Here is a 116708-nt window from a genome sequence, read left to right on the forward strand (position 1 = left end):
TTATTGGCCAGTCTGAGATATGGCTTTTTCTTTGCAACTCTGCCTAGAAGGCCAGCATCCCAGAGTTGCCTCTTCACTGTTGACGTTGAGACTGGTGATTTGCTGGTACTATTTAATGAAGCTGACAGTTGAGGAATTGCTGCCAGAGAGACTAGGCGATCACAAAATGTTTCCCCAACTCCCAGTGACCTCTGCTACCAGGCCACCAATTGGTTGCTAGGGAGCAGGACACCTGACAGTCCTTCTGCCTGCTCAGGTCAGAGCCTCCTCAGTCTCTCTCCAAGTAGACAAGAGTGATGGAGTGCGTGGACAGAAGTGAGTGATGTTGTTATTGAACGTTGTGCATTTACTGTTGGTTGTTACTATTGCTAGTGGTTAATAGTAGTTGATGCTGTGTATTATACAGTCCTTTGCTTTTGTCACTATCTCCTTATACAGTTAATATTATTATTGCTCATGTGCTGTTTCTCATTTATTCTCAAACTATGTTTATTAGTATATTTATTCATATTATTCTCTGTCCAGAACCACATCCATCTCATATGTCCTCTGGAAATAAAGTTATTTAGTGTGAGTAACGCTGTGCGGTTGCCGTAATCCTCTGACTGGGAAAGGTGGGTTTTTCATGCTCAGTAGTTTACCACGTGTATCAAGAATGATCCACCACCCAAAGGACATCCAGCCTAGGCATTAAATAGTACCCGCAAATCACCAGTCTCAACGTCAACAGTAAAGAGGCGACTCTGGGATGACACTACTGTGGGAAGCATTGGAGTCAACATGGGCCAGCATCCCTGTGGAAAGCTTTCGACACCTTGTGGAGTCCATGCCCCAACGAATTGAGGCTGCTCTGAGGGAAAAAGGGGATGCAACTCAATATTAGGAATGTTTTGTACACTGTGTGATGATACTCTTATTCATAACAAAAAAAAAACAGGTAGCTAAATATAATGTGCCTTTAATGAGAAGAGTTCAAATCTAGGCCTATTTATTTCATCTTTGGATTCTAAAATAGTTTGAAATCGGCATCTATTTCCTATTGTTAATTTCATTTCCATGATCATTGCAGAATAAATTCCTCACATTTACTGACTGTGATGGTTTCATACTTGCGAAATAGCTTATAGGCCCTCTAGAGCAGGGCTGCTCAACCCTCTTCCTGGAGATCTACCATCCTGTGGGTTTTCAGTCCAACCCTAATTTAACACACCTGATTCTACTTATTATCTGCTCAACAAGACCTTAACTAGCTGAATCAGATACGTTAAATTAGGGTTGGACTGAAAACCTACAGGACAGTAGATCTCCAGGAAGAGGGTTGGGCAGCCCTGCTCTACAGGATCAATGTTTACAGGTCCAAAACAGCAAATGTCACTACAAAAGAAAACATTTTGCCACCTCCAAAGACTCAGCTGGTTTAAGAAAGAAATTCACTCATCATTGTCCAAGACCAAGTCAAGACTGAGTGAAAATAGATCCCAGACCGAGACACTCAACATGGGGTATCGAGACCGAACTTGAGACTAAGAAAAGGAAACTAAAAACATGGTGGGGTATTATTCATGAGAACAAACGTTCAAACATTTTTATCGATTGGCATCAGTCAAAGTGCACAAGTAACATCATGTTAGTAACTACCCACTGGGCAAAAACTGGTTGAATCAACTTTGTTTCCACATCATTTCAACCAAAAAAATGCAATGTGATTACGTTGAATCAATTATAGAAAACCTAAATCCAATACAATTGGTGAAAGACCATATGTTCTTAATGTTTTGTATACTGAGTGTACAATATTCACATGAAATATGATCAAATTGATCAAATTAGACCCTCAATACCAACGATATAGCTGTATACAGTGTATATATTGTAGTGCAAGAGTTGGATCAGAGGAATATCTCACAGCAAAGGAGGATGATCAAAAACAGATGACGAGCCAGATCAGGGGTGAATAACGCAATGTTTCAGAGAAACAGACGATCACAAACTACATAATAAGTACCGTGTCTGTGACTGAGAGAATGCTTTTAATAGAGAGGAAGACGAGGAGCCTGCTCACAGGAAAACCACAAAGAAAGTCCATCAACTGGTGTGATTAGAGGTAAATGTCTCCTGCTCCTAACATGAGCCCAAACCATTTGCTTATCTGTCAGAGGAAATAACAATATTTTATTCAGGCTTTCTTTTTAACTATACTGCACAATAAAAAGCAGGTTTCATGTACAACTGCAGTATATATTGCCAACATCCAAAAGCAAGAAATAAGAAACAGTCTTGCTGTGGCTCCATATGACTCTCCACATTGTGCATTAGAGGCAATATTTTTCCTATCTACTGTAGTTATTAGCTTAATAAGATAATAGAGGTGCAGATACATAAGCAGTAAACAACGACACTGAACATTTCCATGGAAATATAGCATGACAAGTGGGGTTTCATTACTCATGACATGCTTGTTGTAATGGTCAGAAGCATGAATACATTTCTCATATTGGTGTTTTTGGAGGGTGAATTTAGTTGAGTTTTTTTTATATCTTGCTAAAAATATCTGGTAAAGTAGATTAATAGTTTCAGTTAAATGTATCTGAGGTTTGGTTCAACAGTACTTCCGTCAATCTACTCAGCACAACTAGTCTCTGAAATATGATACGTTGAAGTTTCAGAAGGACAGGATGCGGCAAGAGTCTCGTCTAACTTTCCACCCTACTGTGGTGTGTGTCTGTGTGTGTGTGCATGTGTGCACTCGTGTACCTGTTTGCAGGTGTGGATACGTGACAGCATACATGTACTGGTTGGTATGTGATCTGTAGACTGTCTGTGACTGTTGCAGGAGAATGTAGGCATCTTTGCCTCCCTCACGGTAGAACTAACCACAATACAGATCATCTGTAAATTGTCCTTTGAATAATATTTTTAGTCCAGGACTAAGCATTTTCTGTCTCTGGGAAAATCAGGGGAGGAGGGCCTTTGTCCGGGAGGTGACCATGAATCCGATGGTCACTCTGAAAGAGCACCAGTGTTCCTCTGTGGAGATGGGAGAACCATCCAGAAGGACAACCATCTCTGCAGCACTCCACCAATCAGGCTTTTACGGTAGATTGGCCAGACGGAAGCCACTGCTCAGTAAAAGGCACATGACAGCCCACTTAGAGTTTGCCAAAAGGCACCTTAAGGACTCTGAGACCATGAGAAACAAGATTCTCTGGTCTGTTGAAACCAAGATTGAAGTCTTTGGCCTGAATGCCAAGCAACAAGTCTGGAGGAAACCTTGCACAATCCCTATGGTGAAGTATGGTGGTGGCAACATTATGCTGTGGGGATGTTTTTCAGTGGCAGGGACAGTGAGACTACTCAGGATCGAGTGAAAGATGAACGGAGCAAAGTACAGCGAGATCCTTGACGAAAACCTGCTCAGGAGCACTCAGGACCTCAGACTGGGGCGAAGATTCACCTTCCAATAGGATAACGACCCTAAGCACACAGCCAAGACAATGCAGGAGTGACTTTGGGACAAGTCTCTGAGTGTCTTTGAGTGGCCCAGCCAGAACCCGGATTTGAACCCAATCAAACATCTCTGGAGAGATCTGAAAATAGCTGTGTAGCGACGCTCCCCATCCAGCCTAACAGAACTTGAGAGGGTCTGCAGAGAAGAATGGGAGACACTCCCCAAATACAGTTGTGCCAAGCTTGTAGCATCATACCCAAGAAGACTTGAGACTGTAATCGCTGCCAAAGGTGCTTCAGCGAAGTACTGAGTAATGGGTCTGAATACTTATTTAAATGTAAATTTTCAGGTTTTATTTCTAAAAACCTATGCCTAAAAATCTGTTTTTGCTTTGCCATTATGGGGCATTGTGTGTAGATTAATGGGGGGGACTGTTTAATCCATTTTAGAATAAGGCTGTAACGTAACAAAATGTGGAAAAAGTCAAGGGTTCTGAATACTTTCCAAATTCACTGTATATGGACTGAAAGAAACATTTCAGGAAAATAGCATCTTGATTTTCCCCAATGGCCAGAAAAAGGTGACAAAGACAACAGTACATATTTTTTTTGCATTATCTAGAATAATCAAGATCAATATCAAATCATGTAAAATACTAACAAAGACGAGAGAATGGTTGAAGTCAATTTATTCTGCGTACTTTTTTGTTTTACAGAAGAGAGCGTTTCAAATGGAGCAAAACTTTGGATTTGTATTTACTGTACCTTAACGGTCTTATACAAGAGGGATACATTATTTTATTTTATTTCACCTTTATTTAACCAGTTAGGCCAGTTGAGAATAAGTTCTCATTTACAACAACGACCTGGCCAAGATAAAGATAAGCAGTGCGACAAAACAACAACACAGAGTTACACATGAACAAACGTACAGTCAGAAAACACAATAGAAAGATCTATGTACAGTGTTTACAGTGTATATGGAAGGTGAGGGGGAGCCACCCCTTTTTCAACAAACAAAGCCATCCCCCATAGAATAATCGACCATCCTGACCACTCAACTGCGCATCGAAACAGAATGTAAGCTCATGTTAACTGGAAAAAAATGTAATGAAGTTGTGTTCTCACACCATTTACATCATAACCACTCCGCATTCACTGGTCTAAAAGGCTAGAATGTGTCTACAACACTGCACATTGAAGGAGCGACTGAGGTGCTGAGTAAGTTGAAATTAAACTGGGAACCTGGAAAATAACAAGTAAACATGGAGAAATTGGGAGATTTGAATAGCATTTAGGAAATCTACATTTTTCAGTTTTGATGATCTGATGTTGCCAACAATGTAAACATTTTTAAAACCAAATGTTATATTTTGCAGCTTGTAGCAAAGTATGTGGGCAATATCAATATCAATACTTTTGTTATAAGATCGGGCTTTTGGGGTTTGCCAACTTTTGCCGCAAAAATTGTTAAATTAACATTAGTCTTTTCCCCCATTTCTTTGTGGTGCATCTGGCTTAGATTATAAGCATTTTCAACGCAAGATGAATTTCACCCAGAAAAATGACATTCCACTCTGGATCTTAATGACTTAATTTCAATAATTTAACTTTATTTCCTATTTACCTGTTTTTTGCATTATGTGTGAATATGTTATCTATTTATTGATTTAAAATTGTCTGAATCTATCGATTTTGATCAAATATATTTTATTTAGTAAATTGTATCAAACCATAATGGAAGGAATTATCACACAGATGACAGAATAGATATAAATACAGAATATATACACTTAAGAATGTTAAGGGGAGTATGCCCCGGACCACTCCAAAATCCCCAAATTAAAATACCAACACATTAACAGATATTATGGATAGGCATGCAACACAAGCCAGGTGTCCGTGTGTGAAACAGTAAATTACGGCAGTTCCAAGCATTTTGGGGGCCCTAAGCGAGATTTGCCCACCTCGCAGACAAAACATTTTAGTGGCCACGCTCATGGTGGCGGAGAGAAACATTTGGAGCTTTAAAGTTAATGTCCTGCAATTCTACGCATTTTGCCATTGGGCGGAGAGAACTTTGCAGTTTTAAAGCTAATTTCCTGCAGTTCTACACATTTTTCCAAGGGATTGAGAGACATTTTATAAATGATTTCCTGCAATTCTACACATTTGGCCATGACTTAAGCCATGTTCATTTGATATCTGAGTGAGAGTGACTAACAAAATCAATGGGTGCCCCCTGGAGGTCAGGGCCCCTGGGCAGTAATTTGGACATTACTACATGGCTTAGATAGCTGGCGAGACTTACTTCCCAAGCAATCTATAAAATCTTAGCTGACATGGGATAATTGAGTGACTGTCAGTGACTGACATAACAAGAGAAAACTGCTGATGCAGAACCACATTTCTAAACTGCACATGTGTATTCTACTATCCTACGTTTTTCTCTGGAGGGGCCTCTAGCGGCTGCTTACTGGATGTCGCTTACAGATAGAAACGGCACTGCAGTAGATGTATTAGATACTTATTTACAGTAACACAATGTGTGATAAATAAAGGACATCCTTTATTTAAAAAAGAAAGAAACAGTATTTCTGTGAGACATACAGAGAGCCAGTGGTGTAGTTTCAGTGTGTCTGCAGAAGACTGTACAACCCATCTGGCTGGGCTGAGGTTGCTGGTCTGTCGGGGATTGAGCTGTATACGTGGTACGTATCAGACTAGAGAAAAGAAACAGACAGTTTAACTTCAGTCCTTTAATTCTACAGTACTGTAAATGTAATGTCATTTAAAAGGATGTAACATCAATCTGAAACTGAGAGTCGTTAACAATCACCAAACACAGTGGGTGATTCTAACTTACATTGTCGTTTTCAGATGACAGATTTTCATTTTCTTTTAAAGGACCTGTACAACACAGAGGGAGCCTGTGTGTGTGTGTGTGTGTGTGTGTGTGTGTGTGTGTGTGTGTGTGTGTGTGTGTGTGTGTGTGTGTGTGTGTGTGTGTGTGTGTGTGTGTGTGTGTGTGTGTGTGTGTGTGTGTGTGTGTGTGTGTGTGTGTGCGCGTCACTGTGGGTGTGGTTCTGCGTGTCACTTTACACTTCTACTCCTGACTCAAACCATCCTGTAGACGTACAGCTCTATTCTCATGCTCTAACACATTATCTTATGTATAACTTATATACATACATGGTTACTGATATGACTACCTCAGACCAAAATCCAAGCCTAAACAACTTTGAGTCCTATAAAAAGCTCTACATGATATGAATCTATGGGATAGAGTTAAATAGACAAACCTGGTGGTACAGATGTGAATGGTACAGAAGTGATCAGGCTGTAGACCCCTGCATTCTCTGAATCAGCCTGGAGGAAAGAGAGAGAGAAAGGTCCTTATTATCCCTCAGACTGTCTGTCTGTAAAAAAACAAGTATGTAAGTATATCCAGGGTTATTATTTTTGCTGTACTTACATCATTTGCATATTGCTGCACAGGACCTGCAACTCACAGAGAGAGACAAAGCCACAAGTGAGAGGTTTGGTGTCTGTGTGTGTTTGTGTGTGTGTGTGTGTGGGGGGGGGGGGTTCAAGAAGCTCTCACTAGTACATTTTAAGTTAGTATGGCTGGCATTGAGTGACCAAGTGTTATTGTGCTGAGGGTCACAAATGCATGTCTCAGGTCAGGAAGACGGGGACAGAAGACATTCTGTTACAAACTCACCTGAGGGCAAAAACGTGGACGGTACATAAGTGATGAGAGAATAGATCCCAGCATCCCTTGAATCCAACATGCCTGCACTGCTCATAGCTCCCATCACCAAATCACCTACAACAGAAAATAAATAAAATTAAATTAGATATGTGTTTGTACGTGTGTGTCTAGTTGTGTTAGTAGTGTGTGCAGTGTTGGATGTATTTTGTTTTGGAACATACATTGGCTGTGATCATGCTATCTGGATGTAGGTCTGTACAACATAAAAGTATAAGAAGGTGGTGGTAAGAACATCTCATCATGGACAATACAGAACTAAAGGTTGATCCAATCTGCATCATATTCACAAGGGAATTCTTACCTCTGAGAATTGGTTTTCTCTGAAAAACAAATTAGACTAAATGAATGATGTTGAATATCTACACTACACAATATCACCAAAAGGAGTTGAAAGATTAACCCATGTCAAAGGCACTTACATTAATATGAGAAGGAAAATGTTTGCAAATTATCTGTTATGCAGAATCAGAAGTACTCACTGTTAATCCCATCAGGAACACGCCCACTCCAGAAGCCATACCCACTGCTGTCTGCCATAATTGCACCGCTGTTTGGTGACATGATGTCATCAGGAGAGGTCATTAGCTCTTAATCCAAATGTAAATACTTCAATGGTAGACAGGTGTTAGAATACCCCTTTATTGTATATATGTGAGAAAAGACAGGTAGTCAGCTAAACATTTTACATTTGAGTCTGTGGAGGAAAATGTTATGTTTGTGCTTTTCTAATAACCAATTGGACTGGGTTCAGGCAAGTGACTGATGGATAGTGAGGATTCCTCCCAGTAATGATCAGTAGAAGCAATTTGGTAGTACGCCAAGAACATTGTTTTGAAAACCGAAAAGGGTGTCTCAGTTTAAAGGTCTCAGCTTGAAGAGAAGAAGCCTCGTGAGGTATTGGTTGGTCACATGCATGAACCAAACGTTAATGATGAATGAATTATGAATAATGAATTAACTAAATCTTGCAAATATAACATGTCTGTTTAAGCAGTATATAAGACAACTAATGGGACTTCTCCGGCGGAGCTCCCGACCGATGTTTACTATGGTACATTAAGTTTGTTGGAACCTCTCCAGCTTGTTGATAATAAAGAATGATTCATTTAATATTCACTTCAGGTGTCCCTGATGGTAATTTCGACAACAAGTCATTTAGCAGAGGTTCTTATCCAGAGTGACTTACATTAGTGCATTCATCTTAAGATAGCTAGGTGAGGCAACAACATATCACAATCGTAGCAAGTACATTTTCCCTCAACAAAGTAGTTATCAGTAAAGTCAGAGCTAGCAGGAAAAGACAAGTGTATTTTTGTTGTGGGATTACTAAATAAGGACACTTACCCAAAACTATTTTTTGACTGTTTGAATTCACAACACTGTCTGTGGAGCTTTGACCTCCTGTTCACATACAAGATAGACATGGTTTGTTAACAGTTAATACACATCACAACTTAATAAACACCAATAAACAAAAGTCGTGTGGCCATACTCACTCTCAGTTGGACTCTTTGGGGTGTCAGTTGTCAAGGTAGGACTAACAGTCAAATCTGGTGCAAAGCAAAGTCATTGGATCTGGTTATACAATAAGGGATCTAAATGGGATGATTTAATCAATCCAATATCAACCTCTTTTCTAGTAATTAGGCACATATGTGATTAAAAAAGAATACAAAGACCTGGGTAAGGAGTCTTTTAGACCTAGACTTGGCCCTCCGGTACCGCTTGCCATGCGGTAGCAGAGAGAACAATTTATAACTAGGTGGCTGGAGACTTTGACAATTTTTAGGCCCTTCCTCTGACCCCACCTGATATAGTTGTCCTGGATGGCAGGAAGCTTGTCTCCTGTGACGTACTGGGCCGTACACACTAACATCTGCGGTCGAATGCCGAGCAGTTGCCATACCAAGCGATGACGATATCAGTCAGGCTGTTCTCGATGGTGCAGCTGAAGAACTTTTTGAGGATCTGAGGACCCATATCAAAATCTTTTCAGTCTCCTGAGGGAGAATATGCTTTGTTGTGCTCTCTTCACGACTGTCTTGGTGTGTTTGGACGATGATAGTTTGTCAGTGATGTGGACACCAAGGAAGTTGAAGCTCTCGAACCCGCTCCACTACAGCCCCGTCGATGTGAATTGGGGCATGCTGAGGGAGCGCTTGTTGTCTTGGCATCACACTGCCAGGTCTCTGACCTCCTCCGTACAGGCTTTCTCATCATTGTCGGTGATCAGGTCCACCACCATAGTTTCGTCGGCAAACTTAATGATGGTGTTAGAGACATGCATGACCACGCAGTCGTGGGTGAAGAGGGAGTACATGTTGACTCATCACGCACCTCTGACGGGCCCCTGTGTTGAGGATCAGCGAGACAGATGTGTTGTTGTCAGGAAGTCCAGGATCCAGTTGCAGAGGGAGGATTTTAGGCCCTGGGTACTTAGCTTAGTGATGAGCTTTAAGGGGAACTATGGTGTTGAACGCTGAGCTTCAGTGAACAAACAGCATTCTCACATAGGTGTTCCTTTTGTCCAGGTGGGAAAAGGCAGTGTGGAGACCAATAGCGATTGCGTCATTTGTGGATATGTTGGGGCGGTATGTGAGTTATATTGGGTTCTAGGGTTTCTGGGATGATGGTGTTGATGTGAGCCATGACCAACCTTTGAAAGCACTTCATGGCTACCAATGTGAGTGCTACGGGCCAGTAGTCATTTAGGCAGGTTACCTTGGTGTTCTTGGGCACAGGGACTATGGTGTCAGTTTGAAACATGTCGGTATTACAGACTCATTCAGGGAGAGATTGAAAATGTCAGTGAAGACACTTGCCAGTTGGTCAGTGCATGCTCTCAGTATGTGTCCTGGTAATCCATCTGGCCCTGCAGCCCGTAATCTAAACCCTTGACTGTACAATTGGTATTTGCTGAGATGGTAATTTAGAGACATATTAATGAAATTAGCATTTTATTAATGATCATCATGGTGTTGTTGGCCTTTTGAAATACCTTCATGACTTGTCTATTCAAAGTGGGCAAAGTAGGACTATAAAATCTACTACGGACAGATTGCTTCTAGCCCTGGTAGATTATATTTCTCCTCATTATAGAGATGATAAAACCAATTCATAAGGTGATAAAGTCTTTCAGGACAGATAAGGTGTTGATTGTTGTTGACAGCTTCCTAGAATGAAGTCACCATGTTATCTAACAGCAGAAGCTTAACGGTGCACAGACATGATCTATACACTTAACCAGTTCAACAAAGAAATTGTAATACTTGTGGTAATGGTCCCAGGCGTTGGTGTTGATACTGGTTTCATATATATGAACAAAATTACTTAAGGTTTCTAATGTAAAGTGTTCTAAACAACATCCTCCATCATCAACACAATGAATTACAGAGTAAGCCACTCCAACAGTTATACTTACACATTACCAAAGCTAAACCCCTTTGTCTCCCTGCATTAGAGGGTGTCTGTATAGTTGTTGGATCACTGATGTGAACTCCCACTAGATTTACAACCATTTAGGATTGGAATGTGGTCTTTAGTTTGTGGGTCAGAATGTTATTTGCTGGCAGTAGCTCCCTGCCTGCCCTCATCCTCAAGGAGCCATCCCCCAACAGGCCACGCCCAAGAGGAAGACAGAGAGCCAGGTGGTCCGACCAGTTGGGGGACGACCTACACAACCTGGGACTCAACACCAGATCAGCCTGGGACCTGGCCCAGAAGAACACAGTGTGGAAAACCATATGTGGAGATGCTATGCTCAAAAGGAGCGAGTGAGTGAGTGAGTGAGTGAGTGAGTGAGTGAGTGAGTGAGTGAGTGAGTGAGTGAGTGAGTGAGTGAGTGAGTGAGTGAGTGAGTGAGTGAGTGAGTGAGTGAGTGAGGGTCAGAATGCTTATAGTCATACTCAATTTTTTTAAGGGAAGTCAGATCATGAAGACCTGCAGCACTGATAGATTCTTAATGATTAGATAATGACTCACCTGTAAAGTTGTACGCATCACTGCGTTGAGAGAGAGAGTTTGGTCCTGAGCTCACTCCGTAGTCACAGCTCACCTCCTTACTCCTCACTGACTGAAGACGTCTGATCAGATCACTCTCAGCCACAGCGAATTGACAGAACCAGCATTTGGAATCTGTGTGTTTCGTCTTCCTGATGTGTGCTCTAAAAATACGCTTACTCTGCTCTCCAACATACAGGTTACAGGTGGTGTCATAACTGACAGAGCCAGGAATTAAACAGGTGATGATGAGGTTCTCTCTCAAACTGACTGTAATATTTGGTTTCTGACCTGTTGGGAGAGGACAACGACTTAATGAAGTACAAGGCACACTATTCAGCATATAAAAATATACTGTAGATCCTACAGTCTTTCACAATGCAAGTTCAAATCATGATGGTCATAAACATGACATGGACTTTTGATTTGTTTAACTATTTCGAATGAACTTGGACTATGATTTAAAAACATTAGTTAAAGATAATTGATCTGTTCAAAACAAATTAACAATAAATTAAGCATTTGTCCAATGGGCACAGACGTCAGTTCCACACCTAGTGTTGATTTACATTTGATTGAGTTGTCAGCTAATGTGAATTCAAAGAGAAATCAACAACATTTCAGCCATGTCATTGGATTGAGGTTCAAGTAGGGTGAAAAAAAGACAAACATTCCCCAAATTATTTCAGCAAATCCAATACATTTTCCACATTGATTTAATGTCATCAGAAGGAAAACGTTGTAATTTTTTGTTGAAATGGCGTGAAAATAACATTGATTCAACCAGTTTTTGCCTGTACCATTTTACACTTAAAAAATGTACATATAATAAATATTTCTGTATTTTTTTATGTAAGTATCTTACCTGTAATAATGTATTTATCACTGCGGGGAGAGAGAGAGTGTCACGTCCTGACCCTTGTAAGATGTCATTTTCTATAGTAGAGTAGGTCAGGGTGTGACAAGGGGTGTTTTTGGGTGGTTTTCTATGTTATCTATTTCTATGTGGTTATTCTAAGTTTCTATTTCTATGTTGGGGTTTTTGGGATGATCTCCAATTAGAGGCAGCCGGTCCTCGTTGTCTCTAATTGGAGATCATATTTAAGTAGGGTTTTTTTCCACTTGTGTTTGTGGGTTGTTATTTTTTGAGTAGTGTTTATTTCTCTCTGCGTCACGGTTTGTTGTTTTGTTTATTCAGTTATTTATGTATTGCAACGTTTCCGATCCTATAGACAACCGTGACAGAGAGTGTGATCCTGTGTTCACTCTTTAGTCACAGCTCACATCTCTCTCCAACTGCAGATGCCTGAACAGATCATTCTTAGTAACACTGAAGGTACAGAATAGTTTGGATAATGCTGTGTTAAATCTCCTGACCCAAGCCTCTTTGTAGGCCTGAGGCTGGTCTCCAGTATACAAGTTACAGCTACGACCATCACTGACAGAATCAGGAAGTACACAAATAATAGTGATGTCATGAGAAGATTCATCATTGACACTAATGTCTGGTTTCTGCAGTTCACCTGTGAGGAGAACACATCAATAACTGTCCATACTGTAGGTTAATGAGAATACACACCTCATTCTGTATTTGAAAACTCAAAGAGTAAGAAATAAATCGTTTGTATATGTTAGCATGACATTACATATTCCAATCTGATTACAGTTAGCCAATCAGATCAGTGTATTCATAATAATAATACTATTTTACCAAGAATAGTGATAGGCGCAGGGTGACTCTGCGTCGATGGATTTCTAAAAACATTTATCTTCATGTTTATTGAGACTAAAGGATTTTGATAATAAGGTCCATTCCTTCATATAATAATAGTATGTGTAATATATATTTTAAGTAATGGCTTATTACAACATAAATAAAAAATATTCCAGACTGGGCTGAGGAAGATCTGAGAGGACAGAGGAACTGAGTATTTTATTACTGGTTTGGGAAATGTACTGTCAGCCGTTAAACATAAAACAATCACACATTGTGTTTTCAGATCCAAGATCTTTGAGAATAATTCCCAGCGATAGTATGGGAAATAATGGAGATATAATATATTGCTTCATGCAACAGCTCTTTCCAAAAGACAATAATAACGTATTTCTAGAGGACCAACTGAGCAGTACGGTGTTTGCAGTGTTTACAGCTATAGACATTTGTTTAACCCTGAATTTGGACAGAAGATTTTTCACTGTATACGGATTTAAACTGCCAACCTTCGACACTGTATTGTATTAACCATTTATCCATAATTCCTTTTGAATTCATAGTGTCATATGGATTTGTTATCAGCTAATGTTATGTTTGAATGATAAGAATAAATTATATTATATTTTTCCAGGGTAACTAAAAACTCATAATTATGATACTGACCTTGTGCTTTGATGGATTTCAAGCTATCTAGAAATTATAAAATAGGTTATCGCCTGACATTCTAAAAAATAAATTCTACATGAGATACCTGAACACTTCACACAAGTTGGTAAAGTAGCATAACCTACTGTAATGTATTAATGGGGATCAAGCAATGGTCATTCTTATCTGAACAGAATGTAAAATAATGATAGAGAGAAATAAATAAGATGATTAAAGGAATAAGATACAAGACACTCATCATAGCCATGAGATTCAGATCTATCAAGAGTTCCTAAAGTAAAATAGTAAAAAGTAAAAGACTAAAAGAGGGGATAGAAGAAGAGGAATATCCTGTAGCACAAACAGATGATGAAACTGTAGAAATGTAGAAATAACTCACCAAAAAGGAGGACGACCAAGAACAGATGACCAGCCATATCAGGGATGAACAATGCCATTTGTCAGACAGCTACATACTGTTAGTCTGACTTCACAGTAAGGTGTGTGACTGAGTCAGAGGATTGTTTGAATAGAGACGTAGATGTGGAGCTTGTTCACAGCAAAACCACAGAGAGCAGAAACGTAAACAACAGTCTCATACAGCAAGTGTGAGCTAATGTTGCAGAAGTAAGGGTATCTGAATAACAGAGTAATTTATTGGTCATACTCTCTCCTTCATATGAATTTGGACAGTGAAGCCCAAAAAATATATTTGGCTGCATAAATCAGTATTTTAGATTTAATTCAGCCTGAATTCAAAATGTATTAAATAAATAAACAATCTCACCAATCTACACACAATATGCCATTATGACAAAGTGAAAACATGTTTTTTGTAATTTTTTGCTAATTTATAAAAAATGAAATACAGAAATATTTCATTTAGATAAGTATTTACACCACTGAGTCAATACTTTGTAGAAGGACCTTTGGCAGCGATTACAGCTGTGAGTCTTTCTGCGTCTCTACGTCTCTAAGAGCTTTCCACGCGTGGATTGTGCAACATTTGCCAATCATTCTTTTCAAATTTCTTCAAGCTCTGTCCAATTGGTTGTTGGTCATGGCTAGACAACCATTTTCAGGTCTTGCCATAGATTTTCAAGTAGATTCAAGTCAAAACTGTAACTCTGCCACTCAGGAACATTCACTGTCTTCTTGGTAAGCAACTCCAGTGTAGATTTGGCCTTGTGTTTTAGGTTATTATCCTGCTGAAAGGTGAATTCATTTCCCAGTGTCTGGTGGAAAGCAGACTCGACCAGGTTTTCCTCTAGGACTTTGCCTGTGTTTAGCTCCATTACATTTCTTTTCCATCCTGAAAAACTCCCCAGTCCCCTAATGATTTGGCCTCATGGTGAAATCTCTGAGTGGGTTTTTTTTCCTCTCCGGCAACTAATTTAGGGATGATGCCAGTGTCTTTGTTGTGACTGTGTATATTAATACACCATCCAATGTGTAATTAATAACTTCATCTTGCTCAAAGGGATATTCAATGTCTGCTTTCTTTTTACCAATAAGTTTCCTTCTTTGTGAGGCATTAGACAACCTCCGTTTTTTTGTTGTTGAATCTGTGTTTAAAATTCACTTCACGACTGACCGACTTTACAGATAATTGTATGTGTGGGGTACAGAGATGAGGTAGTCATTAAAAATCATGTTAAACACTATTATTGCAAACAGAGTGAGTCCATGCAACGTATTATTCGACTTATTTTGGATTTCCATAACAAAGGAATTGAATACTTATTGACACTTTTTTTTTTCTTTTTACATAATTCCACTTTGACGTTATGCGCTATTGTGTGTAGGCCAGTGACAAAAAAAAATATCTAAATTTCATATATTTTAAATTCAGGCTCTAACATAACAAAAATTGGAAAAGGTCAAGGGGTGGGAATACTTTCTGAAGGTATTGTATGTTTTACCATTTAGATATAAAAGTACTTTATGTATATAGTCCCCCCAATTCAAGAAGTTATTTGGACAAATTCATTTATAGTGTATTAAAGTAGTCAAACATTATGTATTTTGGTCCTATATTCTTTGCACCCGATAAATGCATCAAGTTTGTGACTTAACAAAGTTGAGTTTGTATGCATTTGCAGTTTGTTTTGGTTGTGTTTTGGATTATGTTTTGCCCAATAGGAAATTAATTGTATCCAACAATTAATTTGAATATGGAAGGAGGTATCAAACAGTCAACATAAAATACATAAATACAGTAGATTCAGCATTTACTAGGGAAAAGAAATAAGAAAAATGCTCAAAGGAGAGTATGCCCCGGACCCCTCCAAAAACCCCAAAATAAAAATATGAACACAGTAACAGATATTATGGATAGACATGTAGCAGAAACCAGTTGTCTATGTGTAATACAGTAGATATATTACCTGTTAAGCAACTTATTTACAGTAACTGGATGTGTGATAAACAAAGGATATCATGTGAGAAAGAATGTATTTGTGTGAGACATAGCTACAGAGAGCCAGTGGTGTAGTTTCAGTGTGTCTACAGAAGACTGTACAACCCATCCGGCTGGGCTGAGGTTGCTGGTCTGTCGGGGATTGAGCTGTATACATGGTAAGTGTCAGACTAGAGGAAAGAAACAAATTCACTTTAGGGCTTTGAATCTACAGTACAGTTAATGTAATTCATAAGGGGTATTTTATGAGGATGTAAGACCAATCTTAAACTGAAAGTCAAATCACAGTGAGAGAAAGAGAGATACTTGTATCCTCGAGTCCGTCTGTCTGTGAAAACAATGCTATAAATAATAATAATAATATAACAATATAATACAATGAATAGTACAACCGATATAAGAATACTCCATGCAATTATTTGTGCTGTACTTACATGTTTATTTGCAAATGCCTGTGTATCCACATCAACGTTACCTGCACATCACAGAGAGAGACAATTCCATGAGTAAGAGGTTGTGTATGTATGTATGTATGAGTGTGTGTGTGTTTGAGGGGGGATCATGTGTATTTTACATGTCTACATTGCATGTGTGTTACTTAGTTGAGTTTGCCCTATTGCGTTGGTAACATCCAAATAGAAAAAGTGCAAGTAACAGGGCTTGATGTCATTTCACACTTCTCCTCATGACTCAAACCACCCTGCAGATCTACAGCTCTATTCTCAAGCTCCACAGATGCTCTGACAAATTAATTTCTGTTTTAAGTGTCATATATGTGTTTTGATATGGTTGATAAGGTTAGGCCCAACGTTTAAGCATGTACAGTAGCTGTGCACTTCCAGATGGTCCCGAGATCTGAGGGACAAACCTGAGGGCATGAACGTGGACAGTACAGAAGTGACCTGAGAATCGATTCTGGCATCTCCTGAATCCACCTGTAGTAGAGAGTGAGGGAGAAGAAGAGAGAGAAGAGAGAGACTTTTTATCCTCCAGTCTAACAAACTGTCTGTCTATTCTAATCTCTAACTCGTGACATGAACTGCACCCTCCTTTGTATCACAGGAAGTGTTTGTGGGTTTTGTGTCATTCTGAGGTCTACACATATCCAATGCAAGATGTAGGTTATTTGATCAAAAATAGTCATACGACTAAACTCTGTACCTACTTAGGAACACATTTACAAGGTTTAACATGAATTCATGTATTAAGAAATCATTTATTATTTGGTAATAAATATAAATGACCATATAAATCTGTAAATAAATATAGCTGTTGGTTTGATACTTTGAACATTCGTATGTTGAAGCACTACTAATGAAACATTAAGGTCTTGATCCTCAGATCAGACAGTCAGAGGGCAGAGGATGCTGGTGAGAGGAGTTGTAGGAGGACAGGCTCATTGTAATCGTTGAAATGGAATGAATGGAATGGAGTCAAACACCTAGTTTTAATGTGTTTGATTTGTTTGCCTCCGTCCTATTAATTCCATTCCAATCATTACACTGAGCCCATCCTCCTATAACTCATCCCACCAGCCTCCTCTGTCAGAGGGGTATATGTGTACAGATACCACTGTAATGTAGAATACTCACCATGACTCCGCTGCTCACCGCTCCCATAGACACCAAATCATCTACAACAGAAACACAGTAAAAATTAGATTTACAGTGTTTGTACATGTCTGTATATAGTTCTGTAAGTCGTATCCCTGTGTATGTTTGATGTATTTTGTTTGGAACATACATTGTCTGTGATCATCCTGTCTGGATGTAGGTCTGTACAACATAAAAGTATAAGAAGGTTGTGGTAAGAACATCTCATCATGGACAATACAGAACTAAAGGTTGATACAATCTGCATCATATTCACAAGGGAATTCTTACCTCTGAGAATTGGTTTTCTCTGAAAAACAAATGAGGCTAAATGAATTATATTGAATATAGTCTAATCTATACAATATGATCAAAATGAGTTGATAAATTAACCCATGCCAAAGGAACTTACATTAATGTCAGCACGGTACATTTGCAAATGATTTGTTATGCAGAATCTAATGTACTCACTGGTCCTCCTGCAGAGACAGACAGCTGTCAATCCTACCAGGAACACGCCCACTCCAGAAGCCACTGCTGCCTGCCATAATTGCCCCACTATTTGGTGACATGATGACAACGGGAGAGGTCATTAGCTCTTGGACCACATTATTGTTCTTCTAAGAAAATGTGCACAGCTCTGTTTTCATATGTGTGATAAAAGACAGCTAGAAAAGGATACTTACACAGAATGCTTTCTTTACTGTTTGATTCCACATCACTTTCTGTTGAGCTTTGACCTCCTGGGCACATGCAAGAGAGAAGGACAGTTTAATTACAGAGTTATGCAAATATTTCTAAGAAGAGACCAATTGTTTGATTAATCCTAAAGCCTAGACTGAATTTACATTTGGCTATATTTGCAAAACTGGTTTATGCTTTAGTAGACACAAACATTAAGCAAGCTAAATTAAATCTATTGGCTATACTTACTTTCAGTTGGACTCGCTGGGGTGTCAGTGGTCAAAGTACAGCAAACAGTCGACCCTGATGCAAAGCAAATCATTGGATCTGATTATACAAAAATACATCTAAATGGGTTGATTTTAATCAATCAAATATCAACCTCTTTTTGTAATGAGGCAAATTTGTGATGGGAAAAAACTCAACATGGAGAAGATAAGCTACTCTATTTGTTTTATTCTATATGCTAACTAGATAAAGATGACTAAGAGACCTGATGAAGGATTCACTGTCGTGCTAGGGGTTTAAGGGGAGGTCAAACCTGGTGAGAAGAGATTACTCATATTACACAAGAACAAACGTAAATTAATGTAATATCTAAGGTCTTTCAATAAGCAGAAAGAGAGAAGTACTCTACACATTACCTACAAATCAGATGGACTAAAAGTGGTTAAAAATCTGGACTGAAATTACAAGCAGCTATGAATACATCTTTTAGTTAACCGGTCAGAGCTTTAGTGAATGAATGTGAACAAAGATATTGTATTTTCAAAAAAGTTAAAATTGGTGGATCTACTTACTGGTAGTTGGTGTCACTGTGGTTTCTGGGGTAAAGGTAGAAGTAACAGTTGAAACTAGTGGGAAGCAATATGATTACACAAGAATAAGGTTTTACATTCACATTTGGGACACTTAATTTTACAGGCCCGTAATCTAAACTCTTGACTGTGTAATTACTATTTGCAGAGATGGTCATTTAGAGGCCCAACACACCTTCTGTAGGACTCACTGTCTTGCTGGGAGGCAAAGTAGATCTAGGACCTGGAGTCATACCCACTGAGAAAACACATATTAATGAAATTAGCATTTTATTCATGATCGTATTAATGATCATCATGGTGTTGTTGGCCTTTTGAAATACCTTCATAACTTGTCTATTCAAAGTGGGCAAAGTAGGACTATAAAAATCACTACGGACAGATTGCTTCTAGCCCTGGTAGATTATATTTCTCCTCATTATAGAGATGATAAGACCAATTCATAAGGTGATAAAGTCTTTCAGGACAGATAAGGTGCTGATTGTTGTTGACAGCTTCCTAGAATGAAGTCACCATGTTATCTAACAGCAGAAGTATAACAGCACATAGATACGATCTAAACACTCCACTAGATGAACACAGACATTCTATTACTTGTGCTGATGATCCCAGGCATTGGTGTTGAGGCTGGTGTCATATCTATAGAACAGCTTAATTATCTAACAGAACAGCTTCATTTACACATTAACACAACTATTCTTATTGCTGAAACTTGCTTTGCTTAAAAATAACAGCTGCGCCACTATAAAAGCACAAATGTGTAGCCAACCTGCTATAGAAGGTGTCTGTATAGTTGTTGGATCACAGACGTGAAATCTGAATTTCTGATTGAAATGTGGTATTTAGTTTGTTGGTCAGAATGAATATAGTCATACTAAGAAGATGCTAAAATCAAAGTGAGTCAGATCATGAAGACCTGCAGCCCTGATAGATTTGTTTAGATAATGACTCACCTGTAAAGCTGTACCCATCACTGCGTGGAGAGAGAGAGTTTGGTCCTGAGCTCACTCTGTAGTCACAGCTCACCTCCATACGTCTCACATACTGTAGAGTTCTGATAACATCCCTCTCAGTTACAGTGAATCTACAGAACCACTGTTTGGAAGCTTTGCTTTTTTCTTTCCAGATCTTTTCTGTGAAGGATGGCTGACTCTCCTCTCCAACATACAGGTTACAGGTGGTGTCAGGACTGACGGATCCAGGAATCAAACAGATGATGGTGAAGTACCCATCAAAATGGACTGTAATGTCTGGTTTTGGATCTGTTAGGAAAGAACAGAGACTCCTTTTTACATCACTCTATTTGAATGTAATGTAAACTCAGCAAAAAAAGAAACGTCCTCTCACTGTCAACTGCATATATTTTCAGCAATGTGTAAATATTTGTATGAACATGACAAGATTCAACAACTGAGACATAAACTGAACAACTTCCATAGACATGTGACTAACAGAAATGGAATAATGTGTCCCTGAACAAAGGGGGGGGTCAAAATCAAAAGTAACAGTCAGTATCTGGTGTGGCCACCAGCTGCATTAAGTACTGCAGTGCATCTCCTACTCATTGAATGCACCAGATTTGCCAGTTCTTGCTGCGAGATGTCACCCCAGTCTTACACCAAGGCACCTGCAAGTTCCCGGACATTTCTGGGGGGAATGGCCCTAGCCCTCACCCTCCGATCCAACAGGTCCCAGACGTGCTCAATGGGATTGAGATCCTTGCTATTCGCTGGCCATGGCAGAACACTGACATTCCTGTCTTGCAGGAAATCATGCACAGAACCATCAGTATGGCTGGTGGCATTGTCATGCTGGAGGGTCATGTCAGGATGAGCCTGCAGGAAGGGTACCACATGAGGGAGGAGGATGTCTTCCCTGTAACGCACAGCATTGAGATTGCCTGAAATGACAACAAGCTCAGTCCGATGATGCTGTGACACACCGCCCCAGACCATGACGGACCCTCCACCTCCAAAGCGATCCCGCTCCAGAGTACAGGCCTCGGTGTAACGCTCGTCCCTTCACGATAAACGCGAATCTGACCATCACCCCAGGTAAGACCAAACCGCAACTCGTCAGTGAAGAGCACTTTTTGCCAGTCCTGTCTGGTCCAGCGACGGTGGGTTTGTGCCCATAGGCGACATTTTTGCCAGTGATGTCTGGTGAGGACCTGCCTTACAACAGGCCTACAAGCCCTCAGTCCAGCCTCTCTCAGCCTATTACGGACAGTTTGAGCACTGATGGAGGGATTGTGCGTTCCTGGTGTAACCCTGGCAGTTGTTGTTGCCATCCTGTACCTGTCCCGCAGGTGTGATGTTTGGATGTACCGATCCCGGATCAGCTGTCCGTCCTGTCTCTCTGTAGCGCTGGCTTAGGCGTCTCACAGTACGGACATTGCAATTTATTGCCCTGGCCACATCTGCAGTCCTCATGCCTCCTTGCTGCATGTTTAAGGCACGTTCACACAGATGAGCAGGCACCCTGGGCATGTTTCTTTTGCTGTTTTTCAGAGTGAGTAGAAAGACCTCTTTAGTGTCCTACGTTTTCATAACTGTGACCTTAATTGCCTAACTTGTGCCGGACAGGCGGGCAACTCTGGCTGCGCCGGACAGGCGGGCGGCTCTGGCGGCACAGGACAGGCGGACGGCTCTGGCAGCTCCGGTCAGGCAGACGGCTCTGGCGCAGGACGCACCAGGCTGGGGAGACATGCAGGAGGCCTGGCTCTGGGAGCAGGCACAGGACTCACCAGGCTGGGGAGACTTGCAGGAGGCCTGGCTCTAGGAGCAGGCACAGGACTCACCCGGCTGGAGAGACATGCAGGAGGCCTGGCTCTGGGAGCAGGCACAGGACTCACCCGGCTGGAGAGACATGCAGGAGGCCTGGCTCTGGGAGCAGGCACCGGATACACTGGGCCGTGGAGGCGCACTGGCGGTCACGAGTGCAGGACTGGCACCACCCCTACTGGCTGGGTGCCCGCTTCCCCCCGGCAAATGTGGGACGCTGGCACCGAGCACACTGGCCTGTGGATGCTCGGCCTCGACACCGTGCGCATCACCCCATAGCACGGTGCCTGACCAGTCAAATGCTCGCCACGGTAAGCACGGGGAGTTGGCTGAAGCCGCACTGGGTTCCCCAGGCGAACTGGGGAAACCGTGCGTGGAGAGGGCGCAGGACTCACCGGGTTGTGGAGGCGCACTGGAGGTCTGGAGCGCAAAGCTAACACAAGACGTGCAGGGCTGGGGAGGCACACAGGAGGCCTGGTGCGTGGGGCTGGCACAGTCTTCACCAGATGGCTAGCACGCACCTCAGGATGAGTATGGAGAGCTGACTCAGGTGACATCAATTCGAGGACATGCTCCGTAGGGCAAATGTCGTGCCTCATGCACCAACACAGCAGCTCTCTCATAGCTCTCTCCTCCAATCTCCCCATCAACTCCTTCACTGTCTCTGCTTCGCTCCCTTCGCTCACCTCCAACTTCACCCCGACTGGCTCTGGTTCCATCCTTGGCTCCGCCGACCGTCCCGTGTGCCTCCCCCCCAAAACAATCTTGGGGCTGCCTCTCCTCCTCTTGCCGTGCCAGCCGATCCTCCCAGAAAAGCCGTTCTGCATTCGCTGCCTCTATCTCCTCTGGCGGGCGGCGGTATTCTCCAGCCTGTCTCCAGGGTCCCTTTCCGTCCAGTATCTCTTCCCAAGTCCAGGAGTCCTGAACCCTCTGCTCCTCCTTACCACGCTGCTTGGTCCGTTGAAGGTGGGTAGTTCTGTCACGACCGTCGGATGAAGTAGACCAAGGTGCAGCGTGGTGAGCCTACATTTTCCTCTTTATTGAAATAACGCCAGCAAAACCAATTAACATTACAAAACTACCGTGAAGCTTACAGGGCAAAGTGCCACAAACAAAGTTAACTACCCACAAGGACAGGTGGGAAAAAGGGCTACCTAAGTATGGCTCCCAATCAGCGACAACGATGTACAGCTGTCCCCGATTGAGAGCCATACCAGGCCAAAACAAAGAAATACAAAAACATTGAAAAAAGACATAGAATGCCCACCCTAGTCACACCGTGGCCTAACAAAAATAGAGAATAAAAACCCTCTCTATGGCCAGGGCGTGACACATAGTCAGTAGAAAGGTCTCTTTAGTGTCTTAAGTTTCTTTAGTGTCCTAACTGTGACCTTAATTGCTTCACTTGTGACATATAAACTCAGCAAAATATTGTTTTGCCCTTTTTCAGGACCCTGTTTTTCAAAGATAATACGTAAAAATCCAAATAACTTGCAGATCTTCATTGTAAAGGGTTTAAACACTGTTTCCCATGCTTGTTCAATGAACGAGCATTGTTCAATGAACCATAAGCTGTTAGTGTCTTAACGATCGTTTCACAGGTGCATGTTCATTAATTGTTTATGGTTCATTGAACAAGAATGGGAAACAGTGTTTAAACCCTTTACAATGAAGATCTGCAAGTTATTTGGATTTTTACGTATTATCTTTGAAAGACAGGGTCCTGAAAAAGGGACATTTCTTTTTTTTCTGAGTTTATATGTCACAAGTGACACTGACTTACTAAACTAGAGCCTGCCATTCTCTTTATATTACATATCAGCATGTCTTATTTGATATCATTTATATTTATGAGTGCCATTTAATCATGTGTGCTGTGTGTTTACAATGACTGCCTTTCACCTAATTCCTTACATTCTTACGTGTGAAATCAAATTGAATCGGTATGGACTATTTTTGTGTGGTGTGCTGTGATTCCACAGATTAGCATGGACTAAAGGGACATTGAGACAGCTGATGCCAATTCTCAATCACCTCCTCCCTCCTCAAACGAATTGCTAAGCACGCCCCAGAACTAGAGTTAAAAGGAGCTGAACCAGGGACCTTTCGACCGACTCCCTGCACCTCTCTTCTGGTCCCCTGCTGTAGGAAAGACACAAATCACAAAGCTCTACAGCACTACTAGGAAAGTGCTTGTTTCAAACGTGTGAGTGTGACAGTCAGTCCCCAATTGTTGGCCAGTACATCCTCTAATTGTATGTTTTCTGTCCCCCACGACTACAGACACGGGGGACACGCCTGACGCAGCTGAGTCGCTACACCCAACTTTACCACGCAGCCAGGCCGGTGAGGAGCGAGGGACAGAAGGTGACCTGCCGTTGAACACCAAACCAGCAATCGACTACCAGACCAGCCATCGACTAACGATCCCTGCTCGGGTTGAGCCAATCTAATCCTGCTCGGGTAGAACCGAACGAACAAACCCTGCTCGGAAGGACTCAAATGAACATTGGCCACCGATCGCGAATCAACTTCTATGTTAGTTTGGCCCATTGCTTCTAGTTAGTCTACAGCCCTAAATCCCAGCCTATTTATACGTTTCTAATAGGGCCGTAGTGATACTGTGTATTACTGTGTAAAGATGAGTTTATAAAGAACCTTTGATTGTACTTTGGCCTGTCTCTGTGGTTGTTTCCTGAGGGATCTTAGAACTCTACTTTTGACATATACATTTCAAATATTATATGGATTTATTGTCTTCACAACAACTATTTTGAAATGACATTGGGTGAAATTGTGATTTTAACAGAATCATTCAAGACAATCTGAATATTAATTTCTTACCAAGAATAGATAGAGAGACAGAACCACTGTGCATCGATGGAAAGTGAGTTTCTACTGTGTAAAAACATCTCAGTTTGATCTCAGCAGATGAACTTTGACCTGCCGACGAGAGCAGCTCAGTCCCCGTGAGTGACTTCGTACAGGGTGAGGGTTTAGGATCTCTCCCCTCTGTGTAGAAGTAACACTGAGACACAGAGACAGATGGAGGAGAGTCACAGCTCAGCTGAACTGAGTCTCTCTCACTGATGACTGTAGAACTGACTGTCAGCCTGGGAGGAGGTGGGTCTGTGAGATCAGGAGAATAGTGTCTCTTTGAAAGTTGCATTTAAAAAACATTACAGGTAATCCATACATACTAACAGTATGGAAAATCCTTTAATCAAATGTTCAACTATGTCAGCATTTATGTTTGTACAAAGTACAGTAAATCCTATCATTATGTCAAATGAAGACGTTTAGGAAATACATCTAATTTTCTATTTTTTTTTCTTCTCATTTTCAGAACGAGCATAATTAATACAGTATAACAGTGAAGTGTATCATTGTTTAAACCACCTACTTACCCTGAACAGTGACTGAGACAGAGTTACTAAACGGAGATGTGTGAGACTTCCATACAGCATAGTAACACTTCACTTTGACCACAACTGGAAATGTTTGATCTGCCCTCTTCAGCAGCTGAGTTCCTGTTATTGTCTGCGTACACAATGAGTCTGGAAGATTCTTCCTCCCCTCTATGTAGAAGTAACAGTGAGACACAGGGAGAGATGGAGGAGTCTCACAACTCAGCTGAACTGATTCTGTCTCTCTGATGACTGTAGAACTCACTGTCAGCTGAGGAAGGTCTGTGAGAAAAGGGGAATTTAGCATTTAGTAGTTTTCAGAAATTTACTGATAGCCTAATCCCTCCTTGTTATTTCAGACTTAAGGATCTTGAGTCCATTACCTCATGCAGCGACAGTATGGGAAATTAAGGAGATATAATATATTGCTTGAATGCTTCATGTAATAGTTTATGACAACAAACAGTATGATAACATATCACAAGAGGAACATGGTAATGATGGCACAACAGTATATTGTTTACAACCATTCAAATAGTCTTCTTACCCTGAATTGTGACTGTTGAAGGCTCACTGAACATGGATCTAAACTGTGAACCTGTAGCACTGTACTGACATTGTATTTTGACCTCAGCTGGTGAACTCTGACCTGTCCACCTCACCAGTAGTGTTCCTGTGAGAGTCTGTTGACAGGGTGATGGTAGGGTGAATTCCACTTGCCCTTCCATTTTGAAGTAACACTCAGAGACAGATGAAGGAGTCTGACAGTTCAGCTGAACTGAGTCTCTCTCTTTGATGACTGCAGGAATCACTGTTAGACTGGGCCGAGGAAGATCTGTGACATTAGAGGGATGATGGAGTGTATTTTTTAATTGAATTATAAATTCATTTTCAATGTTTAACTACTCATACAGATAATGTACCACTTAATATTATATGAGTTTGAAAGAGAAAACAATTAAGACACTGTTGTCTATTTAACAATAAACAATGAGAACCCATGGCAGGAACAGCCCTTAGGAGGGAGTTATCACACAATAATCCTCGGCTTCGATGGGCATTTTGCTTTTGTAAAACGGTTGCCAACATTTAAACAAAAGATGAAGGACATGTCTTTCATTAAAGACATATATATTATTGTTCTGAGTAAATGAGTTTTATTTTCATCCTTCCACCAGGACATATGCTCATTGTGGAACGTTGCTATATGGGCACAGCCAAACAACGGAAGTGATGGATTTTCTGACCAGAACTGTCCCAGAGTTTGGGGAGGTGTGTCTGCGCTTGTGCTGCAGCGGCAGGTGCGCAAGACCAAAGACTTTACTAGCATCATACATATCGGTGAATCGCTGTGACATATGAAATACAAGTGATAGTGTAATCAATCTGTAATAACTACGTAAAAAGGTAACGAACGTGTTAAATGATTGTGACGTACAGTCATATCCAGGTCCTGATTGGTCAACAAGCTTATTTTACGCTTCAAATAGTGTTATTTGACACATCAAACAGTGTTATTTCACGTGTATCTTTTTTGAAATGAGAAGACCCAAATGGCGTTCCATACTTTCCAGTGCACGACACAATGACATCACGTACAGATGCGCGTGACTCTTGGCTGCAGTAAGAAAGCCATGCCATCTACTCCCATTCAACATAGCCTACATTTATGTTTTTATTACTTCTAAACAAAATAACCTTTTGGGGGCTCACCTACGCTGACAATGATGTTTTGATTCTTGCTTGAATTGTCACTGAGATTATATTTGGTTGTGATCTTTGTAAAATAACTATTTTGGATACAGCAAGTTGTTAGCTAGAATGCTAAACACTCACTGACAAAGCCATAGCAAAAGAGACATTTTACTGGTTGAAGTTTAAGTTATTTTAAGTATAATGCAGTTGATTTGCAATGATGAAAGAAACATTATAATAAGCAGGACATTCATACGAGCCTTAAACTCCAATGATAATCCAAAGTAGCATGAAATGCACTCATATGCAACATGTAAATAGAGGCTTTTTTTGTTCTGTCATCACAGTGGATTGAGCAGTCAAATGGAATAGTGAATAGACTATTTTTTGTGTTTGTAAACGTTGCCGCACGAGAGCGATGCGTGCAACATTTGCAAACACAAAAAAATTGTCTATTCACTATTCAATTTGACTGCTCAGTCCACTATCTCATCAGCCCAGCCAGGCAATTTATAAACTTGATCTCCACTGTAAAAAGCATTTAGATATTATATCCCATTTATTGTAGACTAGCATTTGGTTTTCAACAGCGGAGATTTGTATTAACCTTGCTGTCTGTCTCCGACATTTGCAACATTGTTTCAATATTGAAATCCGATCATCTCCAGCTGTCACATAGTAATGAACGAATGTGTCGGGATGAGACAGTTTGGCAGCTTTTCTCAGCCAGTCAAAATCATGAATCAGTATCATTTTTATGGATATATTCAAAGAAATGCCAATAGAAAAACACAAAATGCAGCTAGTTTACTGTCATTCCAGCTTCAGTTTAAAGTGATTATGTTAACTGTGTACTGTAGTTGGCTAGCTCCTCTGAATAGTGTCCTGGAGAGAGAGCACATTTTCTATGCCAGGCGAAATCTCGCATCGAGTCATTAGCTCATTTTTATGGATGTATCCCCAAAAAAATCTATAGAAAACAGCTTAAACAAATGCAAATGCAGCTTCTTTGCTGTAATTCTGGCTGCACTGTTTGACGTGACTGTGTTAGCCGAAGTTGCCTAGCTAGCAAGCAAGGGATAAGAACATTGACAGCCATCATGGCAACGGAACATTTAGAATGATCCACCAGCTGGCTTGGGTACCAACCCTAGATTTGTGTCGGGACTACACGGAGTATACCAAACAGTCGGGGCATGGATTTTACAATGTATCGAGAGCATTCCATGGGGATGCTGACCCATGTTGACTCCGATGAATTCATCAAAATAACGTTTTTATTGAAAATATTTCAATCACTATTTCAATATTTTGGTAACCCGTTGTTTTGTCTGGTATCCTAAAATGTTCCATAATGCAGCTTTAAATTCATAATAATGATACTGACCTTTGGCTTTGATGTACTGGAAGGTATCTAGACATAACAAAATGGGTCATTATCATGCTCTTTTAGCCATTATGAAAAATAAGAAAACATGAGAGGGGAACACTTTACACAAGCTGGCGAAGCAGAATAACATGGCTGTGAATGCATTCCAGGCTATCAAGCAGTGGTCATTCTTATCTGAACAAAATGTAAAATAATGACAGAGAAATATAAATTAATAGGATGATCAATGGAATAAGACACACTTATTATAACCATAACATGTTGAAATATTAAGAGTTCCTAAAGTAAAAGACTAAAAGAGGGGAAAGAAGAATGGAATATCCTGTAGCACAAACAGATGATGGAACTTGGAACGGAAAAATAACTCACCGAAAAGGAGGATGAGCAAAAACAGACGACCAGCCATATCAGGGATGAACAAGGTCATTATTTAGACAGCTACATACATACTGTTAGTCTGACTTCACAGAAGATGGTGGCAGTGACTGGGACAAAGAATAAATGTTTCAATAGAAAAGCAGATGTGGAGCTTGTTCACAGGAAAACCACATGTCTCATATGACAACTGTGGGCTAATGTCATGTTGCAGAGGACAAGGAGGCTGAACATTCAGAATCATTTATCGGTCATTATTTTTATGATCTAAAGCTAACTGTCTTTAACAGATGGTATTTTGTATCATTATTGCCGGCAATTCGATTTTTAAAACCAAACTAACTTGTCTGTCTGAGAAAAATATTTATCTTCTACTTTTTGTTTTACCTTTTTTACAGCTGCACAAAGTTTAACTACAAAAACCCTGCATTTGTAGTTGAGAGTTTTATGATCTCTAAAATGTAGTAGGCTTGTCATATTTAATTTATGTTTGGTGAGTCATGTTTAATAATATGCCAGAGCAGTGAAGGCAAACTGATAAGCGCAGTAAAGGAAAGGAAAGGATGGAAGGAAGGAACGGAGGAGAGAAGAAGCGAGTTCACACTACTCGGACTGATCAGTTTACCTTGAATGCTCTGACTGGAACCTAAATGTCAGCGCCCGTTCAGATAAACCGCGTGCTTTGCTTGAAGTGCATAACATTGAACGTGTGTAGGCTGAGAATGCAGTTGCTGTTTTTAAACTAACGTTTTTATATAGCCTAACTTTGAGATTAACCGTTTGATCATGCCTCCTAAAAAAAAGCAGCAGCCGCCGAAGAAGTAACGGCTATTTGGTTAGATTACGGTTGATACATTTGTCAATTTCATTGTTAGAATCCAACAAGCACCTGCTGTGGCACGGAAAACTTCTCTTCATCCACCTACGATGGTGATGGTTAAAGAAGCGCTGAAGGAGTTGGACTCTCGAATGGTCTCATCGCAGGCCATTCGCGGCTACATAACAGAGAAATATCCATCTGTGGACCTGATGAGGTTGAAGTACATGACACGCAAGACCCTGAAAAAAGGAACCGAGGGCGGGGTATTGGTAAGAACACCAACTCGATAGCAAACGGCGCACAGGGGAGGTTTCGGGTAAGTGACCCATGTGTAGTAGAGTGATGTTGTTCCCCTAGATTATGCACCAAGTTGCGCACAAGGACAGTTCAAGTAGGCCAGGTCAAGAGGGGATGTTAATAAGTTAATAACAATAATAATAATTCAATGTGTTTTCTTTATTTAATTACAGCAGCATAGTTAATGTTATTTTTCGGTGTACATTTTTTTTTTGATATCTATATTGTAAATACACCTAATTGTAAAAGTTGGTATATTTTGGTTTGGTCCATCGCGGTTATCCGTACTTACGTACCCTTTTATCGTTCTCTTTTGCCGGACCTTCAGCTAGCAAGGTGCCCGAGAGCTGTGACTGCACCGAGGGCTAACATATTGTGTGTTGTCTCTTCGTGTGCAGGTCGAATAAAAATGATTCTACCAACAGAATTCCAGTTGTGGCAGTGTCCTAAATAAAAATACACAACGCAGAACGAACCACGCTACACATGCATGTCTAAATCTTCTTAAAGTAAATGCCCAGTGTTTCCAGATTTCTATGAAATATGACCTATAATTTACAACATGAGTGAAATGGTTTTCCTTCCAAACAATTCTAATTGAGTATGTTAAAGCAGCTTTCCTGTTTGAATTGTGTTTTTTATTTATATATTACTACATTGGGCAATTACATACAATTTCTAGCGGCACACTGACTCACGTAATGACGAAGCCATAGGCTACTACTCACGGTGAGGGCCAATGCGCTCCTCTTGGCAATAGCCTATCTCAAGATGAGCTACTTTGAAAAACAGTGCTGCTGGTCACAAAAAAATGGGAGTTGAGAATTATATTGGTTCTACAGACAGTCTTCTATTTTCAGCAGTAGGCATTTGCTTTACAAACTATGTTTTTTCCCGCGATTTTTATTTTGAAATGTGCAAACAGACAGCTGCAACCAACTATATACATATGGATGGCAGTTCCCATTCAAATCAGGACTGGCAGCCATTGCTAGTGTACCCATGAGTTACCACTCAAATTGCCAGGGTAAGAGGTTCCAAAAATCGATGTATTATGTCTATGGCCACAACACAACAAGCTGATCATGCTGCCCAAATTGCAGCCTTCCCGACAGTAGGCAACCAGAAACTGCCGAAATCAAGGAAAAAATTGAGTAAATGAGGGACAAAGTTTATAGTGTGTGTGTGGGGTGTGTTTTACTGCCACTGTTTAGGTCAATTTGTAGAATTTATGCCAAGGAGCATTGAAGCTGTTCTTGCAGCTGGTTAAGGCCAAACACCCTTTTTAAGACACTTTGTTGGCGTTTTCTTTATATTGGCAGTTACCTGCATGCGCTTGTGATAACATTTAATCCAGTTATTTTTGAGAAACTATTGATCCTCTATGGCTAAATATGTTCTCTGGTTTATTTTGAACATTTAGAACAGGTTCCCTTGGTTGGTTATAAAATAAGTTAAAAAAATGTTTTTTCCTCTTGGGCCCAGCCCCTGACTCACATAATTGACCAGTCACATTTAGTTATATTGCAATTCATTTTTTCAGTTACCCAATCAAGGCAGGGCCCCCCATTTACCCAAACCTCTCCTCCCCCCCATCTGATGATTAGCAGAGTGGCAGCAGGAAGCTGTCTACACTCATTGAGAGTGGAATCCTGAATCCTCCTGTGGTTTGCTGTTGCAGTGAAAATATATATTACATATCTAATATGTACTGTATAATGTATGTATATATTTGTGACTTTTTTTCTGCCTCCTGGGCCCAGGGGCTTCAGCCCGAGAAGCCCCTTTGTTATTCCGGCCCTGGGCGTACCCCAACAACAGAATGGTGTGGGCATATACCTGTTACAAAAAATATTAAATCAAGTATACTGCTGATTGGCCAGCTCAGCCAATGAGCCAACATGATATAATGTTGAATGAGGAAATGGCAAGCATTATCGAAACTGTCTGTTTTGTGTTACAAGTTTAAGTATTTTTTTGTTTTGTTTTTTCAAGTTATGCTTTGGCAACAAATAGTAGTATAGGATTAGTGATGGGGAAACAAAGCTTCCTGGAGCGTTGAGATTTTCCAGCTAATTGTCTGAAATAGGTTAAATTCTCAAGGCTTTGATCAAGAGCACACTAGTGGCACCTGCTGGTCTAAATAATATAGAGCAGCCAAATTATTATAGATTATGTCCCAAACCCCATAGAGTGTGTGCAGTGTAGCCTTTTAGTCTTCTACAAATCAGGTGGTTGTTCGACGAAACGAAACTTTATGGTACCAGTTCTGAATATAAAGTTTTGTGTTTATTATATAAGTCAACATTATATGACAAACATATTTAACATGGGTTTGCTGTTTAATATAATGTAGCTCAATGTGTGTTTACTCTCCCTTGACATCTTGCAGTCAGGGTTAGGGTGAAGGAGCCCAAGCCAAAGGCCACTGAGAACACTGATCCCAATGTGGAGAAGGCTGCCAAGGTTGGAGCCAAGAAGACTAAGGACAAGGAAGCCGGTAAACTGAATCCACTGAATTAATTGTGCTCATCACTCCTAGGATTAAGACATCACCCTATAATCCGCCCAATTGTATGGGATCGTTGTTATTGAGCTACACCCATTGCAATGGAGGACATTTAACATTGCTCATTCAATGACTTGTATGGGTATCTCACTTCTCATGGTGTCCATGATTGCATGCATACACACACATCACTAACTCTTGTCTCTAGAAGCTGAGAAGAAAAAGGCTACAGCCAAAAAGCAGAAGGAGAAACCTTCAGAGGCAAGTGTGGTTTCAGTAATGTTCTGACTATTGGCATTGTTCAAGTGGTTTTGGTGTATAGGGACTCTTTTTACACTTTTGTCATGGGTACTGTTCCCTATTTGGGCTTTATCATGGTTAAATGGAATCTCTAAATGGGTGATTGTATTGCAAACCTGTCATTTTCATCTTTCAGGATGCAAAACTCAGGAAGGCCGCAAAAGCATCCTCTTCCAAAGGTGCCCCCTGCTAAGAAGCCCAAGTCGAACAGGACAATGGGGAAGAGGGGACAGCTGAGGATCAACCCAAAGCACAGAAGACTACCAAGGGTGAAGGGGCAGCCAAGAAGGGTGCAAAGGCCAAAGCTTTCCAGAAGCCTGCAGAGGGTGATGAAGGGGACACTGCTGCTCCTGAAGCTAAAATCACAGTGAAACGAGGCAAGAGGGCAGCAGCAGAATGACTGGACTCCTTTTAACCACTTTGTATGTTTTTAAATAAAGCTGTTTTTTGTAGTTCTTGTTTGTGTCATTTAAGTGTAGACCTAGCTGCAGTAAAATCTCCACTTTTCCTGTAGATAAGTGTTGATGGTGGCTAGGGGTTTGTTAAGATGTTTAATGATTCACTGATGCAAGATATTTATAAAAACCTGTTAAGTTATTATTTCTTACACCTGCTTAAATCAGTACCCTCTTCTGCCAGATTAATTGTATCACTAGTACAGTGAAAAATATTGATGGCTAACGTCAGGGGTCTTCAGTTTAATATTCAAAGGTACCCAAACCAGAGTATTGCTATACAGTCAGGACTTTGTTGTTCATCCATCATAGGTTGATGACCATGGCACGATTCATTAGGATAATCTGGTACAGTGAGTGGGCAGATGGTTGAGACCAATCTGAGTCTGGAACAATTCGGCACACAGGACATGACATCTTGGTACGAGTCTCCTGAGGGACGGCCTTGATACTGTTTTTTCGCTGTTAATTATGAAGCTATGGGAAATTACTCAAAACTAGTCTGTTATGGGTCAGTGCCCACAATGGTGCAATAAAAAATGTTGTACCACTTCAGTTTGTCCACAACGGAGAGGAAGAACTAATTGGGTCTTCAGTTTGATATTCAAAGGTACCCAAACCAGAGCATTGCTGTCCGCTGGTGCTCCTGGTTCTTTATTCCCTGCAATTCATATGGAGGTCAATGAGTTTTATTTGATCAACAAATATTTGCCAATTTGCTACATGGGGGTTATTTGATCGAATCCAAGTTTTGTAATTGTTAGATTGTGGACTCGTGGCATTTCTGCAACTGAAAAAACGACTTCATATTGGAGTTGTGCCTGTTGTGATACTTATGGATAACCCATTTTAGCATAGACATTGCCATGGAGGGCTTTCACTATTTTAACATAGTCAACTGGGTGGGAATACCTACGAGTCAGGAGAAATCTGCCATTAAAGAAAATTGAATACTTTAAATTTGAGAGTATAGACAACGCCATTGAAGCTGTCACAGATGAGGCCTATCTATGACCCAGTCACACTTATCTGCCCTCATTGGCTGGAACGGTCTCGCCTGCTTTCCATCTTTGAGGACATTGTTAGAGCTCGACTAGCTTGTCAATATAGGCAACATTTGCAACACATCAAAAACACGAGGTTGAAATAGAAACTGGGTTTGTTGACTCAATCCTTCATTTTTAAAACCGCATGTTTATTTGTTTAAAAAAATAAAAAGTTTACATTTCATTTTCACTAATAGAAACAGTACGGAAGCACTGAAAGTCTGAGCAGTTTCACAGCTCTTCAAGTATGTTCATTCAGTTTATAGATTAGTTTATAGTCTCAGCAGGGGCAGATCCAACAGGCCAGGCCAAGAGTGCAAGGCGTCAAGCTGAGCATATTCCGACTCAGTTCTGATCCAATCAAGCCCAACGTCGCATTTAGCTCGTCCAATAGAAACAAGTCAAGAACCCATCACTTGCTTGATCCAGTGATGAATTAGATTTTGTCCACAACAGTGCACTGTAGCTAGTCACATTAATCCTCCCAGAAAGAAGAGCGATTTGGTGAAATGGGCAACGACTGGGGGGATTGAGAAGAGGGGCAGAGGAAGACAAACATGGAAGAGAACATATTGGGAGTAAGAAAAGGGAGAAAGGAGAGATTTTAGGGTTAAAGAGAGAAAAGGAAGAGAGATTTTGGACGTAGAGAAAAGGAGATCAAAAAAAGGGTGAAGTCACGTGGATCATCAACATGCCAGCTGTTTACCTTCCCAATCCTGCCACAAGAGAAAGCCCTCAAGCATTTGCATTAATGACTGCAATAAGAAGAAGAAACAAATTCAATACCACTTGAATCAATTCTAAATCAAGAAAACATCTTCCACGTGTAAACAATTTCACAGTTCTGAGAGAGAGATAAGTAAGTGTGCAGATCTCCTGGCACCTCATCATCCTCCTCCTTTCCGCTAAGCCCACCCTTTGTACTTGCCTGGCTCCACCACATGCATCAGAGGCAGTGTACGGGTTTGTTAGTTAGTCCCCCCCCCACACACCAGTCCCTGCCTCTGTCCCTCATTGTTCAGGGAGCCCCGCCCCACCATCACCTCCCTTCGTCACTCATTAAGAGAGCCCCACCCGTGTAGGTCGACTCGGGGACATCAGGAGGAGATCCAGGTACTGCGAGATGACCTCCCAGTTCCTCCACAGGAAGGCGAGAAGGACGACGAAGAGCAGCGTGGAGAAGGTGCTGCTGAGCGTCATTAAACTCTGTAACTGCTTTAAGGTCACCATTGGCCTCATGGTGAAAACTCTGAGCAGGTTTCTTCCTCTTCGGCAACTAAGTTAGGAATGATGCCGGTATCTTTGTTGTGACTGGGTATATTGATAAACCATCCATTAATAACTTCACCTTACTCAAAGGGATATTCAATGTCTGCTTTTTTTAAACAATAAGTGTCCTTATTTGTGAGGCATTAGACAACCTCCCTGTTTTTTTGGTTGAATCTGTGTTTGAAATTCACTACGTGACTGATGGACTTTACAGATAATTGTATGTGTGGGGTACAGAGATGAGGCCATTAAAAAAATCATGTTAAACACTATTATTGCACAGAGTGAGTCCATGCAACATATTATGCGACTTGTTAAGCAGAATTTTACTTCTGAACTTATTTTGGATTTCCAAAACAAAGGGGTTAAATACTCAATGACACTTTTTTTCTTCTTTTTTTTTTTACATAATTCCACTTTGACCTTACCTTTATTTAACTAGGCAAGTCAGTTAAGAACAAATTCTTATTTTCAATGACGGCCTAGGAACAGTGGGTTAACTGCCTTGTTCAGGGACAGAACGGCAGATTTTTACCTTGTCAGCTCGGGAATTCGATCTTGCAACCTTTCGATTACTAGTCCAACGGTCTAACCACTGGATTACCTGCCACCCCGATATGGGGTATTGTGTGTAGGCCAGTTACAAAAAAAATCTCAATTTCATACATTTTAAATTCAGGCTGTAACACAACAAAATGTGGAAATCGTCAAGGGGTGTGAAGACTTTCTGAAGGCATTGTATGTTTTACCGTTTTGATATAAATGCACTTTATCTATATAGTCCCCACATTTGAAAAAGTCACAAGTATTTGGACAAACTCATTTATAGTGTATTAAGGTAGTCAAACATTTTGTATTTTGGTCCTTGATTCTTTGCACCCAATAAATACATCAAGCTTGTGACTCAACAAACTTGTTGGATGCATTTGCAGTTTGTTTTGGTTGTGTTTTGGATTATGTTTTGCCCAACAGGAAATTAATTGTATCCAACCGCTATGGAAGGAGGTATCACACAGTCAACGTAAAATACATAAATACAGTAGATTTAGCATTAACTAGGGGAAAGAAATAAGAAAAATGCTCAAAGGGGACTATGCCCCCTGGACCCCTAAAAAAATATATATATATATTAACACAGTAACAGATATTATGGATAGACATGTAACAGAAACCAGTTGTCCATGTGTAATACAGTAGATATATTACCTGTTAAGCAACTTATTTACAGTAACTGGATGTGTGATAAACAATGGATGTCGTGTGAGATAGAATGTATTTGTGTGAGACATAGCTACAGAAAGCCAGAGGTGTAGTGTCAGTGTGTCTGCAGAAGACTGTACAACCCATCCGGCTGGGCTGAGGTTGCTGGTCTGTCGGGGATTGAGCTGTATACATGGTAAGTGTCAGACTAGAGGAAAGAAACAGATTCACTTTAGGGCTTCGAATCTACAGTACAGTTAATGTAATTCATAAGGGGTATTTTATGAGGATGTAAGACCAATCTTAAACTGAAAGTCAAATCACAGTGAGAGAAAGAGAGATACTTGTATCCTCGAGTCCGTCTGTCTGTGAAAACAATGCTATAAATAATAATAATAATATAACAATATAATACAATGAATAGTACAACCGATATAAGAATACTCCATGCAATTATTTGTGCTGTACTTACATGTTTATTTGCAAATGCCTGTGTATCCACATCAACGTTACCTGCACATCACAGAGAGAGACAATTCCATGATTAAGAGGTTGTGTATGTATGTATGAGTGTGTGTTTGAGGGTGGATCGTGTGTATATTACATGTCTACATTGCATGTGAGTTACTTAGTCGAGTTTGCTCTGTTGCGTTGGTAACATCCAAATAGAAGAAGTGCAAGTAACAAGGCTTGATGTCATTTCACACTTCTCCTCATGACTCAAACCACCCTGCAGATCTACAGCTCTATTCTCATGCTCCACAGATGCTCTGACACATTCATTTCTGTTTTAAGTGTCATATATGTGTTTTGATAAGGTTGATAAGGTTAGGCCCAAAGTTTAAGCATGTACAGTAGCTGTGCACTTGCAGATGGTCCCGAGATCTGAGGGACAAACCTGAGGGCGTGAACGTGGACAGTACAGAAGTGATCTGAGAATCGATTCCAGCATCTCCTGAATCCACCTGTAGTAGAGAGAGAGGGAGAGAAGAGAGAGACTTTTTATCCTCCAGTCTATCAAACTGTCTGTCTATTCTAATCTAACTCGTGACATGAACTGCACCCTCCTTTGTATCACAGGAAGTGTTTGTCGGTTTTGTGTCATTCTGAGGTCTACACATGTCCAAAGCAAGATGTAGGTTATTTGATTTAAAAATTTTATTTGTACGACTAAACTCTGTACCTACTTAGGAACACATTTACAGGGTTTAACAATAATGAATGTATTAAGAAACTGTTTTGGGTAAAAACATCTTATTTGGTAATAAATACAAATTACCATATTAATCTGTAAATAAATATAGCTGTTGGTTTGATACATTGAACATTCATATGTTGAAGCACTACTAATGAAACATTAAGGTCTTGATCCTCAGATCAGACAGTCAGAGGGCAGAGGATGCTGGTGAGAGGAGTTATAGGAGGACAGGCTCATTGTAATCGTTGAAATGAATGAATGGAACGGAGTCAAACACGTAGTTTCAATGTGTTTGATTTGTTTGACTCCGTCCCATTAATTCCATTCCAGTCATTACAATGATTCCGTCCTCCTATAACTCATCCCACCAGCCTCCTCTGTCAGGTGGTATATGTGTACAGATACCACTGTAAATGTAGAATACTCACCATGATTCCTCTGCTCACCGCTCCCATAGACACCAATTCATCTAGAACAGAAACACAATAAAAATGGAATTACAGTGTTTGTACATGCATGTATATAGTTCTGTAAGTCGTGTGTGTGTATGTTTGATGTATTTAGTTTTGGAACATACATTGTCTGTGATCATCCTGTCTGGCTGTAGGTCTGTACAACATAAAAGTATAAGAAGGTTGTGGTAAGAACATCTCATCATGGACAAAACAGAACTAAAGGTTGATACAATCTGCATCATATTCACAAGGGAATTCTTACCTCTGAGAATTGGTTTTCTCTGAAAAACAAATGAGGCTAAATGAATTATATTGAATATAGTCTAACCTATCCTGTTGAGGACAGACGCCTCGCCAACGCCTCGCCAATATCCAATGGTAGTGCGTTGCGCAAAATACAAAAACCTCAAAAATGTTATAATTTCAATTTTTCAAACATACGACTATTTTACACCATTTTAAGGACAAGACTCTCGTTAATCTAACCACATCATCCGATTTCAAAAAGGCTTTACAGTGAAAGCAAAACATTAGATTATGTTAGGAGAGTACACAGCCAAAAATAATCACACAGCCATTTTCAAAGCAAGCATATATGTCACATAAACCCAAAACACAGCTAAATGAAGCACTAACCTTTGATGATCTTCATCAGATGACACTCCTAGGACATTATGTTATACAATACATGCATGTTTTGTTCAATCAAGTTCATATTTATATCCAAAAACAGCTTTTTACATTAGCATGTGATGTTCAGAACATGCATTCCCACCCAAAACTTCCGGTGAATTTACTAAATTACTCATCATAAACGTTGACAAAATACATAACAATTATTTTAAGAATTATAGATACAGAACTCCTTTATGCAATCGCTATGTCAGATTTTAAAATAGCTTTTCAGCGAAAGCACATTTTGCAATATTCTGAGTACATAGCTCAGCCATCACGGCTAGCTACTTTGACACCCGCCAAGTTCGGGGCTCACTAAACTCAGAATTACTATTAGAAAAATTGTATTACCTTTGCTGATCTTCGTCAGAATGCACTCCCAGGACTGCTACTTCCACAACAAATTTTGTTTTTGTTCCAAATAATCCATAGTTATGTCCAAATACCTCCGTTTTGTTCGTGCGTTCAGGTCACTATCCAAAGAGTAACGCGCGAGCGCATTTCGAGACAAAAATATTCAAAATGTTCCTTTTCCGTAATTAGAAGCATGTCAAACGCTGTTTAAAATACATTTTATGGTATTTTTCTCGTAAAATAGCGATAATATTCCAACCGGACAATAGTGTATTCATTCAAAGAGGAAAATAAAAAACAGCATAATCTCTTTGTCACCAGGCAGACCACTGACAAACTGTGCTACCATACTCTAACCAGTGACAGGAGACACCTCAATCCGCTTTCTGAAGGCTTTAGAAAGCCAATGGAAGCCTTAGAAAGTGCTTCGTAACAGCTCAGATACTGTAGTTTCGATAGAGAACCAAAAGAAGAACTACAATTTCACAGACAGGCCACTTCCTGCTTGGAATCTTCTCAGGTTTTTGCCTGCCATATGAGTTCTGTTATACTCACAGACACCATTCAAACAGTTTTAGAAACTTCAGAGTGTTTTCTATCCAAATCTACTACTAACATGCATATTCTCGTTTCTGGGCAAGAGTAGTAACCAGTTTATATCGGGTACGTTTTTTTCATCCGGCCGTGAAAATACTGCCCCCTATCCCAAACAGGCTATACAATTTGATCAAAATGAGTTGACAAATTAACCCATGCCAAAGGCACTTACATTAATGTCAGCACGGTAAATTTGCAAATGATTTGTTAGGCAGAATCAAATGTACTCACTGGTCCTCCTGCAGAGACAGACAGCTGTCAATCCTACCAGGAGCACGCCCACTCCAGAAGCCACTGCTGCCTGCCATAATTGCCCCACTATTTGGTGACATGATGACAACGGGAGAGGTCATTAGCTTTTGGACCACATTATTGTTCTTCTGAAAAAATGTGAACAGCTCTGTTTTCATATGTGTGACAAAAGACAGCTAGAAAAGGATACTTACCCAGAATGCTTTCTTGACTGTTTGATTCCACATCACTTTCTGTGGAGCTTTGAACTCCTGGGCACATGCAAGAGAGAAGGACAGTTTAATAACAGAGTTATGCAAATATTTCTATAAAGAGACAAATTAATTGTTTGATTCATCCTTAACCTTTGACTGAATTTACATTTGACTATATTTGCAAAACTGGTTTATGCTTTAATAGACAAAAATACTTAGCAAACTAAATTAAATCTATTGGCTATACTTACTTTCAGTTGGACTCGCTGGGGTGTCAGTGGTAAAAGTACAGCAAACAGTCGACCCTGATGCAAAGCAAATCATTGGATCTGATTATACAAAAATACATCTAAATGGGTTGATTTTAATCAATCAAATATCAACCTCTTTTTGTAATGAGGCAAATTTGTGATGGGAAAAAACTCAACATGGAGAAGATAAGCTACTCTATTTATTTTACTTCTATTTGCTAACTAGATAAAGATGACTAAGAGAACTGATAAAGGATTCACTGCCGTGCTGGGGGTCAAAGGGGAGGTCAAACATGGTGAGAAGAGATTACTCATATTACACAAGAACAAACGTAAATTAATGTAATATCTAAGGTCTTTCAATAAGCAGAAAGAGAGAAGTACACTACACGTTACCTACAAATCAGATGGATTAAAAGTGGTTAAAAATCTGGACTGAAATTACAAGCAGCTATGAATACATCTATTAGTTAACCGGTCAGAGCTTTAGTGAATGAATGTGAACAAAGATATTGTATTTGAAACTAAGTTAAAATTGGTGGATCTACTTACTGGTAGTTGGTGTCACTGTGGTGTCTGGGGTAAAGGTAGAAGTAACAGTTGAAACTAGTGGGAAGCAATATGATTACACAAGAATAAGGTATTACATTCACATTTGGGTCACTTAATTTTACAGGCCCGTAATCTAAATTCTTGACTGTATAATTACTATTTGCAGAGATGGTAATTTAGAGGCCCAACACACCTTCTGTAGGACTCACTGTCTTGCTGGGAGGCAAAGTAGATCTAGGACCTGGAGTCAAACCCACTGAGAAAACACATATTAATGAAATTAGCATTTTATTCATGATCGTTTTAATGATCATCATGGTGTTGTTGGCCTTTTGAAATACCTTCATAACTTGTCTATTCAAAGTGGGCAAAGTAGGACTATAAAAATCACTACGGACAGTTTGCTTCTAGCCCTGGTAGATTATATTTCTACTCATTATAGAGATGATAAGACCAATTCATAAGGTGATAAAGTCTTTCAGGACAGATAAGGTGTTGATTGTTGTTGACAGCTTCCTAGAATGAAGTCACCATGTTATCTAACAGCAGAAGTATAACAGCGCATAGATACGATCTAAACACTCCACTAGATGAACACAGACATTCTATTACTTGTGCTGAAGATCCCAGACATTGGTATTCAGGCTGGTGTCATATCTATAGAACAGCTTAATTTACACATGAACACAACTATTCTTATTGCGGAAACATGCTTTTCTTTAAAATAACAGCAGCCCCACTATAAAAGCACAAATGTGTGGCCTACCTGCTGTAGAAGGTGTCTGTACAGTTGTTGGATCACTGATGTGAACTCCCACCAGATCTGAAATCATTTGGGATTGAAATGTGATATTTAGTTTGTTGGTCAGAATGAATATAGTCATACCAAGAAGATGCTAAAATCAAAGTGAGTCAGATCATGAAGACCTGCAGCCCTGATAGATTTGTTTAGATAATGACTCACCTGTAAAGCTGTACCCATCACTGCGTGGAGAGAGAGAGTTTGGTCCAGAGCTCACTCTGTAATCACAGCTCACCTCCTTACTCCTCACTGACTGTAGACCACTGATCAGATCACTATGATTTGGAGTGAATTGACAGAACTCCTGTCTGGGTGCTGAGGTGGATTGTCTCTTCTTGATCTTTGCTGTGAAGGATGGCTGACTCTCCTCTCCAACATACAGGTTACAGGTGCTGTCAGGACTGACGGATCCAGGAATCAAACAGATGATGGTGAAGTCCTCATCAAATTGGACTGTAATGTCTGGTTTTGGATCTGTTAGGAAAGAACAGAGACTCCTTTTTACATCACTATATTTGAATGTAATGTATATGTCACAAGTGACACTGACTCTTACTAAACTAGAGCCTGCAATTCTTTTTATATTACGTATCAGAATATCTTATTTGATATCATTTATATTTATGAGTTCCATTTAATCATGTGTGCTGTGTGTTTACAACGATTTCCTTTCACTTAATTCCTTACATGCTCACGTGTGAAATCAAATTGAATCGCATGGACTATTTTGCTTGCTTGTATGGTGTGCTGTGATTCCACAGATTAACATGGACTAAAGTGACATTGAGATGATTCTCTATCACCTCCTGCCTCCCCAAACCAATCGCTAAACACGCCTCAGAACTAGAGTTAAAAGGAACTGAACCAGGGACCTCTCAACCGACAAGCTTCTCGTCTCCGCTGGTCGCTTGCTGTTGGAAAGACACAAATCACAATGCTCTCTATTGCACTACTAAAGGAAAGTGCTTGTTGCGAACGTGTGAGTGTGACACCAATTGTTGGCCAGTACATCCTCTAATTGTATATTTTCTGTCCCCCACGACTACAGACACGGGGGACACGCCTGACGCAGCTGAGAGGCTACACCCAACTCTACCACACAGCCAGGCCGGTGCAGAGCGAGGGACAGAAGGTGACCTGCCATTGAACACCAAACCAGCAATCGACTACCAGACCAGCCATCAACTAATGATCCCTGCTCGGGAGGAAGAGCCGAACCCTGTTTGGGTAGAGCCGAACTAATCCTGCTCGGGTAGAACCGAACGAAAAAACCCTGCTCGGAAGGTTTAGTTTGGCCCGTTGCTTCTAGTTAGCCTACAGCCCTAAATCCCAGCCTATTTATACGTTTCTTATAGGACCGTAGTGATACTGTGTATTACTGTGTAAAGATGAGTTTATAAAGAACCTTTGATTGTACTTTGGCCTGTCTCTGTGGTTGTTTGCCGTGGGATCTTAGAACTCTACTTCTGACATATACATTTCAAATATTTGTCTTCACAACAACTATTTTGAAATGACATTGGATGAGATTGTGATTTAAACAGAATCATTCAAGAGAATCTGAATATAACATTTCTTACCAAGAATAGTAAGAGAGACAGAACCACTGTGCATCGATGGATAGTAAGTTTCTACTGTGTAAAGATATCTCAGTTTGATCTCAGCAGATGAACTTTGACCTGCCCACGAGAGCAGCTCAGTCCCCGTGAGTGAACGTGTACAGGGTGAGTGTTTAGGATCTCTCCCCTCTGTGTAGAAGTAACAGTGAGACACAGAGACAGATGGAGGAGTCTGACAGCTCAGCTGAACTGAGTCTCTCTCTCTGATGACTGTAGAACGGCCAGCCTGGGAGGAGGTGTGTCTCTTTGAAAGTTGCATTTAAAAACATTACAGCTAATCCATACATACTAACAGTATGGTAGATCCATTAATAAAATGTTCAACTATGTCAGCATTTATGTTTGTACAAAGTACAGTAAATCCTATCATTATGTGAAATGAAGACGTTTAGGAAATACGACAGAAGATCTCATTTTCAGAACGAGCATAATTAATACGGTATAACAGTGAAGTGTATCATTTTATAAACCACCTACTTACCCTGAACAGTGACTGAGACAGGGTTACTTAAAGGAGATGTGTGAGACCTCCCTACAGCATAGTAACATTTCACTTTGACCACAGCTGGAAATGTTGGACCTGCCCTCTTCAGCAGCTCAGTTCCTGTTATTGTCTGCGTACACAATGACCCTGGAAAATTCTTCCCCACCTCTATGTAGAAGTAACAGTTAGACACATGGCGAGATGGAGGAGTCTCACAACTCAGCTGAACTGATTCTGTCTCTCTGATGACTGTAGAACTCACTGTCAGCTGAGGAATGTCTGAGAATAGGGGAATATAGCATTTAGCATTTTGTGGTTTTGAGAAATGTACTGATAGCCTAGTCCCTCCTTGTTACTTCACACTTAAGGATCTTGAGTCCATTACCTCATGCAGCGACAGTATGGGAAGTTAAGGAGATATAATACATTCCTTGATTGCTTCATGTAATAGCTTATAACAACACACAGTATGATAACATATCACAAGAGGAACATGGTAATGATGGCACAACAGTACATTGTTTACAACCATTCAAATAGTCTTCTTACCCTGAATTGTGACTGTTGAAGGCTCACTGTATATGGATCTAAACTGTGAACCTGTAGCACTGTACTGACATTGTATTTTGACCTCAGCTGGTGAACTCTGACCTGTCCACCTCACCAGTAGTGTTCCTGTGAGTGTCTGTTGACAGGGTGATGGTAGGGTGAATTCCACTTGCCCTTCCATTTTGAAGTAACACTCAGAGACAGATGGAGGAGTCTGACAGTTCAGCTGAACTGAGTCTCTCTCTTTGATGACTGCAGGAATCACTGTCAGACTGGGCTGAGGAAGATCTGTGACAGAGGGATGATGGAGTGTATTTTTTAATTGAATTATAAATTCATTTTCAATGTTTAACTACTCATACATATAATGTACCACTTAATATTATATGAGTTTGAAAGAGAAAACAATTAAGACACTGTTGTCTATTTAACAATAAACAATGAGAACCCGTGGCAGGAACAGCCCTTAGGAGGGAGTTATCACACAATAATCATCGGCTTCGATGGGCATTTTGCTTTTGTAAAACGGTTGCCAACATTTAAACAAAAGATTAAGAACATGTCTTTCATTAAAGACGTATTATTGTTCTGAGTAAATGTGTTTTATTTTCATCCTTCCACCAGGACATATGCTCATTGTGGAACGTTGCTATATGGGCACAGCCAAACAACGGAAGTGATGGATTTTGTTCTGACCAGAACTGTCCCAGAGCGTGGGGAGGTGTGTCTGCGCTTGTACTGAAGCGGTAGGTGCGCAAGACCAAAAACTTTACTAGCATCATACATATCGGTGAATCGCTGTGACATATGAAATACAAGTGATAGTGTAATCAATCTGTAATAACTACGTAAAAAGGTAACGAACGTGTTAAATGATTGTGACGTGCAGTCATATCCAGGTCCTGATTGGTCAACAAGCTTATTTTACGCTTCAAATAGTGTTATTTGACACATCAAACAGTGTTATTTCTCGTGTATCTTTTTTGAAATGCGAAGACCCAAATGGCATTCCATACATTCCAGTGCACGACACACTGACATCACGTACAGATGCGCGTGACTCTTGGCTGCAGTAAGAAAGCCACGCCATCTGCTCCCATTCAACATAGCCTACATTTACGTTTTTATTACTTCTAAACAAAATAACTTTGGGGGGGCTCTCCTACGCTAACAATGATGTTTTGATTCTTGCTTGAACAGTCACTAAGATTATATTTGGTTGTGATCTTTGGATGCAGCAAGTTGTTAGCTAGAATGCTAAACACTCACTGACATAGCCATAGGCTGTAGCAAATGATAGCCAAAGAGGCATTTTACTGGTTGAAGTTGAAGTTATTTTTAAGTATAATGCAGTTGATTTGCAATGATGACAAACATTATATTAAGCAGGATATTCATACGAGCCTTAAACTCCAATTATAATCCAAAAGTAGTGTGAAATGGACTCATATGCAACATGTAAATAGAGGCTTTTTTTGTGCTGTCACCACAGTGGATTGAGCAGTCAAATGGAATAGTGAATAGACTATTTTTTGTGTTTGTAAACGTTGCCGCACGAGGGCGATGCGTGCAACGTTTGCAAACACAAAAAATGGTCTATTCACTATTCCATTTGACTGCTCAGTCCACTATCTCATCAGCACAGCCAGGCAATTTATAAACTTGATCTCCACTGTAAAAAGCATTTAGATATTATATCCCATTTATTGTAGACTAGCATTTGGTTTTCAACAGCGGAGATTTGCATTAACCTTGCTGTCTGTCTCTGATATTTGCAACATTGTTTCAATATTGAAATTCGATCATCTCCAGCTGTCACATAGTAATGAACGAATGTGTCGGGATGAGACAGTCTGGCAGGTTTTCTAAGCCAGTCAAAATCATGAATCAGTATCATTTTTATGGATATATTCAAAGAAATGCCAATAGAAAAACACAAAATGCAGCTAGTTTACTGTCATTCCAGCTTCAGTTTAAAGTGATTATGTTAACTGTGTACTGTAGTTGGCTAGCTCCTCTGAATAGTGTCCTGGAGAGAGAGCACATTTTCTATGCCAGGCGAAATCTCGCATCGAGTCATTAGCTCATTGTTATGGATGTATCCCCCCCCAAAAATCTGTAGAAAACAGCTTAAACAAATGCAAATACAGCTTCTTTGCTGTTATTCTGGCTGCACTGTTTGACGTGACTGTGTTAGCCGAAGTTGCCTAGCTAGAAAGCAAGGGATAAGAACATTGACAGTCATCCTGGCAACGGAACATTTAGAATGATCCACCAGCTGGCTTGGGTACCAACCCTAGATTTGTGTCGGGACTACACGGAGTATACCAAACAGTCGGGGCATGGATTTTACAAAGTGTCGAAAGCATTCCATGGGGATGCTGACCAATGTTGACTCCGATGAATTCATCAAAATAACGTTTTTATTGAAAATATTTCAATCACTACTTGAATATTTTGGTAACCCGTTGTTTTGTCTGGTAGCCCAAAATTTTCCATAATGCAGCTTTAAATTCATAATAATGATACTGACCTTTGGCTTTGAGGTACTGGAAGGTATCTAGACATAACAAAATGGGTCATTATCATGCTCTTTTAGCCATTATGAAAAATAAGAAAACATGAGATGGGAACACTTTACACAAGCTGGCGAAGCAGAATAGCCTGGAATGCATTCACAGCCATGTTATCAAGCAGTGGTCATTCTTATCTGAACAAAATGTACAATAATGACAGAGAAATATAAATTAATAGGATGATCAATGGAATAAGACACACTTATTATAACCATAACATGTTGAAATATTAAGAGTTTCTAAAGTAAAAGACTAAAAGAGGGGAAAGAAGAATGGAATATCCTGTAGCACAAACAGATGATGGAACTTGGAACAGAAAAATAACTCGGAAAAATAACTCACCGAAAAGGAGGATGAGCAAAAACAGACGACCAGCCATATCAGGGATGAACAAGGTCATTATTTAGACAGCTACATACATACTGTTAGTCTGACTTCACAGAAGATGGTGGCTGTGACTGGGACAAAGAATAAATGTTTCAATAGAAAAGCAGATGTGGAGCTTGTTCACAGGAAAACCACATGTCTCATATGACAACTGTGGGCTAATGTCATGTTGCAGAGGACAAAGAGGCTGAACATTCAGAATCATTTATCGGTCATTATTTTTAAGTTCTCAAGCTATCTGTCTTTAACAGATGTTATTTTGTATCATTATTGTTTCAGTATGATATATTGGATAAAGTAATAAAGACAGACACCAATGTCTAGTTCAATAGCCTTGTTCATGCATTGTACAAATCCCTACACGCAGAGTCCGGGGAACAGTCCGGCTAGTCGATTACCTATCAACTAGACTCCGTAACATCATCCTTTTCAATAGAAAGTGCAAACATAACAGCATAACATTAAATTCTTAACAATCAAGTCATAACAATTAAGAACGCATGACATTTTCTTTTTACTTCAGTTGTCATCTTCCTTTCTTTTTAAATTTTCTTTTTTTCTTTATTTTCTTTTCTTTTATTTATTTTTATTTTTTAAATGTTTATTTTTATAAACAGGAGGACAAGTTAACACAGTCTCTTGCTTACAGAGTAAGCCTGTCCGGTGGCTTGCACAGCCGACCCACCCGTGAGTAAGTATTGGCTCTGACAGGGGTAGGATTAGGGCCACGAGCTGGAGAGCTTGGTGGGGTAGAAGCCTCACCTTCAGTTGGCTCATGTCTCAATTCTGCACCTCTTACCCTTAGGCCTGGACTGTGATCCATCTCATCTAGGTGAGTGTATGGCGTGTTCTGGTTTGTCCGCTCTGCTATGCGCAGATCCACCCGATTGCGACGATAGAGGGAGCCACCAACATCCACCAGGTAAGAGCGTGGTGCAACTCTCTGTAGGCACGTGCCCAGCCTCCAAAGTCCTGTGTGGTCTCCCGGCAGCGGTTTCATCCTTATCGTTTCACCCACCTCCAGTTCTGGTAGGTCTCGAGCAGTCCGGTCGTAGAAGCACTTAGCGAGCTGCTTTCTGCGACGCAGTTTGTCCGTGACGCCAACCATGACGCAGGGCTCAAGTAGCTTGTTAGCTACGGGGATGGTAGTCTTCAGACGTCTGGACAGAAGGCGTTGTGCTGGGCTGCTGTCCATGTTTTCGGTGGGTGTGTTCCTCCACTGTAAGATCGCTTTCCATGGGTCGTTGCTGTCGCGCACGGCCCTGCTTAACAGGTTTTTTGCAATCTTGACAGCTGACTCTGCCTTGCCATTTGCTTTTGGGTGTCTTGGAGAGGAGGTTACATGGTCAAACTCCCATTCTGAGGCGAAACGCTTGAACTGTGCAGTGAATTGTGGGCCATTGTCCGTGATTACCTTGTCAGGCTGACCTTGCCTGGCAAACTGCGCCTTGCAGCGCTTTATGACCGTCTCTGCAGACAAGTCAGGGAGCAGTTCAATTTCCCAAAAGTCAGAGTAGTGATCCACAATGAGAAGATAGTCCTTTTGTCTGTGGCTGAATAAGTCCATGCTGACGATTTGCCAGGCCCTTGTGGGCAGTTCGTGTGACATCATGGTTTCCTTTTGCTGTTCATGAGCGTACTCGTTGCACGTGGTACAGTTGCTGACAAAGTCTTTAATTTCTGCTTGCATGTTTGGCCAGTATAATGTTTCACGAGCCTGGCGGTAGCATGCGTCACCTCCAACGTGACTGGAGTGTATGCGGGTAAGCATCTCTGGACGTAGTGATTTGGGAATAATGACCTTCTGACCTCTGAACAAGACGCCATTTTGCACGCTGATCTCATCTCGAAAGGTCCAGTATTCTCTCACTGTGAAAGGTGTCTCCTCTTTCAGGTATGGCCAACCTGCGAGAGCCATGGACTTCAGTGATTGTAGGTGTTCGTCCTTGTCAGTGTGTTGCCTGATCTGGGCTAGGCGGTGATCTGTGACGTTTAAGTAGTCTGCCTGATTGATCTGTTGAACATCTTGTTGTTCCTGCTGTAGCGAACAGATGGCCTGCCGCTGATAGGCAGTGCCTCTGCCTGTACATTGTGCCGTTGCCCTGCTCAGTGTGTCGCTGATGTACATCTCTGGTCCTGGCTTGTAAATGACCTTCAGGCTGTAGTTTTGCAGAGTCAGGAGCATGCTTTGAAGCCTCTTGGGCGCGTTGAGGAGAGGTTTACTGAATATGGCAATGAGTGGTTTGTGGTCAGTTTCAGCGGTGACCAGCTCTCGACCATACAAGTAGTGATGGAATCGCTGGCAAGAGAAGACGATGCTGAGGCACTCTTTCTCAATTTGTGCATAGTTCTGTTCGGTGGGGGTGAGCGCTCTCGAGGCAAACGCAACGGGTTGGCCTTCCTGCATAAGGCAGCATCCAAGTCCCCTTTGACTGGAGTCACTCTGGATTGTGACAGGCTTCGTGACGTCGTAGTAGCGCAACACTGGCATGGATGAAGCCAGAGATTTCATCTCCTGCACCGCTGCCTCGTGCTTGGGTAGCCAGTGCCATGGTGTGTCTTTGTCCAGCAACCGGCGCAGAGGCTCACAGACTGCTGATAGGTGTGGCATGAACTTTGCAAGATAGTTTGCAAAACCGATGAGACGCTGTACTCCTTTTGCATCAGATGGGTTTGGCATGTCGAGGATCGCTCGGACCTTGTCTGGGTCCGGCTTCAGGCCTTTTGCCGAAAGAATGTGGCCATGGAAGTGGACGTCTTTCACCTTGAACTGTAGCTTCTTCAGGCCAAGACGAAGCTTAACTGTTCGACAGCGCTCCATCAGTGCCAGGAGCTTCACATCGTGGTCGCGTTCTGCTTCATCGTCTGTGTCACCACAGCCTACGATCAGGACATCATCAGCGATGGGTTCAATGCCCTTGAGCCCAGCCAGTAACTCGTGCTGCTTGCGTTGGTATACCTCAGGTGCCACTGAGACACCAAACGGGAGCTTGAGCCAGCGTTTCCGACCCCAGGGGGTCCAGAAGGTAGTCATGAAGCTGCTTTCTTCGTCCAGCTTGCATTGAAGGAATGCATCTCGGGCATCCACCAAGGTGAAAATCCTGGCCTTGGGAAGCTTGTAGAGGACATCCTCTAGTGTCGGCATGATGTAGTGGGATCGTTTCAATGCTTGGTTCAGATGCTTTGGGTCGATGCAGACCCTCAGCTTCTCTGGTTTTTTCACTATGACCATATTGCTGATCCAGTCAGTTGGTTCGGTCACAGATGTCATGTGGCCATCGGCCTCATACTTGTCCAGCTGGGCCTTCACAGCCACTTTCATTGCAATGGGCACATTGCGAGGAGCACACTGGACTGGAGTGATGCTCTCATCCACTTCAAAGTGTACCTCACCAGGCACTGATTCAACGGGCATGTTGAATACATCGTCATATCTGTTGAGTAGTTGTTCTTTGGACAGGGGTCCATGCTGGACATGATCCACAATGTGCAGGTCATTTGGTACAGTGAACTGCATCAGTCCCAGGCGTTCGCATGTAGAGCCTGAGAGGAGAGGATGTTGACTGGTTTTCACAATCTCAAACTCCAGCTTGTGTTTGCGTCCCCGAATAACACATTCGGTCTCAAAGGTGCCCATAGAGCTCATTAGCTCTCCTGAGTACAGCTTTAGTCTAGTATCGCTGGGCAATAGATGCGTGTCAGGTGCCAGATTGATTTTGTCTTTGTAGCTCATTACGTTGCATGTAGCACCGGAATCCAGTTGACATTGTTGTTGCTTGTTGTGTAATCGTAGTGTCACAAACCATTTCTTCCCTCTTGAGTGTACAGCCCCAATGGATTCATGCATGTAAATGTTACTTTCACTGTTCAGCCCTGAACATTGAGTGACATCATCAACACAGTGAATCTTGCCCTCACTCACCCTTCTTTTGCTTTTGAGACACACTTTTGCAAAGTGATTATTAGTTCCACAAGCTCTGCATGGTTTTCCATAGGCAGGGCAGTGCTCTTTGCCACGTGTGTGCGTATTCCCACAGTATATACATGCTACTGGGCTCTCTGTGTTCACCGTTCGTGGTGAATTACTCTGCCTTGATTGGTTTTGCCTGAATGTCTGCCTAGCAACAGCGTGAACAGTGTCAACGTCGGAGCGTGGGGTTTCGATTTCCATTGCTCTCATTCTCATGTCAGTGACTTCAGCAGTGCGGCACATTTCGATGGCAGTTACTAATGTTAAGCCTCTCTCTCTCAGTAGACGCCGGCGTGTATCCTCATTTGCAATTCCCAGTACTATTTTGTCACGAATCAATTCATCTTTCAATCCCCCGTATTCACAAGTGGCGGATTTTTCTCTCAAACGGGTTACAAAGTTGTGTACTGACTCACCCTCTTCCTGTTTGCAGCTTCCGAAAACGAACCGCTCGTAAATTACGTTTCTGGCGGGTTTGAAGTAATTCTCCAATGCATCCAATATAGCCTTTGCATCACACTGTTGTCGCGCTGTGAGGGTGAGATTGTGCCGGTAGATATGCCTGCATTCGCTGCCCATTAAACTCCTCAGAGTTGCCGCTTGTACCTCGTTGGGTTTCTCATGTAGACCGGTCGCCAGCGCATAGTCCTCGAATTCATCCCTGAAATTGTCCCAATTAGTATTCCAGTCCCCTGTGAGAACCATGGGATTAGGTGGCGGAATGTTCGCTGCCATAGCGATGGAATAGGAGACTTCTTTGCCTTCAGTCATCGAGGTAGGTAGTGATGCTAGCTAACCAGCTAACAACTAGTTGATCAGTGTTGTGAGTAGGAATCGGCGTGTGTTCGCATATGGAACGTAACCGCGCCTATACTGTACTTAGCTACAAAAATAACAAACGTATGGTTTTCGAGCCACTTCTGATACCATGTTTCAGTATGATATATTGGATAAAGTAATAAAGACAGACACCAATGTCTAGTTCAATAGCCTTGTTCATGCATTGTACAAATCCCTACACGCGGAGTCCGGGGAACAGTCCGGCTAGTCGATTACCTATCAACTAGACTCCGTAACAATTATTGCCGACAATTCGATTTTTAAAACCAAACTAACTTGTCTGTATGAGAAAAATATTTATCTTCTACTTTCATATTTAATTTATGTTTGGTGAGTCATGTTTAATAATATGCCAGAGCAGTGAAGCTAAACTGATAAACGCAGTAAAGGAAAGGATGGAAGGAAGGAAGGAACGGAGGAGAGAAGAAGAAGCGAGTTCACACTACTCGGACTGATCAGTTTACCTTGAATGCTCTAACTGGTACCTAAATGTCAGTGCCTGTTCATGTAAACCTTGTGCGTTGCGGCGGTATTGCTTGAAGTGCATAACATTGAACGTGTGTAGGCTGAGAATGCAGTTGCTGTTTTTATACTAACATTTTTATATAGCCTAATTTTGAGATTAACCGTTTGATCATGCCTCCTAAAAAAAAGCAGCAGCCGCCGAAGAAGTAACTTCATCTTCTGACGTGCCCATAAATATGAAAAAGTGTCGGGAAAAGATAAATCAGGTTTGTAAAACCATGTGCGGTTTAAGCCAATTTGAGTAGCCTAATTTTATGGCTATTTGGTTAGATTACGGTTGATACATTTGTCAATTTCATTGTTAGAATCCAGCAAAGCACCTGCTGTGGCACGGAAACACCCTCTTCATCCACGTACGATGGTGATGGTTAATGAAGCGCTGAAGGATTTGGACTCTCGAAAGCGGGTCTAATCGCAGGCCATTCACGGCTACATAACAGAGAAATATCCATCTTTGGACCTGGTGAGATTGAAGTATTCCAAGAATCCAAGATGGCGTAGCAGTCGGACGTGTGTTTGTCTTTCCCATGTAAACAATTGGTCTCATCGTTTTTTTGAATATATTTTAATCTCACTTTCCACCCACGATCTAAATATACTTTCCTGCAACCCGCCCCACCCAATGTGGTACGAATCTGCTATTTCTATACGTTATAACTGGAACCTTCATCAGAAGCTAACCAGCTAACTAGCTAGTAGTCACTGTTAGCCACGGCTAACCGTCTTCACCTTTAGCTCGGTCACCAGCCAGTTATAGCTCGGTCAATACCTGCCAGTCTGCACAGCGCAATATCGGACTGCTTTTCTCCACCACATCACCGGATTCCTGCCGCAAGCTCTGGGCCATTACACCGGATCATCGCAGCTAGCTTGCTGCAATCGTGTGGCTACCGCTGGCTAATGCACCAGTTAGCCTTGAGCTAGCTGCGATGCACCAGTTAGCCTAATGCACCAGTTAGCCTTGAGCTAGCTGCCCTCGAGCCAGGCCCATCTACCAGCTAGCCGAAGAGGTATACACACTAATTCGTGGGCTACAATACCTCTTTTGCCAATTTGCCTGGACCCTTTATTGCCGACAGGGAGCCCCGCCGATCCATCACGACTGGTCTGCCGACGTAATCGTCCGATGTGGTTTCAACAGGCTTTCCGTTGCGTTGTCACCGAAGACCCATCTGCTAGCCCCGGCACGCTAGCTTTCTGAATGCCATGCCTCCCACTTGCCTAGCATAGTAGCGACTACCGAACGGCTCCCGGACTCACATATTGCTGCTCCTTGGATCCTATGATCACTCGGCTACACATGCCTCTCTCTAATGTCAATATGCCTTGTCTTCTGCTGTGTCGGTTAGTTATTGTTTTATGTCACTGTAGAGCCCCTAGTCCAGCTCAACATGCCTTAGAAAGCTCTTTTGTCACACACCCCACACATAGGGTGACCTCATCTGACTTAGCTGGTGTCTCCAGAGATGCAAGCTCTCCCATCGTTACACATTCCTAGGTTTACCCCCACTGTCCCCACATCCTACAATACCCTTGTCTGTACATTATGCCCTGAATCTATTCTGAAGCCCGAGCCGTGTCTGAATTCTGGCTTAGGAAGGCCACCAAAAATTCTGAAATTTCCATCCCCAACTACAAGATTTTCCGTCGAGATTGAACTGCCAAAGGGGGCGGAGTTGCAATCTACTGCAGAGATCTGTCATACTATCCAGGTCTGCGCCCAAACAGTTCGAACTTCTTCTTTTAAAAATCCACCTTTCCAAAAATAAGTATCTCACTGTTGCCTAACTATTGATCCTCAGTGGCTAAATATGTTCTCTGGTGTATTTTGAACATTGACAACAGGCTCCCTTGGTTGGATATAAAAAAAGTTATTTGTTTTTTGCCTCTTGGGCCCAGCCCCTGACTCACATAATTGACCAGTCACATTTAGTTATTATGCAGTTTATTATGCAGTTACCCAATCAAGGCAGGGCCCCCCATTTACCCACATGGGGACCATACCTCTCCTCCTTCTATCTGGTGATTAGCATAGTGGCAGCAGGAAGCTGTCTACACTCATTGATAGCGGGCTCCAGAATCCTCCTGTGGTTTGCGGTTGCAGTAAAAATATATACTACATATCTAATATGTACTGTATAATGTATGTATATATTTGTGACTTTTTTCAGCCTTCTGGGCCCAGGGGCTTCAGCCCCGGGAAGCCCCTTTGTTAAGCCGGCCCTGGACGTACCCCAACAACAGAATGGTGTGGGCATATACCTGTTATAAAAAATATTAAATCAAGTATACTGCTGATTGGCCAGCTCAGCCAATGACCCAACATGATATAATGTTTAATGAGGAAATGGCAAGCATTATCGAAACTGTCTGTTTTTGTTACAAGTTCAGATGTTTTTTTTTTTGTGTTGTTTTATTTCAAATTATGCTTTGACTACAAATACTAGTATAGGATTAGTGATGGGGAAACAAAGCTTCCTGGAGCGTTGAGATTTTCCAGCTAATTGTCTGAAATAGGTCAAATTCTCAAGGCTTTGATCAAGTGCACACTAGTGGCACCTACTGGTCTAAATAATATAGAGCAGCCAAATTATTATAGATTATGTCCCAAACCCCATAGTTTGTGCAGTGTAGCCTTTTTGTCTTCTACCAATCAGGTGGTTGTTCGACGAAACGAAGCTTTGGACGTCAATGATCATGTGCTTCTGATAAAGTGATACGAGCATCAGCACACTGCGATTTCAACGCATGCCTCAGAGCTCAGGCATCAAACGTAACATCACTATACAGGATGAGTCCACAACATTATTTGGGTACGAATAAACAGAATATAAACTTTTTTTTAAAGTGAGATCTCCACTGGACAGTTACTTCAATAGGCTACTTGTGGCAACTAGGCTTTGTTAACCCAAGTAATTAAATCAAGAAAAATGTGTTCCAAGGTGAATGGACTTTATTTTCCGAATGTGATAGTAGCTTTCCTGCCAAATGAGCCAAACTTCATGGTACCAGTTCTGAATATGAAGTGGTGTGTTTATTAGATTAGTCAACATTATATGACAAACATATTGAACATGGGTTTGCTGTTTAATATAATGTAGCTCAATATGTGTTCACCCTCCCTTGCCAGCTTGCAGTCAGGGGTAGGGTGAAGGAGCCCAAGCCAAAGGCCACTGAGAACACTGATCCCAATGTGGAGAAGGCTGCCAAGGTTGGAGCCAAGAAGACTAAGAACAAGGAAGCCGGTAAACTGAATCCACTGAATTGATTGTGCTCATCAATCTGCACAATTGTATGGGATCATTGTTATTGAGCTACTCCCATTGCAATGGAGGACATTTAACATTGCTCATTCAATGACTTGTATGGGTATCTCACTTCTCCTCATGGTGTCCATGATTGCATGCATACACACACATCACTAACTCTTGTCTCTAGAAGCTGAGAAGAAAAAGGCTACAGCCAAAAAGCAGAAGGAGAAACCTTCAGAGGCAAGTGTGGTTTCAGTAATGTTCTGACTATTGGCATTGTTCAAGTGGTTTTGGTGTATAGGGACTCTTTTTACACTTTTGTCATGGGTACTGTTCCCTATTTGGGCTTTATCATGGTAAAATTGAATCTCAAATTTTAAATGGGGGATTATATTGCAAACCTGTCATTTTCATCTTTCAGGATGCAAACCTCAGGAAATCCGCAAAAGCATCTGCTTCCAAGGTGCCCCCTGCTAAGAAGCCCAAGTTGAAGAGGACAGTGGGGAAGAGGGGACAGCTGAGGATCAACCCAAAGCACAGAAGACTACCAAGGGTGAAGGGGCAGCCAAGAAGGGTGTAAAGGCCAAAGCTTTCCAGAAGCCTGCAGAGGGTGATGAAGGGGACACTGCTGCTCCTGAAGCTAAAACCCCAGGGAAACGAGGCAATGGGGGCAGCAGAAGAGTGACTGCACTCCTTTTATCCACTTTATATGTTTTTAAATAAAGCCGTTTTTGTACTACTTGTTTGTGGCATTTAAGTGTAGACCTAACTGCTGTAAAATGTAATCTCCACTTTTCCTGTAGATGTAGATAAGTGTTGATGGTGGCTAGGGGTTTGTAAAGATGTTTAATGATTCACTGATGCAAGATATATATATATATATAAATCTGTTAAGTTCTTATTTCATGCACCTGCTTAATCAGTACCCTCTTCTGCCAGATTAATTACATCACCAGTACATTGACTTCCCGGTTCCTGGAAAATGTTGATGGTTAAGTTGTTTTCTATACAGTCAGGACTTTGTTGTTCATCCACCATAGGTTGATGACCATGGCACGATTCATTGGGATAATCTGGTACAGTGAGTGTGCAGATGGTTGAGATCCATCTGAGCTTGGAACACACTGGACATGACATCTTGGTACCAGTCTCCTGAGGGACGGCCTTGATACTGGTTTTTCACTGTTCTCTCCACCATGGAAATTTTGATGCTGCTGGTTTGTGGTAGCATTCTTTCTTTGCAGTTATAACTAACCATCTCAAAACAAACATTTCCCATAACTATGAAGCTATGGGAAATTATTCAAAACTTTTCTGTTATGGGTCAGTGCCCACAATGGTGCAATGCAACATGTTGTACCACTTCAGTTTGTCCACATGGGGGTGCAAGAACTAATTGGGTCTTCAGTTTGATATTCAAAGGTACCCAAACCAGAGCATTGCTGTCCGCTGGTGCTCCTGGTTCTTTATTCCCTGGAAGTTTAACCTCTCTAGGGTAGGGGGCAGTATTTTCACGTCCGGATAAAAAAAGTACCTGATTTAATCTGGTTACTACTCCTACCCAGTAACTAGAATATGCATATACTTATTACATATGGATAGAAAACACCCTAAATTTTCTAAAACTGTTTGAATGGTGTCTGTGAGTATAACAGAACTCATTTGGCAGGCAAAAATCTGAGAAGGTTTCATGCAGGAAGTGGCCTGTCTGACAAGGTGTTGTTGTTCTTGCTTCTGTTTATTGAAGAGTCAGGATCTTAGCTGTAACGTGACATTTCCCACGGCTCCAATAGGCTCTCAGAGCCCGGGAAAAACCTGAACGATGACGAGGCAGCCTCAGGCTGAAACACATTATCGCCTTTTCCAAGTGGCCCATCAGAGGACAATGGAATTAGGCGCGTGCCCGATTCGACCCATTGATATATTTTCCTTCAGCTGTTTATCTAATTGCAGATTCCCGGTCGGAATATTATCGCTTTTTTACGAGAAAAATGGCATAAAAATGGATTTTAAACAGCGGTTGACATGCTTTGAAGTACGGTAATGAAATATTTAGAAATCTTTTGTCACGAAATGCGCCGTGCGTGCGACCGTTATTTACCATTGGGATAGTGTCTGGGACGCACGAACAAAACGTCGCTGTTGGAACATAACTATGGATTATTTTGGACCAAACCTACATTTGTTATTGAAGTAGAAGTCCTGGGAGTGCATTCTGACGAAGAACAGGAAAGGTAAGACCATTTTTCTTATAGTAAATCTGATATTGGTGAGTGCTAAACCTGCTGGGTGTCTAAATAGCTAGCCCTGTGATGCCGGGCTATGTACTTAGAATATTGCAAAATGTGCTTTCACCGAAAAGCTATTTTAAAATCGGACATATCGAGTGCATAGAGGAGTAATGTATCTATAATTCTTAAAATAATTGTTATGCTTTTTGTGAAGGTTTATCGTGAGTAATTTAGTAAATTCACCGGAGGTTTGCGGGGGGTATGCTAGTTCTGAACGTCACATGCTAATGTAAAAAGCTGTTTTTTTTATATAAATATGAACTTGATTGAACAAAACATGCATGTATTGTATTACATAATGTCCTAGGGTTGTCATCTGATGAAGATCATCAAAGGTTAGTGCTGCATTTAGCTGTCTTCTAGGTTTTTGTGACATTATATGCTAGCTTGAAAAATGGGTGTCTGATTATTTCTGGCTTGGTACTCTGCTGACATAATCTAATGTTTTGCTTTCGTTTTGAAAGCGGACAGTGTGGTTAGATTAACGAGAGTGTTGTCTTTAAATAGCTGTAAAATAGTCATATGTTTGAGAAATTGAAGTAATAGGATTTTTAAGGTATTTGAAAATCGCGCCACAGGCTTCAACTGGCTGTTACGTAGGTGGGACGAATTCGTCCCGCCTAGCCCATAGAGGTTAAACCTTAACCTCTTACATCTAGACGTTCCGCTAGCGGAACACCTGCTCCAATATCCAATGATGGGCGTGGCGCGAAATACAAACTCCTCTAAAATCCGAAAACGACAATTTTTCAAACATATGACTATTTTACAACATTTTAAAGACAAGACTCTCGTTAATCTAACCACACTGTCTGATTTCAAAAAGGCTTTACAGCGAAAGCAAAACATTAGATTATGTCAGCAGAGTACCAAGCCAGAAATAATCAGACACCCATTTTTCAAGCTAGCATATAATGTCACAAAAAACAAAACCACAGCTAAATGCAGCACTAACCTTTGATGATCTTCATCAGATGACAACCCTAGGACATTATGTTATACAATGCATGCATGTTTTGTTCAATCAAGTTCATATTTTTATCAAAAACCAGCTTTTTACATTAGCATGTGACGTTCAGAACTAGCATACCCCCCGCAAACATCCGGTGAATTTACTAAATTACTCACGATAAACGTTCACAAAAAACATTACAATTATTTTAAGAATTATAGATACAGAACTCCTCTATGCACTCGATATGTCCGATTTTAAAATAGCTTTTCGGTGAAAGCACATTTTGCAATATTCTCAGTAGATAGCCCGGCATCACAGGGCTAGCTATTTAGACACCCAGCAAGTTTAGCACTCAGAAAAGTCACATTTACTATAAGAAAAATGTTATTACCTTTGCTGTATTCGTCAGAATGCACTCCCAGGACTTCTACTTCAATAACAAATGTTGGTTTGGTTCAAAATAATCCATAGTTATATCCAAACAGCGGCGTTTTGTTTGTGCGTTCAAGACACTATCCGAAAGGGTAAATAAGGGTGACGAGCATGGCGCAATTCGTGACAAAAAAAATCTAAATATTCCATTACCGTACTTCGAAGCATGTCAACCGCTGTTTAAAATCCATTTTTATGCCATTTTTCTCGTAAAAAAGCGATAATATTCCGACCGGGAATCTGCATTTAGGTAAACAGAGGAAAGAAAATAAAGCATTCGGTCGACTCGGGCACGCTCCTAAGCCCACAGTACTCTGAGCGGCCACTTGCCAAACGCGATAATGTGTTTCAGCCAGAGCCTGCCTCGATATCCTTCAGCTTTTTCCCGGGCTCTGAGAGCCTATGGGAGCCGTAGGAAGTGTCACGTTATTGCAAATATCCTAAATCTTCAATAAAAAGAGCCCAGATGAAACACAACTTGTCAGACAGGCCACTTCCTGCATGGAATCTTCTCAGGTTTTGGCCTGCCAAATGAGTTCTGTTATACTCACAGACACCATTCAAACCGTTTTAGAAACTTTGGAGTGTTTTCTATCCAAAGCTAATAATTATATGCATATTCTAGTTTCTGGGCAGGAGTAATAATCAGATTAAATTGGTTACGTTTTTTATCCGGCTGTGAAAATACTGCCCCTAGCAATAACAGGTTAACATGCATGAAACCAAGGCTTTTTCGATTACAGAAGTCAACAAATGAGAGTGCCTGGGGACACGCAGGGCCTGAGTTAGCCTCCACATCACCCGAGGAACAGAGGAGGAGTAGGATGAGGGTACGGCTAAAGGCTAGCAAAACTGTTCGTCTAGTTGGGGACAGAGAAAAAAAGAAAAAAAAGGAGCAGATTTCTGGGCATGGTAGAATAGATTCAGGGCATAATGTGCAGACAGGGGTATGGTGGGGTGCCGGTACAGTGGAGGTAAGCCCAGGCACTGAGTGATAATAAGAGAGGTTGCATCTCTGGACATGCTGGTTATACTGGGTGAGGTCACCGCATGTGTGGGAGGTGGGACAAAGGAGGTATCTAACCTCTCTAGGGTAGGTGGGACGAAATCGTGGGCTACCTACTCAACAGCCAGTGTAATCCCGTGGCGCGATATTCAAATACCTTAGAAATGCTATTACTTCAATTTCTCAAACATATGACTATTTTACACCATTTTAAAGACAAGACTCTCGTTAATCTAACCACACTGTCCGATTTCAAAAAGGCTTTACAACGAAAGCAAAACATTAGATTATGTCAGCAGAGTACCCAGCCAGAAATAATCAGACACCCATTTTTCAAGCTAGCATATAATGTCACATAAACCCAAACCACAGCTAAATGCAGCACTAACCTTTGATGATCTTCATCAGATGACAATCCTAGGACATTATGTTATACAATACATGCATGTTTTGTTCAATCAAGTTCATATTTATATCAAAAACCAGCTTTTTACATTAGCATGTGACGTTCAGAACTAGCATACCCACCGCAAACTTCCGGTGAATTTACTAAATTACTCACGATAAACGTTCACAAAAAACATAACAATTATTTTAAGAATTATAGATACAGAACTCCTTTATGCAATCGCTATGTCCGATTTTAAAATAGCTTTTCGGTGAAAGCACATTTTGCAATATTCTCAGTAGATAGCCCAGCCATCACGGTTAGCCATTTAGACACCCACCAAGTTTAGCCCTGACCAAAGTCAGATTTACTATTACAAAAGTTTGATTACCTTTGTTGTCTTCGTCAGAATGCACTCCCAGGACTGCTACTTCAATAACAAATGTTGGTTTGGTCCAAAATAATCCATCGTTATATCCAAATAGCGGCGTTTTGTTCGTGCGTTCCAGACACTATCCGAAATGGTAAATCAGGGTTACGAGCATGGCGCAATTCGTGACAAAAAAATTCTAAATATTCCATTACCGTACTTCGAAGCATGTCAACCGCTGTTTAAAATCCATTTTTATGCAATTTTTTCGTAAAAAAGCGATAATATTCCGACCGGGAATCTCCGTTTAGGTAAACAGAGGAAAGAAAACAAAGCATTCGGTCGACGCGGGCACGCGCCTAAGCTCACAGTACTGTAACCAGCCACTACCCAAACGCGCTACTTTTTTTCAGCCAGAGCCTGCAAAGCCACGATTCAGCTTTTTGCCGCCTTCTGAGAGACCATGTGAGCCGTAGGAAGTGTCACGTAACAGCAGAGATCATTTGTTTTGGATAGAGATGGCAAAGAATGCCAAGAAATGGTCGGACAGGGTACTTCCTGTACAGAATCTTCTCAGGTTTTGACCTGCCATTTGAGTTCTGTTATACTCACAGACACCATTCAAACAGTTTTAGAAACTTTGGAGTGTTTCCTATCCAAATCTTATATGCATATTCTAGTTACTGGTCAGGAGTAGTAACCAGATTAAATCGGGTACGTTTTTTATCCAGTGTCAATACTGCCCCCTAGCCCTAACAGGTTAACACTTTTTTGGTTACTACATGATTCCATATGTGTTATTTCATAGTTTTGATGTCTTCACTATTATTCTACAATGTAGAAAACGGTAAAAAATAAAATAAAATAAAAAAATAATTAAATGAGTAGGTGTTCTAAAACTTTTGACCGGTAGTGTACACAAATCATTAACTTTGCAATCTCATGGTCATTTTTTATAATTAGTATTACCCTATGTCATTCTTCTACCATGTTCCAATGCATCATTTATCATTTATTTAAGATAGGTAATCATTGAATATAATTCAAACAATTGCAGTGCTGCTGTTCACATTTATTCTTATAACAAGACATGGGCTAGTTGTAAAACACAGTATATAATGTGACTGACGCAGAACCTACATCTCCATGTAAATGCAACTGGTATCTTAGTGGAAGACACACGAAGAATGCAGTTTGAACTCCGCTTCACTGTCAGTAATTACACTCCTCTTTTATTAATAACATACATGAGAAGAATAGTAAACTAACAAATGAAAATGGCAGACACTGCTCTTTGCTTTGGTATTACCCTGCCATTTGCAACATATCATACCAAGGAAGAAGGCAGTAACTGCTGTTTAAGGGTCAAAGGTCATGTCAGAGGTCAGGGTCAACGTGAATAAAATATTAACTAATAGTAAGGCAACAGATCACCACATCTCAAATGATCTCCTCAGAATTCATTTGGCTGGACAATTAAAAAACTTGGAAGCCATTTTTCTCAGTTCCACGCTGTGAGTAGTTACTGCCTTTTTGCTTGGTAGGGCAGAATATTAATTTCTAAACATAATATATACATATATCATAACCATTGCATAATCAATTCCTCACCTTTTCTGGCCATGAAGAGTTCACATTCACGAAGTAACCATACGACAAATTACCATGCACATCTCATTTCATTGGGCCTATTAGATCTATTACAGGATATTACATCATTTGTTTTTGCTCTATGCATCCGAAAGGGAGCATGGTTGATAACACAGGTCTACAGTAGAATTTGTCAATTGAACAGACAGTTGATCTTTTGCATTGAAGTGTGTAGACTGCCACTGCAAGTAGGCCTACTTTAGTTTTCATATTTTTTTTAGAGTAGGCAATATTTCAGAATTCGAAGGCAGTCCAGCATATTCAGGCAAAAAGCAAACATTATTGAATGCAAACGATCTGTTTACAGGTCCAAAACAGCAAAGGTCACTGCAAAAGAAAACATTTTGCCACCTCCAAAGACTCAGCTGGTTTAAGGAAGAAATTCAATCATTGTCCAAGACCAAGTCAAGACCGAATGAAAATGGATTCGAGACCGAGACACTCAATATGTGGTATCGAGACCGAACTCAAGACTGAGAAAAGGAAATTAAAACATGGTGTGGTATTATTCATGAGAACAAACGTTCAAACATTTGTATCGATTAGCATCAGTCAAAGTGCACGAGTAACATCATGTTAGTAACTACCCACTGGGTAAAAACTGGTTGAATCAACTTTGTTTCCACATCATTTCAACAAAAAATGCAATGTGATTCCGTTGAATCAATGTGGAAAACTGATTGGAAAACTGATCTCTTTTCACCCGGCTTTTCATCTAAATCCAATCAAATTGGTGAAAGACCATGTGTTCTTAATGTTTTGTATACTCAACATCCACATGAAATATGATGAAATTGATCAAATTAGACCCTCAATACCAACGATATAGCTGTATACAGTGTATATATTGTAGTGCAAGAGTTGGATCAGAGGAATAACTCACAGCAAAGGAGGATGATCAAAACAGATGACGAGCCAGATCAGGGGTGAATAACGCAATGTTTCAGAGAAACAGACGATCACAAACTACATAATAAGTACCGTGTCTGTGACTGAGAGAATGCTTTTAATAGAGAGGAAGACGAGGAGCCTGCTCACAGGAAAACCACATAGAAAGTCCATCAACTGGTGTGATTAGAGGTAAATGTCTCCTGCTCCTAACATGAGCCCAAACCATTTGCTTATCTGTCAGAGGAAATAACTATATTTTATTCAGGCTTTCTTTTTAACTATACTGCACAATAAAAAGCAGGTTTCATGTACAACTGCAGTATATATTGCCAACATCCAAAAGCAAGAAATAAGAAACAGTCTTGCTGTGGCTCCATATGACTCTCCACATTGTGCATTAGAGGCAATATCTTTCCTATCTACTGTAGTTATTAGCTTAATAAGATAATAGAGGTGCAGATACATAAGCAGTAAACAACGATACTGAACATTTCCATGGAAATATAGCATGACAAGTGGGGTTTCATTACTCATGACATGCTTGTTGTAATGGTCAGAAGCATGAATACATTTCTCATATTGGTGTTTTTGGAGGGGGAATTTAGTTTCGTTTTTTTATATCTTGCAAAAAATGTCTGGTAAAGTAGATGCACAGTTTCAGTTAGATGTATCTGAGGTTTGGTTCAACAGTACTTCTGTCAATCTCCTCAGCACAACTAGTCTCTGAAATATGATAGGCTGAAGTTTCAGAAGGACAGGATGCGGTAAGAGTCTCGTCTAACTTTCCACCCTACTGTGGTGTGTGTGTGTGTGTGTGTGTGTGTGTGCGTGTGCATGTGTGCACTCGTGCACCTGTTTGCAGGTGTGGATACGTGACAGCATACATGTACTGGTTGGTATGTGATCTGTAGACTGTCTGTGACTGCTGCAGGAGAATGTAGGCATCTTTGCCTCCCTCACAGTAGAACCAACCACAATACAGATCATCTTTAAAATGTCCTTTGAATAATATTTTTAGTCCAGGACTAAGCATTATCTGTCTCTGGGAAAATCAGTGGAGAAGGGCCTTGGTCCTGGAGGTGACCAAGGACCCGATGGTCACTCTGACAGAGCACCAGAGTTCCTCTGTGGAGATGGGAGAAGCATACAGAATGACAACCATCTCTGCAGCACTCCACCAATCATGCTTTTATGGTAGAGTGGCCAGATGGAAGCCACACCTCAGTAAAAGGCACATGACAGCCCGCTTAGAGTTTGCCAAACGGCACCTTAAGGACTCTCAGACCATGTGAAACAATATTCTCTGGTCTGATGAAACCAAGATTGAAGTCTTTGGCCTGAATGCCAAGCATCACGTCTGGAGGAAACCTTGCACAATCCCTATGGTGAAGCATGGTGGTGGCAACATCATACTGTGGGGATGTTTCCAGCAGCAGGGACTGGGATACTAGTCAGAATCGAGGGAAAGATGAACAGAACAAAGTACAGAGAGATTCTTGATGAAAACCTGCTACAGAGCACTCAGGACCTCAGACTGGGGCGAAGGCTTACCTTCCAATAGGATAACGACCCTAAGCAAACAGCGAAGACAACGCAGGAGTGGCTTTGGGACAAGTCTCTGAATGTCCTTGAGTGGCCCTGCCAGAACCCGGACTTGAACCCGATCAAACATCTCTGGAGAGACCTGAAAATAGCTGTGCAGCAACGCTCCACATCCAACCTGACAGAGCTTGAGAGGGTCTGCAGAGAAGAATGGGAGAAACTCCACAAATACAGGTGTGCCAAGCTTGTAGCATCATTCCCAAGAAGACTTGAGGCTGTAATTGCAGCCAAAGGTGCTTCAGCAAAGTACTGAGTAATGGGTCTGAATGCTTATTTAAATATCATTTTCAGTGTTTATGTTTATAAACCTGTCTAAAAATCTGTTTTTGCTTTGTCATTATGGGGCATTGTGTGTAGCTTAATGGGGGCGGGGGACTATTTAATCCATTTTAGAGTAAGGCTTTGACGTAACAAAATGTGGAAAAAGTCAAGGTGTCTGAATACTTTCTGAATGCACTGTATATGGACTGAAAGAAACGTTTAAGGAAAATAGCACCTTGATCTTCACCAATGGCCAGAAAAAGGTGACATAGACAACAGTACATAGTTGTTGCATTATCTAGAATAATCAAGATCAAAATCAAATCATGTAAAATACTAACAAAGATGAGGGAATGGTAAAAGTCAATTTATTCTGCTTACTTTTTTGTTTTACAGAAGAGAGCATTTCAAACAGAGAAAAAAACATAGAATTTGAATTTGCCAGGTCTTATAGAAGAGGGATTTATTTTTTATTTTATTTTATTTCACATTTATTTAACCAGGTGGGCCAGTTGAGAACAAGTTCTCATTTACAACTGCGACCTGGCCAAGATAAAGCAAAGCAGTGCGACAAAAACAAAAACACAGAGTTACACATAAACAAACGTATAGTCAGTAACACAATAGAAAGATCTATGTACAGTGTGTATGGGAGGTGAGGGGGGAGCCACCCCTTTTCAACAAACAAAGCCATCCCCCATAGCATAATCGACCATCCTGACCGCTGGGCTCAAGTGTGCATCGAAACAGAATATAAGCTCATGTTAACTGGAAACAAATGTAATGAAGTTGTGTTCTCACACCATTTACATCTAAACCATTCCGCAGTCATTAGACTTCAAGGCTAGAATGTGTCCATAACACTGCACATTGATGGAGTGACTGAGGTGCTGAGTAAGTTGAAATTCAACTGGGAACTTGGGAAATAACAAGTTAACAAGTAAACATGGAGAAATTGGGAGATTTGAATAGCATTTAGGAAATCTATATTTTTCAGTTTTGATGATCTGATGTTGCCAACAATGTAAACATTTTTAAAACCGAAATGTTATATTTTGCAGCTTGTAACAAAGTATGTGGGCAATATCAATATCAATACTTTTGCTACAAGATCAGGTTTTTGGGGTTTGCTAACTTTTGCGCAAAATTGTTAAAATAACATTAGACATTTTCCCCAGATTTTTTGGGTGCATCTGGCTTATATTATAAGCAAATTTCAATGCAAGCTGAATTTCACCAAGAAAAATGTCTTAGCAATACCACTTTGGATCTTAATAACTTAATTTCAATTAATTTATCTTAATTTCCTATTTACCTGCTTTTTGCATTATGTGTGAATATGTTATATATTTATTGATTTTAAATTGTCTGTATCTATCGATTTTGATCACAAATATATTTTATTTAGTAAACTGTATCAAACCGTTATGGAGGGAGACATCACACAGATGACAGAATAGATATAAATACAGTATATATTTACTTGGGAATTTACTTAAAAATGTTTAAAGGGGAGTATGCCCCGGACCCCTCCAAAATCCCCAAATAAAAATACTAACACATTAACAGATATTATGGATAGGCATGTAACACAAGCCAGGTGTCCATGTGTGATACAGTAAATTACGGCAGTTCCAAGCATTTTGGGGGCCCTAAGCGAGACTTGCCCACCTCGCTGACAAAACATTTTAGTGGTCCCGCTCGAGAGAAACATTTGGAGCTTTAAAGATAATGTCTTGCAATTCTACTCATTTTGCCATGGGGCGGAGAAAACTTTGCACGTAATTAAGCACATTTCCTGCAATTCAACTCGTTGTGCCATTGTCGTTGAAATAATAAAATTCTGTTTTAAAGCAAATTTCCTGCAATTCTACACATTTTGGCATGACTTATGCCATGTTCATTTGATATCTGAGTGAGAGTGACTAACAAAATCATTGGGGGCCCCCTGGAGGTCAGGGCCCCTGGGCAGTAATTTGGACATTACTACAAGGCTTAGATAGCTGGTGAGACTAACTTGCCTAGCAATTTATAAAATCTTAGCTGACATGGGATAATTGAGTGACTGTCAGTGACTGACATAACAAGAGGAAAACTGCTGATGCAGAATCACATTTCTAAACTGCACGTTGTGTATTCTACTATCCTACGTTTTTTTGGAGGGGGGAGGGGCCTCTAGCGGCTGCTTACTGTATGTCGCTTATAAATAGAAACGGCACTGCAGTAGATGTATTAGATACTTATTTACAGTAACATGATGTGTGATAATTAAAGGACATCCTGAAAGAAAGAGTATTTCTGTGAGACATACAGAGAGCCAGTGGTGTAGTTTCAGTGTGTCTGCAGAAGACTGTACAACCCATCTGGCTGGGCTGAGGTTGCTGGTCTGTCGGGGATTGAGCTGTATACGTGGTACGTATCAGACTAGAGAAAAGAAACAGACAGTTTAACTTCAGTCCTTTAATTCTACAGTACTGTAAATGTAATGTCATTTAAAAGGATGTAACATCAATCTGAAACTGAGAGTCGTTCACAATCACCAAACACAGTGGGTGATTCTAAACTTACATTGTCGTTTTCAGATGACTTTCCATTTTCTTCAAAAGGACCTGTACAACACAGAAGGAGCCTGAGTGAGTGTTTGTGTGTGTGTGTGTGTGTGTGCACACGTGTCAGTGTGGGTGTGGTTCTGCGTGTCACTTTGCTGTGCTTAATGTCCCTTCACACTTCTACTCCTGACTCAAACCATCCTGTACAGCTCTATTCTCATGCTCTAACACATTATCTTATATACATACATGCTTACTGATATGACTAACTCAGACCAAAATCTAAGCCTAAACAACTTTGAGTCCTATAAAAAGCCCTACCAATATGAATCTATGGGATAGAGTTAAATAGACAAACCTGGTGGTACAGATGTGGATGGTACCGAAGTGATCAGGCTGTAGACCCCTGCATTCTCTGAATCAGCCTGGAGGAAAGAGAGAGAGACAGGTCCTTATTATCCCTCAGACTGTCTGTCTGTCTGTCTGAAAACAAGTATGTATCTATATCCAAGGCTATTATTTTTACTGTACTTACATCTTCATTTGTAGATACCTGCACAGGACCTGTATCTCACAGAGAGAGACAAAGTAAGAGGTTGTGTGTCTGTGTGTGTGGGGGGGGGGGGGGGGTCAGATGAAGTTAAAATAACAGGGCTTGATGTCACTTCACACTTCTCCTCCTGAACTCAAACCACCCTGGAGGCTTACAGCTCTGTTCTCACGCTTTCAAGATGCTCTGACTGAAAAATGTAGGTCAGTATGGTTGGCATTGAGTGATTAAGTGTTATTGTGCTGAGGGTCCCAAATTCACATCCCAGGTCAGGAAGACGGGTATAGAAGACATTCTGTTACAAACTCACCTGAGGGCAAAAACGTGGACGGTACATAAGTGATGAGAGAATAGATCCCAGCATCCCTTGAATCCAACATGCCTGCACTGCTCATAGGTCCCATCACCAAATCACCTACAACAGAAAATAAATAAAAATTAAATTAGAATTTGTGTTTGTACATGCATGTGTGTAGTTGTGTTAGTAGTGTGTGCAGTGTTTGATGTATTTTGTTTGGAACATACATTGGCTGTGATCATCCTGTCTGGCTGTAGGTCTGTACAACATAAAAGTATAAGAAGGTTGTGGTAAGAACATCTCATCATGGACAATACAGAACTAAAGGTTGATCCAATCTGCATCATATTCACAAGGGAATTCTTACCTCTGAGAATTGGTTTTCTCTGAAAAACAAATTAGGCTACATGAATGATATTGAATATAGCCTACAATACACAATATCACCAAAAGGAGTTGAAAGATTAACCCATGTCAAAGGCACTTACATTAATATGAGAAAGAAAATGTTTGCAAATGATTTGTTATGCAGAATCAGAAGTACTCACTGGTCCTCCTGCAGAGATAGACAGCTGTCAATCCCATCAGGAACATGCCCACTCCAGAAGCCATACCCACTGCTGCCTGCCATAATTGCACCGCTGTTTGGTGACATGATGACATCAGGAGAGGTCATTATCTCTTAATCCAAATGTAAATACTTCAATGGTAGACAGGTGTTAGAATACCACATTATTATTAGTCTTGGTAAACGTTTCCTTTTTCATATATGTGAGAAAAGACAGCTAGTCAGCTAAGCGTTTTACATTTGAGTCTGTGAAGGAAAATGTTGTTTGTGCTTTTCTAATAACCAATTCGACTGGGTTCATGTAAATGACTGATTGATCGTGACTGGGAGGAATCCTCACTATCAGTATAAGCAATTTGGCAGTACGCTAAGAACATTGTTTTGAAAACCGAAAGGCTGTGTATCAGTTTCAAAGTCTCAGCTTGAAGAGAAGAAGCCTCGTGAGGTATTGGTTGGTCACATGCATGAACCAAACGTTAATGATGAATTAATTATAAATAAAGAATAAGCTAAATCTTGCAAATATAGCTTGTCTATTTAAGCACTATATAAGAGAACTAATGGGACTTCTCCGGCGGAGCTCCCGACCGATGTTTACTATGGTACATTAAGTTTGTTGGAACCTCTCCAGCTTGTTGATAATAAAGAATGATTAATTTAATATTGACTTCAGGTGTCACTGATGGAAATTTCCACGACTAGTCATTTAGCAGAGGCTCTTATCCAGAGTGACTTACATTAGTGCATTCCTCTTAAGATAGCTTGGTGAGGCAACAACATATCACAATCACAACAAGTACATTTTCCCTCAACAAAGTAGTTATCAGCAAAGTCAGTTCTAGAAGGAAAAGACAAGTGTATTTTTGCTGTGGGATTACTAAATAAGGATACTTACCCAAAACTCTTTTTTGACTGTTTGAATTCACAACGCTTTCTGTGGAGCATTGACCTCATGTGCACATACAAGATAGAGACGGTTTGTTAACAGTTAACACACATCACAACTTAGTCAACACCAATAAACAAAAATTGTGTGGTCATACTCACTTTCAGTTGGACTCTTTGGGGTGTCAGTTGTCAAGGTAGGACTAACAGTCAAATCTGGTGCAAATCAAAGTCATTGGATCTGGTTATACAATAAGGTATCTTAATGGGATGATTTAATCAATCCAATATCAACCTCTTTTCTAGTAATTAGGCACATTTGTGATGAAAAAAAGAATAGAAATACCTGGGTAAGATAATATAAGTCAATTATTTTACTAACTAAAGATTACCAACACACCTGATGTAGGATTCACTGCTGTGCTGGGGGCCAAAGGAGAGGTCAAACCAGGTGAGAAGAGATGAGAAGAGAAATGTAAATTTGTTTCAAATAAAATAAAATAAAATGGTTTTGTCACATGCGCCGAATACAACAGGTGTTACAATACAACCTTACCATGAAACACTTACTTTCAACAATGCCGTTTTATTAAGTAAGTAAGTAAACAAATACAATTTTAAAAAGTAACACAATAAAATAACAATAACGAGGCTATATATAGGAGGTCATTCAGGTAATATGTATATGTAGGAAGATGAAAAGTGACTATACATAGGGAATAAACAGCGAGCAGCAGCAGAATAAAAAGGAGGTCAATGCAAATAGTCTGGTTAGTCATTTCATTAACTGTTTAGCAGTCTTATGGCTCGGGGGTAGAAGCTGTTAAGGAGCCTTTTGAACCTAAACTTGGCAATCCTGTACCACTTGCCATGCAGTAGCAGAGAGAACAGTTTATGACTTGGGTGGCTGGAGTCTGACAATTTTTAGGGCCTTCCTCTGACCCCACCTGGTATAGATGTCCTGGATGGCAGGAAGCTTGTCCCCAATGATGTACTGGGCCGTACACAGTACCCTCTGAAGTCGGATGCCGAGCAGTTGCCATACCAAGTGGTGATGCAATCAGTCAGGATGCTCTCGATGGTGCAGCTGTATAACTTTTGAGGATCTGATGACCCATGCCAAATCTTTTCAGTCTCCTGAGAGGGGATAGGCATTGTCATGCCTTCTTCACGACTGTCTTGGTGTGTTTGGACCATGTTAGTTTGTTAGTGATGCGGACATCAAGGAAGTTGAAGCTCTCAAACCCGCTCCACTACAGCCCCGTCTATGTGAATGGGGGGCGTGCTGAGGGAGCGCTTGTTGTCCTGGCATCACACTGCCAGGTATCTGACCTCCTCTCTATGGGCTGTCTCATCATTGTCGGTGATCAGGCCTACCACCATTGTGTCGTCGGCAAATTTAATGATGGTGTTGGAGACGTGCATGATCACGCAGTCATGGGTGAACAGGTAGTACACAAGGAGACTTAACACGCACCTCTGATGGGCCCCTGTGTTGAGGATCAATGAGGCAGATTTTGTTGTTGCCTACCCTTACAACCTGGGGGCGGCCCGTCAGGAATTCCAGGATCCAGTTGAAGAGGGAGGATTTTAGGCCCTGGGTACTTAGCTTAGAGATGAGCTTTAAGGGGAACTATGGTGTTGAACGCTGAGCTTTAGTCAACAAACAGCATTCTCATGTAGGTGTTCCTTTTGTTCTGTTGGGAAAAGGCAGTGTGGAGACCAATAGCGATTGCATCATTTGTGGATCTGCTGGGGCGGTATGTGAATTGTAGTGGGTTCTAGAGTTTCTGGGATTATGGTGTTGATGTGAGCCATGACCAACCTTTGAAAGCGCTTCATGGCTACAGATGTGAGTGCTACGAGCCAGTAGTCATTTAGGCAGGTTGCCTTGGCGTTCTTGGGCACAGGGACTATGGGGGTCTGCTTGAAACATGTCGGTATTACAGACTCAGTCAGGGAGAGATTGAAAATGTCCGTGAAGACACTTGCCAGTTGGTCAGTGCATGCTCTCAGTATGTGTCCTGGTAATCCGTCTGGCCCTGCGGCCTTGTGAATGTTGACCTGTTTAAAGGTCTTACTCACATCGGCTAAGAAGAGCGTGATCTCACAGTCGTACGAAACAGCTGGTGATCTCATGCATGGTTTAGCGTTGCTTGCCTTGATGCAAGCATAGAAGGCATTTAGCTCGTTTGGTAGGCTTTCGTCACTGGGCAGCTCACGGTTGGGTTTCCCTTTGTAATCCATAATAGTTTGCAAGCCTTGCCACATCCGACGAGCATCAGAGCCAGTGTAGTAGGATTCAATCTTAGCCCTGTATTAATGCTTTGCCTGTCTGATCGTTCGTCTGAGGGCATAGCAGGATTTCTTATAAGCATCTGGATAAGTGTCCCTTTACTTGAAAGCGGCAGCTCTATTACAGGATGTTGCCTGTAATCCATGGATTCTGGTTGGCATATGTACGTACAGATGACGTCGGTGATTGATGTGGTATACTCCTCAATGCCATCGGATGAATCCCAAAACATATTCCAGTCTGTGCTATCAAAACAGTCCTGTAGCTTAGCAAGCGTGTCATCTGACCACATCCGTAATGAGCGAGTCACTGGTAAGTCCTGCTTGAGTTTTTGCTTGTTAGCAGGAATCAGGAGGATAGAATTATGGTCAGATTTGCCAAATGGAGGGCGAGGGAGTGATTTGTACACATCTCTGTTTGTGGAGTGAAGGTGGTCTAGAGATTATTTTCTCTGGTTGCACATTTCACATCCTGGTAGAAATTAGGTAAAATGGATTTAAGTTTTCCTGCATTAAAGTCCCCAGCCACTAGGAACGCCGCTTCTGGATGAGCATTCCCTTGTTTGCTTATGGCCTTATACAGCTCGTTGAGTGAGGTCTTAGTGCCTGCATCGGTTTGTGGTGGTAAATAGACAGCTGCAAAAAATATAGATAAACTCTCTTGGTAAATAGTGTGGTCTACAGCTTATCATGAGATATTCTACCTCAGGCGAGCAAAACCTCTAGACTTCCTTAATATTAGAGATTGTGCACCAGTTGTTATTGACAAATAGACACAGACCACCACCCTTCTTCTTACTGGAGGTTTATTGTTCTGTCTTGCCGATGCAGGGAAAACCCAGCCAACTGTATATGATCCATGTCCTCGTTCAGCCATGACTCGGTGAAACATAAGATACGGATGGTAAAGCAGGATTATCCACTTGCAGACGAATTCTCACCAGGCATCAGGATCTGCGGCCCCTGTATCGGCGTCTCCTCTTCATGCGAATGACGGGGCTTTGGGCCTGGTCTGTGAAGAGACGTAAATCTTTCTCCTTCAATTCATTAAAGAAAAAATCTTCGCCCAGCGAGGAATCGCTGTTCTGATGTCCAGAAGCTCTTTTCGGTCATAAGAGACGGTGGCAGAAACATTATGTACAAAACAAATTACAAACAACGCAAAAAAACATCCAGACGAGCACAATTGGTTAGGAACCCATAAAACGGCAGCCATCCCCTCCGGCACCATTCATATTTAACACAGGTAGAACAATTTAGCGTACAAGCAGCCATGAATAAGTCTATGAGTAAACCTGTTGGAGCTTTAGTGAATTAGAGTGAACTAACAATGCAATTGCAAAGTAAGGGATACTTACTAGTTGGTCTCACTGTGATGTCAGGGGTCAAAGTAGAAGTAACAGTCGAAACTGCTGGAAAGTAATACAAGTGAATTATGTATCTGATTACACAAGAAGAAAGGTATTCATTATTTCTGATAGAGAACAACACAACTCAGTCAGTAGAAAGATGAAATGTTCACAATTTCATAATTTGGCATATTATTATTAAAACCCAGACCCTTAAAAGCTTATGGTGTACCATGGGATGCCCCGTTAACATCCCACATAATGCTTACATGGATATTCCCTTCATTAACTTCTAGAATAGTCTCTGCCACTTATGATTGCCTGCTGTCTGTTAAATGCTCTACATTGGGTGTCACTCTAGTATGGAACCGTGAAATGCATGGCTGGGGCACGACCTGAACTGGGATACCGTTTGGGAAAATGTATTTTTTACCTCTAAAAACCCAGCACACCAGCTTACACATTATAAGCTTATACATTGAAGTTATGCAACCACATTTAGACATTTTAAGATGAAGCTGATTCCTACTCCAATATGTGACAGATGTCATATGAATACTGTTGGAACACTAATGTTTTGGGAATGTCCTGTGGTGTCCCAGTTCTGGTCACATGTTTCAGATTTCCTTACAAACATGTGTTTCCCTGTGAAGATCCACCTTTATTTTTGTTGAACTCTCAAACTCTTCATTTGTACTGCAACTGGTTCAGAAAATAATCATTTATGTGGCGTTAACAGCAGCAAAAAAGTTTATTCTTAGTGGATTACCCCTACAATCCTCTTGCCTCAAACATGGTTATTACATTTTCAAGATATTGGTCGTATAGAGCGATCAGTGGCCATGATAAACAAAGCTCTGGCAAATACTATTGAGGCATGGGATGTATTAACCAAAACTCTATCAGATATCAACACCTCTTGAACAAGCAATGGACCTACATGGTAAGGGAGTTGGGGGACGACATTTTATCTTCTGAGAATAATATAGAATATTTTTAATTGAAAACTTCACTTCCTTCCTGTAAATGTCTCATTTGTCTGAGAAAAGAAAGTCAGCTAGAGATGGATGCTTAACCAGAACGCTTTCTGTGGAGCTTTGACCTCCTGGGCACACGCAAGAGAGAGACTGTTTAATAACAGTTAACACACAACACAACTTATTACGCCACTAAACTAAAATCATGTGGCCACTTTGGGGTGTCAGTTGTCAAAGTAGAACTAGTAGTTGAACCTGGTGCAAAGCAAAGTCATTGGATCTGATTATACAAAAATGAAGGTATTTAAATAGGTTTATTTAATTAACGAGATATAAACCTATTTTTTTTAATAAGGGGAAATTGAGAGTAAAAACCTGGGTAAAATAAATCTAGTCTATTTGTTTAGGTCCTATCTGCTAACTACAGAAAGATGACTAACACACCTGATGTAGGATTCACTGCTGTACTGGAGGTCAAAGGAGAGGTCAAACCTGGTGAGAAGAGATTACACAAGAACACACGTAAATTAATTTAAGATCTAAGGTCATTCAAATAGCAGAAAGAGAGAAGTACACGACACATTACCTACATATCAGATGGACTGAAAGTACACAAATCTGGACTGAAATTACAAGCAGCAATGAATGGGTCAATTCATAAGTTGGATGGAGCTTTAGTGAATTAATGTGAACAAAAATATACATGTAGGTTAAAATTAGTGGATCTACTTACTGGAAGTTGCTGTCACTGTGGTGTCTGGGGTCAAAGTAGAAGTAACAGTTGAAACTAGTGGGAAGCAATATGATTACACAAGAATAAGGTATTACATAATGTTGGTCTCTTAATTTTACAGGCCCATATTCTAAACCATTGACTGTACAATTGGTATTTGCAGAGATGGAAATCTAGTGGCCCAACACACCTTCTGTAGGACTCACTGTTGTGCTGGGAGGCAAAGTACATCTAGGACCTGGAGTCATACCCACTGAGATAACACATATTAATGAAATTAGCATTTTATTAAAGATCGTATTAATGATTATCATGTTGTTGTTGGCCTTTTTAAATTCCTTTATGACTTGTCTTTTCAAAGTGGGCAAAGTAAGACTATAAAAATCACTACGGACAGATTGCTTCTAGTCCTGGTAGATTATATTTCTCCTCACTATATAGATGATAAGACCAATTCATAATGTGATAAAGTCTTTCAGGACAGATAAGGTGTTGATTGTTGTTGACAGTTTCCTAGAATGAAGTCACCATGTTATCTAACAGCAGAAGTATAACAGCGCATAGATATGATCTAAACACTGAACCAGTTCAACAAAGAATTTAAACTACACAACCTGGGACTCAACACCAGATCAGCCTGGGATCTGGCCCAGAATAAGGCTGTGTGGAGATCCATATGTCAAAGTGCTATGCTCCAAGGAGCGAGCGAAAGTGAGTGAGTGATTGAGTTAGTGGTGGAGGGAGGGTCAGAATTAATATAGTCATTTTAAACAAATCAAAGGGTAGTCAGATCATGAAGACCTGCAGCACTGATAGATTCTTAATGTATAGATAATGACTCACCTGTAAAGTTGTACCCATCACTGCGTGGAGAGAGAGAGTTTGGTCCTGAGCTCACTCTGTAATCACAGCTCACCTCCCTACTCCTCACTGACTGTAGACTTCTAAAAAGATCATTCTCCTCCACAGAGAATTGACAGAACCAGCATTTGGAATCTGTGTGTTTCGTCTTCCAGATGTGTGCTTTTATAAGATGCTTACTCTGCTCTCCAACATACAGGTTACAGGTGGTGTCATAACTGACAGAGCCAGGAATTAAACAGGTGATGATGAAGTTCTCTTTCAGACTGACTGTAATATTTGGTTTCTGACCTGTTGGGAGAGGACAACGACTTAATGAAGTACAAGGCACACTATTCTGCATATAAAAATATACTGTAGAGCCTACAGTCTTTCACAATGCAAGTTCAAATCATGATGGTCATAAACATGACATGGACTTGTGATTTGTTTAACTATTTTGAATTAACTTGGACTGTGATTTAAAAACATTAATTAAAATTAATTGATTTGTTCAAAATAAGTTAGCTATAAATTAAGTATTTGTCCAATGGGCACAGACGTCAGTTCCACACCTAGTGTTGATTTACATTTGATTGAGTTGTCAGATAATGTGAATTCAAAGTGAAATCAACAACATTTCAGCCATGTCATTAGATTTAGGTTCAAGTTGGGTGAAAAAAAGACCAACATTCCCAAAATTATTTTGGCAAATCCAATACATTTTCCACATTGATTTAATGTCATCAGAAGAAAAACTATTTTTTGTAGAAAAGACAGTTTTTGCCCATACTAACAAGTCTGCACTTAAAAAATGTACATATAATACATATTTCTGTATTTTTATGGAAGTATCTTACCTATAATAATGTATTTATCACTGCGGGGAGACAGAGAGTGTTATCCTGTGTTCACTCTATAGTCACAGCTCACATCTCTCTCCAACTGCAGATGCCTGAACAGATCATTCTTGGTAACATTGAAGGTACAGAATAGTTTGGATAATGCTGTGTTAAATGTCCTGACCCAAGCCTCTTTGTAGGCCTGAGTCTGGTCTCCAGTGTACAGGTTACAGCTATGACCATCACTGACAGACTCAGGAAGTACACAAATAATGGTGATGTCATGAGAAGATTCGTCATTGACACTAATGTCTGGTTGCTGCAGTTCCCCTGTGAGGAGAACACATCAATAACTGTCCATACTGTAGGTTCATGAGAAAACAAACCTCTTTCTGTACTAGATAAATAAAAGAGTAAGAAACAAATCGTTTGTATATGTTAACTTGACATTACATATTCCAATCTGATTCCAGTGAGCCAATCAGATCAGTGTATTCATAAAAATAATACTATTTTACCAAGAATAGTGATAGGCGCAGGATGACTGTGCGTCGATGGATAGTGAGTCTCTACTGTGTAATGACATCTCAGTTTGATGTCAGACGCAGAGACGTGACTTCAACAAAAAGAAGGACACTGTAATCGGTGTTCTTCTTTCAACTCTCCCCGGGACCGTACAAACAAAGGCCAGGGTAATGACTCTCAAAAAAATTATATAAATAATAAAATAACAGTTGGTGCTAAACCTATAACAGGGAATCCTACTGTCCTGGAATTCATCATAGTCATAGTCTCTGGCTCATAACCACTCTCCCCCCTCTGCCCCTTCAGGGAGCACAAACAATAACCAGTCAATTGGCCTCAGGTGAGCTCATCAGTAGTGGCTGTACTGTGGCCCACCTCCAGCAGAGGGCGGAGTCGGACCACTTGACCCGGCTGATCCCTCACACACCCTAAAGCCAAAGATTTGTTGCCAGCTGAGATCACGCGGTAATCTTGCATGGCGACTACTACGGAGTATGGGGACAAGGGAGTGACTTCTGGAAAATGTGGATTTAAACGTTTATTTTTACCACAGTTCACACATTTTATAGCCCGTACCGATCGGTAAGGCATTCCGTATTATAGATTTGCCTTGTGACTGGAAAGGTTTCACGGAAATAGGTCAATCAGAGGGGCTGATTAATATGTTTTCGGGGTACGGGATGTCACCTGCACTGACAGGAGACTAGATTAATGTGTACAAGTCTCACTGAGCGAAGAGGCTAACTACACCCTATATCAGAGACACAGATACACCGAATCGTCATGGTAAAACCTATCAGAGACACACTGAATCGCCATGACAACCCACAGAGATACAATACACAGGGTTAACTAAAGATATCTATTGAGTGGGGTGTGGGGGTGGAAAATAGGCTACAGATGAAATTCAACCACAAGTTAGGGAGAGTGAGCTATTGTATATTAGAGAAGCTGGGTTGTTGTACAGCTCATCTCTCTCACTGCTGTCTGTAATTAATGTGCCCCACTTTCTTCCCACTGAGGGAAAGAGAGGATCAGGATCTCACTGTTGTTCCCTGTTGTCTACCAGCCTCTACCTTCCTCTAACTGCTGTCATCACTTAGTCTGTTGTAAAATATCCCTCCTTTACTGTCACCTCCCCTGTTTAATACTATAACCTCCTCCAACAATCCCTGTCCCCAGAGGTTCTGTAGTGCTAGTACCAGAACAGGTTTTTATTTCATAAGAACACATCCCTCTCTCTGTGTCAGAATCACTTCTAACATCCTGGTTGTAGACTACTGATGGGATTCCATCACTGAGTGTAGTGCTGTGGGTTGCTATTGCCTGCTGAAGGCTGTGGGTATGGCGCCATCTTTTGGCTAGAAAATGATTATTCCCTTTTGTTTCTGTGACTTGGTTTTCCAGCTGTGATTATGCTGAGGTGCTGAGGGTGGAATGGAATATATAGTGTATTTTATAAGATCTATTGAAATAGTAGGAATTGTTATTTTCCATTTACACAGCATTTGTTGATTGAGGCTAATGTTCAGGAAATGAGAATAAGAGCGTGGTTTTGGCCAGCACTGCCATACAACTGCTGGATGACAGGAAGTCACCTATTGTTGCTTGTAAGCTCCCTGAAAAGCCCCTAACTTCTCCCTTAACTTCTCCCTAACATAGAGAGCTACTGTACCTGTTATAGGCTTGTAACTATAAAGCCCCCTCTGAAGACATGTGAAGAAACTCTTTAATACATGTTTAATTCCTCTTCTAGATGAACAGTGTGCTGACTGTGTTCTGTTTGTGTTTTTGTTAAAACCCACTATAGCCGTTGGGATTCAGATGAAGCTGGATTTCTTTCAGAGGAAGTTCTGGACCGCTAGTAGACAGGTCACACACACACACACACACACACACACACACACACACACACACACACACACACACACACACACACACACACACACACACACACACACACACACACACACACACACACACACACACACACACACACACACACACACACACACACACACACACACACACACACACACACACACACACACACTATCCAGTGCTGTGAGACATGCTTTATGGATTATTCTAATAATTTATTCATCTTATTGATTCGATCCAGTGTGCTGCTCTGGATGGGAAGTGCACCATTAGCTGTGATAATGAGGTAAGACCAGACAGTAGGTGTCTGTCACTGACTCATGCTACTTCCTGTTTCTTAGCCCGTTGTCCGTGTCTCAGCTTTTCTACTTCCTGTCTGTACTGTCTGCGACCTTTCTCTGTTTCCTCTCAGTATTGAATTATTAAATGATGTCATGCTTTGAAGATCTGAATTAATGTTCCTTTCTTTCTATCTAACAGGACATTAAGTGTTACCTTATAGACAACAACGGATTTATTCTGGTCAGAGGACTACTCTCAGGTACCATTAATAATATACTAAATATGTGTGCGTATTGTCCTGTAGCTCCCCTGGTTCTTAGTATTTGCCTTTAAATAAACATCTTCTTCCTCAGACGGGGCTGTTCTTTGGAGAGGTGGAGAGTGCTGTTATGAACAAGCTGCTTCTCATGGGCTCCTTCAAAAGGTTAGAGGAGAAATCATGTTACAGTCATTACCCTGAACACACACACACACACACACACACACACACACACACACACACACACACACACACACACACACACACACACACACACACACACACACACACACACACACACACACACACAATGAATGGTCTATTTTCTCCTCTCTCTAGGATCACTCTGTATGACTACCAGGCTCTCTGTAGAGAGTATGCTGGCAGCAGTGACAGCGCACGCTCTTTATCACATGTAAGTACTGCCCCTAAATATTATCACATGTAAGTACTTCCCCTAAATATTTTCACATGTAAGTACTGCCCCTAAATATTATCACATGTAAGTACTGCCCCTAAATATTGTCAAATGTAAGTACTGTCCCTAAATATTGTCACATGTACGTACTGTCCCTAAATATTATCACATGTACGAACTGTCCCTAAATATTATCACATGTAAGTACTGTCCCTAAATATTTTCACATGTAAGTACTGTCCCTAAATATTTTCACATGTAAGTACTGTCCCTAAATATTTTCACATGTAAGTACTGTCCCTAAATAGTATCACGTGTACATACTGTCCTGAAACTACTCATCAGACTTACATACATCCAGTCAATACTAATTATTTAATGTCTTCTCTCCCAGCCCTTCTCCATAGTGAAATGGCTCCTGACCAAACTTGTCATGTGAGAATAATAAAATAATCACCTTGATACGATAAAATGAGATGCACTGATTATCAACCACAGTACATATTATTGTATTATTATATCAATGTATGTTTGTGTTTTCCTCATCAGTTTCCTGCTGGAGTTCAACCTTTACAGCTGGTGGCATGTTGATCTCTCAGTCAAAGGTCAGTGTGTGCAAGAATATACCTTGAGGTGTGTGTGTGTGTGTGTGTGTGTGTGTGTGTGTGTGTGTGAGTGCTTGTACACATGCATGTGTGTGTGTGAGTCTTTCGTGTCTTTATTATGTTAAGATTTACATGTCCCATTTCCAGCCCAAAAGTCGAGGGGTAAGACCATGATGGTGCCATGTGACACGGAGTACCCTGCCTTCGTCTCTGAGCGTACCATCAAAGAGACCACGGGAAACATCGACTGTGAGGGCTGTGCCAGGTACTTGTAACACAGTTCCCTTACCTGTGTATTAGGCACCGATAAACTCACTTAACCTGTGTGTTGATGGTGTATACACAATACAGGGTAATTTCATGCGTTAGTTCTGTGATAGACGCCCCGCTAGCAGGACAACTTACGGTGAAACTGGAGGACGCGCAATTCAAATAAATAATCATAAACATTATGGATATTAAACATTTAGGTACATACAAGCGTCTTATATCAGTTGAAAGCTTAAATTCTTGTTAATCTAACTGCACTGTCCGATTTACAGTAGGCTTTACAGCGAAAGCATGCCATGTGATTGTTTGAGGACGACGTCCCACATCAAAATATTTTGCCACCGGCACAGTTTTCATAAATTCACAAATAGCGATTAAATATTCACGTACTTTTTGAAAATCTTCCTCTGATTTGTCATCCAAAAGGTCCCAGCTATAACATGTAGTGTCGTCTTGTTAGATAAAATCCTTCTTTATATCCCAAAAAGTATTTTTAGTTGGCGCCATCGATTTGAGTAATCCACTCGTTCAACATGCCAAGATAGGAATCCAAAAATCTACCCCTAAACTTTGTTTCAACAAGTCAAAATAAGTTTCTATTTAATCCTCAGATACCCTAAAATCGAATTAAATTATACACGAATTTCCAAGTCTGTGTCCCTGTAGTAAAACTCATTATTCTTACTCGTTTTGGAAGAAACAAGCCTGAAACCTTGAACAAAGACTACTGACACCCAGTAGAAGCCATAGGAATTGCATACTGGGAGCTAGATTTCATTATTTCCCTATACGTTCCATTTTAATAGCATGGGCTCTCTCAAAAAAAAACATTGTTTTTTCTATGGATTTTCTCCTACCATATCTATTGTGTTAGTCTCCTACATTATTTAATCATTTCTACAAACTTCAAAGTGTCTTCTTTCCAATGGTACCAATTATATGCATATCCTGGCTTCAGGGCCTGAACAAAAGGCAGTTTACTTTGGGCACGTCAGTCAGATAGGAAGTGGAGAAAATAGGGGCCTAGCCTTATGTTAAAAGCATCAACTGAATCAACTCAACTCTCTCTCTCTCTTTCTTTCTCCTTCAACTCAACTCTCCCTCAGATCTTTTGTAATTCAGCAGATTCCCAGCAGTAATCTCTTCATGGTTGTCGTGGACAACAAGTGTGACTGCAGCTCTGCCCCCCTGGTTTCCATGGATCCCATCGAGATTATGTATATCCTTTACTAACCCTCAATAAGTTTGAGTGTATTTTTAGTACAAAGCTTTTGTGAGTGTTTTTTAGTATAAATGTTTTGTAAGTAGATGGGTTTTGTAAGTTAACTGTAAGTGAACTCTGAACTTAGACTTTAGTGTTCTGAGCGCGTGAATAGCTTCTTCATTGTCAGAGGTATTAATACATTTCTCATACATGTAGGTATTTAGGAAGCGTGCATTACTGTTTGGTTGTCTCATCATGCTAGAATGATGTTGCAGAAACGGTCACCACAGTATCAGTTAAATGTATCTGAGGTGTCTGAGGTGTGGTTCATCATCAGTATTTCTATCCTTAACCCCTCTGCACACAATGAGTCTCTGAAATGTGATAGGTTGAAATTTCAGAAAGACAGAAAGCGGCCAGAATCGTGTCATCCTTTTCACCCCGAGGTACGCAGTGTGTAGATATGTGTGCGTCTGCGTCACAATTCTGTGATTACACGGAAAGTACATGAACGCCTGTTTATGAGTGTTTAATAACATGACATTAAGCATATATGTGACCATCTGTATATTGTCTGAAGCATATAGATATATAGTGTATGTATTAATTCATTTCTATGGTCTGAAACTCCTGTGATACCCCATGTGTCTGATGCAGGAGAATGCCATGGAGTGTGGAGGAGCAGCAGGCCTCTCTGCCCCCCTTACAGCAGCACTGCTCCCCCTACTGGCCACACTCATTAGCAGGTGACCACACCGCCCTTGAGGCCCACCGTCCTGGACCCAACAATGGACCTAACACTGGAGAGATTGATAGACAGGCGCACCATCAAATGCTGACAACGCACAGGGAGCCTCGCCAACAAGAAGTACTTGCTCACAACTAACTGAGTTGCTTATTACCAACAGAGTGACGTACCAATTGTAAAGCATCTCCCTGACCAGCAGAGAAATAAGAAATTAGACATTGTTCAAGAGAAACAGAACAATATTCCAAGGGGAAAACAATATGGACATTAGACCGAACAAATATACCTGCGAGCAGCAATGAACGGGTTTCACAGGATGACAGAAAGGACACAAGATCAGTTGGATAACAAAGCCAGCCCTCTGTGATGTAGGAACTATCTTCCTTTATGTGCAGTCAATGAAAGCATTACCATGTTGATTTAAATTTCAGTTGGTTCACTCCACATTAGCGTTCCTAAATACTTCAATACACTCTCACAGCTGTAGTACGCTGACTGCAAGCGGCAGGACAGGATTTTACAGAATAAAATATCCACTTTTCCCTAACATGGGCAACAATATGTGATTATACAGATATACTAATCACAATATTTGACATAATTTATTTGCATGAGACAAAGTCCACTTGATCAATAGTTATTGCTCTAGTATCATATGGTGGCACTGGTGACGATGAGATCTATAGTGCCACCATTTGGTCTGGTGCAGCCATCTAAGGTTGCAGTGACTTCATATTCACATAGCTTCTATGGACATACATAAGGTTTACATACCACATTTCATTGCCCCTTGTCCATCGGCTCAGTTCTTGTAGCCAGTTGCCCATGGTGGAATTATCTGCAGGGCTTGACATTAACTCTTTCTGCCACTTGTCCTTCATACAAGTAAGACAGATTTTTTACTTGTCCGAACGGTTAAGGAGAACTGGCCAAAACCTCCCTCTGTTAAGGTGAGAGCAATGCAGATAATTGCAAAGCCTACAAGTCCAGTGTTCATCAAAGCACAGCTTCCCTGCCACGACCTGCCTACACTCTCGGCTCTGTCTTATATCAGTTTCTCAGAGTTTTGGTCAGAGTCTTGTAAGCAGGCACAGGTGTGAGCAATTAGTTAATGATTTTGTGATATCTTCCCTTACAAGCTGTCCTACAGCTTCACCACACTATCCCCATCCTGGGTGGAAAAGACCATCCCTGAGTTTTTCCAAAGCCATGTGGTACCTTTGGACTACGCTGGTGGCTGCCAGTCTTGCACTGGTCATGCTCCCCGAGACAGTTGGGCTCCCGTTGACCTTCCTCCCACTGAAAGAGATGCTGCTGGTGCTTCCCGTTGCTGAAGAATGCCGGAAGTACTGTCTCATAGATGCTGGAGGTCAGATGACGCCTATCGTGTGCTAGATGCAGCTGGCAACAGCAGCCCTGGATGCAGAACAGCGTCTCTCCGGGATAATCCACAGCCGACTGGAACCCCGGCCTGTGATAACCCAACTGGGTCATGGGTTGACCTCCAGTTGGTGGGAAGGCCTGCGAGGTTGGGCAGGAAATCTCTCTCTCTCCCACCTAGCTGGGTCGTACCGGAGTCTCTGCAAATGATCAAGGAACAAAGGGTTTGAGTTGTTTGAAATGCACCACAGTTTAAGGACCTCTCTCCATCCAGTTCTATACGGCAGAGGACATCTAAAACCTGCTCTATCACTTGGAAAGGGTGTTTGTAGCACCTCTGTAACTTAGGACATACCCCCCGCTTCTTAGCCTTATTTCGAACCCAAACCAATTCAACCACAGATTAATATAGATAATTGGCACGAAAATCAAAGTTAACTTTCTGCTGACCGGAGGCATTAGCTTGGTGTCTTTTCACTGACCGCACTAATGTAGACAAAGTGTCATCCAGCCACAATACATATTCACTGACAGATGTACAATTTTTCCTGTGATCTATGTCAAGCATCACATCGACTAGAAGAACAATTTCTTAACCAAACAGCACTTTGAATGGGTTGAACCCGGTACTTGCATGAAAACGACTATGATAGACCATCATGACATACGGTAGAAGAACATCCCAGTTCAACACACTGTCCCCCATCCTGGATGGAAAAGACCGTCCATGAGTCACTCCGAAGCCATGTGGTAACTTTGGACCACGCTAGTGGCTTCCGGCGTCGCACTGCTCGTGCTCCCTGAGAAAGTTGGGCTCCCATTGACCTCCCTCCCATTGAAGGAGACGCTGTTGGCGCCTCCCATTGCTGAAGAAGACCGGAAGACCCCTCTCGTGGATGCTGGAGGCCAGATGACCTCTCTCGTGTGCTAGATGCGAGCGAGCAACCCATCTGACTGGGGATGATAAGCAGAGGTTTGAGATTTATGGATGTTCAACACATCCACAAACTCCTCTGTCCATTTTGAGATATAATCTCAGTCTACCAGGATGTACTTTTCCCGTTGGCGGTGTTAGTGAGTGGACCCAAGATATCCACTGCTATACGTTCACACGGCCAAGAGGTGACAGACAGGTTTAGGGGTGCACAGAACGGCCGCCCTTGGGGTTTACGGGACGTGCAGTCCACACACTCCTTACACCATTTTTCTACATTGTCAAACCACCCCGTCCAGTCGAAACGATCTTTGGCTTTCCCCTGTAGCTTTTGCACTCCTAAATGACCCCCTGTTGTTGTGCTATGTACCATGTCCAAAACTGTAGGCGCCACAGCTTTGCGTAGGACCACTTGTATCTTACAAATGGCATCAGAATTAGGCAAGGGGACACGCACTAAACTCAGCCCTTGCACCTGAAGCTGATCCCATACTGGCGCATATTAAGGCTTGATTACTCTACCTCCCTGCGCTTGTCCCCTATACTGTACTTCTTGTAAGCTAGAGGAGAAGGCGTATTTCCGCGTCTTCTTGTTGGGCTTCTGCCAAGTCATCCCCCACCCCTGCTTCCTGTTCTAGCCATGCCAGCTGGTTGACATGCATCAATGCGCAAACCACAGGGCACTGATCAGAGGGAGGGCTTGACGCAACACAGGGTACGACAGAGAATGCTGGTAGCCTCAACAGAGTGTCTGCACTCGCATGCTGCTTTCCGGGACGGTGCACAATCTTATACTGAAAATTAGCCAACTGTTCCACCCACCGAGCTAGCTGCCCTTCTAAACCTTGAAAGTTGTGCAACCATCGTAGGGAGATGTGGTCTGTACGCAGAATGAACTCTTTGCCTAAGAGGTCATGTTTGAAGTATCTTCTTGAAAGTAACCATGCCCAACAGCTCCTTCTTCGTTGTAGCATACTTGCATTCTTGCTTTGTCAGAGCTCGACTAGCATATGCTACCACACACTCCAATCCTTTCTTCTTTGATATGGTACAGCTCCTATTCCTTCATTGTTATCATCGGTCTCTAGGCTAAAGGTCTTGTTAGGATCTGGGTAGGACACGACTGATGCGGTAGTGAGGCTAGCTTTCAACTGCGTGAATGCCCGCTGGCAGTTTTCCCACCATTGAAACTGTCTTCCTTTCTCAGTAAGCTGATGCAGAGAGGGGCAAGATTTACCTGGTGCAGCTCGGAAAGAACTTCATCCAAATGGAGGAGATGTTCTTGAACGGTACGACCGGACACAATAAGGTCATCCAAATCAACTAAACGGGTGGTCTACTGTGAATCTGCTAGGACTACATCCATCAACCTCTGGAAGGTACTAGGTGCATTGCATAAACCAAAAAGTAAAACATTGAATTCAAATACCGTTTTTGATCTGTCTTTGGGGTCCAACACGACTGTCTCGAGGGTGGAGAACCAGCGAGCCTTGTTCAAACTGTCAAGAGCATCGTCAATTCTCAGGAGCAGGTAAGCATCTTTCTCAGTGACATCATTGAGTCTCTTTTTTTTTACCAGAATGACAGGGGCTGTCCAGGGGCTACATGAGGGGCAGATGACGCCATGCTTTAGCATCTGTTAAATGTTGTATACGGCTTCCTGTTGCAGTTGGAGGGGGATCCTGCACGGGGCCATTTTAATGGGTTTTGCGTTACCGGTATCTATCTGATGCATTGTAAGGTGAGTTTGCCCTAGATCTGTATCTCTTGTACTAAAAACAGAAGTGTGCCGATGGAGCAGTTCACGAATGGAATGATTTCGGCGCGTTCAAAACGTCTCTTTTCCAAACTAAATTGCGCCACAATGGTGTTTACAGACCAGGAAGGGGTGATGCCCTCTTCACTCCGCTTTTCGAAGTCCACTGTTTCACTATCTACCTCCACCTCAGTGAACAGAGTGGCAATTTCCATGCCCCGTTTTAGAATCTTGTTCTCATCAGTCATATTAATTACACGTACTGGCATAACCCCCTGGTCAATTGTACACACGACGTGAGCCACCTTGACATCACAATGGTTGAGCAAAGAGGAAGAGGGTTCCAGCATACCTTTGGTGTACTTCTTGGGAAGACCTTCAACTGCCCACGGGATAATTACTTCGCAGTGGGGTGAGACTACTGTATCATAGTGAACAGTAACAAGTTTGGGTTGGTTAGCATCATACAACAACAAGAGAGGTAGCTTCTTTCCCATTAGTCGGTATCATCTTCCTCCATATCAATCACATCCCCAAATGTAGCTAGAAAGTCAGTGCCAAGCAAAATGTCTTAGGGCAGGATATCCACCATAAGAATTCAGTAACTACAGCTAAAGACTCAAATTGACAAATGGTCTGCCAACGGCTCAGGATCTCAATTTCCCGCCCATTAGCTACAGCAACTTAGCCCTGGTAACCCATCAACTCAGTGTCTCCATTAGTTATTTTTAGCTATGGAAACAATTGAAGCTTGAGCCCCGGTATCAACTGGTAGACGATAGTCCCACCCACTTAGTTTAGCATTGAGGTACACCCTAGAAGTGTTCTTGTCACATGGAGAGGCCAGCCTAGAAGGAGGAGGAAGGGGGGGGGGGGGGCGAGCATTTGGCCTGCCGTGCACACCCGCTCTAGTTTCCCGGCAGGTAGGGGCAGTTTCTTCTCACATGACGGTTACATCCACATTCCTAGCAGAATTTGCTTCGGCCTCTGTTCACTCGGTCATAAGCAAACCCGCTTTGTTCCCTAGTAGCGGGCCTAGCAGACCGAAGACTGACACGCCAGTCCCCACTACATACATAATCAATAACATGATCACGTGTAAACATGTTGTTTCGTTATCCAGGCTGTTTCGTTATGCAGCCTCCTCCTAGCCAGGAAGTTAGCACAGTTCCCATTGTGACTGTCACAAGGGTCTAAACATTTCCCAATAGCATTTTTCAACTGTGTGTAGTCACTTCTATCCTCAACGGAGAGACCGCTATAAATGTCTCGAGCCCGCCCCGATAGTAACAAAGACATATATTTTAACTTGAGCCCATAATTCCAATTGTTTACCTTGGCAGCCATTTCCAACTGTCCAGCCCAAACAGACCATTCCAGCCCCAGACCGGTAAATGTTTCTGGCATAAAGACAGGGCACACCGACTGCATGTTGGGGGGAAGGGGCTGACCATTATATGGGACGGGGGCTGCGATCTGGGACGCACCTGTGCCTAAGTTTGTGTCCTCATGGTCTGACATACTGTATATCCCACCACTGTAATAAAGCTCGCTAGACCACCTGATAGGTGGGGCAAGTACTGGATTGAGCAGATTACTGTGAGCCACCATCTTTGTTTGATTGGTATGGTATGGTCCAGCGAGGTTAGGACACCAACACTCAACACAGATATAGAAAACAATGATCTTTATTAACGACACCATTTCATAAGACAGGGTGCGTGAAATGCTAGGTGACCGTATAAATTCATAGAACCCCTTACTTTGAGCTACACACTCTGGAATCCCCTTTCTGTTTGCCCCACATACCCTACGTTATATTTTAAAAACATTTAACAAGACTAGGCCAACGAAAGAGGACATCTGACATGACATTGAACGTTTAAATGCAATATTTATACTCACCGAAAGCTGAGACTCCCCTCTCTTTAAAAACAGTAACAGTAGTTGTTTTAAAAACAGTGTTTAAGCTGCGATTACATTTTGAAATCTTGCTCAACTGTCATGTGCTTGCACTTTCAGAATGAGCCTCTCCTTTCACTCCGTGCACAAAGTAGGGAGAGAGAGTGAGAGCACACAGCAAAATAGGGACAGAACATAGGACATGACAATAATACATGCTGCTAATGGCTAAATATACTGAACAAAAATATAAACGCAACATGCAACAATTTCTAATATTTTACTGAGTTACAGTTCATATAAGGAAATCAGTCAACTGAAATATATTCATTAAGCCCTAATCTATGGATTTCACATGACTAGGAATACAGATATGCATATGTTGGTCACAGATACCTTAAAGGTAGGGGCATGGATCAGAAAACCTTTCACTATGTGGTGCAACCACCATTTCCGTCATGTAGCGCGACACATCTGCTTCGCATAGAGTTGTTCAGGCTGTTGATTGTGTCCTGTGGAATATTGTCCCCCTCCTCTTCAATGGCTGTGCGAAGTTTCTGGATATTGGCCGGAACTGGAACACGCTGTCGTACAAGTTGATCCAGAGCATCCCAAACGTTCTCAGTGGGTTACATGTCTGGTGAGCATGCAGGCCATGGAAAAATTGGGACGTTTTCAGCTTTCAGGAATTGTGTAGAGATCCTTGCGACAAGGGGCCGTGCATTATGATGCTGAAACATGAAGGCGGTGGATGAATGGCACGACAATGGGCCTCAGGATCTCGTCATGGCATCTCTGTGCATTCAAATTGCCATCGATAAAAATGCAATTGTGTTCATTGTCCGTAGCTTATGCCTACCCATACCATAACCCCAGCGCCACCATGGGGCACTCTTTTCACAATGCTGACATTAGCAGACTGCACACCCACACAATGCAATACATGTGGTCTGCGTTGTTAAAGGTCGGTTGGACGTACCACTAAATTCTCTAAAACAGAGATATTAATGTTAAATTCTCTGTAAACAGCTTGTGTGGAAAGACCATCTTGCAGTCAGCATGACGATGGCACACTCCCTCAAAACTTTAGACATCTGTGGCATTGTGTTGTGTGACAAAACTGCACATTTTAGAGTGGACTTTTATTGTCCCAGCACAAGGTGCAGCTGTGTAATGATCATGCTGTTTAATCAACTTCTTGATACGCCACACCTGTCAGGTGGATGGATTATATTGGCAAATGCGCCAGGGTTGTGGGTTCGATTCCCACGGGGGGCCAAGTACGAAAAAAATGTATGAAATGAAAAAAATGAAATGTATGCATTCACTACTGTAAGTCGCTCTGGATAAGAGCGTCTGCTAAATGACTCAAATGTAAATGTCAAATGTAAATGACAAATACTCATTAACAGAGATGTAAACTAATTTGTGCACAAAATTTGAGAGAAATAAGCTTTTTGTGTGTATGGAAAGTTTCTGGGATTTGTTTTATTTCAGCTCATGAAACATGGGACCAACACTTTACATGTTGCCTTTATGTTTTTGTTCAGTGTAGTTAAACACTGACGTAAGTAGCCAGACTAGGCTACATTATATGGTTTGAATTGGCTATCTACTTATTATTATTTCTTCTATAGGCTAGCTTACCTGCTGCTGCAATGCCTCTCTCTCCTTGAGCAACAGCCCCCTCGACTTTCATGACTAAACAAACCCTGTTTGCTGACCAACAATCTGCTATAACTGGGCAAATAACTCACTAACTAGCAAGGAATAGCAACGAATGTGCACAGGTGTCTAAACATGGATCTAGTTTTAAATTCAAACCCACTGGCACCTGAAGCCCCCATGAGATCCCAAATCTAGAAGCAGTTTAGCTAACACATTAGCTAGCTAGCAAAATGCTAATTCTGTTTAACAAGAAAACAGCTGAGATTCCACAAACACTGTAGCTAGCTAGCAAGGCCTCCTCAGCAGCAATGTTATTAAGTGTCATTGAAGTTGGTGGTCACTACTGGTTTCAGATGACGAGTAAAACTCTCCGCCATGTTTGGTGTTTTCGTAAGGGCTCAGAGTGACGTCACGCACCAAAGAAGCCTCAAAACCAATCACGACAGATAAGGAACAGGGAATTGTTAATTGTTTCCTTGTTTTTTGAATCAAATGAATACATATTTTGATGCTCCTGGACACATAATCAGTGATGTAACCTGGAGTCATAGGGTGTTTCGGGTCAACATCACACACCCTCGCGCAGGCGACCCAACCAAGGTTGATCAGATCCTGACTTGTCTCCAGGTAGCATTACGCTGCTCCCAATGGATCTCCTCTCTTGATCCAGGGACATTGTGCTGCTGATGGCTTTTCTCCTCTTCACTCCCTTGATGCAAAGTGTGCTGCAGGCTCTGTAGAGGGATTGCCCAGCAAAACCCTTGGAGCCTACCTCGATAGGCATGCACCTAGCCTTCCAAACCTGCTTCTGAGAGTCGATGACCAGTCCCTCATACCTTGCCCTCTTCCTCTCGTACGCCTCCTGAAGACGATCTTCCCAAGGGACTGACAGCTCAAAAATAATGATGGTCTTTGTGGACTCTGAGACCAGGGTTATGTCTGGTCTCATGGTTGTCTTGACAATGTGCTACAGGAAACTTTGTATGTAGGTGTCCTTCCTCATGCTGCACACATTTTCACTTGATTTTCACTTGATTGTGTGTTTTGGATCATTGTCTTGCTGCACGTTTGATGTTGATAGGCCATTGTGAAGTGGATTTACAAAGGATTTAAATGGACATGTCAAGTCTGATTTCAAGATTTATCAATAACCCTAAATTTAACAATGTTCCATGGGCCTACACACTGCATTTGGTTTTATTTGGACCTATGGTTCATGAGAATACCTTTTTGAAAGATTTTCCTAAATGTCCAAGATGGAGGAGAATCTATCCTAACAGACATTATGAGTTCTTGAGGAAAATGTGTGCAGCATGAGGAAAGACACCTACATACAAAGTTTCCTGCCTCTAGGTGAAACGGGGCAGCAGATATGAAGGTTTAAGTTAGACTTCTTATAACAGCGCCTCCTATAGACCAATCAGTGCCATTCTTTTTTACCAAGTTACTCTAGTTTCTGTGTGCAAAATTAGAAAACAGTTATTAATCTATGCTTGAGTTATTTGACCATGTCAAGGGGTAAAAAAATGAAGAATAACAAAAGGTTTCACAGCTTCGCTCTGGATCACTAATAAAGGATGAGAAAGCAATGTGACAGCAATGATGAGATCCTGAGCACATTACAGACCCCTCTGTGGATGCCAGAGCAAAGAAACCAATATCCCTGTGTACTGTACATGCACTGTAGAAAATAACAAGAGTTAGGTCAAGGTAGTTATATGAATTAAAAGAACAAAAAAAATCCACCTTTTAAAAAAAGAGTACTATACAATTGAAAAGAAACTGTACGATTTTAGAGGTAAATATTTGTAGCTTTATATATATATAATTCTGTCTTTTGGGATATGGAAGGGATCATGTAAAATAACAGAGACGAGCGGATGGTTGAAGTCAATATATTCTGCCTGCTTTAAATTTTATAAAAAAATAAAAAAATACATTTAAGTTACGGGAAAGGAATAAAGTTCAGAGCTCTGGCTGTAAACTGAAAATATGAACATTTGCATGTTTTACATTTTTATTGTAACCTATAACCCTTAATGTTTACCTCGATCCTAAACCCCTACGTTTGAGGACGCTGCTACTATCTAAATAAACACAAATACCTATTTTCTATCATCTGTCTTTCAGCTCTAATTCTTTACTTAACTTCAACAGTTGCATTGATGTGGGTGTTGATTTACAGTTACCCTAATGGAATTAGCTAAGCAAATGAATAAAAAAGCTACTGTATTTAACCCTTATGGTTTATCATAATGATCGTACACAAAAACATGAGAACGAGTAAAACATGAAATAAGTATAAATACAATCTTGGAGCCAGGTGATAATAGAGAGCAGTGATAATACTGTAGCCATTCTCTACATACAACATCCTGTAAGAGGCTCAAAGGGTGTGGTGCAGACAAAGGACATTTTACGATCAGTAGCTACAGTGCCGTGAAAAAGTATTTTCCCCTTTCAAATTTTCTCTACTTTTGCATATTTTTGATACTGAATGTTATCAGATCTTCAACAAAAACCTCATAGTAGATAAAGGAAACCTGAGTGAACAAATAGCACAACAATTATATATTTATTTAATTTATTTCAGAAACATAGTTATGTAGCACCCAATACCCCTGTGGGAAAAAATAATTGCCCCCTTTCACTCAATAACTGGTTGTGCCACCTTAAGCTGCAATGACTCCAACCAAACACTTCCTGTAATTGTTGATCAGTCTCTCACGTTGCTGTGGAGGATTGTTGTCCCACTCTTCCATGCTGAACTGCTTTAACACAGTGACATTTGTGGGTTTTCAAGCATGAACTGCTCGTTTCAAGTCCTGCCACAACATCTCAATTGGAATTAGGTCTGGACTTTGACTAGGCCATTCCAAAACTTCACATTTGTTGCTTTTTAGCCATTTTCACTTGATTGTGTGTTTTGGATCATTGTCTTGCTGCATGACCCAGCTGTGCTTTAGCTTCAGCTTACAGACAGATGGCCTGACATTTTCCTGTAGAGTTCTTTGATACAGAGCAGAATTCATGGTTCCTTCTATTAAGGCAAGTCGTCCAGGTACTGAGGCAGAATAGCATTCCAAAGCCATCACACTACCACCACCATGCTTGACCGTTGTTATAAGGTCCAAACACTGTGGAATGCAGTGTTTGGTTTTCGCCAGGCATAATGGGACCCATGTCGTCCAAAAAGTTATACTTAAACTCATCTGTCCATAGAACATTCTTCCAAGAGTCTTGATGATCATCCAGGTACTTCCAGGTGCTATTTGGCAAACTTGAGTCAACATTTTGGACGATATGGGTCCCATTATGTCTGATGAAAACCAAGGAAGCGTTTGGTTGCAGGCATTGCAGTTTAAGGTGGTACAACCAGTTATTGAGTGTAACGGGGCAATTTTTTTTCACACAGGGAATTGGGTGTTGCATACCTTTGTTCATTAAATATTTTTTTTTTTTTGTAAACTCAGGTTTCCTTTATCTAATATTAGGTTTTGGTTGAAGATCTGATAACATTCAGAATCAACAATATGCAAAAATAGAGAAAATCAGAAGGGGGAAAATACTTTTTCACGGCACTGTAGAGAAAGTCATAGTTGTGGTTTCAAAACTACATCAGTAGGCTGTCCTGCTGGGCTGAGGTTGCTGGTGTGTCGGGGATTGAGCTGTATACGTGGTACATATCAGACTAGATAAAAGAAACAGGCAGTTTCACTTTAGACCTTTGAAAATACACATTGTACATACTGTATTATTGATTTAAGATGATTTAGACATGAAGCGCGAAAAATGCTAAAGTTTGTATCATTTATTTGCATTGGATTTGTACTACAAATTGTAAAAAGTTTGCATTTGGAAACAGTAGCCAGGTAAATAAAGCAAAGCATGGATTGTTGTCATACCTTGTCAAAAGGATGCTTACAGGGTAAGGAAACCAATGTGTAAATGTGTAATTATGATGAACTATCCCTCTAACTGAAGTTCCTACAATGCATTTGATGTGATATAAATACACTTTTTATTTTAAAGAAAACTATGATTTTGTCATCTCTTAAGAAAGCAGCTTGGGCAGCAACATCTGGGGCCTGCTTGGAGACTGAGAATAAAACCAGTTTGGTCCCAGGTGGACAGCCATTTGAAATCAACATTTACAGCCTACTTATTGCCCTAGCGGGAAAATTGGGGACTTGGGTCCCAGGTGTTTACCATAATGGGTTACATCTGGGTAACCCATTTGGGTAAACACCTGGGACCCATGCAAGTAAATCCTCAATTCACCCGCTAGGACAACTTATGAAGCCCAACATGGCAACCACATGTGGGGCCAACGTGGATACTGAGGACAAAACTTAGTGGGCCCACTGTTGGGTTTCTCTAATGGGGCCCGTGGAACAGCCCTTCATTAACCGATATGGGTCCCACATGGAAATGTTGACTGAGAAGGTGGAGTGAAATAGATTTTTGTCCGTTATTCTGCAAATTTTTATCACCGATAAAACATTTGATCTCAAACAGTTTTCTGTTCCCAAAACGAAAATCTGTTACGAACAGAGTGGACTAAGTTTTGCAGACTATCCTTTGGCAAAGGCGTTGTTTAGAAGGAGTGCAAGGGCAAATTGAGTTATTGCACACGTGCACTTTACAGAGTAGGTGTTCCCTAACAGAAATATGCAAATACATGCAAAAACGCACCAATAAAACGCGCCGATCTCGCTAGTTCATGCTTGTCTCTGCCCACCTCATTGCTTGTTCTGCCCAACTATGATCCACTTGGATGATTTTGCTCCCATTGGAAATGACAGGCTGTGGTCTATCTTGGTTCTGTTACAAACTCACCTGAGGGCAAAAACGTGGACGGTACATAAGTGATGAGAGAACAGATCCCAGCATCCCTTGAATCCAACATGCCTGCACTGCTCATAACTCTCACCACCAAAACCCCTAGAATAGAAACAAAATGAAAATTAAATTAGATATGTGTTTGTACGTGTGTGTCTAGTTGTGTTAGTAGTGTGTGCAGTGTTGGATGTATTTTGTTTTGGAACATACATTGGCTGTGATCATGCTGTCTGGATGTAGGTCTGTACAACATAAAAGTATAAGAAGGTGGTGGTAAGAACATCTCATCATGGACAATACAGAACTAAAGGTTGATACAATCTGCATCATATTCACAAGGGAATTCTTACCTCTGAAAAACAAATTAGGCTACATGAATGATGTTGAATATAGCCTACACTACACAATATCACCAAAAGGAGTTGAAAGATTAACCCATGTCAAAGGCACTTACATTAATATGAGAAGGAAAATGTTTGCAATGATTTGTTATGCAGAATCAGAAGTACTCACTGGTCCTCCTGCAGAGATAGGCAGCTGTCAATCCCATCAGGAACACTCCCACTCCAGAAGCCATACCCACTGCTGTCTGCCATAATTGTCAGTTGTCAAAGTAGGACTAACAGTCAAATCTGGTGCAAAGCAAAGTCATTGGATCTGGTTATACAATAAGGTATCTTAATGGGAACGATTTAATCAATCCAATATCAACCTCTTTTCTAGTAACTAGGCACATTTGTGATTAAAAAAGAATACATGGACCTGGGTAAGGAGTCTTTTAGACCTAGACTTGGCCCTCCGGTACCGCTTGCCATGCGGTAGCAGAGAGAACAATTTATAACTAGGTGGCTGGAGACTGACAATTTTTAGGCCCTTCCTCTGACCCCACCTGATATAGTTGTCCTGGATGGCAGGAAGCTTGTCTCCTGTGACGTACTGGGCCGTACACACTAACCTCTGCAGTCGAATGCCGAGCAGTTGCCATACCAAGCGATGACGATATCAGTCAGGCTGTTCTCGATGGTGCAGCTGAATAACTTTTTGAGGATCTGAGGACCCATACCAAAATCTTTTCAGTCTCCTGAGGGAGAATATGCTTTGTTGTGCTCTCTTCACGACTGTCTTGGTGTGTTTGGACGATGATAGTTTGTCAGTGATGTGGACACCAAGGAAGTTGAAGCTCTCGAACGCGCTCCACTACAGCCCCGTCGATGTGAATTGGGGCATGCTAAGGGAGCGCTTGTGTCTTGGCATCACACTGCCAGGTCTCTGACCTCCTCCGTACAGGCTTTCTCATTATTGTCGGTGATCAGGTCCACCACCATAGTTTCGTCGGCAAACTTAATGATGGTGTTAGAGACATGCATGACCACGCAGTCGTGGGTGAAGAGGGAGTACATGAGTTGACTCAACACGCACCTCTGACGGGCCCCTGTGTTGAGGATCAGCGAGACAGATGTGTTGTTGTCAGGAAGTCCAGGATCCAGTTGCAGAGGGAGGATTTTAGGCCCTGGGTACTTAGCTTAGTGATGAGCTTTAAGGGGAACTATGGTGTTGAACGCTGAGCTTTAGTCAACAAACAGCATTCTCACATAGGTGTTCCTTTTGTCCAGGTGGGAAAAGGCAGTGTGGAGACCAATAGCGATTGCGTCATTTGTGGATATGTTGGGGCGGTATGTGAGTTATATTGGGTTCTAGGGTTTCTGGGATGATGGTGTTGATGTGAGCCATGACCAACCTTTGAAAGCACTTCATGGCTACCAATGTGAGTGCTACGGGCCAGTAGTCATTTAGGCAGGTTACCTTGGTGTTCTTGGGCACAGGGACTATGGTGTCAGTTTGAAACATGTCGGTATTACAGACTCATTCAGGGAGAGATTGAAAATGTCAGTGAAGACACTTGCCAGTTGGTCAGTGCATGCTCTCAGTATGTGTCCTGGTAATCCATCTGGCCCTGCAGCCCGTAATCTAAACCCTTGACTGTACAATTGGTATTTGCTGAGAAGGTAATTTAGAGACATATTAATGAAATTAGCATTTTATTAATGATCATCATGGTGTTGTTGGCCTTTTGAAATACCTTCATGACTTGTCTATTCAAAGTGGGCAAAGTAGGACTATAAAATCTACTACGGACAGATTGCTTCTAGCCCTGGTAGATTATATTTCTCCTCATTATAGAGATGATAAAACCAATTCATAAGGTGATAAAGTCTTTCAGGACAGATAAGGTGTTGATTGTTGTTGACAGCTTCCTAGAATGAAGTCACCATGTTATCTAACAGCAGAAGCTTAACGGTGCACAGACATGATCTATACACTTAACCAGTTCAACAAAGAAATTGTAATACTTGTGGTAATGGTCCCAGGCGTTGGTGTTGATACTGGTTTCATATCTATGAACAAAATTACTTAAGGTTTCTAATGTAAAGTGTTCTAAACAACATCCTCCATCATCAACACAATGAATTACAGAGAAAGACATTCCAACAGATATACTAAACCCCTTTGTCTCCCTGCATTAGAGGGTGTCTGTATAGTTGTTGGATCACTGATGTGAACTCCCACTAGATTTACAACCATTTAGGATTGGAATGTGGTCTATAGTTTGTGGGTCAGAATGTTATTTGCTGGCAGTAGCTCCCTGCCTGCCCTCATCCTCAAGGAGCCATCCCCCAACAGGCCACGTCCAAGAGGAAGACAGAGAGCCAGGTGGTCCGACCAGTTGGGGGACGACCTACACAACCTGGGACTCAACACCAGATCAGCCTGGGACCTGGTCCAGAAGAACACAGTGTGGACAACCATATGTGGAGATGCTATGCTCAAAAGGAGCGAGCGAGTGAGTGAGTGAGTGAGTGAGTGAGTGAGTCAGAATGAATATAGTCATACTCAATTTTTTTAAGGGAAGTCAGATCAAGAAGACCTGCAGCACTGATAAATTATTATTTTATAGATAATGACTCACCTGTAAAGCTGTACCCATCACTGCGTGGAGAGAGAGAGTTTGGTCCTGAGCTCACTCTGTAGTCACAGCTCACCTCCTTACTCCTCACTGACTGAAGACGTCTGATTAGATGACTCTCAGCCACAGCGAATTGACAGAACCAGCATTTGGAATCTGTGTGTTTCGTCTTCCTGATGTGTGCTTTTATAAGATGCTTACTCTGCTCTCCAACATACAGGTTACAGGTGGTGTCATTAACATAACATGGACTTGTGATTTGTTTAACTATTTTGAATGAACTTGGACTATGATTTAAAAACATTTGTTAAAGATAATGGATCTGTTCAAAACAAATTAACAATAAATTAAGCATTTGTCCAATGGGCACAGACGTCAGTTCCACACCTAGTGTTGATTTACATTTGATTGAGTTGTCAGCTAATGTGAATTCAAAGTGAAATCAACAACATTTCAGCCATGTCATTGGATTGAGGTTCAAGTAGGGTGAAAAAAAGACAAACATTCCCCAAATTATTTCAGCAAATCCAATACATTTTCCACATTGATTTAATGTCATCAGAAGGAAAACGTTGTAATTTTTTGTTGAAATGGCAAGAAAACAACATTGATTCAACCAGTTTTTGCCCGTACCATTCTACACTTAAAAAATGTACATATAATAAATATTTCTGTATTTTTTTTATGTAAGTATCTTACCTGTAATAATGTATTTATCACTGCGGGGAGAGAGAGAGTGTCACGTCCTGACCCTTGTAAAATGTCATTTTCTATAGTAGAGTAGGTCAGGGCGTGACAGGGGGTGTTTTTGGGTGGTTTTCTATGTTATCTATTTCTATGTGGTTATTCTAGGTTTCTATTTCTATGTTGTTGTTTTTGGGGATGATCTCCAATTAGAGGCAGCCGGTCCTCGTTGTCTCTAATAGGAGATCATATTTAAGTAGGGTTTTTTTCCACTTGTGTTTGTGGGTTGTTATCTTTTGAGTAGTGTTTATTTCTCTCTGCGTCACGGTTTGTTGTTTTGTTTATTCAGTTATTTATGTATTGCAAAGTTTCACGGATTAAATAAATATGTGGAACTACAACCATGCTGCACTTTGGTCCGATCCTTTAGACAACCGTGACAGAGAGTGTGATCTTGTGTTCACTCTATAGTCACAGCTCACATCTCTCTCCAACTGCAGATGCCTGAACAGATCATTCTTAGTAACACTGAAGGTACAAAATAGTTTGGATATTGCTGTGTTAAATCTCCTGATCCAAGCCTCTTTGTAGGCCTGAGTCTGGTCTCCAGTGTACAGGTTACAGCTACGACCATCACTGACAGACTCAGGAAGTACACAAATAATGGTGATGTCATGAGAAGATTCGTCATTGACACTAATGTCTGGTTTCTGCAGTTCACCTGTGAGGAGAACACATCAATAACTGTCTACACTGTAGGTTAATGAGAAAACACACCTCATTCTGTATTAGATAACTCAAAGAGTAAGAAATAAATCGTTTGTTTATGTTAGCATGACATTACATATTCCAATCTGATTACAGTTAGCCAATCAGATCAGTGTATTCATAATAATAATACTATTTTACCAAGAATAGTGATAGGCGCAGGGTGACTCTGCGTAGATGGATTTCTAAAAACATTTATCTTCATGTTTATTGAGACTAAAGGATTTTGATAATAAGGTCCAATCCTTCATATAATGATAGTATGTGTAATATATATTTTAAGTAATGGCTTATTACAACATAAATAAAAAATATTCCAGACTGGGCTGAGGAAGATCTGAGAGGACAGAGGAACTGAGTATTTTGTTACTGGTTTGGGAAATGTACTGTCAGCCTTTGAACATAAAACAATCACACTTCGTTTTTTCAGATCCTAGATCTTTGAGAATAATTCCCAGCGATAGTATGACAAATAAAGGGGATATAATATATTTTTTCATGCAACGGCTCTTTCCAAAAGACAATAATAACGTATTTCTAGAGGACCAACTGAGCAGTAGAGTGTTTGCAGTGTTTACAGCTATAGACATTTGTTTAACCCTGAATTTGGACATATACAGTGAACTTACTTCTTTCTGTAGGTTCACTGTATATGGATTTAAACTGCCAACCTTCGACACTGTATTGTATTAATCATTTATCCGTAATTCCTTTTGAATTCATAGTGTCATATGGATTTGCTATCAGCTAATGTTATGTTTGAATGATAAGAATAAATACCATGATTAATATTATATTTTTTCCAGGGTAACTAAAAACTCATAATTATGATACTGACCTTGGAACACTTCACACAAGTTGGTAAAGTAGCATAACCTACTGTAATGTATTAATGGGGATCAAGCAATGGTCATTCTTATCTGAACAGAATGTAAAATAATGATTGAGAGAAATAAATAAGATGATTAAAGGAATAAGATACAAGACACTCATCATAGCCATGAGATTCAGAAATATCAAGAGTTCCTAAAGTAAAATAGTAAAAAGTAAAAGACTAAAAGAGGGGAGAGAAGAAGAGGAATATCCTGTAGCACAAACAGATGATGAAACTGTAGAAATGTAGAAATAACTCACCAAAAAGGAGGACGACCAAGAACAGATGACCAGCCATATCATGGATGAACAATGCCATTTGTCAGACAGCTACATACTGTTAGTCTGACTTCACAGTAAGGTGTGTGACTGAGTCAGAGGATTGTTTGAATAGAGACGTAGATGTGGAGCTTGTGCACAGCAAAACCACAGAGAGCAGAAACCTAAACCCCAGACTCATACAGCAAGTGTGAGCTAATGTTGCAGAAGTAAGGGTATCTGAATAATCAGAATAATTTATTGGTCATACTCTCTCCTCCATATGCATTTGGACAGTGAACCCCAAAAAATATATTTGGCTGCATAATCCAGTATTTTAGATTTAATTCAGCCTGAATTCAAAATGTATTAAATAAATAAACAATCTCACCAATCTACACACAATATGCCATTATGACAAAGTGAATGTCACAATTGTTGAAGCCGTGTTGTATGGACCAAACTGCAGGCAGAATGTGGATACTCATCTTTTAATGTAAAGAATAATAAATCAAAGCAAAGTATACACAGGAAAACAATAACACGAAACTCACGACAGGCTACCATGCTTACTAAAAACAAAAGACTAGCAGTGTTAGCACAACCACCCACAAACCCAAGTGACAAACATACTCCTAAATATATGACTCCCAATCAGGAACAACGATCCCCAGCTGTTCCTGATCAGGAGTCACAAGACTAACACAGAAACAGACATACTAGACAACACATACAGACTTTTTCTGCCACGTCCTGACCAAAATACTACACCACTACTCCCTCTGCTGGTCAGGACGTGACAGTGCCCCCTCTAAAGGTGCAGACCCCGGAATGCACCTTAAAAGAAAACACAAAACACAAAAATCCCCAATACCACAACAAAAAAAGAATACCCCATAAACAAAAAAGGGAGGGAAGGGAGGGTGGCTGCCGTCAACGACGGCACTGTGCTACACCCTCCCTCCCCAACCCACCTATCCTGGAGGTGGCTCTGGTTCCGGCCTCCTGCCCTCCAGGTTGTAGGCAGACTCATTGGGGTCCGGGTCGTAGACAGACTCCAGTTGTTGTGGCTCGTGGGCAGGTCCCCTCATTTCCACGCTGTAGGCAGACTCATTTACAACACAGTTAGTCATATTCAGTTCTGAGTCGTAGGTAGATTCCTTCGGTTCCAGGTCGCAGGCAGACCCCCTCGGTTCCGGGTCGCAGGCAGACTCTCTCGGTTCCGGGTCGCAGGCAGACTCCCTCGGTTCCGGGTCACAAGCAGACCCCCTCGGTTCCGGGTTACAGGCAGGCTCCCTCGGTTCCGGGTCACAGGCAGACCCCTCTGGTTCCAGGTCGCAGGCAGTCTCCCTCGGTTCCGGACTAGACACTGTTGCCGGATACTCTAGACTGCACACTGTTGCCGGATACTCTGGACTGCACACTGTTGCCGGATACTCTGGACTGCACACTGGTGCCGGATACTCTGGACTGCACACTGGTGCCGGATACTCTGGACTGCACACTGGTGCCGGGCTCTTGAGGCTGGGCCAACGCACTGGAAGCCTGCTGCGTGGGGCTGGTAGAGGTGGTACCAGGCTGAAGACACGCACCCCATGGCTAGTGCGAGGAGCGGGAACAGGCTGAATAGGACTAGGCCGACTCATGGGAAGCTTGGTCCGGGTTGCTGGTACTGGTCGTGCCATACTGGAGGTACTCACTTCCGGGATAGCACGAGAGGCGGGAACCGGAAAGACTGGGCCATGGAGGCGCACAGGTGGCCTTGACCGCACTGCCTGCACAACACGTCCTGGCTGGATGGAACTAGCAGCCCTGTACGAGCGGGGTGCTGGTACAGGGCGAACTGGGCCGTGCAGGGGCCTGATGGTTGCCGTGCGTAGAGCGGGAGTAGGGTAGCCTGGTCCTAGAAGGCGTACCGGTGACCAGATGCGCTGCACAGGCATCCTCCTACCAGGCTCACCTGAGCTCAATTTCAAGTCTCATAGCAAAGGGTCTGAATACTTATGTAAATAAGATATTTCTGTTTATTACATTTTTATAAATTAGCAAAAAATTCCCCCAAAACTGTTATGGGGTATTATGTGTAAATTGATGAGGATTTGTATTTATTTATTTTAGAATGAGGCTGTAACATAACGAAATTTTGAAAAAGTCAAAGAGTCTGAATACTTTCCGAATGCACTGCATGTGACGTAGTACACGATTTTCGCAGAGAACTTTTTGGTCGTGAGCATTACTTTCAGAACTACTGGATAAAAAGTAAAGTATACTTGTCTTTCTGTTATTTACTTTAGTTTCTGTTGATCAGCTCCTCAACTGTTTTGGGTGTGTGTCTACCTATTAATTTGACAGGACGTATTGCAACACTGATGAGCACCATGAGCACCGCTCCCTCTCCCAGATCCAGGCCATTAAACTCTACCTGACCGGACGCAAGCCACACATCAAATATAAGTTACACCACACTGGGATCTATAGGCTACTGGGGTTTCATTATATATCCTGGGAAATCGTATAACCTAGCCGTAACCGTAACCCTCGCTTCAACCCCAACCCTTAACCCTAACCCTATATCCTGTTTGTAGAGGACGTGGTAGTGTGTTTCCAGGACTGAACCACTCCCTCTCTGCCGTAGGTGACAGGGAGCTGATCCAGGAGGTGTTGTTTGATGCTGTGGTCACAGCCCCACTGGAGGCCTACTGGACCGGCCTGGCCCTCAACAAGTCCGAGTGAGTCTAGCCTACTAACTCCTGAACATGAACTAACTCCTCAACTCCTTTATGCAACACGCCTCCCTCTGTTGCTCTCTCACAGCTCTTACTTTGCGGGGTTGGTCGTCGTTACAAACAGCACTAAACATCAACGTCATCAGCATGTCACTAGGTCTCTGCTTTGATCACCCGTGTGGTCCCGCTGTAACGCTCGTCGTTGAAGGGGGGCCAAAACGCAGCGGGTAAAGTGCTCATCCTCTTATTTATTAAAGAAAACACTTAATCAATACAAAACAAACGATGAAAACAGTCCAGTAAGGTTCATAGACTATTCTAGAAACAACCACCCACAAAACCCAGTGAAAACAAACACAACAAAATATGGCCTCTAATTAGAGACAACAACAACCAGCTGCCTCTAATTGGAGGTCATTGACAAAACTCACATAGAACTAGAAAAGCTAGATAAACATAGAAATAAGAAAACTAGAACCTAAACCCACAATACCCGACCACACAAAACAAACACCCCCTGCCACGCCCTGACCAACTACAATGACAAATAACCCCTTTTACTGGCCAGGACGTGACACCCGCCTCTTCCCACAATCCTCTCTACTCTGTGGTCTCGTGACTAATGTGCTGAATGTTTTACTTTTTGTTTTCACTGTTTGTTTGTTTCCATCACCCCAACAGGAACTCAGACAAAGGAGTGGAGATTGCTTACCTAGGCACACACAGTGGCCTCTCTAGAACCAGCCTGTTTGTTGTCCCAGAGCAACTATCCAATCAGTGAGTACGATACTGAGCATCTGGCCAATCAGTGCAACAACTGAGACAAAGCAATGTACCAGTGACTTGTACTTTCACCAGTGACTTGTGGTTTCTCCTCTGACTCCTTCATGTCTTCCTGTGTCTCATCAGAGACTTCCTGATGGCAGAGGATAAGGAGGGGGTGTTCAATGCTGACCACTTCCCTCTGTGGTACAAGAGAGCAGCAGAGCAGGTTCCCGGCACCTTCGTCTACTCGATCCCCTTTGGAGGTATGGAGATACTTACACAAAATGTACCTTTACTCTATGTCCAGAATCCCCTCACCCGAAACACACCCGCACCTAACACAAGGTGTTACACCATTTACTTGCACTGTATTTTAATTATGTTGTCTTTGAAATACAACTTCATTTTACTTTAATCAATATACAGTTTCTCTAATATACAGTAGCTCACTCTCCCTTATTTGTGATTGAGTGTCATCTGTAGCCTATTTTCCCCACATCCCTCTCAATAGATCTCTATGGTTAACCCTGTGTACTATATCTCTGTGGGTTACCATGGAGATTCAGTGTATCTGTGTCTCTGATATAGGGTGTAGTTAGCCCCGTTGCTCTGGGAGACCTGCACACATTAATCTGGTCTCCCGTTGCTGAAGGCGACATCCTGAACCCCGAAAACATATTTACCAGCCTTCTGGTTTATCTATTTCTGATCAACTTTTCCTGTCACCGAAGGCAAATCTATAATCCAGAATGCCTTACCAGCTTTTACAGACTATACACTCTATGAAAAAAAACATTTAAATCCAACTTTTCCAGAGTTTACCAAATTCACACCAAATCCCCTGTGAAAAGGCCGTACCTATTCACTGACAAAATCATAGGCGGGACAGCACGAAATGAGATGCAGAGACGTGACTTCAACAAAAAGAAGTACACTGTAATCGGTGTTCTTCTTTCAACTCTCCCCGGGACCGTCCAAACAAAGGCCAGGGTAATGACTCTCAAAAAAATTATATAAATAATAAAATAACAGTTGGTGCTAAACCTATAACAGGAAATCCTACTGTCCTGGAATTCATCATAGTCTCTGGCTCATAATCACTCTCCCCCCTCTGCCCCTTCAGGGAGCACAAACAATAACCAGTCAATTGGCCTCAGGTGAGCTCATCAGTAGTGGCTGTACTGCGGCCCACCTCCAGCAGAGGGAGCAGTCGGACCACTTGACCCGGCTGATCCCTCACACACCCTAAAGCCAAAGGTTTGTTGCCAGCTGAGATCACACGGTAATCTTGCATGGCGACTACTACGGAGTATGGGGACAAGGGAGTGACTTTTGGAAAATGTGGATTTAAACGTTTATTTTTACCATAGTTCACACATTTTATAGCCCGTACCGATCGGTAAGGCATTCCGTATTATAGATTTGCCTTGTGACGGGAAAAGTTTCACGGAAATAGGTAAATCAGAGGGGCTGATAAATATGTTTTCGGGGTACGGGATGTCGGCTGCACTGACAGGAGACTAGATTAATGTGTACAAGTCTCACTGAGCAAAGAGGCTAACTACACCCTATATCAGAGACACAGATACACCGAATCGTCATGGTAAAACCTATCAGAGACACACTGAATCGCCATGACAACCCACAGAGATACAGTATACAGGGTTAACTAAAGATATCTATTGAGTGGGGTGTGGGGGTGGAAAATAGGCTACAGATGAAATTCAACCACAAGTTAGGGAGAGTGAGCTACTGTATATTAGAGAAGCTGGGTTGTTGTACAGCTCATCTCTCTCACTGCTGTCTGTAATTAATGTGCCCCACTTTCTTCCCACTGAGGGAAAGAGAGGATCAGGATCTCACTGTTGTTCCCTGTTGTCTACCAGCCTCTACCTTCCTCTAACTGCTGTCATCACTTAGTCTGTTGTAAAATATCCCTCCTTTACTGTCACCTCCCCTGTTTAATACTATAACCTCCTCCAACAATCCCTGTCCCCAGAGGTTCTGTAGTGCTAGTACCAGAACAGTTTTTTATTTCATAAGAACACATCCCTCTCTCTGTGTCAGAATCACTTCTAACATCCTGGTTGTAGACTACTGATGGGATTCCATCACTGAGTGTAGTGCTGTGGGTTGCTATTGCCTGCTGAAGGCTGTGGGTATGGTGCCATCTTTTGGCTAGAAAATGATTATTCCCTTTTGTTTCTGTGACTTGGTTTTCCAGTTGTGATGGTGCTGAGGGTGGAATGGAATATATAGTGTATTTTATAAGATCTATTGAAATAGTAGGAATTGTTATTTTCCATTTACACAGCATTTGTTGATTGAGGCTAATATCTGTGCTTCTCTGTGTTATTGTTTTACTCCAGGAAATGAGAATAAGAGTGTGGTTTTGGCCAGCACTGCCATACAACTGCTGGATGACAGGAAGTCACCTATTGTTGCTTGTAAGCTCCCTGAAAAGCCCCTAACTTCTCCCTTAACTTCTCCCTAACATAGAGAGCTACTGTACCTGTTATAGGCTTGTAACTATAAAGCCCCCTCTGAAGACATGTGAAGAAACTCTTTAATACATTTTTAAATCCTCTTCTAGATGAACAGTGTGCTGACTGTGTTCTGTTTGTGTTTTTGTTAAAACCCACTATAGCCGTTGGGATTCAGATGAAGCTGGATTTCTTTCAGAGGAAGTTCTGGACCGCTAGTAGACAGGTAGACACACACACACACACACACACACACACACACACACACACACACACACACACACACACACACACACACACACACACACACACACACACACACACACACACACAATATCCAGTGTTGTGAGACATGCTTTATGGATTATTCTAATAATTTATTCCTCTTATTCATTCGATCCAGTGTGCTGCTCTGGATGGGAAGTGCACCATTAGCTGTGATAATGAGGTAAGACCAGACAGTAGCTATCTGTCACTGACTCATGCTACTTCCTGTTTCTTAGCCCGTTGTCCGTGTCTCAGCTTTTCTACTTCCTGTCTGTACTGTCTGTGACCTTTCTCTGTTTCCTCTCAGTATTGAATTATTAAATGACGTCATGCTTTGAAGATCTGAATTAATATTCCTTTCTTTCTATCTAACAGGACATCAAGTGTTACCTTATAGACAACAACGGATTTATTCTGGTCACAGAGGACTACTCTCAGGTACCATTAATAATATACTAAATATGTGTGCGTGTGTGTCCTGTAGCTCCCCTGGTTCTTAGTATTTGCCTTTAAATAAACATCTTCTTCCTCAGACAGGGCTGTTCTTTGGAGAGGTGGAGAGTGCTGTTATGAACAAGCTGCTTCTCATGGGCTCCTTCAAAAGGTTAGAGGAGAAATCATGTTACAGTCATTACCCTGAACACACACACACACACACACACACACACACACACACACACACACACACACACACACACACACACCCACACACACACACACACACACACACACACACACACACACAAAACGAATGGTCTATTTTCTCCTCTCTCTAGGATCACTCTGTATGACTACCAGGCTCTCTGTAGAGAGTATGCTGGCAGCAGTGACAGCACACGCTCTTTATCACATGTAAGTACTGCCCCTAAATATTGTCACATGTAAGTACTGTCCCTAAATATTGTCACATGTAAGTACTGCCCCTAAATATTATCACATGTAAGTACTATCCCTAAATATTATCACTTGTAAGTACTGTCCCTAAATATTATCACTTGTAAGTACTGACCCTAAATATTATCACGTGTACGTACTGTCCCGAAACTACTCATCAGACTTACATACATCCAGTCAATGCTAATTATTTAATGTCTTCTCTCCCAGCCCTTCTCCATGGTGAAATGGCTCCTGACCAAACTTGTCATGTGAGAATAATAAAATAATCACCTTGATACGATAAAATGAGATGCACTGATTATCAACCACAGTACATATTATTGTATTATTATATCAATGTATGTTTGTATTTTCCTCATCAGTTTCCTGCTGGAGTTCAACCTTTACAGCTGGTGGCATGTTGATCTCTCAGTCAAAGGTCAGTGTGTGCAAGAATATACCTTGAGGTGTGTGTGTGTGTGTGTGTGTGTGTGAGTGCTTGCACACATGCATGTGTGTGTATGTGAGTCTTTCGTGTCTTTATTATGTTAAGATTTACATGTCCCATTTCCAGCCCAAAGGTCGAGGGGAAAGACCATGATGGTGCCATGTGACACGGAGTACCCTGCCTTCGTCTCTGAGCGTACCATCAAAGAGACCACGGGAAACATCGACTGTGAAGGCTGTGCCAGGTACTTGTAACACAGTTCCCTTACCTGTGTATTAGGCACCAAGAAACTCACTTAACCTGTGTGTTGATGGTGTATACACAATACAGGGTAATTTCATCCGTTAGTTCTGGGATAGGCGCCCCGCTAGCGGGACAACTTACGGTGAAAGTGGAGGACGCGCAATTCAAATAAATCATCATAAACATTATGGATATTAAACATTTAGGTACATACAAGCGTCTTATATCGGTTGAAAGCTTAAATTCTTGTTAACCTGTCTGGGCTAGGTGGGCAGTATTTTCACGGCCGGATGAAAAACGTTCCCAATTTAAACAGGTTACTACTCTGGCCCAGAAACTAGAATATGCATATTATTAGAAGATTTGGACAGAAAACACTCTGAAGTTTCTAAAACTGTTTGAATAGTGTCTGTGAGTATAACATAACTCATATGGCAGGCAAAAACCTGAGAAAAAGTCAACCAGGAAGTGGAGGATCTGAGAATTGTAGTTCTTCTTTCTTGTCCCTTTCGAAACTACAGTATCCGCGGGGTTACGTTGCACTTCCTAAGGCTTCCATTGGCTGTCTAAAGCCTTCAGAAAGTGGTTTGAGCATTCTCCTGTCACTGGGCAGATAATAGGAGCTCAGTTTCTGAGTGGACTGCCTGGCAACAAAGGGATTGGATATGCGCGTTCATGCGAGCTCGCTGTTCCTTCTTTTTCTCCTTGAATGAATACGCTATTGTCCGGTTGGAATATTATTGCAATTTTACATAAAAAATACCATAAAGATTGATTTTAAACAGCGTTTGACATGTTTCTAAGTACGGTAATGGAACATTTTGACTTTTCGTCTCTGGTTCCGCGCTCGCGCGTTATGCCTTTCGATAAGTGATCTGTACGCACGAACAAAATGGAGGTATTTTGACATAAATATGGATTATTTCGAACAAAAACAACATTTCTTGTGGAAGTAGCAGTCCTGGGAGTGCATTCTGACAAAGGTCGGCAAAAGTAAGAGAATATTTCTATTACTAATTCTGAGTTTAGGTTGCCCCGAAGTTGGCGTGTGTCTGTATAGCTCACCGAGATGGCTGAGTTAAGTACTCAGAATATTGAAAAATGTGCTTTCTCCGTAAAGCTATTTTAAAATCTGACACAGCGGTTGCATCCAGGGGTAGTCTATCTATAATTCTTTAAATAATTGTTATGTATTTTGTCAACGTTTATGATGAGTATTTTTGTAAATTGATGTGCACATTCACCAGTCGTTTTGGTGGGAATACATTTTCTGAACATCACACGCCAATGTAAAATGTTGTTTTTGGATATAAATATGAACTTTATCGAACAAAACATACATGTATTGTGTAACATAATGGCCTAGGAGTGTCATCTGATGAAGATCGTCAAAGGTTAGTGCTTCATTTAGCTGTGTTTTGGGTTTTATTGAAACATGTCCTTGCCTGGAAAATGGCTGTGTGATTATTTGTGTCTATGTACTCTCCTAACATAATCTAATGTTTTGCTTTCGCTGTAAAGCCTTTTTTAAATTGGACAATGTGGTTACATCAAGGAGAAGTGTATCTTTAAAATGGTGTAAAATGGTCCCACGTAGCCCATAGAAGTTAATCTAACTGCAGTGTCCGATTTACAGTAGGCTTTACAGCGAAAGCATGCCATGTGATTGTTTGAGGATGGCGTCCCACATCAAAATATTTTGCCACCGGCACAGGTTTCATAAATTCACAAATAGCGATTAAATATTCACGTACTTTTTGAAAATCTTCCTCTGATTTGTATTCCAAAAGGTCCCAGCTATAACATGTAGTGTCGTTTTGTTAGATAAAATCCTTCTTTATATCCCAAAAAGTATTTTTAGTTGGCGCCATCGATTTGAGTAATCCACTCGTTCAACATGCCAAGATAGGAATCCAAAAATCTACCCCTAAACTTTGTTTCAACAAGTCAAAATACGTTTCTATTTAATCCTCAGATACCCTAAAATGTAATTAAACTATACATGAATTTCCAAGTCTATGTCCCTGTAGTAAAACTCATTATTCTTACTCGTTTTGGAAGAAACAAGCCTGAAACCTTGAACAAAGACTACTGACACCCAGTGGAAGCCATAAAAATTGCATACTGGGAGCTAGATTTAATTATTTCCCTATACGTTCCATTGTAATAGCATGGGCTCTCTCAAAAAAAACTAATTTCCGGTTGGTTTCTCTATGGATTTTCTCTTACCATATCTATTGTTAGTCTCCTACATTATTTTAACATTTCTACAATCTTCAAAGTGTCTTCTTTCCAATGATACATATATGCATATCCTGGCTTCAGGGCCTGAACAACAGGCAGTTTACTTTGGGCACGTCAGTCAGATAGGAAGTGGAGAAAATAGGGGCCTAGCCTTATGTTAAAAGCATCAACTGAATCAACTCAACTCTCTCTCTCTCTCTCTCTCTTTCTTTCTCTTTCTCTCTCTCTCTCCCTCCTCAGATCTTTTGTAATTCAGCAGATTCCCAGCAGTAATCTCTTCATGGTTGTCGTGGACAACAAGTGTGACTGCAGCTCTGCCCCCCTGGTTTCCATGGATCCCATCGAGATTATGTATATCCTTTACTAACCCTCAATAAGTTTGAGTGTATTTTTAGTACAAAGCTTTTGTGAGTGTTTTTTAGTATAAATGTTTTGTAAGTAGATGGGTTTTGTAAGTTAACTGTAAGTGAACTCTGAACTTAGACTTTAGTGTTCTGAGAGCGTGAATAGCTTCTTCATTGTCAAAGGTATTAATACATGTCTCATACATGTAGGTATTTAGGAAGCGTGCATTACTGTTTGGTTGTCTCATCATGCTAGAATGATGTTGCAGAAACGGTCACCACAGTATCAGTTAAATGTATCTGAGGTGTCTGAGGTGTGGTTCATCATCAGTATTTCTATAACCCCTTTGCACACAATGAGTCTCTGAAATGTGATAGGCTGAAGTTTCAGAAAGACAGAAAGTGGCCAGAATCGTGTCATCCTTTTCACCCCGAGGTACGCAGTGTGTAGATATGTGTGCGTCGGCGTCACAATTCTGTGATTACACGGAAAGTACATGAACGCCTGTTTATGAGTGTATATTAACATGACATTAAGCATTTTTGTGACCATCTGTATATTGTCTGAAGCATATAGATATATAGTGTATGTATTAATTCATTTCTATGGTCTGAAACTCCTGTGATGCCCCATGTGTCTGATGCAGGAGAATGCCATGGAGTGTGGAGGAGCAGCAGGCCTCTCTGCCCCCCTTACAGCAGCACTGCTCCCCCTACTGGCCACTCTCATTAGCAGGTGACCACACCGTCCTTGAGGCCCACCGTCCTGGACCCAACAATGGACCTAACACTGGAGAGATTGATAGACAGGCGCACCATCAAATGCTGACAACGGACAGAGAGCCTCGCCAGCAAGAAGAACTTGCTCACAACTAATTGAGTTGCTTATTACCAACAGAGAGATGGACCAATTGTAAAGCATCTCCCTGACCAGCAGAGAAATAACAAATTAGACATTGTTCAAGAAAAACAGAACAATATTCCAAGGGGAAAACAATATGGACATTAGACAGAAAAAATATACCTGCGAGCAGCAATGAACGGGTTTCACAGGATGACAGAAAGGTGTCACGCCCTGGCCATAGAGAGGGTTTTATTCTCTATTTTGGTTAGGCCAGGGTGTGACTAGGGTGGGCATTCTATCTTCCTTTTTCTATGTTCTTATTTTCTATGTTTTGGCCAGGTATGGTTCTCAATCAGGGACAGCTGTCTATCGTTGTCTCTGATTGGGAACCATACTTAGGTAGCCCCTTTTCCAGCCTTGGGTTGTGGGAAGTTGACTTTGTTTAGGGCACATAGCCTTTAGCTTCACGATTTGCGGGGTAGAGTTTATTGTTTTGTTCGGCATCTTTCCAATAAAGAGAATATGTACGCTCACCACGCTGCACCTTGGTCCTCTCCTTTCAACCGTCGTTACAAAAGGACACAAGATCAGTTGGATAACAAAGCCAGCCCTCTGTGATGTAGTAACTATCTTCCTTTATCTGCAGTCAGTGAAAGCATTACCATGTTGTTTTAAATCTCAGTTGGTTCACTCCACATTAGCGTTCCAAAATACTTCAATACACTCTCACAGCTGTAGTACGCTGACTGCAAGCGGCAGGGCAGGATTTGACAGAATAAAAGATCCACTTTTTCCTAACATGGGCAACGATATGTGATTATACGGTGGGTGGTGGGTACTCTCTTCGTTCGCGGGACTTTATCCTGCTAACTGTTCCAAATGTCCGAACTGAATTTGGTAAAAGGGTTTTTATGTACTCTGCGCCTTCGTCTTGGAATGCCTTACAAAATACTTTTAAACTGGAAGAACTTGTCCCGATTGGTATTTTTAAATCACTGATGAATGATCTTGAGACTGATTCCCTGACATGTCAATGTTTTTAATTTGCTGTTTTTGATTTTGATATATTCTTTCTTAATTCTATGGTTTTTACTAGATTACTTGTAGTTTTTCATGTTGTTTGTCTGTAATTTTTGTAATGACTTGGCGCCGCCTATCTTGGCCAGGACGCTCTTGAAAAAGAGATTTTAAATCTCAATGAGCCCTTCCTGGGTAAATAAAGGTTAAATAAAATAAAATAAAATATACAGATATACTAATCACAATATTTGACATAATTTATTGCATGAGACAAAGTCCACCTGATCAATAGTTATTGCTCTAGTATCTGATGGTGGCACTGGTGACGATGAGATCTATAGTGCCACCATTTGGTCTGGTGCAGCCATTTAAGGTTGCAGTGACTTCATATTCACACAGCTCCTAAGGACATACATAAGGTTTACATACCACATTTCATTGCCCCTTGTCCATCGGCTCAGTTCTTGTAGCCAGTTGCCCATGGTGGAATTATCTGCAGGGCTTGACATTAACTTTTTCTGCCACTTGTCCTTCAGACAAGTAAGACAGATTTTTTACTTGTCCGAACGGTTAAGGAGAACTGGCCAAAACCTCCCTCTGTTAAGGTGAATGCAATGCAGATACTCGCAAAGGCTACAAGTCCAGCGTTCATCAAAGCACAGCTTCCCTGCCACGACCTGCCTGCCCTCTCGGCTCTGTCTTATATCAGTTTCTCAGAGTTCTGGTCAGAGTCTTGTAAGCAGGCACAGGTGTGAGCAATTAGTTCATGATTTAGTGATATCTTCCCTTACAAGCTGTCCTACAGCTTCACCACACTATCACCATCCTGGGTGTAAAAGACCGTCCCTGAGTTGCTCCAAAGCCATGTGGTAACTTTGGACTACGCTGGTGGCTGCCAGTCTTGCACTGGTCATGCTCCCCGAGACAGTTGGGCTCCCGTTGACCTTCCTCCCACTGAAAGAGATGCTGCTGGTGATTCCCGTTGCTGAAGCATGCCAGAAGTACCATCTCGCAGATGCTGGAGGTCAGATGACCCCTATCGTGTGCTACATGCAGCTGGCAACAGCAGCCCTGGATGCAGAACAGCGTCTCTCCGGGAAAATCCACAGCAGATTGGAACCCCGGCCTGTGATAACCCAACTGGGTCATGGGTTGACCTCCAGTTGGTGGGAAGACCTGCGAGGTTGGGCAGGAAATCTCTCTCTCTCCCACCCAGCCGGGTCGTACTGGAGTCTCTGCAAATGAACAAGGAACAAAGGGTTTGAGTTGTTTGAAATGCACCACAGTTTCAGGACCTCTCTCTGCCAGTTCTATACGGCAGAGGACATCTAAAACCTGCTCTATCACTTGGAAAGGATGTTTGTAGCACCTCTGTAACTTAGGACATACCCCCCTGCTTCTTAGCCTTATTTCCAACCCAAACCAATTCACCCACAGATTAATATAGATAATTGGCCCGAAAATCAAAGTTAGCTTTCTGCTGACTGGAGGTATTAGCTTGGTGTCTTTTCACTGACTGCATCAATGTAGACAAAGTGTCATCCAGCCACAATATATATTCACTGACAGATGTACATTTTTTTCCAGTGATCTATGTCAAGCATCACATCGACTAGAAGAACAATTTCTTAACCAAACAGTACTTTGAATGGGTTGAACCCGGTACTTGCATGAACACTACTATGATAGACCATCATGACATACGGTAGAAGAACATCCCAGTTCAACACACTGTCCCCCATCCTGGATGGAAAAGACCGTCTATGAGTCACTCCGAAGCCATGTGGTAACTTTGGACGACGCTAGTGGCTTCCGGTCTCGCACTGCTCGTGCTCTCCGAGAAAGTTGGGCTCCCGTTGACCTCCTCCCATTGAAGGAGACGCTGCTGGCGCCTCCCATTGCTGAAGAAGACCGGAAGACCCCTCTTGTGGATGCTGGAGGTCAGATGACCTGTCTCATGTGCTAGATGTGTGCTAGCAACCCATCTGACTGGGGATGATAAGCAGAGGTTTGAGATTTGTGGATGTTCAACACATCCACAAACTCCTCTATCCGTTTTGAGATATAATCTCAGTCTACCAGGATGTACTTTTCCCGTTGGCGGTGTTAGTGAGGGGACCCAAGATATCCACTGCTATACTTTCACATGGCCAAGAGGTGACAGACGGGTTTAGGGGTGCACAGGTCGGCCGCAATTCACACACTCCTTACACCATTTTTCTACATTTTCAAACCACCCCGTCCAGTCGAAACGATCTTTGGCTTTCCCCTGTAGCTTTTGCACCCCTGTTGTTGTGCTATGTAGCATGTCCAAAACTGTAGGC

The 116708-nt window shown here is 41.4% G+C and overlaps 5 protein-coding genes, 3 long non-coding RNA genes and 1 pseudogene across 13 annotated transcripts; 5 read left to right on the forward strand and 4 right to left on the reverse strand.

The window, feature by feature from the left end:
- Positions 1–4119: 4119 nt before the first annotated feature.
- On the reverse strand, positions 4120–7793 carry LOC123732748 (uncharacterized). Its single transcript, XM_082959096.1, has 6 exons — positions 7702–7793; positions 7524–7542; positions 7172–7276; positions 6923–6948; positions 6750–6816; positions 4120–6170 (listed from the first exon to the last, which is right to left on the reverse strand). The coding sequence occupies exons 1-6, from the start codon at positions 7789–7791 to the stop codon at positions 6166–6168; spliced, it is 312 nt and encodes a 103-aa protein (XP_082815222.1). The 5' UTR covers positions 7792–7793; the 3' UTR covers positions 4120–6165.
- LOC123725649 (uncharacterized) lies at positions 7702–28975 on the reverse strand. 4 transcript variants are annotated; one of them, XR_014379725.1, is made up of 21 exons: positions 28738–28975; positions 28366–28392; positions 25831–26118; positions 25284–25565; positions 24721–25005; positions 20047–20355; positions 19269–19331; positions 19076–19129; positions 18525–18578; positions 18278–18334; positions 18063–18149; positions 17883–17901; positions 17743–17774; positions 17592–17632; positions 16868–16934; positions 16434–16474; positions 13981–16169; positions 11204–11512; positions 8719–8772; positions 8567–8623; positions 7702–7858 (listed from the first exon to the last, which is right to left on the reverse strand). XR_014379725.1 is itself a non-coding variant. In XM_082959094.1 (17 exons), the coding sequence occupies exons 1-17, from the start codon at positions 28793–28795 to the stop codon at positions 16086–16088; spliced, it is 1848 nt and encodes a 615-aa protein (XP_082815220.1). In that variant the 5' UTR covers positions 28796–28975; the 3' UTR covers positions 13976–16085. The 4 variants fall into 4 exon arrangements, 3 of the variants coding, with proteins under 3 accessions (XP_082815220.1, XP_082815219.1, XP_082815218.1); XM_082959094.1 differs by lacking the exons at positions 7702–7858; positions 8567–8623; positions 8719–8772; positions 11204–11512 and having other exon boundaries at positions 13976–16169; XM_082959093.1 differs by lacking the exons at positions 7702–7858; positions 8567–8623; positions 8719–8772; positions 11204–11512; positions 13981–16169 and having other exon boundaries at positions 16182–16474; positions 19076–19099.
- Positions 28976–29022: 47 nt separating this feature from the next.
- Positions 29023–33121, forward strand: LOC123732750 (uncharacterized). Its single transcript, XR_006763390.2, has 4 exons — positions 29023–29879; positions 32253–32360; positions 32578–32630; positions 32806–33121. It is a non-coding gene; the product is annotated as an uncharacterized LOC123732750 (long non-coding RNA).
- A 1177-nt stretch (positions 33122–34298) lies between these two features.
- LOC123732754 (uncharacterized) lies at positions 34299–47854 on the reverse strand. Of its 3 annotated transcripts, XM_082959099.1 has the most exons (17): positions 47540–47854; positions 47155–47181; positions 44622–44909; positions 44070–44351; positions 42132–42443; positions 41934–41990; positions 41361–41423; positions 41168–41221; positions 40616–40669; positions 40365–40421; positions 40150–40236; positions 38555–38573; positions 38415–38446; positions 38266–38306; positions 37538–37604; positions 37112–37152; positions 34299–36847 (listed from the first exon to the last, which is right to left on the reverse strand). In XM_082959099.1, the coding sequence occupies exons 1-17, from the start codon at positions 47595–47597 to the stop codon at positions 36755–36757; spliced, it is 1632 nt and encodes a 543-aa protein (XP_082815225.1). In that variant the 5' UTR covers positions 47598–47854; the 3' UTR covers positions 34299–36754. The 3 variants fall into 3 exon arrangements, with proteins under 3 accessions (XP_082815225.1, XP_082815224.1, XP_082815223.1); XM_082959098.1 differs by having other exon boundaries at positions 34299–37152; positions 41168–41191; XM_082959097.1 differs by having other exon boundaries at positions 34299–37152.
- A 5176-nt stretch (positions 47855–53030) lies between these two features.
- On the forward strand, positions 53031–56893 carry LOC145859583 (uncharacterized; annotated as a pseudogene).
- A 9475-nt stretch (positions 56894–66368) lies between these two features.
- LOC145859515 (uncharacterized) lies at positions 66369–69144 on the reverse strand. The gene is made up of 4 exons (XR_014379718.1): positions 69101–69144; positions 68924–68990; positions 68585–68625; positions 66369–68440 (listed from the first exon to the last, which is right to left on the reverse strand). It is a non-coding gene; the product is annotated as an uncharacterized LOC145859515 (long non-coding RNA).
- An 11036-nt stretch (positions 69145–80180) lies between these two features.
- Positions 80181–80849, forward strand: LOC145859332 (uncharacterized). The gene is made up of 3 exons (XR_014379535.1): positions 80181–80299; positions 80550–80594; positions 80789–80849. It is a non-coding gene; the product is annotated as an uncharacterized LOC145859332 (long non-coding RNA).
- A 915-nt stretch (positions 80850–81764) lies between these two features.
- LOC145859516 (voltage-dependent calcium channel subunit alpha-2/delta-3-like) lies at positions 81765–84641 on the forward strand. Its single transcript, XM_082959081.1, has 4 exons — positions 81765–81872; positions 82020–82137; positions 83249–83359; positions 84004–84641. Exons 1-4 carry the CDS (start codon positions 81791–81793, stop codon positions 84230–84232), a joined length of 540 nt encoding a protein of 179 aa, XP_082815207.1. The 5' UTR covers positions 81765–81790; the 3' UTR covers positions 84233–84641.
- A 22266-nt stretch (positions 84642–106907) lies between these two features.
- LOC145859517 (voltage-dependent calcium channel subunit alpha-2/delta-3) lies at positions 106908–113897 on the forward strand. Its single transcript, XM_082959082.1, has 11 exons — positions 106908–107014; positions 108263–108324; positions 108502–108546; positions 108741–108803; positions 108899–108969; positions 109142–109217; positions 109470–109510; positions 109625–109680; positions 109816–109933; positions 112417–112527; positions 113168–113897. Exons 2-11 carry the CDS (start codon positions 108277–108279, stop codon positions 113394–113396), a joined length of 858 nt encoding a protein of 285 aa, XP_082815208.1. The 5' UTR covers positions 106908–107014; positions 108263–108276; the 3' UTR covers positions 113397–113897.
- Positions 113898–116708: the final 2811 nt, after the last annotated feature.

Source organism: Salmo salar, chromosome 12 (genome assembly GCF_965601325.2).
Source record: "Salmo salar chromosome 12, fSalSal1, whole genome shotgun sequence".
Lineage (NCBI taxonomy): Eukaryota > Metazoa > Chordata > Actinopteri > Salmoniformes > Salmonidae > Salmo > Salmo salar.

What these genes read in the sequence shown, in the direction of transcription:
- LOC145859517 (XM_082959082.1), top strand. Translation starts at nt 108,277, where the DNA reads ATGAAGCTGGATTTCTTTCAGAGGAAGTTCTGGACCGCTAGTAGACAG. An exon ending in TCTGGACCGCTAGTAGACAG is followed by an intron (nt 108,325 to 108,501) that starts GTAGACACACAC and finishes CATTCGATCCAG; the next exon opens with TGTGCTGCTCTGGATGGGAA. An exon ending in CCATTAGCTGTGATAATGAG is followed by an intron (nt 108,547 to 108,740) that starts GTAAGACCAGAC and finishes TCTATCTAACAG; the next exon opens with GACATCAAGTGTTACCTTAT.
- LOC123725649 (XM_082959092.1), bottom strand. Translation starts at nt 28,795, where the DNA reads ATGACCTTGTTCATCCCTGATATGGCTGGTCGTCTGTTTTTGCTCATC. An exon ending in CCAGTACATCAAAGCCAAAG is followed by an intron (nt 26,119 to 28,365) that starts GTCAGTATCATT and finishes CTAATGTCACAG; the next exon opens with ATCTTCCTCGGCCCAGTCTA. An exon ending in TGTCTCTCTATCTATTCTTG is followed by an intron (nt 20,356 to 24,720) that starts GTAAGAAATTAA and finishes CTTTCCTAACAG; the next exon opens with ATCCAAAACCAGACATTACA.
- LOC123732748 (XM_082959096.1), bottom strand. Translation starts at nt 7,791, where the DNA reads ATGACATCATGTCACCAAACAGCGGTGCAATTATGGCAGACAGCAGTG. An exon ending in GTCCACGTTTTTGCCCTCAG is followed by an intron (nt 6,949 to 7,171) that starts GTGAGTTTGTAA and finishes TGTGAGTTGCAG; the next exon opens with GTCCTGTGCAGCAATATGCA. An exon ending in TGCAGCAATATGCAAATGAT is followed by an intron (nt 6,817 to 6,922) that starts GTAAGTACAGCA and finishes TCTTTCCTCCAG; the next exon opens with GCTGATTCAGAGAATGCAGG.
- LOC145859516 (XM_082959081.1), top strand. Translation starts at nt 81,791, where the DNA reads ATGTATGTTTGTGTTTTCCTCATCAGTTTCCTGCTGGAGTTCAACCTT. An exon ending in GACTGTGAGGGCTGTGCCAG is followed by an intron (nt 82,138 to 83,248) that starts GTACTTGTAACA and finishes ACTCTCCCTCAG; the next exon opens with ATCTTTTGTAATTCAGCAGA. An exon ending in ATGGATCCCATCGAGATTAT is followed by an intron (nt 83,360 to 84,003) that starts GTATATCCTTTA and finishes TGTCTGATGCAG; the next exon opens with GAGAATGCCATGGAGTGTGG.
- LOC123732754 (XM_082959097.1), bottom strand. Translation starts at nt 47,597, where the DNA reads ATGACCTTGTTCATCCCTGATATGGCTGGTCGTCTGTTTTTGCTCATC. An exon ending in GACAGTGAGTCCTACAGAAG is followed by an intron (nt 41,222 to 41,360) that starts GTGTGTTGGGCC and finishes GCTTCCCACTAG; the next exon opens with TTTCAACTGTTACTTCTACC. An exon ending in GTCCACGTTCACGCCCTCAG is followed by an intron (nt 37,153 to 37,537) that starts GTTTGTCCCTCA and finishes TGTGATGTGCAG; the next exon opens with GTAACGTTGATGTGGATACA.